This window comes from Emys orbicularis, chromosome 11 (genome assembly GCF_028017835.1).
Source record: "Emys orbicularis isolate rEmyOrb1 chromosome 11, rEmyOrb1.hap1, whole genome shotgun sequence".
NCBI lineage: Eukaryota > Metazoa > Chordata > Testudines > Emydidae > Emys > Emys orbicularis.
In genome coordinates, this window is record NC_088693.1 from 64,256,706 (window position 1) to 64,378,601 (window position 121,896).

At 42.6% G+C, this 121,896-nt stretch overlaps 1 protein-coding gene across 22 annotated transcripts; it reads left to right on the forward strand.

Moving 5' to 3' along the window:
- Nucleotides 1–19,150: 19,150 nt before the first annotated feature.
- MAP2 (microtubule associated protein 2) lies at nucleotides 19,151–116,884 on the forward strand. Of its 22 annotated transcripts, none has more exons than XM_065412954.1 (14): nucleotides 19,151–19,412; nucleotides 48,406–48,519; nucleotides 50,226–50,303; nucleotides 63,660–63,905; nucleotides 66,368–70,222; nucleotides 70,470–70,676; nucleotides 71,061–71,195; nucleotides 75,520–75,581; nucleotides 83,303–83,456; nucleotides 85,960–86,303; nucleotides 109,283–109,375; nucleotides 110,760–110,841; nucleotides 114,390–114,502; nucleotides 116,669–116,884. In XM_065412954.1, exons 1-14 carry the CDS (start codon nucleotides 19,151–19,153, stop codon nucleotides 116,882–116,884), a joined length of 5,961 nt encoding a protein of 1,986 aa, XP_065269026.1. The 22 variants fall into 22 exon arrangements, with proteins under 22 accessions (XP_065269026.1, XP_065269028.1, XP_065269029.1 ...); XM_065412956.1 differs by lacking the exon at nucleotides 63,660–63,905 and adding an exon at nucleotides 80,374–80,559; XM_065412957.1 differs by lacking the exon at nucleotides 109,283–109,375.
- Nucleotides 116,885–121,896: the final 5,012 nt, after the last annotated feature.

Consider the following 121,896-nt stretch of genomic DNA (forward strand, 5'->3'; position numbering starts at 1 on the left):
ATCCCAAGACAAACAGTGGGAGGAGAAACTGAGGCATAGAGAGCGGAAGTGATTTGCTAAGGTCACCCAGCAGGCCTGTGGCAGTGCCAGGAGTAGAACCCGGGTCTCCTAAGTCCTTTTCCAGTGGCACTAGTAGGCACAAATTTAATGCCTGATTCTCATGTACTCTAAGGCCTTTTTATACTTGTGCTGGCAGGGTAAAGAGGGCTTACTGTAAATGAACACCAGGCCCTCCATAGCTGCTGAATACTATATGACTTGACTTTACTGACCACAACTAAAATCACACAGTGCATCTGAGAATGGGAGTTTATAATTCACTGGAAAGCTAGCCATGAGAAGAGCAGCGTAGTTTAGTATTTGGCTGAATAACAGTAATTTTACCATACTACTCTAGACACTTTAAACCAAAATATTAAAGCTGTTAAAGAACCCCACGGAACAAAAGAGATAGAATAAAACCTCAAAGATGAATAGACTCATTGTATGCTTTTTAAATGATATAGTCTTTAGAGCAGATTTGAAACAACTCAGATCCATAGCACCTCCCAAAGTATGTGTCAAAACCACCTCTATTTATACATGCCTAAGTGAATTACCAGGATCAGACAGTGCTCTGCATTCACCACCCCTCGCAGTCTCTTTCACTCACTGCTCAGTGACTCAACTCCTGGTTGAAGCTCTAACCCCAATGAGTGCAAGGGCTACCTTAGGTATAGGAAGTGCTTGCTCTCATCAGGAAAATGGTCTTGACTGATGGCTTGTGGATACACAGCACATGCTGCCAGGGTATAATGGCATTAGATAAAGACTTGTAAACGTGTTGAGAGTAGGCTGCCAGTTCCACCCATCCTCTGCAGAGCTTTTTGCACCTTCTTCCTGTGAAGCAGGTTGTACTGGTCATTGTCAGAGAAAGCATACTGACCTCCTTGAACCACGGGTGTGATCCAGCCAGGCAATTCCTATGTTTCCTCCCACTGTCTGCCTGTCTCGTGTTCAGAAAAATACATTTGATGGCATGGGTATTTTTTCAAACCTGTTGAACAATATTGCTGTCATATCTATCTATCTATCTATCTATCTATATATAGTGAAGATAATACATATGTCCCGGGCAGGCACACCCCAGCTCTCGAACTTCTGAAGATTATCATATGCAGCTCAGACGGTCCGTAAGTTTGGCCACCCCGATATATATATTAGTCTGCATTAAGCACAAATGTTATAGCACTTATATAGCCTAAATTGGCCTATACATTTACTGTAATCCTGTTCTCCTGTGCTAAGTATCCCATAATACCTTGTATCAGCTGAGGCAAACTTTGGCTTAAATAGATAGGAAAGCTGTCAGGATCAGGACTTATGAGTATTTTACCATAGCAACAGATAGGGAGTTATTCTCACAGGCCAATACTGGAATGTCCCAAAAGACATATGATTGTTCCACCCTAGAACATACCTAGGAGATGCCTTCATGCCCTTTGATACCTGGAATGCATGTGTTCAGAATAAAGAGATAAAGGGTATACCATGGTACTAGGTAGAAAGCTGACTGATTAAATCTTGTTTCAGTTGATATGTACAGTACCTTTTCTTTGTAAACAGGTAGGGTATAAAAAGATGGCTCTAGGGGTGTAACTTTAGGAGCACACCTTCTGCGTAAGATGATTGTAACAACTGCGCATGAGATGACTTCCTAGAGACTGGTATCAAATTGAACCTTTGTCCTTGTACTGTAGACCTGACTGATGTTGATTATTTGGTCTCTGGAGTATATTTCATAGAAAACCAAAATGTGGTCAAGCAGTTGACTATAACATTTATCAACAAACCTGTCCCCACTTTCTGAATTTGTTTATCCATCATATTGTATCATTTGTTTGTTTGTTTCTTGGACGTTCTCTTCTTTTTCCATTCTGTGCAATTTTCTTACTCTTTCCCTCTCCCATGCCCCAGGCTCATATTTTCCCTCTCATTGAAAACCCAATAAGAAAGCCATTTACTACCTATGGGAATGTCAGGTCTTCAGAGCTGGGGGCGACAGGTGCACCTTCAGAAAAACAGAGCTGTTCACAGAAGCCCAAATGGCTACACAAATCAGGTAACTGCCTGTGCAAATGGGAACTTGCAGGGAAAGCGTGCAAATGCCCATTCGAAAGGCTCAGGGCTGTGACGGTGAGTGCTGCTGTCACCAGGCAGGTGTGATTTAGGAGTGGTCACACGTCTCCGATGAATTAGCTCAGGTTGCTCAGCAGCACCTCTGGGCCTGAGATGCCCAGATTTTCTTTTTAAAAATCTTTACTAAAGATATTAGAATTACAACAAAATTACAGGAAAAAATTAATCATCAGAGTGCAAATATAAAACCAGCTGAACCAACAACATGATCCATGTAAGCCTAGGCCACTCCATTGTTCCCCAATACCCATCTGAGACCTGATCTTCCAGTCTTAGTTCAGGCAAAGCTCCCATTGAGGATGAGGACTGCAGGATCAACCACCTCCATTTCAGATTCCTCTTGCTTAATTATCCGCTCTCCCCCCACATGCACACACACTTCTGAAACTAACTAGAGGAGAAACTGATTAATTTAATTTTTGAGCCGGAAGTAAATATGGTGGGAAAAGGTTTGGCAGGGGAGAAATACCACATCGTAGAATATTCAAAATTCTATGCTTGTTTGCTTGCTTTTCTTTCTTTTTTCTTTTTTAAAGCTTTTGTAGCACAAAATATCTACAGATACTTGGTTACAGTTATAAAGATATGAGTGCTTGTGCGTGTGTCTGTGTTCAGACATGTTCACAAGTGTGTGCATGTATATATGTGTAGCTTATAAAAAGCTAGTTTTTCTTTAAGTGGGTGTTTCCTGTGTGCTTTTGTTTGCCAGAGATCAATGGGTGGACGTGATATGACCCCACTCATTTTATAAGATCAGAATGTCATGGCACAATTATTGCTCAGTACATTCCCTAGAGAAAAAAATTCCAGTACTCACTCATTGTGCCAAGTTTACTGTAAATATAGACACATGCATGCTTTGCAAATGGTCTCTTTCCCTTCAGTTTTCGAGGCCTTCCTCTTGTCTCTTTTTTAGATTTTTGGACTGCAGTAAAACAGTCTCAGGTTATTGTTCCCCTGCCTTTCAGGTTTTCCAATAGCGTAACTGAGAAGCAAAGATGCGTGTGATTCTGGACATAGAGACCTGAGAACAAGCTTCCTTCTGTTGGATGCCCTTTTGCAGCATGAATAAACAATAAATCTGTTAGACAATAAGACATTTCTGCTTCCACTGCTACCCCTAGAATGACCGCCCAGTGTGGCTGAGGATTGCTAAGTGCTGCTGAAAGCATTCTCAGAAAAAGGGCCCTTGATCTGGGTGGAAGTCTCATTGACATTAGTGAGAGTTTTTTGCACCCAGCAAGGCAGCGCACATGCCTTAAGGGTCCTTTCTTGATATCACGCACATACCTCATCTCTGAGCTTTTAGTAAATCTGTAGGGTAATTGCCCTTAGTCACTGAGCCAAGGCCTTGTTTGTGAAACCCAAGACTGGCAGGAGACAGGCAGCCTAGGAAATAATAATCATGTCAGGCTCTTTGCCTCTCAATTCTCCTGCCAATATTTTCCCCAAAAGTGTTGGAAGAACGGCATGACTAAGCTTCCTAATTAGCTGTGGGGGTGTCTTCACTGCAGAGTTAACCAGGGTGTTCAGCTCCCGGATTAGCCTGGGTGCATGCAGCCACACAGCAAAGCCCTACCTGAGTTACTATGTGCCCACTGGTGCTGCACTCCCCTAGGTGTGTCATACGGCACATCCCATGTTTCATTGTGCGGCAGTAATCACTGTGTGATTCTTTTCCAGTGAATTGTGGGAGAACTTGTCTGTCCTTCTGGGCACACAGGGGGAATGGTGGGAAGGCATTGGGAGATTATCAGCATTTGAGTGATTTAGCCTGCTTCCTCACAGCAAAATGAGGTGGGTTATCGTCTCGAGTAAAAGTAGAACCCAAGGTCTGACCCACACCCCCCAACTGTGCCAGCTAGGTCAGGTTGAAAGAACCATCAAACTCAGGTGAGAGGTTTGTGTGTGTAGAAGAGAGGGGCATTAGGGGCACCACAAGTATGAACCTGAGCTAACTGCAGGAAAGACATACCCTACATATACATATTGAGAGACTGTCTCGTGGGAATTATATGTCTGACAGTTGCAAATTGAAATTCAGGTACAAGTGTAAGTTACAAAAGAGAACTGAGCAGGGTCTGTTGCTCTCTTTGCTCTTTGGTTGTCACCATCTTGGATTTTAATCCAGAGTGGGACACTATGAATAATGTTCAAGGCGACTTGTTATTTAAGTATACATGTTGATGTTTACATTTCTAGAGTCTGCTGTGGCTCTCAGGGGAGGTAGCCTGCCAGGTGTGTGAGGGGAGGCGTAACTGTTTAAAGGGTTGGGAATGTGGCTCATGTGAGGCAGTTGTTGCTCTCTAAAAATGTTTCAAACCTTGTAATTATATATATGAAGTGGCTCCTAGGTCTAATTAATTTTAATGAATGTTCATGCATTAATTTCATGGACAACAGATCACCCAGGGTCCCATTTACCAAAGTGATACTTTCATATAGAGGAAATATACTTAAATAATGTTTCCATCATATTGGGCTCATATAGATTCTCCTTCAGGCTCTCTTCCCTCTAAGCCCAGAAATATGCACAGATTCATGGTGCAGAAGCAGTAGTAACGTGAACTTCTATCATAACCAGCTACAGTCTCATGCACTGCACTCTCTCCACAGCCCACACTAAGTATTCGTCCAAAGGGGAGGAGTAAACTTGGGGGACTAGGTCAGGGAGTGTACACCAAAAAATGCTGACCATGCCCTTGACTCAGGCGTCTCTCACAATGTCCCACAGTAGTCCAGCTGCCATGGGATTTGTGGAGTATTAGATCTATAGGTTTGCAAGGAAAGTCTGGAATGAGTGAAAAAGTTGCACATCAGAATTCTGCTCTGGGCTTATGGTTGCAAGGTATCTGATTTTCGACCGAAACGCCTGGTCGAAAAGGACCCTGGCAGCTCCGGTCAGCACTGCTGTTGGAAGCTCCCTGCCTGGCTCCGCACAGCTCCCGGGAAGTGGCCGGCATGTCTGGCTCCTAGGTGAAGAGGCGGCCAGGGAAGTGCCGTGCGCTGCCCCTGCCTGCAGGTGCCACCCTGAGTGCCGGCTTCGCAGCTTCCATTGGCCAGAAACCGCGGCTACTGGGAGCTGCGGGGGTAGTGCCTGCGGGCAGGGGAACACACGGAGCCCCCTGGCTGCACCTCCACTAGGAGCCAGAGGGACATGTCGCCGCTTCCCAGGAGCCGAGGTCAGCGCTGCCCAGAGCCCGCACCCCACACCCCCTCCCACACTCCAACCCTCTGCCCCAGCTCTGAGATCCCTCCAGCACCCAAACTCCCTCCCAGAGCCTACACCCTGCACACCCTCCTGCATGCCAACCCCCTGCCCCACCCAGGAACACCCTCCCGCACCCTGAACACCTCGGACCCACCCCGGAGCCTCCTCCCATACCCCAAACCCCTCATCCCCACCCCCACCCGAGAGCCTGCACCCCCAGCGAGAGCCCATATCCCCTCCCACACTCCGAACCCCTCAGCCCCACCTCCTAGCCCCCTCCTGCACCCCAATCCCCTCATCCTCCGCCCCACCCCAGAGCCCACACCCTAACCTCCTGCCCCAGCCTGGTGAAAATGAAATATATTGTGTACAGTGAGACCTCATTGGAACTAAAGGAAATTAATTCACATAAACAGGGGGTTGGATAAGAATTTTCAGTGTAGTTAATGTCCTCATTTTGAACTCAAGTAAGTGAGCATTTGCTTATCATTTGAGTATGCAGCAGATCTGCAGCAGTGGCCCTGTTTGCCTTTCCCAGGAGAGGAATAGCTCCCACTGAAGTTAATAAGAGTTACTCCTGTTCTGCAGGGAGAGAGCGGTCACTGGAGAATATATATTAGCGCAATTAAACATGTTCAGAGCAACCAGACCCAAGCTGCTATGGATCATGGAGCCTCTTGAGGGAAAAGACACAAAATCAAATCAACATGCCTGAGAAAAAACAATGAAAATCAAAATTTCAAGAGCGTGTTCCAAAGTGTCACCCTTGCAATTGTTCATACTCCCCCTCCCATGCTCCATCTTCACACATATGCATTTGCATATGTAAATTGCGAAGCTGCACAGCTATTTAGCTAATGTGCATATGCAAATGTAAACACAATTTTGTTGGCACAGTTTCAGAGGCCACGCTGGAAAATGCGGGCCTGAATGTTAGCAGGTACTAGGCTGGGAAACAGTACAGCTCGTGTCTGGTGAGTAAGCAGAGGACCCTTATGTCTCCAGGGTTGTCAGTACGGCAGCTTTCACAAGCACTAAATTCCCACGAAAAATTGTAATAAAAATATTCTTTTTGAAAACCCAATTTATTTTCATTATTTCTTAACAAGCTGATGTTTGTTTCAGGCAGGATTTCAGCTGGCAAAAATGTTGAGATCTTGGAAGCCAGACAAAACATTTTGCTGTTGTTTTAAGTGTAACGTATTTGTCAATATTTCTAGAATGGTGAAAAATGTCACCTAATTCAGGATAATTAGTGGGAGGCACAGATTATAAATACAGGGCCTGATCCAAAGCCCATTGACTTCCATGCTTTTCAGACTCTTGAATGGTTTTTCTATTGATTTCAATTGGCATGGCATTAGGCCCCAAAAAGCATTTGATGTAGGCTCTTAAGGCACTCTCTTTTATGGAACGGTGGCTGCCCAGTTCATTTGTGACTGAGTCAAGCAGTTCACTTTAAGAAAAGGGGGCAGATCCTGAGCGGGTGCTAATTGTCACAGATCCATTATGGTCAGGGGAGTTATTACCATTTGAAATAGCGGAGCATCTTTCCCAAAGTGTAAAATGCTTTATCAAGTTGATGGTGAGCAAGAGAATGCAATATTGATGAACGTCACACAGTGCCGAGCCAGGTTCTTTGTAGCAGCATTGCGCTTATACAGATCCCAATTCTGTTCCTGCAGATGTCAAGTTTTATCACTGAAAGATTTGTCATTGATTCTCTTGAGAGCAGCATCAGTCCGGCCGTATGCTGAATTGTCCCTGGATTCCTAGATAGGCTCCTGGACAACGCCCATGTAATAGGGTTTTGTGCAGGGTGGGGTAGGGAGGTGAATTTCACTCAGAGAGAACTGCAATTGAATATCAGTTTTCTCTGGGAACAGAGAATGAGACCTTCTCGTAACAAAATACCTTTGCTTTTTCCTATGTGAGTCTAGATTTTTTTCTGCAGGTTTATTTCTGTTGTGAAAGGGGCAAGAACATCTCAATCCTTATGTTCTTTTCCAGGGTGGTAAAGAAACAGCTTATTTTAAGCATTTTCTTTTATCTTGCAAATCCCATTCTAAAGGATACCCGTACCTGAAGTGCTGCTGTTCAGGGGCTGCAGCTCAGTTGCGACATTGAAATGGAAAGGATAGTTTCTTCTTGCCAATGTCCTAAAATGACCATTTGGGGAGGATGGAGGCGTGGAAAAGCAGAGGGCACAAATGGCACGGGGACATGCTCTCTGACTGAGATAATTGGATCTTTCTTTCTGGAAACTGGTAAATCTGCTTACGTGAAGGGGTTTCTCTTGTTCTTCCCAGCTTTTTGAAAGCATACTTTACAGTAAAGGAAGCAGGAATCCTTTATAATTACATTAGTAGTGAAAAACAGCCAAACTGTAAAAATGCAAATAAGGACTAAGTCATCAAGACACATATTTATTTAACTAAGACCTTAATGTAGAATTGAAAATCTCCATGTAGTCATTCAATAAAAGAAACCAAATGTACCAGGTAGAAAGATTTAATTTCCAATTAGATTATTCCAGTACAATCAAAGACAGGCAAGTGGGGAGTTAGGCAAAGAACACTAGAGCATTTCTAATCGGAACGTTCACTTCTAGGCTTCTAGTCCCTTTCTGGCTGAGCAGTACTATATAGCAAACTGGTTAAGAGAGCTTCTTTCCCATTTCAGTTATTGATATGTAACCTTTTTGTTGTGTTTGTACAGCCCCTAGCACAATGGCGGTCCTGGTCCATCACTAGGGATCTTAGGCACTATTGAAATTCAGATGATGGGGGAGGATAATGAGTACGTTCAGATTAACTAAGAACCAACCTAAGAATCGTTCACTGAATTTGAACCCAAACCTACACCGAGTCTTTTGTTTGATTTCGAAAATGTTTGGATGACTCTGTGTGTGTGTGTGCGCACGCGTGCAGGCACCCGCCCACTGTAGCTATGAGCACCTTGTGCACATATGCCTGGAATCCTTCAGCCCACAGGCCCACTGGGTCTGTGCACATGCACTGTACATCCTCATACCCCCTACAGTCAGTCTATAAAAGGCAGAGCATCCCCAACTGCCACTCAGTTCCTGCTCACTGCCCCTTGTAGCAAGGTGGTGCCGTGACGTCCTCCTGCATCCCTGTTGCTCAGATAGTTTAGAGTGTTGTTAGTGAACGGTTATGGGGAGTCTGACATCCTTAGCAAGTGCGCCACTTGTAATTCTTTTTCTAAGCACACACAGAGGGCTTGCCATGCCCATTTAAATTGATTCTTGGTAGAAAAAATCTGTCTGACTCTGAGGTACCCCCTTGGGAATGGTCTCTTCCTGCTTTGAAGTCAGTTTCCCTGGCTACAAGAGACATGAGTCTGGGAAATAAGAAATTGGCTGGTTCTAAGAGACCTCATGCTGCTAGCAAACACTCTGAGCCTTCTCATCAGTGCTCTTCTGGTCAGTCAGTGGCCCCTGCTGCCCAAGGCAGGAAAGAACAAAGATCTCCAGGAAGGGCTCAGTGCTGATCACCATCTCCAGTACTGACCAAGAAGAAGGCTGAGCGTTGTAATGATGGCAGACTCCTTTGAAACTGCAACAGTACCATGAGTCTTCTAAGACTGTGGGATTGTGTTCCTCAGCGGTGGTACTGCATCCTGCCCCTTCGGTGATCAGCATCACTTCCTCGGTTCCATTGTCGTCGGTGCTGTATACCTCCTAGTTGTCAGTACTGCATCTGGACTTGACTTTTTCTGGGACTCTAGCGCTGGTACTTGTCATCATGGTACCACTGTTGGTATGGCCCTTACAGTTATTCTGGAACTGGAGTCCCCATTGTCAGATATCTCTCCTTTGTCTGCTATATCCAGAACTCTTCTGGGCACGGGAGCCTACATTACCGAAGAAGAAAATATCTGTCTATCCTCGACGACACTGGTGGCTACCTCTCATGTGAAATCCGAGGCTGTTCATTCTATATTTTAGGGATGTGCTCCTCCATTAGAGGAATTTTTTTCATTGGCATCCTCATCTCTGTATAGTAATAGGAGTTCTTCTAGGAGGTCTCCACCTTCACCTAGACTAATTCTTGAGAGTGGCCTTGAAGGAAGTCCCTATTGCTGCAGATCAAATGCTTCAGAGATGTCTCACTCTCCCTGGTTTCTATCTTTGTGGCATCATATGCCCTTCTCTTATGCGGCACATGTTGGCCTCTGTAGAACCCTCAGCATCTTCCAGCTTCATTGAGGTCTAGAGTAAAGTTGACTGCTTCTAAGAATCTTGCTAGGGATCATCAATCATCCCAACAGAAACTCCTGTAAACTGGTTACCAGCATATAAAAGTGAGGAGGAAGACCTTGTGGAAGAATATAATGATCAGCCTATCCCTCTCTAGACATATCCTCATCATCACCTGATAAGGCTGTGCCTTCACTACACATGTCCAGTATAGAGGACTTCAGAGACTTCCAGGATCTCTTTAAAAGGATGACAAACACCCTAGAGATGCCACTGGAGGTTGTCCAGGAGAGATCTCATAAATTGTTTGACATTCTGCACCCAGTAGCCCAGGGTTGTTCAGCCATTCCTGTTCATGAAGGCATTCTCGAACCTGCTAAGGATTTATGGCATCTATCTTGGCCACATCCAAGGTTTGGGCTACACTGAAAAATTATATGAGTGTAACTACGTCTGTCAGGGGCATGAATAAAACACTCCTGACCAATGTAGCTATGCTGACAACACCCTAGCTTAGACACAGCTATGTTGACAGAAGAAGGCTTCCGTAGACATAACTAACTTTGTTTGGGAAGGTGGTGTTCCTACAGAAAAACTCCTTTGGTTGGTATAGGGCAGGGGTAGGCAACCTATGGCACGTGTGCCGAAGGCGGCACGCGAGCTGATTTTTAGTGGCACACACTGCCCGGGTCCTGGCCACCGGTCTGGGGGGCTCTGCATTTTAATTTAATTTTAAATGAAGCTTCTTAAACATTTTAAAAACCTTATTTACTTTACATACAACAATAGTTTAGTTATATATTATAGACTTATAGAAAGAGACCTTCTAAAAACGTTAAAATGTATTACTGGCACGTGAAACCTTAAATTAGAGTGAATAAATGAAGACTCGGCACAACACTTCTGAAAGGTTGCCGACCCCTGGTATAGGGCCTATAGACTCTGTCTACACTATGGGGCTATGCCCGCATAGCTATGCCAGTATAGCCTTTGTAGTGTAGACATAACCTAAGAGGGCAAATCAGAAGTACAAAATTTCCTCCTAAGGGATAGGAATACTTTGGTACATACTTGGTACCTAGATCACTGATTGTAACAGCAGCTCACAAAAATCTAACTTTCACAAGCTCCTAGGGGTAAAGAACCTATAACAACTCAATGCCCAATTCACAAATATGAAGGTGCATCACAACAATACACTCTGCTACTCTAGATGCAAGTATCTGGCTTAACCATCTAAATGTGAAATTATAGTTGTTGCTTTACATTTACATCAGCCATACGAAGAAGAAGAAGGAATCAAAGAAGATGGATCTGCTGGTGAGGAAGGTTTATTCATCTGCTACTTTTCAGTTTTGTATAGTCAATTGTCACATTTTGCTGGCTAAATATGAATTTATGCAATGGGACAAGGTTTTACAACTGTCCAAGAGGCTTCCCCAAGAGATCAGAAATGAATTGAAGGCAGTGGCTTCAGAAGGCCAGTTAATGATGAAGACAGCTCTGCAGGCCTCATTGGATGCCTCTGGCACTGCAACCACGTCTATGGCCACAGCAGTCACTACAAGAAGAACATTTTGATTGCAGTCATCCCAAAAGAGGATCAGGCCACTATTGAAGACCAGCCTTTCGAAGGCCGTGACCTTTTAAATTCAGGAACTGATGAAGCACTTCACACTCTGACGGACTGCAGGACGATGCCTCAGTGTCTGGATCTCTACACGCCATCACAGAAAGGGAAGCACACCAGAACTGAGTCAGTCTCCAGTCAGAGGCCTCCCTTTCCTTCTATGAGTACCAACAAAGGGCTCCTGATTTTTCTAGGAGAAGACCTTGCTTCCAGAAGGAGAGGGGCAGTCCTTCTACAGTGACAGCACACTCATCTTTGGCACAGAGCTCGCAGGTTTGATGCTGTGGTCAAGAGTCCTCGACCAGTGAAAGATGATCTTCACCCCTTCTATACTCCCCTTGGCACCCACCTTTTATTTTTTGTGGATGCCTGGGTTGCAATTACCACCAAGCACTGGCTCTTAGAAATCATCTGTAAAGGATATGCCGTATATCATCAGTCTATGTTAACTCCCTGTCAGGAGTTCTTGTTTTAATAATTATTGGTTCACTTAGAATTTGTAGTTTTTGTGCCCTTTTTAAAAAACAAACAAACAAGTGCATCTGTATTTCAGGTGCTCATTGCACCTGATATTTCCACCATAAACAATAAGTAGGTGAGCCATAAATATATGCGGGTCTGATTCACATTTACAATACTGGCAGTGTAAATGGGCCTTAGTGGAAATGAGACTTAGGACAATGTAGTGAATCACAGAATCCTAGAATCAAAGAGCCAGATTCTGCTCTTACACCAGTGTAAATCCATAGTAACTCCCCTGACATTAATGGAATTACTGTGTTGTAAAACTAGTGTGAAATCAGAATAAGGCCCCTAGTAATTAGATTTGAAGGACCTTCCGTATTGGGCTTAAAAATCAAATATAGTCTCCAATTTTGTGCCTTTAATTTTGTGATTCAGGAGAAGGACAGATACCTTTGACACTTTGCCTAGGTTTTAATTTTTGGTTCCCAGGTTTCCATTTTTGTGCTTTTCTTTACAAGGAATAGACTAAGTTTGGGCCTCATCCAGTGCCCAATAAGAATCTTTCCTTGGCCTTCAATGGACTTTGGATTCCGCCCTTTGTACTTGAAGGAAAGACAAAATAGCTAGTCTAAAAGAATGGCTCTGATTGTTTCTAACTAAGCAAATGAAAAACAGTAGATTATATAATGTAGAGCAAACACACTGCACAGTGATTAAACTCTGTACCTCATCAAAAGATCAACAGAGTATTTAATGAACCAGTACATCCAAAACCCATTAAAAGAGACTTTTTAAAAAAGCAGTATGATTTGTTTTCCTTTGGTTTACATCAACTATTTCTGTCTTTTTAAAAGGGAACAATTTTAATTGGAAAGCTGACTTTTATTCCTTCATTGGCAAAAGTCTGACTCCAAGTCAGAAGACTACAGCAAGTCCCACACCTCAAGTCCATGGCTATGCAGACCACATAGATAGAAACACAACTATGTGACACTCACCCCTCCTCTACCTTCCTTCATGCATTGCTTTCTAGACCAATAGAGAGAAACGTAAGGAGGGATTTAAAGCTTAAGATGAACTAAGAGGATACCTCTGAAAGAAGGAGAAGAAAATCACTAGAAAATGAGTAGCGATTTGTTTGGCTTCCTAATTGCTTACTGCAGTGCCAATTTATAGGTCTCATAAACCACCTGGGAGACTTGAGCCATTCCTTGTTTTCAGCTCTGGTAAGGATAGAGATTGCAGTAAATGCTCTCAGTCTTTACACAATGAGGTTCTTTTCTTCAGCCCACAATTCAAGCATCTCTGCGTTTTTTCCATCTATTTTGTAGTCAAAGGAATAGTGAAAATAGAGAATATTTTAAGCATAAAATAGTCTATGAGAAATGCACAGCTATTGGCTAATTGTTTACAATTTATGGGGGCAAAACCCTCAAAGAAATAATCATAAATGTGAGTAACATAAACATTCTTTGCAGGTTTTACAGATAAGAAATTATATTTAGGGGCATAGTCGTGCTGGTATTGTAAAGAAACAGGGAACTAACTGCAAACTAGCAGAGCCGACGAGGGGGGGGAAGCCGGTACAAATTACCGGGGCCCGGCGGTCTGGAAGGGGGCCCCGGGCCCAGCTTCCCACCCCCCTTGTTGGCCCTGTTTAGCCGGTCCGCCCTTGCTGGGGGGCCCCCCAAAATTTTTTCACCGGGGCCCGAACCCGCTCTTGGGGGCCCTGCAAACTAGTAGTTTGAACGGTGGGAAAGGAAGAAGTACAGTATAAGTTACTGTAGGAGCCAGTTTGTCCCCTGTGGTGCTTGAGATGAAGAGGGTCTCAGATTGTGAGCAATGAATAATTCTACCCAGCAACATATTTGTTCATAGAGTCCTGGCATCCTCTAACTTTAGGATCAACTGGTACTTTTGTTAATTAGCTTGCTTCTTCTATATCGTGAGCAGAGTTAGGCCAATGTTGTGTGCTTTTGGAAATCCCACCCTGAAAAACTGTTCTGTTAGGAATGTGATCACAGAAGACATTTTAGGAGGGGTAGCATTGGGAAGAACTAAACCCAGAGTTCGCTCTGACTCCGCACAGTGTGCTTTCATTACATTGTAGTGTGAAGCATTTGTCATGTGCTGGGTTCAGAGCACTTTGGTTTGATACAGCTTGACTAGGAGACTGGGAGCAGGTGTCATGTCAGAAAATATATGGGGCAACAAAAATATATACACTCAGGTTAAAAGATGAGACAGCTGCAAAGCCACTGTGTCAAGCCACAAACTCCTGGTGAGTTTAACTCTTTGTGTTAAGTGCAAAATATTTAAATTCCTTCAGCCACAATGCTGATTCCGACAGATATTAGGGTGGTTATTTATTACCATAATTTGTGTTACGAGGACAAGGTTTCTCCTTTAGATGGTGTGACGCCTAGCTCAGGGCCAAATACTGTCGCCAGTGCACTGTCTGAATAGCTGGGGTGTGTACTTGGGTCCGTGAAGAGCGTCTCCATGGGCACTACTGTGTCTAGGGCTGCCTTTGTGGTTGCATCATGACCCTTCCATGGGTGGATCGATCAGAGGATCCATAGTGGTATATCAGCTGACCCCACCTTGCCCACTCTGTCAGCCATCCATGCTTCTCCCAGTAGTCAGTGCACGGGGCATCACTGCAGAGATCTGCTCCGTGTCATGCAGGAGATGCTGTTCTCACGGGTGGACTCTGATGTTACTGCTCTGCCCTGTGTAATGGCACTGTGACTCCTTTGTTACTGCTGTGGAAGGATGGGAAGGTTGACCCCACAGCTGTAACTTGCTCTGCAACGTTGTCTTTGATTACCGTTTTAACAGGACACATTTAATTAAATACAAGTGTTATATAATCAGGGCCGGCTTTAGGACCCGCGGGGCCCAATTCGAATACTCGGCGGCAGTCCAGGACTTCGGCGGCACTTTGGCGGTGGGGGGTCTGCTCCGCGTCTTCTGCGGCACTGAAGGATCCCCCGCCGCCGAAATGCCGCTGAAGACCCCGGAGCGGACCGCCACCGGGTGAGTAAAAAAAATTAAAAAGGCGCTTATGGCGCGGGGCCCTCTTAGGCGTGGGCACGGGGCCCGATTCCGGGGAATCAGGGGAATTGTCCTAAAGTCGGCCCTGTATATAATGCTGTTCCTGGTACAGTGTGTTGCTTACCTGACCGAGCAGAACTCCTAAAAGGGAAGGATTATACTCTTGTGAGATGAAGCCCGGATTGCAGGAGGGTTGGAATTGCTTTGGAGTAAAAGCAAAGCCTTTCACCTCTGGTTTCAAACACAGCTGAGGTTCACAGTAGCTGAAAGTTGTTGCCACCCAGTAGCTGTTTGGTATCCTTTGAGTGTTGTGGGCTCAGTCCATTTCCTCGTGGAAAAACGTCCACTTCACAAAAACTACCATCACAAGCAGTGATAATTAGCAATCCCTGCAGATAGGTGAGAACCCACTGGCCATGGAGACTATGATACACTCTTTTCCCTGGAGGTAGTTCCTTCGGGTCAGGGTTCAGGCACACTGGTATAGCAACACGAGCCAGCTTCTACAACCACCAGGGCTGTACCTATTCCAGGTCATTTAGGTGTATTACAGTAGTGCCTAGAGAGCTCAGCTGAAATGGGGCCCCATTGTGCTAGGTGCTGTACATACATATAGGATAAAAGAGTCCCTGCCCCCAAGAGCTTATATTTTAAATAGACAAGCGAGACAAAGGACATAAAATTACCTTCATGTTATGAATGGGGAATGGGGTCACAGAGAGATTACGTGCTTTGACCAAGGTTACACAGGGAATTTGACAGAGCTGGGAAGAGAACTGAGCTCTCTTGTGTCTCATTCCAGTATCATAGCTACCCCACTGCCTCTCCCTCTCCCTCTGCCTCTCCCAGACAGCTATTCTGTGGGGAAACAGAGGACTTAAATAGCTAATTCTGTCAATCCAGACTCTTCCACCACCACTACATTCACCTGAGGGAGCAGCGGGGGAGAGAACATGCCCTTAAGATTGTTGTAGCATATTACATCATAATTAGATAATACTGGAATCAGAAAAGAGTGAGGGTTTGATAAATGTCACAATTAATTTTAACCATGGAAGCATAACATTTCAAGAGGATGCTCTGTCTGTCTTTGTAATTTTCCAAGGCCTTCATAGCAGTTCAGAAAGGAAACCAGAAAACTATAGTGGAAAAGGCAAACTGACTTTTAAAATTTCTAGCAATGATGTGTTTTAACTATATGATTGATGGACCCTTTTATTCTTTTCATTTATTTACATAACACTATTTAAACACTGCCACAGTGATTAACCACTTTGCACTTTTTCTCCTTGAATTAACTAATTGAATAATTAATTTGCTATTGAATTAAATACATTCAATGGTAAAAACATGATAAAAAGTGCACGTGGGCATGATGGCATCTCTCCTGTGCGCCATTTGTATAAGGGGTACAGTTTGTACATTGGGGATAGTAGTCATCCCTGAAGTGAATACAAAGAAGTATTGTGACTCACTCCCAGTGTTTCTACTAGCATTATAAACTGTGAGAGCACTTTATGAATAACAGAGTCTAGAATGAATTCAGCAATGTTTCACTCTCTAACCATCTATTATGCATACTGAGCCAAGTTCTGCCCCCAGATACACATAATTCCCATTGAAACCCACCCACGATATTTACTTTTAAAGATGAAAGCACTTCTGTTACTGTCATAGAGGACTCTCTGTAGCATGGATAAGAATGCAAATACCCTTCCCACAGAAATGGAAGAGAACGAAGAAGTGTGTAACTTGAAGGGGAAGGGACACTTGGAGACAATAGCATTAGAATTGTCGCGCTGTGATTGTAACCATCACTTTTATCAAAATGATGATCAGAAACGCTTTCCCTGCATTTGCTATTGTATAAACCCCTCTCAACATGATGATTCTCGGTATTGTCTTCACTTTTGGAGACAATAACCTCTGGAGTTAGATTGTGATCTATGGGCCGGATCCAAAGCCCTTAGAAGTCAATGTAAAGACTCTCATTAACCCCCAGGAGCTTTGGATCTAGCTCTAAATGCTTTGAATGGGTGGATGGAAACTTTGAGTCAATATTTCTGTTAGCTTTTGTTCAGTTTAATAAAGGAACACAGCTGGGTATATACTTTTTTTTTTTTTTTTTTTTGACAGAACAAGCTAAATTCTGCCCTCAGATACATGACCCTCCTTAGTGAAGTCCATTGATTTTTGCAGTGTGTTAATGTGTTATCTCCAGCGGTAAGAATTTGCCCCATGCTCTCATGTTTCTGGAAAGAACTTTGATCACAAAATGTTTTTAATTTCATAGCATGACGAGAATTAAAGGCAGATGACTGCCTCAAGTACACGAGGGCACCAACTTGTACTTTCTCTTCCTCCGTTCCACCAATAACATTTTCCAGGCTGCAGGTTGACTTGAGATGGCTGCATCATGGCTTCCTGGCACTCATTGTATGAGCTGAAATCTCTTAAACAAGAAACCTAATTGATATGACTTACAACAGAGAATAAAGGAAGAGGAGGAAGCAGTGGTGGTGCTATCCCATTGGGGGCCCTAAGCAGGAATATTTTTGTGGGCCTTCCCACACATACAATACTAAAACAGGCAAATTCTTATGAAAATAATAATAAACAAGTAAATCGAGGGCCCCCTTGAGATGTTTGCAGCCCTAAGCAATTGCTTAGTCTGCTTAGGCCTAGCATTGGCTCTGGGAGAAAGCACAGGGCAAGGACTAGTTAATATAAAACAGTATCATATTTTTGTGGCTGACTGAGATGCATAAGTCCTTCTGTCCACCCCAATGCACCTTGTGATTTTGCTAAGCTTCCCATTTTCACTACAGCAAAGAGAAAATATTATAGGGTTTTTACTCAGTCCGATGTTCCCCAAAGAAGTATGCTATCTATTACCTAATATACACAATGCTATATTTCTGCAGGTGAGTATATATGTTAGTCACTTTTATATGGGGGTTAAACTGAGTGACTGATATTATTATTGTAACTGAACACTAATATTCTTATTTCAACAGGATTTTTCATTAAAAGAAAAATTTGTCAGTAGCTCAGAAAGTCAATATATGATTAGAGTGGCGGAAATTATTTGCTGTGTATAAATTATCAGACAATTTAGCCTTTTGTTCTGTTTGCAAATCAGCTACAAACTGATCCGGATTCCGGTGAATACGTTTGTTTATCCTAACTATCTACAGAATAGTTTTGACAAGCCATTTTCAGCCTATCTGTTGTTCGCAAACTGCTTTCTTAGACTGTTTGCTCTTTGGGATTGGCCAACTATGGCTTTGTCTTCACTGATAAAAAAAAAAAAGTGTGTTCTTTGCATCAAGATTTTACATCATAGTGGAGATAAGGCGCAAGTAAACTTTAGCCATGACGTAGCTGGTTAGCTAGTCAAGGTCAGCCCGACGCCCTTCCCACCTGGGGTTTAGCTCGACTAGCTATATCGAGGTAAAAACTCCTGTGCCTTGTCTCCACTAGGATTATCCATTGAGATAGCTAACTCTGGATATAAAACCACACTTTTTTGTACAGTGAAGACAAAGCCTAAGTCCCATGGTACTTTTTCTGCTCCCTGATGGAATGAATGAAACATTTTAAACAGGAGACTAGCAAATGAGGAAAAGTGTTATATTATTTGTGTTCATGCATAAATACCTTTATTCACAAAGGCTTGTATGAAGAGCAGCTATTCCCCAAACATTTATGTGAACAAAAGAAATGTGTGTGAACGTTTGCAAATCATGAATAAGAAGGGATCTAAATGCGGTAAAGGCAAACGTAGGTTCAGAATCCAAATGAATATTCATGAATATTGTTTCTGCCATGTCTAGCGGTATATTATAAGCTCTTTGGGGGCAGGAGCATCTTTTTGTTTTAGCACAGTGGGGTCCTGGTCCATAACTGGAGCTTCTAGGTGCTACTGCAATACTACTAATAATTAATAATAGTAGCTGTAGCTAAAGAGTCATCATCACATTCTCCTCCTCCATCACCAGGAGATGTCATTGTTTCCATGAGGAATGAGTCATTTGCCATTACTTATGTCCAAATGTTTTTGAACTCACTGAACCCAAAACTGATTCATGAAAGATCTTCCATCAAGAACTCAGTGGCAGAAACCAGCGTAATCCATTGAGGTCAATCTGAATCTGGCCTGTACAGTTTAATAATCTTTTTTAAAGCAACTCAGTCATGTGCAGAGTGAACTTTGATTTACTTGTAAATCCCTTGCCTGGCAGTGGTTTGGGGTTCCCTGACAATGTAGTTGAGAAATGTGTATGTGCTATGCTAGGGTTGTAAACAATGAGCCGGGGAAACCATCCCCGGATCACTGCTGATCTATCTTACTAATGTAATTACAGGACAGAGAAAGAGAGGAAAAATGGCAGATGATAGGAAGGATGAAGCCAAGGCACCGCACTGGACTTCAAGTCAACTAACAGAGGCTTCTTCACACCCGCATTCCCCTGAAATTAAGGAGCAAGCTGGTGCAGGTGCCGGACTGGTCAGAAGTGCCAATGGATTTCCATACAGAGAGGATGAGGAAGCAGGATATGGTGAACGCGGGCAACAGGGCACATACTCTAGAACCAAAGAGAATGGGATCAATGGAGAGCTATCCACAGGAGACAGAGAAACAGCAGGTGACAAAGCCAGACTCCGGCCCACCCTCCCTTTCTCCTATCATATCTTGCTTTGAGGTCACTTTGGTCTGAAGGTGAACACATTGTGTTTTCCCACGTGGGCAGTGCGAGCTCTCAGAGGGCAAAGCCCTGGTGTTTGCTTTTTATAAGTACTTCCTTTGCTATCCTTTTAATTGCTCCACTGCAAAAAAGAGACTTGTAACATAAAACTTTGGGCTTTGATGGGGTAGCCCAAACCCTTCATGACAGGGACCATGTTTTTTTCATCTGTGTAGGTACCGTGCTCACCATAGCAGGACCCTGATCCTAATTCAGGACAGCTGGCAATACGCTAATATAAACATTAAATAATATATGACATTGGGCCTGGTTTCTGACTGGTGAAAGTCAGGTGTAAACCCCAAGGAGCTCCATGGATATTCTGGTGTAGGGGAGATGAGAGACAGGCCTATTGTGATATCATGAAGCAAAAAAACCAATCAGTTGCTGTGTGATAATGCTCCCCTTTTCCTAGGGGAAATCCTGAAGTCTTTTCTCAGGGTCAGATTCTGCCACCATTCCATTGAGTAGTATCTTACTGAAATCAGTGAGATTACTCATGGAGAAAGGGACTACTCACATTAGTAAGGGTGCCATATTCTGGCCCTCTGTGTTTTTTCTGACTTTATACAGGCATATCTCCCCTTGCAATCATTGGGAGTGTCATTGGTGTGTAAATTGGATAAGGACTTTAGGATTCAGCCTGATGAAAAAAAATTTGATTGTATCAAAATTAATGAAATATGCAAGACGGGCATCTTATTTTAGAAGCAAACAGCAATCTTTCCTTTGCAAAACTCACAGTTTAAGCCCTAAATGCACAATACAAGGGAATTTCTCTCTTTTACAGGCACTGCTGCCCTCAATGCATCCATCCATGCATGCTAAGAAGATCATTTTAGTACCATTTACTGGCTGTTGACAGCACTTTATGCCACTCATAATTTCTCAGCAATTGGACAGTTTTTAATCTCCAGACCCTTTTTAATCTCCAGACCCTAAAGTAGTTTCATAAGAGATTGTGCTGGAAATGATAGGTCTGTTAAAAATATATAGATTTAAATGTTGAAAGATTATCCTTGTGGTTAGCAACAACTCAAAAGCCCAGCGATAAAGTAAACCTGATGTGCAAGCACTAGTGCAGACATGTTCTTGGTTGTCCTTTGGGTAGAAGGATCCCTTTCCCTTCCCAGTAATCTAACTTCCTTCTATACTTAGCGACAAATAGTCATATGTAGTCAAGGCCGGATTTCCAGTTAGGCACAGTAGACACGTGCCTAGGGTGCCTGCGTTCTAGGGGCACCTGACCTCTCTAAAACTGTGTGCAACACAAAGATCAGCTGTAGGCGGGGGGGCACTAAAGATGCTGTGCCTAGGGGTGCGTAAATTGAAAATCTGTCTCTGTACATAATGCTTTTTTAATCACCCACACTCTCCGCTCATTATATTTTATTATTATATTGTATGCTTGGCACTTTACAACAAGTACTAGAGGAAGGATGGTCCAGTGGTTACAGAGCTAGCCTGGGACACAGAATTGTAAAAATATAGGGCTGGAAGGGACCTCAAAATGTCCTCTACTCCAGCTCCCTGCACTGAGGCAGGTCGATGATCCCTGACAGGTGTTTGTCGAACCTGTTCTTAAAAACCTCCAGTGATGTGGATTCCACAACCTCCCTTGGAAGCCTGTTCCAGTGCTTAACCATCCTTATAGTTGGATAGTTTTTCCTAAGATCTAACCTAAATCTCCCTTGCTGCAAATTAAGCTGATTATTTGTTGTCCTACCCTTGTTGTCCTACCCTGAACATGGAGAACAATTAATCATCAGCCCTTTATAACAACACTATACCTATTTGAAGGCTGTTGTCAAAGGCTCTCTCAGTCTTCTCTTCTGTAGGCTAAACATGCCATATTCTTTCAGCCTTTCCTGATAGGTCATGTTTTCTTGGGAGGTCACGGTTCAGTTCCCTGCTCTGCCATAGACTCCCTGTGTGACCTGGGGGAAGTCACTTAATTTCTCTGGGCCTCAGTTCCCCATCTGTACAATGGGGATAATACCATTGCCCTACCTCACTGGAGGGTTGTGAGGATAAATACAATGCTACAGTGATGGGAGCCATATAAGCACCTAAGATAGGCCTTATAATCTACTTGTACAGTGTCCAGATGGGGAATGAGATGGGATGAGGCTCTGGCAGCGCAGAGCAGCAAACATCTTGCTAATTCCGTAATTTCTCTTATATTTTAGGTGATGCTTTCAGAGGCAAGGGGTTGGCCAATAAGGCATTTAAAGTTGAAGCAGTGTAGTCCAATGGCGGGGGCATTAGACTAGGGGGTCGGAGACCGGGGTTCAAGTCTTGGCTCTGCCACTAATCTGTGTGAGGTTGGCTGGGCCTCTTTACTTCCCTGCACCTCTATTTACCCTCCCACGCTTTGTCTATCTAGGTATTTACTTTGCAAGCTCTCTGAGGCAGGGACTGACTCTTGTTACATGTATCTACAATTTCTAGCACAAGGGAGCCCTGAGCTCAGTCAGGCCTTCTAGGTGCTACTTTAATACAAATAATTAATAATAACCTAAAATACAACACACTTCTAAGAACTTATAGTTGAAAGTGCACAGGGAGGCAAGGTAAAGCAATATAATTAAACCAAACTGGGGCTTCAAATTTATTTATCGTGTTTTTCTCTGGGGCAACCACAGTAACACATACCAGAAGAAACCCTGGCTGTGCTGTCTTCATGCTGTAGTCTATAAGTACAGGACAAAAAATACCTGAATGGAAGCATAAGTACAAACAGGGCCTCTCTTCTGGTCACTAGACACTTGCCTGATCCTTTCTGATAAGAGCTCAGTTCCATTTGAAGGCTTTCAGCCTAACTAGGCTCACCTGCCTCTGATTAACTCGGGTGCCAGTAAGAAATTGAGATGTAGACCCCAAACACCCGTGACACTGCCTGGCATGGTGTGGCCTCCCTCTGCCATGGCTCTCCTCCACTCCTGCACTGCCCCCCATCACAGAGCTCATGCTGTAAAACTCAAGGGCTGAGAGGAAAGCCAGCATCAGAGGTAGTCAGCTCAGACAAAGGCACCTCCCCCAACTCTGAAACTGAAGGGGGAAATAACCGTGATCACTGAAGCATGTATAATACCTCACCGCAAGTGACATGCTTAGGGTTGCGCCGTTAAAATTTACTGTTGTGTTGTAGTTAATGGAGATATCCCATCTCCTAGAACGGGAAGGGACCTTGAAAGGTCATCGAGTCCAGCCCCCTGCCTTCACTAGCAGGACCAAGTACTGATTTTGCCCCCAGATCCCCAAGTGGCCCCCTCAAGGACTGAACTCACAACCCTGGGTTTAGCAGGCCAATGCTCGAACCACTGAGCTATCCCTCCCCCCTTATAGAACTGGAAGGGACCTTGAAAGATCATCAAGTCCAGCCCCCTGCCTTCACTAGCAGGACCAAGTACTGATTTTGCCCCCAGATCCCTAAGTGGCCCCCTCAAGGATTGAACTCACAACCCTGGGTTTAGCAGGTCAATGCTCAAACCACTGAGCTACCCCTCCCCCCGTGTCTCTCTTTCAGCATCTGCCTAAGATTCACTGAGCCTGACCTCAATTTTGGAATCCCCTGTGTCAGCCTGTTGCAGTGGCTTTGACTAATCTCCCTTGGTATCGTACTGGTAATCAATGGAGGGGAATTTAAGTGAGGGTACTGCAGCGGGGTAGACTCGGGGCCTGATCTTGCCCCCCGTTTAAATCAGTGGCATAAGACTGAGTGGGGCAGGATCCAGCTTTAAGCTTGCGGAATAGTCCTTAGAAAGTCATTCTTGGTGTCGTTTTGTTGTATAAAGTGTAAGGAAGGGCAGTAGCATAGCAGATTCCTTGTATATAAAGGTGTCCACTTCGGCCTTCTTTCTTTTCTCCCATTTAACATGTGCTTCATTGATACTGTATAGTGCTTATTTTGTAATCAGAAAGTCATGCAATACTAAGCTACATCTGCACTACAGCCGGGATCGACATTCTGAGATTGATCCACCGGTGGTCAATTTAGTGGGTCTAGTGAAGACCCTCCAAATCGACAGCAGATCACTCTCCAGTCGACCCCTGTACTCTACCCCTGACGAAAAGAGTAAGGTAAATCGACGGGACCCCCCGCAGTAACTCAACCTAAGATGTGTCGACTCCAGCTACGTTATTCATGTAGCTGGAGTTGCGTAGCGTAGGTCGACTTACTGCTGTAATGTAGACATAGCCGCAAAAAGTCTACGTATATTACATCTGTACAGATACCTTTATCAACCAAATTTGTAATCTAAAGAAAGAATGAAATCAGGCTTGGTTGGCAAGCTGCCTTGTTGAGAGGAGAGATTGTGATGATGAGATACTGTGAGAACAGTACTGTGAAAGTCAGATGTTCTGGCACTCCAAGAGCACCAATTACCCCACTCGTAGCCAGCACAGAGTGCAAGTGTTGGCAGTGATATTTTATGAATTATTTCTATAAAATGAATGTATTCTTTCATTATCAGTTCTTGAGAATAGAATAGATCCAGAGATCCCTGATTTATATATATTCCTGGAACACCCAAAATACTCATATAAATCAGTAAGTGTGTGTGTGTGTGTGCACACACCCCATTAATTTCAATGAATATATTGGGCGCTCCAGGAATACAGGATCAGAACTGTAGCTCTCATGAAGCCAACTGTTGTTATGTGAAATATGTGTTCTAAAGGGAGTATTACTGTATAAACTTTATAAATATGTACTTCACTGTTGAGTGGACTGACTTCAGTGGGCTTTGAATCAGTATCTGCACAGTCCTGAATAATCTTGGAGTGTCTTCTCCCAGCATGCACTTGGCTCATTGTAAAATCTGCGATAGTAGCACTTTGGTCACTGAAAAGTCCTGGTCAGGAATTTGGAAGGGATAGCTCTGGAATCCTATCGATGCCTCACAACACCTTCAGTTGGTTATTAATTCAAAATCCAACACATATTTAACTTGCAAAGGACTTTAAATGATCGGGCTTGTTTAGTATGTTTAAAATGTATTTGTTATTGAATTTCTTTTTTATTCAGTAATGTGATGACTAATCTGGCCAATTTATATAATTGGAGGTAAAAATAGCTGGATTCATTGTAAAATCTTTTCCTTATAAGCCGTTTTAATGTGTCGTTATGTATAATGACTCAGTTAATTGAGCTCTTTCTTCATGATATACCTAAAGTAGGGCTATAACGTAGGGGGTTTGGATTGCTCATGTAGTTACCTGATGAATTACTTTTTAACAACTTGAGAGAGTTCCCGGAATGACATTATCAGAGCCACAGGATAGTGGCCTGGGCCGGGGTACTTTGTTGTCTTATCCCATGTCAGAGAAGAAATGGCTGTTTGCCAATGTGCCGAATGCTGGTCCTGACAGACTGACAAACATGGAGTGCTTCATTGATCTGCACAACCCCCTAATATTCGGAGAGAGGACAGGCTGCTGAAAAATTACAGCAGAGACCATAGCCCAACAGTGAGACAAGTGACTAGCCCAGCCTCCTTCTCCAGAGAATATAAATCCACTGGAGAGGTGTATGGGAGGGAGTACATGATAGATGGTTGGGCTCTGCGGTGGGGGGTTTATGGTGTTTTGGTGGGGCCCAGAGATTGGTAAAATATGGGAATTAGGTGACACAGGAGGAGAAGGGGAATGTAGAACTATTAGGGGAAATTGGGGAGGTAACGGGAGGGAGTGAACTTGGGGGTCGAGCGGAGAGTGAGGCTGAACGGAAGGATTGGGAGGGATACAGGGCCTGTGGTAAGGGAATGGAGAGATGAGCATAAAAGAAAGGGAGAGAGAAAGAGTTTGGTGGCAGAGCGAGGGGGCAAGGAAGAGGCAGAAAACAGTAGAGAAACAGAAGAGACACACGCAAAAAGGAAGTAGTGACAGTAAAAAGAAAGTGATGAAATAACATCTGCCCTGCTAGAAACAATGAGCACTGCCTCAGGGGAGCTAATTCAGGGCAGTGAGGGGAGAATGGCCTGAAAAGAAACCTGGGGAGAAGCAAGTCCTGTTACCCTCTGAATTCACGTACTTCCTGATTGGGCTGTTCATTTTATAGAGCGGTTAATCGTGATCACTGCTGCATGGAGACATTTAAGAAATATGTTTACAAAACTCCTCCCTGACCCATTAGTCTGTAAACAGGCATTAACTCTCTCCAGAGAAGCAGCTGGGGATCCTGCACCGAAGGGCCATCCTGGAACAGTTACTAAATCTGAGGAACAGAAGCAGTGTGTACCTGCAAGTTGGCTTTGAGACTCTCATTTCCCAAGGAGAGAGACGGTGATCGAGAGCACGCTCACGCCCACTTTAACCACCATACAGTATCACACGGACAAAGCCCCCCGATCCATACTACTGTTTTCCTGCACACTGCCCTCGGTTGCTTAGGCTTCACAATTCACAGATGTCAGGCCTCCTGGCTGAGGAGTCTGGCCAGGGCTGGTCTCATCCCCAACCCCCACGGAAAGGCACCCGTAGCCATTTCAGCATTCTAAGGGCCCGCTGCCCCTGGCAGCGAATACACCATGCCGGGAATCAAAGCTGGGTCTCCCCCAGGGCAGCACTCCATGGGTACATCTACACAGCCTGCAGCAGCGAACCTCCCAGCCCATCAATGGACTCAGTCTCCCGGGGTTCACGCTATCATTCTAAAAACAGCTGTGTAGTTGCTCAAAAGCTTGTATACTCAGCCACTTTTACAGCTGTCGTGGGCTGTGTAGACATACTTGTGAGGACACTGAACCACCAGTCTGCTTGGTAATACTGTACTCCTGGGGTCAGAAAGAATATCACCGCAATAAAACTAAGTACCGTACAATGTAGGTTCTCATGTCTGTGTCTGGCCCCTGCACTCCCTCCTTATAAACACTGTAATCTTCCTCCAGGCAATGCTGAGAGACCGCACTGCCATGTGGAGTCTGAGCCCAGTCAAGTGGAGCAATTGTGCGCAATTGCTTGTGCTGACTCTGCAGCACGGGGGGTGATTCAGAGACTTGCTCAAGTTCACTAGCACTTAGTACTCAGCTGGGGCCTGACCCAGCTCCCACTGAAAACCAGTGGGGAAACCTTCCATTGACTTTAATGGGAGCTGGACCAGGCCAGCAGCCCCAAAGAGAGCCAGAGCACCCTCTCCCCACTTTGACTCTGGCACGTCTGCAAACCTGCTTCCAAAAGCTGCTGCATTTGTCAAGCCTAATTGGGAGAGTCTGGGGGCTGAACTGAGCCTCATGAGCACAGTAGGATGTGTATACCAACTTCCCTCGCACTGAAATTGCCTCAGCCTGGTAATCAATTTGTCCTTGATACATTCATACTTTTTTCCCTCTGATCCCTTCCCTAATTTAATCTTCCTTTCTCCTACCCTGTCTCTCTCTCACTCTCTGACATGCACACACACTAATCATGATACTTCCACAGCACCAGCAAGCAAGCAAACGGGGCTTTTGTTGGCATCAGTCTTCTGCCCTCCAGGGGAGCTTGGACAGTGGGAGTTGATGATTTTGGCAGTCCCGACATTACTGCAGCATTTCTCCTCTTCATTCAGCTATTCACACTGCACCACAGCCCTTGCAGTTTTGAAGCTGACATAGTGTTAATAGAATTAAAACAGCATCTTCAGGCTCCAGCCGGAGTTGTATGACATCTGGCATGCGGGGGGAGACCTCCCTGCCTTTTGTTTCAACTGTGCATTTTCAGTTGGAATAGATTTAGAACAAAGTACAAGAGGTAGGAGAAGCAAATGAAACAGCTCGGAAGAAGGAAAATCAGTGAGATCTAAAGATAAATCTGATTTTTGTGTTTACTCCCTTTCATTCATTATTTTTAAAAAGCTCAAAGAATACTTCTTATCGTTTCATTGGTAAGTCCCACAGGGACGAAGCTTTAATTAAGCATGCCAGTCTCTCTCCTTTTCCCCAGGAAATTGTGATAGTAATTACTATACACCATGCATCTTGCTTGCTGATAGACACTAGCAAACATACATTGCATTTCACAGATCTGAAATTCATGCACTGCATGTTAGAAGTAACATGAATCTCATTCTCTGTGACATCTTGTCTGAATATATCAGACGTGATCAAATTATGTTGTTGGAGAAGGCATAGACAGAAGCTTTCGAGTGCAAGCTCTTTGGGGCATTCCTTGGGAAATACTTTTCCCCATTCTCTGTTAAGACTCTTGTATAGCCCCTCCTCAGTGGTTCATTTGGAGGAGACTGGGAATGAGGCCAGGGTAATTCTCCCTCCCACCTTCTAAAATAGCTGTCCCCTAGCTCTGTTTGTTTAATAACTGCTGCAAATGCATTTGCCCTTGCCTCGGTCTTTTTCTGTGGCTTTCATGATCATTTGTTAAGTTTGGTAAGATGTTCAATCCTCACCCGTGTTTGGTTTTCCCCCTCCCTCTGAGGAATTTCATAAATCAGTCACTGTCTCTTTTAGTATTTGGGGAGCTGTATTTTAACTCTTTGCCACCCCTTTTCATTACAGAGTGCTGTTTTTAAGATCATGTCTCTTCTCTGAGCTGACAAGGTTGCCATGCTGCCTGGATGCTGACTCTTCGTCTGCTTCAATGTATAGAAAAGCGGTGAAGCAGATTTTCGAAAGTCCTCAGCCAGACTTTTAGAAGGGGTTCAGCTCCCATCTAGGCACCTACATGAAATGTCCAGATTTGCAAAAGAGCTCAGCACCCAATAGCGCCTATTGAGAGCAGCGAGAGCCGCTGTGTGATGAATGCCTGCTTATTTAGGTTCCTAAATGGGAGCTGAGCTCTTTGGAAAATCTGGCCCCAATGTAGGTAATGACACTTCTGAAAAGTCTGTCCATGAATGCCTAAGGGAAGGATTTTCAAAAGCTCCTAAGTGACTTAGGAGCACAACTACTTTTATGGCTGGGATTTCCAAAGATGCCTGAGGGAGTTAGGCACCCATTGAAATTCACCTGTCAATCATCTAATGCCATAAAACGCCTTTTAAAATTCCAGCCTATGCTTCTAATCATTCAGGCACTTTTGACAATCCCATCCTACACCAGCCTTCGTAGAATAACTCCACGGAAGTTACAGTCACATACCTCAAGGTTGACTCTGGCTGGAAGAGACAACAAATGAGTTGTATTGGTTAAATAAATAAATAAATTGGCCCCATTTATTATTTTAATTAGTTGTAATGTGTTCTTTCTTATAATGTTAGCATAATAAGAGAACCAGGAATAAATAGCTAAGATTCTTTCAGGATGGAGATGTGAGCTGAATACAACTCTGTAGTCATGGCAACAAGAGGGCTAACTTGTTGCAGTTGATGTTCCCAGATAACATCATCAGTAATGGCATTGGAGAGCCCATTGATATAACAACTGGAATAGCAAGGCTGACATGTGGCTGAAAAATCTTTCACAACATATCATTCCAACCATGCTCTTAATGCATGATGTATCCTAAAACCTGTATTCACTGAAACGGCCTTTTAAAAATTTCTAATGATGCTCTTATCATTCTGGTATAGCCAGCTTCTACTGTGAGGGATGTGAAATTGACAGATCGCTGCTGCTTTTGATTCTGTGCTTCATCCTTCACTTCTTGCGTGAAGAAGGAATATCCTGTCCATTAAAGTACACTCAACAAAGAGGCAGACCCTGGCTATAGTCACTACGGTGGGCTGATTTGTTTATTGCTGATAATCCCCATCCTCCCTCCTTGGACAGAACTTTGCCTTCCAGTGTTACTGCCTCTGTCCCACATTAGTGGCTGGTCTAGTAGGAGTTTTGAGACTCTCTCCTCATTATGTGCAATGGGCCAATCTGCTTCCGCCATTACTAGAGTATCAGAAGTAGTATGATTGATATTACAGTAGTGTCTTGAGGCTTTAATCAAGGTCAGGGCTCATTGTGCTAGGAGCTGTACAAACACATAACAACAGACAATCCCTGCCCTGAAGAGTTTAATCTAGGTAGGCAAGACCGACAAAGGATGGGAGGGGAAATTGCAGCACAGAGAGGTGAAGTGACTTGCCCAAGCTCACACAGCAGTAGTGGCAGCGCCAGAAATAGATTCCAGGCTCCCAGCACTCCATTTGCCAGGTCACCCTGCCCCTCCACAAGAGGTGTCTCTCTAGCTCTGTCTCTTGCAACTGTCTTGCTCATCCTCTGAGGCCAACAGCAGAGCTCCTTAGTGGTGCCAAGAGCATTTGTACTGTGAATAGCTACCTGTCTCCCTCCTCAAACCCCTCTGCTCGTCACCTGAGCTCAAATGACCAAGGAGCAGTAGAGCTGACGATGCTCTTACTCAGCATCTCCTGTGCAGGGCATACTGCCAAGTCACTTGGCTGATTCTTCACTTGCATAAAGAAGGCTGAGAATTTTATAATGATTATTTTTAAGTTGTATCACAGCAGCAGCCAGGGCCTAGTGCAGTTGGCCTAGTCAGAGATGCCCTTTGTGCTACGTGCCACAAAACACATAGGAAAATACCATCTCCCACCCTGAACTTGCAATCTAAGTTAGGGCAAGATACACAACAGGAGGGGAAGGGGAAAGGGCACAAGGATACCAGAAATTAGAAAAAGTAATTATATAAACCAGCCGTGGCGCTGGTTCAGGAAAGCAACCCTAATCCAGAAGGGCATGTAAGCATGTGCTCAGCTTTAACTATGTGGTTAAGTCCCTTTGGAGTCAAAGTTAAGCAGGTGTTTAAATGCCCTTCCTGAATCGGGGCCATGTGCATAAGTTGGTGGTGAACAAAATGTCATCTCAGCCTATTATGGCCATTTTAGCTTATTTAGCATTCGCAACATGCCGCTGAGAGAAGCTGAGGCTGGAGCGACTTGTCAGTTCTCCATCAGACGTTGCTAAATTGATGGCTGCCGGTGGCTCCAAACGACACAGCTGGCTCAAGCAGGAAAGATAGCTGTCATGACACACCCTCACTCCCACTGTACCAAAGGCAGTGTCTTTTGTTTCTCTCATTCAAGCAGAATGAAGGCCTGTTTGCTTGGCAGCATGGCAAAAACGCAGGCGTGCATTACAAAGTTCAGCGGGGAGGGATGATGGCAAGGGGTCTTTAGATTATCAATTAAACTTCATTATCATCTTGGTCCATGCTAGGGTATAATCTCCCATCCAAGTGCAGATCTGAGGCCAGAGGATTTGTCTGATGGTCAATTAAACAAGCATAAAGCTTTGCTTTGCAGTGGTTCTGACAGTTCTTGTTGTAATCGGAGTTAAAATAGCTAGGTGGGTGAAATTTTGCAGGTTTTCCTTTATGACTCCTTCCAAAGAAGCAGGCAAATTCATCCCTGGAGTAACTCCACTGGCTGACTGTGCCCCAAGAGGGTTTAGTGTATATTGCTTACCTCATTTTAAAGTTTCCGTGTCCTTTGCTAGCAGCCTCAGGCAGTTATGAGCTTTGTGGTCCCTGAGGATCCTGGTGCAGGGAAGCTCTGCCAATGTTTACCACCACCCCTGGGCAGGGCATTAACCGAGTCACCTATATTAATTTCAAATCACTTTCTCTCCTTTTCATTTTATGGTAACGAATGTCTGTGGTTTTGATGCTCTATTAATTCACTGCTAACCACAATCGCAAACCCAAATGCAGGACACTGTGACTTAGACCAGCCTCTCTCCAGCACAGCCAGCGGCACGTACTCCCCCTCCCCCCAGCCCAGATATGTGTCTAGTTAAATGCAGGTACACCGTGGCATGCAAAGATTAAATATATGCCTATGCATACAAAGCAAGATATGCTCCCTAATCTCCCAAGCAAAGAGGGCTGCCATCAAATCATTTAAAAAATAACAAGTCACATAAACAAGCTGCTGTTGCATCTAAGAATGCCGGGGGGTGCAGATTTTCTCTTCCACGTTGCCATGCCAACATCTCAGTGCACTGTCTGAGATTTCTTTTTAAGCTCCGCTGAGAGCAAGTATGTAGTCTGGGAGCTTATTTAGCATTCAGAAGTGGACCCGCTGCAAGCTGCACAGCCTCTCTGCAAAGGTTCTGAGCTAGATTCAGACTGTCTGACAAAGGAAGTGAGAATCTTTTTAGACGTTTGCTTCTCAAGGTTAGGGGAGTCAGGGTAGATAGGGAGAGAGATTGGGTAAGTACGGCCATTGACTCCCTGTGTGACCTTGAGCAAGTCACTTAAACCTCTCTGTGCTTTGGTTTCCCATCTGTAAAATGATAATAAGGGCATTTTCCTCTCAGAGTTGTTATGAGGCTAGGTTAGCTGTGTTTGTAAAGCACATTCAGATCAGGCACTGCAGAAATGCAAAGTCTCGATTTATTTATTATTATTCCAGGCATGCGTTGCATAGAATATGCCAAAAGAACTGTCAGGTGCAAGGAATTGTTTGTTGACGTGCACAAAATCAAGACACCAGGCCACAATTGTGTAGATCAGATTGTATGAATGAACCTCCTCCTATCTTTGGAAACACACTTAGTGAAAACTTGAAAGCTATCTGCTGGGCAGGCAACCACACAGAGGGTATGGAAAGTGAGCATGAGATATCATTATCTCTAAGAAAGAAAACCTGATAACTGCTTTCAGAAAGTCATTTTCACTTGGCACTGAGTAGATTCAATACTTTACAGAAATCAATTTCACTCAGAGCCAGTGTATATTTTAGTGGGGTGGGGGTGGGGGGAGGAAACCGGTCACATTTCATTCCTTGAAACTAATTCATGCCAGTACTGGATCACTTTGGTGCAGTTTTCAAGTACAGTGCTGTCTAAAGTGTTGATAAAACTAACTTCAAGCTCCTGCTCCCATACAGTGCATGCTTCTAAACAGAAACATTACTAAAGAACAGCAATTTCTGCTGCCTGTCCCATGGAGAGGTGCTGGTAGAGCTGATGTATCAAAACTGTTTTCATAAGCGTGTGTTAGACTGTACGCTAGAGACGGGGCCAGTTCACCCACAATGATTGCATCATGTCAGGGCTGAGCCCAATGCAATGGTGCCTATGCTAACTGCTGGTCAGCTGTAATGGTAGGAGAAACCAGGCAGGAGAAACTGTTCTATTCTCTTGGTACAATCCCCCCTTTTTATTTAAATATACATTGATATTTTAGTTGGTTATCATGTCAGCCCCTCACTCTTTTCTTTTCCTCTCACTTTTCTCTCTCTCTAATAATAATAATAATTAATGGAGATATCCCATCTCCTAGAACTGGAAGAGACCTTGAAAGATCATTGAGTCCAGCCCACTGCCTTCACTAGCAGGACCAAGTACTGATTTTGCCCCAGATCCCCAAGTGCCCCCCTCAAGGATTGACCTCACAACCCTGGGTTTAGCAGGCCAATGCTCAAACCACTGAGCTATTCCTCCCCCCTCGCTTTCTCCCTTATCACCTGTTACTCCCTGCTTTCTATCCTGGGGCTTTCATAGCTCTTCCTCTTCTTCATTCCTTTCCCCCTCTAATGTCAACATTCAAAATGTCCCTCTAGGTCAGCATCTCCCACTGCTCACAATGAACCAAATCCTGGTCCCAGTAAACTCCACCGTACAGAGCCCTCCTAGGCACCATGGAGATGGAAGCTAGTACAAATCCTGGCTGTGTGGAGGAAACGGTTCTGCCCGGGAGGCATGAAGAGGTGCTTAGATTTGGCACCAAGGAGTGTGTTTCTTGCACCTCCCCTTATGGAATCGATGCAAATCTCCTTCTTGCCCTGTAACGGTGTGGGACTCACCCCTGCGACACCTCCTGCTGGTCGTTGGGAATTAGCTCTTTTTCCAGCTCCGGGGCGCCCTCTGCAGGCCGGTTTCCCGCTGGTCCTCGTGTCCCTCCCGGACCCCGGCTCCCCTTTACCTGGGGGCTGCCCCCTGGCAATATCCCCACCAGTCTCTATGGGTCTCCCCTCTCTGGGAAACCCCCAACCCTCTAATCCCCACCTTGCCTCAGTTTGGGCTACTGCCAGTCATCACCAAGCCCCCGCTCCCTGGCAGACTGCAGTGTAAAAGCCACTCATCATAGGCAAGGGGGTTCAGACCTGCTGCCTTCCTCTGCCTCCCAGTACCTCTATGAGCTTTGGACCAGGCCCTGCAGCCTGGGGAGTTGCCAGCCTGGAGCTCCCGTGCTCCTCTGGCTCTCCCCAGCCCTGTTTCACTCCTAGTGCCCTTTCCACAGGCAGCCAGGCCCTGCTCTCACAGCCTTTTTATACAGGCCAGCTGTGGCCTGATTGGGACATGGCCCAGCTGCGGCCACTTCCCCCATCAGCCCAGCTTAGCAGCTCTCAGACACAACCTTCTCCCAGGGCTGACTTTAACCCTTTTCCCGCTGGAGTGCGGGGAGCCGCCCCACTACATGCCCCTATCCACACTGGACCTGGACCTCTTCAGGATCAATCAACTGTGTGTGAAGCTAGTTACATGCTGTCTGAGGTTTATATGCTACAGACTGTCAGATTAAACAAACTCAGAATTTGACCCAATGTTGCTTTTATTATTGCCTTGGCATATAGTTTTAAATCAAAGAGATTGACTGATAACCCATTTCCCCTTCATTTGCCATACAGGATCCTCTTTATTGAATCAGGATCATAAATTATTTCTCATGGTCTCTTTACATTGGTTTTAATCTTCTCTGATCCTTTTTTATTTAGGGATGGGCATTGATTGTACTAAGCCGCGGGCTGGGAAACGGCATTGTAAATAGTCAGGGATCAATCTGGGTCAGGGATAATGACCTAGCAGGGCATATTCCTTAATGAGTCCAGTCTCGTGTGGACAGTGCCAGCACAGAGAGACAGTACAGAAAACATGAACAGGACAGAAACCTCAGAAGGGAGAAGAATTGCTCTAAAACAAACTCAACTCCTTGTGACTTTGGATTCTTCCATGGGATTCCAATCATTTGTATGCAAAATTCTGAGGGAATCTGCTCTGCTGGATCTACCCTCTGTGCATGCGTATAAATATGCAACATCATTCCTTGCAATCAGTAAGAGAAGGACGTCTGCCTTAATGCAGTTAGGGTAGTACTTTGGGAATTAATGCTCAGAGCCGATTAGCTGTGCAGCTGGTGCTGCATTGCAGGGCTAGTTGCTTAAGCAGTGTCTGACTGGTAGTGTGAGCCTTAAGGGGAAAAGGGCATTCTACTACTGCATTTACATGTTACCGTACCTCTAATGGGAAGTGTCAGAATTATGCTGCATTGACAGAAAATGATTTTCAGTCACTGAAACAAGGGATAACAATAAACCATGTGTGCTGGGCATTAATGTCAATGTTACCTTTTAACCTAAATGCAAGATGGTTTGTGTGGCATTCTTTTATATTTTTTTTTAAAAAAAGCTTGCAGGAAACAACGTGAAATGTAATTAAATTATCTATGCAGGATAGTGAAATGGAACTTTAAGGGTCAAATAGTCTGCTCAGGTAAATGGCTGCAAGTCCAGTGACTTCAATGGCAGTTCATCCATTTGCATCAGCAGACAGTTTGGCCCTAGAAATCTGTTTATTTAAATAAATTAAAATTCACTGAGGTTCAGAAAAGTAAGTGTAAAAGCAAGATGTTGGTTTCCCATATTTAATCTCCTTCAATGGATTAAATATCAAATTCTGTATCAGATTTGCTGTTTTGAAGTCAAAGCATTTTTTCCTTTGTGATTACTGAAGGCTGGTCTTTGTATAGAAAAATGTAGCTGTTTTCTTATATATTAATGGCACCTTTAGCTAGCGTGAAGCAACATAGTTCTATTGAAGTCCACGGAACTGTGCTGATTTGCACTTGCTGAGGGTCTGGCACAAAGTGTTTTTGTTATCACGCTTCAGCTGGAAATTGTGTTGATGATGCATCAGACAGAATAGCATACAGCTTGTTTTTCCTGCATTCATATTGGCTCTGGAGTGCTGGCAATAGTAAAAATTTTGTTGCAGACAGTAAAGTTAAGAAGATATGACTCAGAAGACACAGGGAGCAAAATATGTACAATAATGAGCAGCCATTTTTAAAGCATCACTTTATTTAACTTTTATTTGACCTTTGTATTTTAAGGAGATGGTAAAGGAACTAACCCTGTGATGTTCTGGTTTGCAGCCAATAGACAACGTTCTGGGGGCGTTTGATTAATGAACATACATTGTGTGTGTTTGGGGAGATGGGAGGCGTGGTTAATTAAAGCTTTTCAAGATGGTTCCTGGCACACAGGATGAGTGGTCTTTTGTGTATTTGGCCACTTGTGTGCCTTCAGATTTGGAGTTTCTGCTGTACAATCTTAAAATAACTGTTAAAGAGTCTGACTGATCAGGGAAACACACAGTAAGGGCAGTGAAGCTGAAACACACACTGAGGAGAGCCAATAGAAGATGATGGAACCAAACCAAGGAGAACTGTGATCACAAGGAGTTCAAGTTGAACGAGAGGGCAACTCACTTGAGAGCAGAATTGGAGACCTAGAATTGAAGAAGTATAACTGGTGAGAAAGAAAGGAAGGGAGATCCTGATATAGGAGATGGGATGAACTAAACAACAGAACAAAAGAGTGGAAGTGGAACCAGGAGAGGAGCCAGGATATATATAAGAGAGAGAAAGGGAAGAAGTGGCTGGTGAAAAGCAGACACTGGGAAAGGAGATAGGGTGTGGGAGATGGAGAGGTGGGCAGGAACAGACTAAAGAGGAATGTGACTTCAGGAAAGGAGATCAGTAGACCAGGAGATGAATCTAGCAAGAGAGACAGACAGAAAGTCTGAGACTTTGGGGAGAATGGAGGAGATTTTACCAGAATGATTAATTAGGTTTTTAGGCATTGATCCCACATATTAAGATTATTGAGATCATAAGGAGAGAAAGATAAGGTCAAGATTCTTTCTTCAGGGAATCAAAGTCTGTCAGCCTCAGGAAGTAAACTTCAAGGCATCCAATAAAACCCCTTGATACTTTCACCGAAGTCAATTGCAAAATATTTAATTTATCGATAAGGGCCAAGAACTCTGAAGAGCAGCGTAATTCATGTCGACACCTCCATCAAATGCGAGACACAATATCATCCTTTTATAAATGCTATATTGTATGAAAATTGTTACATTGTTACATCAATGTCTAAACCGTGTGATGGGCAGTATCCCACACAGTCTAACCCAAAAGGGCTGGTTCTCCACCAGGTTCATCTTGCAAATAAAGTCAAAAGCCTTGGAGAAGTCATCCAGTGCCTCCCATTAAATACTGTAAAATAAAACATGGGGTGCAAAAAAGATTCACCATTGCCCTGCACCTTGTGCCGTCAAATAGTTAAAGTGTTGATAATGGAGGGGAGGTTTGTTGTGGTGCTGTTTATTAAAAAAAAAAAAAAAAAGTTCTGGCTTGGGAGGCTAACTTGAAACCCTACATTCCCATTATTTGCCTTTCACATCCTCCTGCCAATTATTGTGGATGTTACTGACATCAAAATCAAGGACCTACTTATAGATAAATATTTGCTCCCACTAAATCCATTTGAGAGCAGATATGTGAATTCTGTAAAGTTATGTTAATTTAAAAAAAAATTAAACTTGATCATGTAATATGAGGGAAATGTCTGATTTTGTGTTGTATGAGTAATTTGTACCCTTTTTGACTGCTACTCTACATTTGTTGTTTCAATATAACATCAGAACAAAGGGGCATATTCTCAGTTGGTGTATCTCAGCATAGCTCCAGTGATTTCCCCAGAGCTATGACCATTCTATACCAGCTGAGAATATGGCCCATTGTTTTAAAAAAGTAGAAGCAAAAAAGCATTCTTCATCACAAGGTCGGGGAAATAACTCTTCCAGCAATAGGACTAAAATAAACCATGACATTCTAGGATTTTTTTCATAAGCACATTACAGGGGTGTTTCTTTTGTGTGCTCGTCTGGTTGTTGTTTTTATGAGAGTCCTGGACTGGAAGTCAGGAGGCCTGTGTTTTATTCCTGGATCTGCCATTGATTCTCCAAGTTAGGCAAGTCACTCACTGTAAAATTTTCAGAAGTGGCCACTGGTTTCAAATGCCTTGATTTTTGGGTGCTCAGCTTGAGACGCCGTGTGGCATGGTCTTCAGAGACGCGGAGCACCTGACCTGCTGATTTCATTGCCTCCGCTTTGAGCGCTGGGTACTCAGCACTAATGAAAATCAGTCCCAAAGTGTCTCTGTCAAGGCTGTATCCCCACTTTGAACTTTAGGGTACAAGAGTGGGGGCCTGCATGAGGACTTCTAAGCTTAACTACCAGCTTAGTTCTGGTCCGCTGCCACCATTCCCTACCCTGGGAAGCTTTTAGAAACCTCTCACCAATTCCCTGGTGAATACAGATCCAAACTCCTTGGATCTTAAACAAGGAGAAATTGACCCTTCCCCCCTCCTTCCTTTCACCAACTCCTGGTGAATACAGATCCAAACCCCCTTGGATCTTAAAACAAGGAGAAATCAATCAGGTTCTTAAAAAGAAGGCTTTTAATTAAAGAAAAAGGTAAAAATCATCTCTGTAAAATCAGTATGGAAAATAACTTTACAGGGTAATCAAACTTAAAGAGCTCAAAGGACCCCCCTCTGTCTTAGGTTCAAAGTATAGCAAACAAAGATAAACACTCTAGTAAAAGGTACATTTACAAGTTGAGAAAACAAAGTAAATCTAGGACGCCTTGCCTGGCTTTTACTTACAAGTTTGAAATATGAGAGACTTGTTTAGAAAGATGGGGAGAACCTGGATTGATGTCTGGTCCCTCTCAGTCCCAAGAGCGAACAACCCCTTAAAACAAAGAGCACACACAAAAGCCTTTCCCCCCCCAAGATTTGAAAGTATCTTGTCCCCTTATTGGTCCTTTGGGTCAGGTGTCAGCCAGGTTACCCGAGCTTCTTAACCCTTTACAGGTAAAAGGATTTGGAGTCTCTGGCCAGGAGGGATTCCACAGCACTGTACACAGGAGAGCTGCCACCCTTCCCTTTATAGTTATGACAGTCTCTCTCAAAAACTGAGGTGCTCAGAATCATTGGCCTCTTTTGTCCTTAATCTTCCTGTACCTCTGTTCCCTTACCTGTAAAATTGGGGTAGTATTTCTTACCCGTTTTTGTGATCTATGGATGAAAAGGGCTAAGTATTATACACCCAGAGACAAAAGATAAATGGGTAAAACTGCCCTTTACACGATCTTAACTTTCCTTTTGCTAGCCTGTGGCATAAGACTGGTGAATTCTTAATTTCAATGTTTAATTCTCTCCTTCCTGCCTGTGGCATTTTTTTTCCTGATGTCTTCCCTCTGCTGGAGGAGTTGATAGGCTTTTGCTTTTTTCTGTAGAACAGGACATCATCTGTCACATAGCTAATTCCAAATATCACTCGTTTTTGAGGGGGGAAATAGCCTTTAAAATTAATTAGCTGGCAAAACACTTGTGCTAACATCAGTCCTTTTGGGCAAGGCTTGGAGCATTGACTGCTGAAGAGAGAATGCATGTGAGGGTGGCTTCCTGAAGACCAGGAGGTTAGAGGCAGAAGGACTGCAACTGAAAGGAGAGTCCCTTATTCAGAATTCCAGCAGTGCAGTTAGTCTGTGAGGTTTTTTGAGTGTTGCTTTTTAATCTGAATATACAGGGATGCTGAATTCCCAACAGGACAAAGTCAGTTGTCATAGGAACTGAGCACAGTTGCAGAGATTACTGGAGGAGTGAGGCTGCAGGCACTCCAAAGCCGGAGGAGGAGGAGGAGGCGGGGGATTACATCCCAGGAGGAGCACCCTCTCACTAAACCCATTTACTCTGGGTTATCATAGGGGAGAGGATATTGCCCTTAATGTGGAAAAAACCCAAGTGTCTGGAGTCCGATATTTATCCACAGCACACGCAGTCCAGCACGCAGCCACACCCCACTTATATGTCTAACCACTTAGCTCAATGGACCACCCCTCTCGGAAGGAGAGGCTAGTTCAGACTCTACACAGGGTCAGTTCTTGGCTGCTTTGGTGACACTGCAGCCAGGGATGCCCATTAGCATGTCGTGTTTATCATGATGTGGACGCTTGATAACTAGGAAATAGACTGAGGCAGACCCCCCAGTTTATTTGTCACAGGCCACCAAACAGGTAATCACCTCCAATCACCACCGTCTGGGTCAAGACTAAATCAGTGAGTTAAAGGTGAAAGGCCGGTAGCCTATTTCCATCCCCCTGATCCGTCCTCTTCCCTGGTCTGTTGCCTCACTGTGTTTGAAGCCTCAAGGATGATTGAATGCCATGTTGTATTTTCACATATTGCAGGGTCGCTGGATGGAGTTGCAATAACTTATTTTGTAGCCATCAGCTAGCAGGTGAAAACATGGGGCCAGATCCTCAACTGGTTAGATCGGCATCGCTCCTTTCACGTCAGCAGAGCTAGTCTACTTCACAGCAACTGCGATCTGGCCTGTGATTCCTATTTCCTGTCTGTAAATGCACCTACCAAAAAAGTCTTTAGGTGAAATCCTGATCTTTTTTCACTGTTTACTCAGGCAAAACTCCCACTGACTTCAGAGGGAGCTCAGCCTGAGTCAAGACTTCAGGCTTAGGCCCTGGGTGGATGTCTAGTAACAAACAGAATAGCTCTCTGGTCTTTAGGCCTTCACTGTAAATTGCAATACAGCAAAATAGGAATTCCACAGGCCCCATTTACATTTCAAATTAGTCATAGACAGCAAATAGTAACTTTTCTTCTTTCCTTATTCAAGGAATTTATTTAGGATGTTTGCTTAGCTGAGAACTGCAAACTACTCAGTGCCTTCATTGTTGACTTATTTCCACCTTGGCAGTAATTAGCGTTGGTTACCTAGGAAACTGTTCTGCACCCTATTGAGATTCTTGACAGGAGCATTCTGTCTGAAATGTTTTGTTTTCCCAGTTTCACAAGCACACATACAGCTGATTTCTTCACCATGCTTTTCTTGTGTTTGCCTAAAATTTAGCAAAATTAGGAGGGGGTGGGGAGTGTTATTTAATTCTTTGTAACTATTTGCATCTTTCCTTAACCCTGTTTTAATTTCTGCTTGCAAATTATCAGCATGAATTCTCCTTCACTTTAATCCAAACCACTGTTAATTTCTTGTTGGTGGCATTGTGAATGCATATGCTATCTGACACAGGCCTCTGTCTCTTTCCGTAGAAGATCAATTTCTTTCCTAACCTTCCCTCCTAACATCCCTCTCTTCCAGTTTCTTCCTAGAGCATTCATCGTGCCTTGCAGCAGATTAAATTTAAACTTCTGCACGTACCATAAACAGGTCATATTTGTATAGAAGCTACATGGAATAGTCCACTGGTACTGCAAGCTCAAGATCCATTTTCATCATACTAGTATAAGATAGACTTGTGGATAGAAAGAATAACCAGAGATGGTTCCTCTCTTATATGAGGAGCCTAAGACCGCACACTGATGGCATCAGAGTGATCTGAAACACTGCTTGCATATGGAAAGATCCACCTCTCAGCATCTGTGCTACATCCCTGCTTTTAAACAGTCTCTTGGAGGAAACCTTTCAGTGTCCCAGACCCCCAAGGGGTCTCACTCTTCCTTCAGGGTAGGCCACGTGAAGGGGTGCTGGAACAATTCATATCATGGGGATGCTGAAAGCCACTGAACCAAACTGTAAACCTTGTCTATGATGGAAACGCCGGGCCTGAGACTAGGACGCTTACCTCGGAACTGCCCTATACGGACTTCTCCAAAGACAAGGTCCAGCTGCAGCCGCTCCTGGCTTTCCTGCCCAAGGTGGTCTCACAGTTTCATACGGGCCAGGACATTTACTTACCTGTCTTTTTTCCAAAGCTGCATAAGTCAGATGAGGACCACAGGTTGCATTCCCTAGACGTCAGGAGGGCGCTAGCCTTCTACATTGAAAGGACCAAGCCATTCCGCCATTTGACGCAATTGTTCGGCACGGTGACTGACAGGACGAAAGGTTGTCCAGTGTCCGCTCAAAGAATTTCTTCTTATATCACTGCCTGCATACTCTGCTGTTACGATCAGGCAAAGGTGCCCCCTCCAGCGATTGTAACCACTCACTCAACCAGGGCGCAAGCCTCTTCAGCAGCTTTCCTAGCGCAGGTGCCTATTCAGGACATCTGTAGGGCGGCCACCTGGTCATCCATCCACATGTTCACATCCTATTACGCACTTATCCAGCAGGCATGGGACAATGCTGGCTTTGGTAAAGCAGTGCTGCAAGTTGCTAGGCTGTGAACTCCGAGCCTACCTCCGTAGATACTGCTTGTGAGTCACCTAGAATGGAATCAACATGAGCAAGCACTCAAAGAAGAAAAAATGGTTACCTACCTTTTCGTAACTGTTGTTCTTTGAGATGTGTTGTTCACGTCCATTCCATTACCCGCCCTCCTACCTCTCTGTCAGAGTTGTTGGCAAGAAGGAACTGAGAGGGCATAGGGTCGGCGGTGCCTAACATACCAGCACATGGGCACAGCTCTCAAGGGAGCGCCACAACCAACCCTACGGATACCTTTAAGGCAAAAATCTCTGACGACTGTGCACATGGGTGCGCACACACCTAGAATGGAATGAACATGAGCAACACATCTTGAAGAACAACAGTTACGAAAAGGTAGGTAACCGTTTTTTTCTAGCCCAGCAGCACAGATCCCTGACTCAGTTGAGCTTTAATTTTGTTTTAAATGAATTTGAATTAAACAAAAATGCTCCTGAAACATACCAGCACAGGAGACTGGCGTTCTGTGTTTCTATCTAGAGAGCAGTTACAACATCATCGGCAGCAGCCGTGCAGACTTCCTCACGGTGACCTGGCAATATGCTTCAATATGTATGAGAAGTGACAACTCTGAAGGTGAGAAGGAAGTTCAGTCCTCATGCCTATTAGTTCTTGGCCTCTCTGCTGAGACTGCCAGTTGTCAAGGTGTTTTTTTAAAGAGCCATCAGAAGGTAATTCATAATGTTGCATTCACTATAGAGTCCATAATGGAGGGCTATGTATTAACCGATGACATTGAGATAACGCTATCGCAGTCCCTGTCTTCTGTACCCTCCATGCTCCATTTAGCTGTTTCATCTCTTCCTTAGCTAAATATATTCTGGACCCGATCCTCAGCTGGTGTACATCAGTGTAGCTACATTGACTTCTTCTCAGTGCTTTTTTCTTTAGTGAGCCCATCGTTTCTGTTGACATGTTCTCAAAATTCAAACTTAGCAGGTTTACAAAGAGAAATTCTAAATCAACATCCCATCAGCATGAGCACCCCTTCTCCAAATAAAAAAGGGAAGTGGCTGATTGAGAGGAAAACATTCTGAAGCTGAGTTTTTGCTGTTCCATTCAAGTAAAGTCACACACTAAGCTGGAATCTTTAGTGCCTTTGAGAAACTCATGTTCTGCATCACTCGGTACCTGTTGCTGTCATTTCAGTGTCGAAAAGCAGAGGAAGACAATGTGTTTCTAGTTAAACAGGTGGGGGGAGGGGAATCTCTGAAGAAACAAAAGCTCTAACAGAAGCAAAGCTCCCATGATGCCTGGCATCCTGGCGGGAAGGATGTACTCTTCTTTGTTGTTGATATTTATCTTTCGTCTTCCTTGAACTTTCACTGAACCATGAGGAAACGATGAAGAGTCTCAATAGCTACCCTCCAAGTATCTGACTTACCCACTGGATCTGCTATTTATAGGGTGCATTAGTACAAAAGTGTCTGTCCTTTTCCAGCAGTCGTTAACAGCAAAAACTCTGTTCCTGCTGAACTGCCTGTATCTCCCATGTCACCAAAAATATCCATCAGTGGAGTGCTGTGAAGTGAGCCTTGCTTGATAAAAATCCTCGGAGGCAATTTATATAGTTTATTTATTTATTTATTTGGGGGATGTCTGAAATTAAGCTTCCATTATTCAGAAGGGCAGTCTCTCTCTCTCTCTCTCTCTTCTCAGTATAATGCTTGCCTCTGGGAAATGGAATGAGAATAGGAACTGAGATGGTAGGAGCTACCTGCAGTCCTTTGGAGGATCCCTTCACTCTGTTGAGAAAGATTAAATGCAAAGAAGTCTAAATTTATAGCAAGGAAGGTAACTTTTAATAGGGTTTCAGCTTATATTGCTGGGAACAGTCCTGTGCTGGGTGGGAGATGGACAAAGAATGACCTATTAGGTCTTTCCTCTCTCCAACTTTTTGTGCTTTGCTGATTATAATCCACAGTGCCAGCTGTGTATTCATCTCACTGTGTGCTAGTGTTTGCATCTGAAAAATGAATCTCTTGTGGTCTTTCCTTAAAATGTTATTCTGAAAATAGCTCCTGTTTTCTACCCTGTTTCCCCAGAATAAGACATGCAGCAGCACCCGGAGTTGGTTCTCTGTGCAAACTTTTCCAGTAGAGGGATTGATTTGAGCTAACAGCACAAATTTGTAAATGACTCAGTGAAGTTACTTTCTTCAGCGGGGTAGTAACTACTGAGAATTGCCACTTCATGAAAACTCCGGACAAAGGAGTTTCTTCCTGGGGTAAAACCTGTAAAGGGGTTAAAAAACAATCAAATGGGCCAGGATTTACTGCTCTGTGTTGATGACTGAGTACCTGGCTCTTTTATGCAGTGAAACCCAGGACACTATCCCCCCGCACCCACAGATCCACGGGTATCTGTGAAGTTCCATGCTGCTCTTCACACCCACCAAGTCCCTTGAAGCCTGGCTCTTTATTGGTATCATTAATTTCCTACCCCGAAAAGGTAGGGGAAATACTACTGGTTAGGCAGGGGAACATGTAATATAGAATGGATGTTCCCTGGTCCCTGCATACCCAGCCTACCTATACAAAGTATCCCAGAGCCTCAACCATACGGCGTTGTGATGGAGGGGCTACCAGAGGTTGCCAAGAAGCAGGTAGACTGTGCAGTTGAGCTACCACTCCCCCATTCCTGTCTTTTCTGTGCAGTTCTTCCACTTTGCACTCTGTACATGCTTCAGAAGGGAAACCATGGGCTCCAAATCAACAATCCATATTCTCTAGTCAGTGGAAACAGCTATTTACACGGGTCAACTTTGGAAGATGAGTCACTCTCATAAACACACACACACAATATTGTGTAACATTGGTGAACGGTCAGTATTGCATTGCTATGGTTATGTAAGAGGTTGGGTGGCAAAATGGAGCTTTGCCTGGTATGCATTTTGGGACTGGCGTACTCTTCCATTGTCATTTACTGCTGGCTGCAGTCAGTAAAACTTTATTATTATCAGTTGCCCTTCTGGCTACCAGTCAAGAGGGGAGTAAATTATGTCAGTTATGAAGACCAACAATTGTGAGGGAAATATTCCTTGCCTGCAAGTGTCTTGATACCTCATTACATATGAAGTTTCTGCAGTAAAGAAATTAACGTTGGCTTTGTTCCAGCATTTTTTTAGACTCAGGTGACTGTGGAAGGCAGGCAGCCATATCTCTAGTTCTCAGAAGAAACTCAGTCTCGTTGAAGGAAAAACACGGAGAAAAAATGGTTATTTTAGAAACCTTTTGGAATGTTCATTTGAACTTTAAAGATCACAGTAGGTCAACTGTAAATCTAGTAGCCTGCATTACTTGCCTGTGAAAGCAGTTGCTGTTAAGTTATGTGCAGGGCATTGACTTAAAATACGCCCTCTCCACCTGCTCACCCATGCTAAAGGAAATTATATCTGGTGTGCTATCATCCTTGCTCTCACTGGATTCTCCATGATGTCATCATCGTTGGACACTGATGGATTGCATTTAATTTGTAGTAAAGCAATTGGCATCCACAGCAACATTGAATTTTATGGGTACATAGTGGAAATGCTTTATGGGTACATAGTAAGGCTCTGAGGACAAGTCTGGGCCATGCATATAGTGGGCCTGAAGCTGCAAGACATTGAGTTTGCTATGATTTCAGTTGGCTTCAGTGCATGTGAGGGCACTCAGCTATGTAGAATGGCCCTCAATGTCTGAAAGTAATTCCCACCTGCCAACAGGAATACCTGGGAAATACAGTGACTATGGCTGTAAGTAGAAAGGAATCTGGATGTTAATGAGCCAGGGAGTGTAGATAGATATGCAGATGTGAAACCCACAACTTTTTTCTGAATTTTATTTTATTGATTGATTGTATTTCGGTCACAGCTAGAAGCCCCAGTCAGGAACCATGACCCCACTGTGCTAGCTACTGTACTAACACAGAACAAAAAGACAGTCCCTGTCCCAGACTGTTTACAATCTATGTATAAGACAAGAGGAAACAGCTGGATAGAGACAGATGGGGAAGTACAAAGAAACAATGAGACAATATTGGTCAGCACACGAGAAGCCAAATCATTCTCAAGTTTTTTGTAGGCCTCTGGCAAAGTCAAGTTTCAAGGAGGGTTTTGAAGGAGGATAATGAGTTAGTTTTGCAGATATTTATGGGAGTTCCTCCCAAGTACGAGGGGCTGCATGGCAGGAAACATAACGGTTTATTTATTTTGTAAATGGTTCTGCAATTGGATGCATGAACTATCAATTTGCTATTTCATTAAAGGCCAGATTTTTAAACATATGTAGGCACCTAACTCTCATTTATTTCAGTGAGATTTAGGTGCCTAAATACCTTTAAAATCTGGCCCTAAGCACCTAAAATGGCAACTAGGCAGATCTTCCTGGCTATTTCCATATGTAGTTGCATGCCTGATTACATCCCACTGCACCCCTAAGGCCGGGTTTGAGATATCCGTACTCACGGTCAGTAGTATTAACTCCATGGATAGTCCCATTGACCTCAATAGGACTCCACGTGGAGTAAGGTGCTATTCGCTGTGTGTAAGAGTTATCATAAGACAGCCTTTAACAAATCCTTTGCAAATTTAGGCCTGAATCCTGCAGCTGCATTTGCAGTTGCCATTTCAGTGTTGGGCCGTTAGCCTAAGTATTATAAAATCTTCATGCATATTAGCACTAAATTAATTAATAGGCAGCAGATTTAAAATAAACAAAAGGAAGTATTTATTCACACAACGCATAGTCAACCTGTGAAACTCTTTGCCTGAGGATGTTGTGAAGGCCAAGACTATGACAGGGTTCAAAAAAGAACTCGATAATTTCACGGAGGACAGGTCCATCAATGGCTATTAGCCAGGATGGCCAGGGATGGTGTCCCTAGACTGTTTGCTGGAAGCTGGGAGTGGGCGACAGGGGATAGATTACTTGATGATTACCTGTTCTGTTCATTCCCTCTAGGGCACCAGGCATTGGCCACTGTCAGAAGACAGGATATTGGGCTAGATGGAGCTTTGGTCTGCCCCAGTGTGGCCGTTCTTATGTTCTTATGTAAATTCATTGGGTAATAGCGTACCGTCCTCCAGGCCACATTTTTACCAGATGTGGAAGTCTCATGCAGTCCATCTAAAGGCACTAAGTTACAAATGGGAGAAGTTTTTGCATGTATTAAAGTGACTTGAGTGTGGTATTTTCAAAGCTGCATGAGAATTTGTAGGCCCAGTTCCTCTTCAGTTGAATAGGAATCGGGCACCCAAATCCCCGAGATGGCTTGAAAATCCCCTCCTCAATAACTACAAGCAAAAAGGAAACGTCCAGGCTGTAAATTGCATTAAACGGATTTCTTCGCTATTTCCTTGTTGCTGTGTTGTACAAAGCAACAGATGTTGTGCTTGAAAAATACCCAACTAATTTCTCTTCGGTGATCTTCATCCTGTGATAGCATCGGCCGTTCAACCAAAACGAATGTGCCTTATGTGTAACCGTATGGGCGTTCATAATGGAATAAGGTTCTGATCCAAAGCCCTTTGAAGTGGAAAGACGTCTGTTGACTTCACTGGGCTTTGGATCAGTCTGTAAATCAGGGTCATGTTGGCCGCATTAAAGAGATGGGAAGAAGGGTGTAGGGAACATTTCCAGCCCATGTAAGGACCAGGAACAATTGCATTCCTAGCACTAAGGAGAGCGCAGTGACTCCTCACTCCCTACTCCCCCAGGGGCAGACAGCATTCCAAAGGAGGTGGGGAGAAGTTGGGTCATGGCCCCACCTCAGCACCCCTCCACACGAGTCCACGTAGCATGCAGCATTTCATCAAGGGGTGCAGCAGCAGCTCTGCTCCTCGGGGGCAGTATAGGCCCTTAGTTTTGGCTGAGCTTCGATGGCACAACTGAGTGGTCAGGAGGCAAAGTCTGCACCTCAAACACATTGCTATGAACCTCCGTCATCCCCGACAGTGGTATCACATGGAATACATTTGCATGCTCTCAGATCTGTGATTTAAATGTAGAGTTGCCTGCATGGTGCAGCCCTGAAACAGGTGAAGCGGATAAATTATACATCTTAATGTTGTCGAAATGTCATTGGCCCTTCTTTCTTAAGTCCCTCATCAGCATACCCTTCAATGTCTTCAGGTGCAGTGCCCTGAATGCATACTAACTGTATGCTAATGAAGGAAAAATACAATCCAAAGCACTTGTAAAAATAGAAATAACTCAATATATTAGATGCCAGAAAATCCATCTCAGCTTGTCATCCTGGCCATGTTTGGAAAATGCCATGGTCGCAAAATTGCACATGAAAAATCTTCCTAGACAGTTAATAAATTCTCACTTTAAAATTCTGCAATTACTGCATATATCTCCCATACCAAAAATGAGAAGCAGTGATTAATAGTAATTTCTTACACTGTCCTTGCTCCAAGGTGTAAGATTCAAAATTACTTTTACATTTACAGATTCAGGGACAGATTTTCAACACCCAGCAGTTCCCTCTGAGAAGAATAGGAGTGCTGGGGCTTGAGATCTTTTGCAAATCTGGTCCTTTAATTTCATTTGTAATGATTTCCCTAAATATTTGAAAGAAAATAAATTTTTAAAAAATCTGAATGAGTCTGACTCTGAAAGTTTTAACCAGACTCAATTTCGTTTTTTTAAAAATCTCTTATTAATGCACCGTTTTTGTTTTGTTAATTTTGCTACTATCACAGAGGAAGTGTCTGCAAGGATAGTCCAAGTAGTAACGGCTGAAGCTGTAGCAGTCCTGAAAGGTGAACAGGAAAAAGAAGCCCAGCACAAAGATCAGCCTGGACCATTACCTTTAGGTAAAACAAGGCATTTGCAAGAGTGGGGAAGGTATCTCTGTGTGTGCAGATGTATATAAATATAATTATTAATATCAGGTCACAATATATAATGCATGTAGATCACAAAGGTGGTGCTGATATTCATGGATAAATTGTAGAACCCTAGGATAAATTTTGTAACCAGATAATAAATAAAATGTCACATTTCCCCAATTTATCATGCACCTTTGACTGCCTCGCTGACCCTATCCTCACTAGTCCATCTCCCACCAGGTCTGCATTACATTCTCTGAGCAACTTCAACCGTTATTGTTATTATTGTGTTTATTATGATAGTGGCTCGTTAACTGAGGTGCAATTTTGCCTGAAAGTCCCTAATTCAGCAAAAATACTTAACACATGCTTGACTTTAAGCATTTGCTTAAGTCCTATCGAGATCTATGGAATTTAAGCGCACACTTAACTCCTTTGCTGAGTTGGGCCTAAGTGAGGGCAGAACTAATTACACAGCCTGGGTGTTGAGACATTCTTCAACATACTCTGAGAAACAATGAATGTGTTTGCAATGATTTCTGTTACAGTGCCTGTAGGTACGAAAGTACATCTGTGAGTTATTTAAATGTGGTTGTATGATCTGCATTGGGATCAAAAAGCCAGTCTCAAGAGGAAGTATTCGAGGCACTAGGTCTGGTCCAATATCCATTGAAGTCAATGAAAGTCTTTCAATTGATTTCATTGGTCTGGGGATCACGCTCTAAATCATAAATTGAGACCTAGTTGCTTGCTGGAATCATTTGCAGCCCAGGAAATACTGTGGCATAAAGTTTAAAAAACCTGATAGATCCCAGTACTAACTCTGAAGAAATACTCAAAACTATTTCTGTGAAATCAGATGAAGAATCTGAGTATACCTGAGAGATACCTTGTTTAGGGCTTAATCTTGCTGCTACTGAAACCATTGACAAAACTTCCTCTGACTTCAGTGGGAACAGGATAAGACCCTTAATTGGGAATTAATCTAAAACCTTAGATTAGGCTTCAATATAGCACCTTCCTCTGATGAAATACCATGATCAGGTGGCTGACAGAAGTTCCCCATTGACTTGTTTTCCTTCCTTGGTGATGCTTCCAGCTGGTACCTTTCATACTTTGACAAGGAACATTTGCATATATTATGCAGCTAGCCCTGAACCCAGCAGAAACAAAAAAATACCCAGGTTGTAATAATGTAAGAACCCAGCAAAGTGCTATTTGTCCAGCTACCCAAAGGTAAACTAAGCTTGGGATTGGGTGCCTATTTATCCCTTTTCCATATGATCGAACTGAATCTTTAAAATCTCACTGATTTAAATATGTTGCCATCCTAGGTTTGTGAATGAAGCTTTCTCAAAATCATGAATGAACAATAGTATTGATCTGGCTAACAGATGGGACACAAACACAAAGGACTGATACTTTTTTATTTTATTTTATTTCATTTTGTTGTACCCTGGGACCAGACTCTTGAACGTAAGGCAGGGCACCTGAAAGGAAATGTTTTCCTTTCATTATAGGTTTAAAATAATACATTGAAAAAGGGAGTATATCTGAAAATCTATTAGGCACAACCTCCATTTAAGTATTCTCCGAACAGGCCAGAATTGCAGCTTGTACTCAGCATCTAATGGTTTCACAGGAATTAATTGCTGTATCTCATTTTCTCATTTGCATTGTTCAATCTCTAGCAGTTGAAGAATCAGCTAATCTGCCTCCTTCCCCGCCTCCATCACCAGCCTCAGAACAGACTGGAACACTGGCAGAAGGTAAGGGTCCCCTGGACATTTCAGAGTATGTCTATCGAGGAAGGGAGCAAATGCTCGTACGAAGAGGTGGGGGAAGTAGTAAATGGAAATACTTCCTGCTAGCTTCAGCTTAAAGAGTAAGCATTCCCCAGCAATGAAGTGCCATCTGCAAAGTGACCGTAACACACAAATGAGATATATACATATACACAGGGATAATTGGAAGTAAGCAAAAATAAATACATGGACATATATATATATGAACAATAATTATTAATAGATATTACAAGCCAAGATGTCTAAATAGTGAGACTTCCCAAGTGTGAGCCTAGAACGTGGTGTTAAATATTGATTACTACAGTCTGTTAAGATGCGTTTAGTTGGAAATTAACCAGCATTAATGTTGTTTCACAATCCAAGTCCATACAAGCAAGGAGATTCAGAGTTCGATTATTCTTTCTGCTTTCCAGCTTTAATTCACATTTCTGTGCCTTGGTGTGTATGGGGATTCTGCACCAGGGTGCCAAAGTGAAATTCTACTCTTAAAGCAAATTATACTTTCTGATCCACACAGTAGTACTCAACGTCGGTAACCCAATAATGTCCACATTCTGCTGTTGCTGAAGCCACAATTCAGAAAACATGTAATCATGTGCTTAACTTGAAGCATGTGCTTAAACCCCATTGAAGTCACATGCCTAACATTAAGCCCATGGTTATGTGTTTTGATGAATAGAGGTAGACTGCTGAATCAGGGTCTGGGGGTCTGAGTCGACAGAGGAAGAGCAGAACATTACTGCTGAGCCCTACCATATGGATCTGAGAGAAAAATTTGGCCCTATGAATTCCCTTGTCTTTGTGAGCTAAATCAGACATTTGACATTATCATTATAGTATGAATATAGTTTTCATATGTCACCTTCCTTCTTGTTTTTTAAAAATAAATATCTTGAAAATTAATGTGTCATAGAAATAAGCTATTACTGTCTGTTGAGTACATACTGTGTGTGATTTATCCTGCACTAGTGTTGGAAATGTGTATTTTTTATGTGATGTCCAATATGTGCTAGCTCTCAGTTTACCATGACGTTCTGCAATGAGACACTTTTTTTTATACCTGATATCCCTGCGTTTTGGGTCAGTCCATCACCTGTATACATTGACAAATGTCACATCCTTGGGTACTTTGTATTGAAAATACTTACTTGGCATGTGCAGTAACCAATATGCAAACTTTGATTTCTTTGTCATTATTATCGTAACATTCACATTCCTGTTGTTGAGCAAATATTACAATGTCTACTCAAAGGTAATGGTAATCAAATAAAACCACTCAGAAAAAAAAAAAGGAAACCAGTACCAAACTGGCAAAGATTTTTAGGATTTCTAGGGGCATTTTGATTATTTCACTTCTCTTTTTGTGTTGATTTATTTGATTATCTTACTGTTCAGGGGTGTGCTTTTTGATTTTTAGTAACAGAATGAAGGGGTTGTTGATCTGCTTGAGACTAATTTTAAGATCCCTTTACCTTGGGTTTGGCATTGGCTTTGCACAATGTTTTCGCTAACCGTATTATTGCTTATTACTTTGCGGGTTTTATACAGTAGCAAAATTGATTAATTGACAGAATGTTATAATCACTTGCCAAATGTCTTTTAAATGGAAGCCATTTTGTTGTATCGATGCAAAGAAGTGACAGAACAGTAGACATCTCTTTGGCCTAATAGACTGAGCAGTTTCCAGCTCTGCAAATGACTCAGAAAGTCACTTAACTTCTTTGTGTTTCTCTTTCCTCATATGTAAAAATGAGATAATAATGCTTGCTTGCCCACCTCACAGGGGTGTTGTGAGGACTTTAGAGTCAATGATTGTAGAGTGGCTGGAAGATATAATGTATTATATACTTTCTAAGTATGATCGTTTTTACAGCATTCATGTTGTTTGCTTTAAAGGTTGGATTTAAAAAATGTTTCTATGATAAACTTTTCTACTAACTTTCAGTTTGAGAGCAAACTTCATTGGACTTGTTTATAACCTCCTGCAAATACAGGTTTATAAGGGAAACATTGACAGAGCTCCTGTACTGTAGTTCCTCAGTCACTGATGGCCAAAGAGTTCCAAAGTGCTGTAAGCTCCTCTTTTATGTTTGGCTCTTGGGGGGTTCATATTAGAGTTAGTTGAAAAAACAAAGGAAATGTTAGTAAAAGTTGTCACCAAAATTTTTTTCTAGTTTGTCATCGAAATTTGAAAAGTTTCAAACAGCTCTAGTTAATATTGTCTTGTGCTTCTTTCAGTGAATTAGGCCTTGATTCAGCAAATCCCTTTTTCACCTGATCAAGGTCTTATAGTTGGAAGCTATATTGAACTTTTGTTGCTTGGAGTCAGGATTGCCTGATAACGTTAACTGCTAATAAGCCAAATCCTGCAGTAGTTAGTCAGGAAAAGCTCCTATTGACCTTAGTGGGAACTTTGCATGCGTAAAGACTGCAAGATTTGACCCAGTGTGTACAATACCTGTTTAAACCCTCCGCCCCTCATGCTACTCAGTTGTTTGTGTGTACCTTTTTGTGTCTGTCTGTCTGTCTGCTCTGTGTAATACAGTGGTATTTACAGAATTTAATCCAGTTCTGAAGTTGTTGAACAAAAAAGGTGAACCCATCTGGTAGTTCTGTATAAATACCTAAGTTTTCCTTTTCATTGTTGTTGTTTTCCTCTTGAATGTTTTACCAGTGCTGTTGTCAGTGCCTTGCATTGCTTTGAAACCAAAAGAGATTTCCTTCAGTCATACCAGGGTGGAAATCACTGTTTGTAGACATGACAAAGGTAGATGTGGCCAGCCATGCAGCAAACACAAATTAAAAAAAAAAAAAAAAAAGAAGAAGGAGGAAAGAGAAAAGAGGAAGGGAGAGAGATTTCTGGGTCAAACACATTTCAGGAGAGAAAAGAGTCAGTGAATGTAGGTTTGATTCTTTCATTCAGCCACAGACAAACGTTCAGATGAGCAGGTCTCTTTGCAGTGCTGCTGGAGGTAAGATAACTAATTTGCTCTTATTGAAATTAATTTGGTGATTGCAAATATTGTAATGTGATTTTTTTTTCCAGGAGTTGAAATTTTCCCAAGTGCTGTCTTATCGTTTTATCCAATGGATCTGGACAAACAGTGCTGCTGCTGCTTTGTATTCCCAACATGGCAGTTTCTGTGCTCAGATCTTTGTAAGATTGGCCCCTAATTCCATTGTCCTGTGTAAAAAATGAATCTAAATGCCTTTGATAGACTAGCTTACATTTTAAAGTATGTATTTTGGGATAAGCTTTTTTAAACCAAAGAAGTATATTTTACAAATTGAAAGGAACCAAGTGCTGTAAACAGAGATTATTTCCAGTTAAAAATGACTTTTTAAAAGGTATTTTCAAAAGATACCCAGAAGCTAAAACTGAATTGGTCTTTGTGTAAAAAAATTGTATCATAGACTTTAAAATACATAATCTTTTTGCCTGAGCATTTTTTTGCCTGAGCAGGTTTAGAAGGGACAAAAATAATAAAGATTAAATTTTTGTTATAGAAATAAAGAAGGAGGCGAATAAATCATATTAGCATTTAAAGACATTATTTCCCTTCTTAAGAAATTGTGTCATAAAGCTGTTATGAATAAACAATACAGATCTACCAAAAAACAAAAACTAAAAAACAAAACCAACAATATAGACATGACAGACCTTAATAAAATGGTAGCAACAAAATAATACATATGAGCCAGGACCATTACTCTGTTGTCTCCTTCATGGTAGCAACAAAATAATACATATGAGCCAGGACCATTACTCTGTTGTCTCCTTCAGTTCCATTAATATTTCAGACAGACTCTAAGCAGAGCCTGTATTTTCTTGCCTATAACCGGTTAACAACCTATAAAGTAGGTGTTCTCTGTCTTCTTTATGCTTAACAGACAGATTGTCACCTGGACCATTCCCGCCCACACTAATCTGTGGTCATGCAGGCCATTTCCCTTCCCATTCATGATTATGTAACATCCCTATATGGTAACGACAGCGATTGCTTACATAGAAAAATAATATTAGGAAAGTGTTTGGTAAGGGGATTTTCAGCAGTGCTCAGCATTGACCTAACTGCTTTCCATGGGAATTTTACCAATGACTTCAGTGGGAGTGAAGTCAGACTCATGCTGAGCGTTTTTGACAAACTCACCCTTTAATGTATTTTTGATGCCTTTTCAAGCATTTTAGCTGTTAGGTACAAGGAGGAGGAGCCATCGCCATGTGACCAGCCAGCTTTCTTTGGACTACCAGGAAGTGCTCTGTGTACCACCTGTGATACATGAATCATTGTTTGAGAACCTCTGCCATAAAGACTGATGGCTGGTATTGTCAAAGTTAGGCAATCATCTTCCATCGAAATTCAATGCGAGTTGGGTCCCTAACATCCCAGCCTGTAATCTAAAATCACATAACTAACATACTCAGTTTTAGCAATGTCAGTCACTTCCCTCTACAGGGCCGGCTCAGGGCCAGAGCGCCGGGGGGAGGGCGGCAAGCCCCGGTGCTCGGGGCTCCGCTCTCCCCGGCGGCCAGAGCGCCGGGGGGAGGGCGGAGTGCCCGGCCGGGGCTCTGCTCTCCCCGGCGGCCAGAGCGCCGGGGGGAGGGCGGCGAGCCCCGGCGCTCGGGGCTCCACTCTCCCCGGCGGCCGGAGCCGGAGCGCTGCGCCGCCCCCCTCCAGGTGCCGCCCCAAGCACAAGCTTGGTGGGCTGGTGCCTGGAGCCGGCCCTGTCCCTCTATCAGTTTCTTATCACTAGAATGTAATCTCGTTTCCACCTTCTCAGAATCTATCTTGTGATTCAGGAGAACGTAATAGCAAAACATTATCTGAATATTTTACTGATTGTATTTGTCACTGAAAAATACTTCAACAAATATTACTGAAATATAGATGCAAATCTCTGGTAATTTGACATTTCCTCTAGTTGGCTCTATGCCCTTTATCAAGTTTGCTGGTTTGAACATCATCAATTGTTACAGCAGTGAAATTTTGGTTACCTTGCATAATAACAGGGGGAGGGATAGCTCAGTGGTTGGAGCATTGGCCTGCTAAACCCAGGGTTGTGAGTTCAATCCTTGAGAGGGCCATTTAGGGATCTGGGGGCAAAAATCTGTCTGGGGATTGGTCCTGCTTTGAGCAGGGGGTTGGACTAGATGACCTCCTGAGGTCCCTTCCAACCCTGATATTCTATGATAACCAATGAGGTTTTTTGTTATACCCAAGCAGGCCCCGATTCAGGAAAGCACCTAAGCATTCACTTAAATCTATACCTGTTAAGGTAAGAAAAGCAGTTAAGCACATGCTTAACTTTAACTTGACTTCAATTCAGACTTAAGCACGTGCTTAACTACATTCCTGAATAATGATGCTTTCTTGAATTGAGACTTTAATCAATATAATAAAATGAACTGGAAATACAGAGTGAATTAACTGGCTTAGCAGTTAAATTAATACACACATCACAATAGTGTTCATTAGCAGCATCCCTTTCCATCATGCAAATAAGCCTTTGTAAAGACATCAAACATATTTCTTCTTTATATCATTTGAATACTACAGAAACCTACAGAAACCTAGAATCATCATTAGCTCCCATCATACTGGCAGCTTAGATTTGAGCTCCTTTTACTTATTGTGCTATCCGTATATCATCTTTTGAAGTTACCATGGCACAGAGTTAACATCACCACTTCAGAAAGTAGTTTTCCAAGCAAGTAGCACTGCCCACCATCACAGCTGATGTTTTGATTGCTTCAAACAATGTTTCTTTGGAAAGTTGCTTTTCCTGAAGGTAGTTCAGATTTTTTTCTTCAAGGTGGTGGGCAGTTTCAAAAAGAGCAGCCTTCAAAGTCAGATAGGCATCTTGCACCATATTCATCCTGGGTGTAACTCAATAGACTTACAGCAGAAGTGAATTTGGCCCACCTGAATGTAACCTTCCAGTTGGTTAAGTCATAGATACTTGCAGAGTCTTACAACATTTGGCATATTCAGAATAATTTATTAGTAGGAAATAAATTTAGAAGAATCAGCAGCAAAATAATCCTAAATATTTTACCCTACTGTTAATTTTTAACTCTCTGGTAACCTATTTGCCCTGATGAAAGAATATGTGTTAAAACGGTCCATTTAAAGCAAACTCTGGGATACAGACAGACAGACAGATAGATATAGTCACCTCAACAGAGACTCCGAGGATGCAAATAACCGGACATTATATTGTGGACAGTTATATAATACAGTATGCCACAGAATCTTAACCTTGGATAATCTTCCTTTCAGATGCAAAATACTGCAGATTGGAACTAACGGTATTGTGATCAATGAATAGTTTGTACTCCCATTGTGAGTGAATAAGCAGCAGGAAGGAATAAATATCATTCTATTGCAAGTCAGTTGCTACTACTTTGCTGCAGAAAGCAAAAAGTACCTCACTGAAAATAACAGAGGTTGGGTTCTCATGGTGTCCTGTAAAATTAATCCTGCACTTGAATGCATTGTTTAGTGCCTAAAATGTTTACTAGAAAAGAGATTCTTCAACTGCACCAAGTTAGGCATTTTACGTTTCAAAAATATGTGCTTGGAAAATTAATATAGATAGCTGCAAAATATAAGTTTCTGGAGACAAGGAAAGACATTGGAGACCTTGCTCAGAATCTAAATCCCCAATCCTGCCAGTGCTTAAGCAGGTAAGTAAGTATCTGGAGAATTAGAGCCTATGATTCTAAATGAAGTGCAGGTGGCATGACAAAGTTCTTACATATAAGTTTTTTTTTCTATTCTATTCATACATGTATCTGCAAAAATATTCAAGAATTTTAAATATCGATCACCATTATTAGCCAGATTGAAATCTACAAATGAGCTAAGGATCTTAAGCCAAATGACTGACTAGGATCCTAAAGCCTGAAGAAGATTTATTTAAAACTGCCTAGTACTTGCCACGAAAGAGCCGTGAGCAATTATAAATGGAAACCACCACATTTTATTATTATGACCAGGATGATGCTATTAATAATCCCCCCACATACGCACACACAAAGTATCTTTTTTAGTAAGAAGAAAATATATCAGCCCTCTCTAAAAAACACCAGAACATTAGCTTGGCATTATCTTCAGAGGTTTCTCTTTGTCCACACCATAAAATGCAATGATATTTCTTCCCCAATGTTCCCCTTATGCGACTGTAGTTGCATATCCTACACTGAGGTAGTAGCTGCAGCTCCAAGTCACATGCTTTTGATGGCATGTGATGGTTTGCTGAGCAATATGCATTTCATAAATCAGCAAGTGTAACCTCCCCATTACAGAATACTTGCTTTAAGAGTATTTAAGAGAGGTGCAATTAATGACAAAACAGGTTCTCTTTGTTCTTTATTGACTATAGTCTTTGAATGAGATTACCTCTGAAATGCTGTGTGATAAGTTAACCATCTGAGGAATAAGTGAGATTTGAATGACCTTGAAAAATGGAGTAACAGAGGTAGGATGGAATTTACTAGTGCCAAATGCAAGATCAGGCATTTAGAGTCTAACAATAAGAATTTTTACTGTAATCTGGGAATTTACCAGCTGGAAGTCACAAAGGAGGAGAAAGACCTGGGTGTATTGGTTGATCACAAGATGACTGTGAGCCCCCCAAATGGATGCAGCCAGGAAAAAGATTAATGCAATCCTAAAATGCATCAGGAGAGTATTTCCCGTAGAGATAGGGAAGTATTATTACTATTTTACAAGGCACTGGTTAGACCTCTTCTAGAATACTGTGTGCAAGTCTGGTCTCCCATGTTTAAGAAAGATGAATTCAAACTGGAACAGATGTAGAGAAAGGCTACTAGGATGATTAGAGGACTGGAGAACCTACCTTATCAGAGGAGAATTAAGGAGCTTGGCTTGTTTAGCCTAACAAAACGAAGGCTGAGGCTGATTGTTCTCTATAAATACACCGAGGGGCAAACACTAGGGAGGGAGAGGAGTTATTTAATTAACAAATGGATATAAACTGACCAGCAACAAGTTTAGACTTGATATTAGACAGACAAAGGCTTTTAACCATCAGAGTAGTGAAATTCTAGAACAGCCTCCAATGTGAGTGAAAGCTGCACAGCCTGGCCTTTATATCTAACTTTTCTGTACCCACTTATTCATTTCCATATAAAGGGAGTGATATACCGTAAATGGAAGGACACAGCTTGTTCATGATTACTGCGACTGGTAAATTAATATGCTACAGCCTAAAGTGGAATAATAAGTGAGATAGATATCCGGGGGTGGGTCATGACTCATGCACATTCCTCTGTCAGATTGTCTTTTCTTACTTCAGGTGTTCACCCAGGTTAGGTTTCATTGCTAGAACTAGCACTCTGCAGCCACGTTGGTATTGCTTTCTACAGTGGGATGCTCAGGTACACAGATCTGGAAACTTTAACTGGCTTGATTAATTTCTTCATTATTGAGGTGGGGTGGGGTGGGGTTGGATTCAGGATCTTATATCAAAGAAGGAGAAAAAAAAGAAATTATTTTGCCACTTTCGTGCTGGCAGAAAACCCAACAGGTAATCTACAGTTACAGATACTGACTGAAGAGTATATCCTATGAATAAAGTGGTCAACAAGTCACTAGCTATCACACTAGTGATGCTCAACCAGAGACTTAATTTCTAGTAGTCAGAAAACTAACATTTTAGTTCTTCATGAGTTCACTAAGGTTCAGTATGCACCACAAACGATGTGAAATCTCAGATCGCTCCTGTTCCATTCAATAGGTTGGATAGTTGGCTATTTTTTATTGCAGCTGTGTTAGTTTGTTAACCTATGTTACTAGAAACTGCGTGGATCCTCCTCTTGCTATTAGTAGCTGAGCTAACCTGAGATGATACACTCTAACTTTTCAGTGGGAGATGAATAAAGCCTTCATTACAGTGCATTGGAAAACTCCCAGCAGAGAGCAGGTAGGCTATAGGAACATGGCAAAGCAATAGGGCAGGAATGGGACACTAAAAGAAACTGCTGAAAGGCAGCTGTATGTGAGAGGATTTTACCCCAGAAAGGATAACCACCAGCTTAAAACAACTATCTTTCTTTAGGTTAAATTGTCATTCATTGATGTGTAACTGAAAGAAGTTGCAGAGGTTTAAAAAACAAAAACAGCGTCTACCAAAGTACAGTAAATGGATTTTTTTAAATGAAAGTAGCTTTTTAGATTTTGTACTTTCAAATGTTTCAGCTATTTTTGAAGGGATTATTCAACTCAGTCCTGGGATGCACCAGGGCTACCTTCTGCCCTCTATCTCTGTTTGTAACCTCCATTGGCTTCAATACAAGTTGTCAATTTTGGATTGAGTGCAGCATATAGCCCATCTATAACTAAGAGTGATTTTGAATTCTCTAAGTCTCTAAGGTGCCACAAGTACTCCTGTTATTTTTTTGAATTCATTGATATGTTTGATGCTTGGGTACTGTTATTATAGGCACTAAGAGAGACAGGAAATAAATACATAAATGATACCTTAAATGAATGTAAACCTCACGTCTTCCATTGCTTAGCATGGCTGGTTTCATCCACTCCATTGTATGACATAGTACAGTGGTTTTCAACCTGTGGTCCATGGACCGCTGGGGGCCCGCAGACAATATCTAAGATTTCCAAAGGGGTCCGTACCTCCATTCAATTTTTTTTAAGGGTCCGCAAATGAAAAAAGGTTAGAAACCACTGACATAGCAGCTTGATGTGTCTGTGCATGTGTCCATCCTGTCTTGTCTTATCTTTGTCTGTCCAGTTCTCCCTGCAGTTTCTTCCTGTGTGTGTCTGTTTGTAGATGAAGGGGATGAGGAAAAGGTGGGACCTCTACACAGCTGCCCATGCTATAGGTCCGCCGCCAGTGGGGAGAGGCGTAAACACCTAACACCCTCCATTTCAGTGTCTGTGCCCATTGAGGACCCCTGCCATTCAGACGAGGAGTACTATGAACACCCTTTGTTCAGCTCAGAGTGGACTGATTCTAGTACATTCCCCAGGGCTACAGCGCAGAGTGCAGAGGCCTTCTTAGGCCGCGATGAAGGTGAACCAGGCATGGTGCCTCTTTGTTCTTCCTCCTTTCCATCCTGCTCCATGATATTCCATTATTGTGCCTCAAGTAACTTGTTTCTGTGGGAGAGAGCCCTTTGGGTTGGTTTGTTTTTTCACATGGAGGTGAAGTATCTCTGGACTCCACGCACCCTGAGGGGAGGCTGTAGCTGTAGAGCCAAATGCAGCACTGCTGTAAATGGACCCAAGTCCATGGTGGCCAACAGAGATGCAGCCACTTCCACCAGAGTTGAATTTAGTCCATAATTTGTAGTAAAATGGCCTTGGTTATTGCAGTGAAAGGAGCAGCTAATTAAAAAAAAAAGCATAAATTGTTCCCTCTCCTTTTGGGAGAGGATGACTGCCCGAGAAAGTGTGGAAAGTAGGGCGATCATTTGATACCTGAGCTAAGCCAGTTGTTAATGCTACTGAAAAAAACAACACCCATCCACTGGGACAGCAGTAGAAAATGACTGATCACCTTTGATTCATCAGGTAGGGCAAAGGAGGCCAGATTCATCCCTAGTGTACCTCCGTTGACTTCATAGGGATTAGCTTGACCTATGGTGTCTTTACCAATATTCCACATGTGTCCAGCTGACAATGTGTTTATCTGGTCATCAACAAGATGGCATGTAAGACAGACATTTAAGTAAGTTTGTTGCGATCATTCTGCATCCCATTTCTTATTAGGCTGAGCCCCTAGTTGAGTAAAATTAGCTGTATTATTTTATCAAGATGGTTGAAGAAGGGTGGAATGAATTTTGTGGAGTCAGTTCCTACTCCAGATAGTGAAAAGAGTGTTGGCTTCTTAGTCAAGACCAAATAGACAATGTCACACTCAACACTCTTGTGCTAAATCAGCCTGGGACTTAAACTGGATCTGAAGAATGGTTACAATACAACATTCTACAGAGGTTTAAGTCACAGAAGAATAGCCCTGAATATCTGTAATTGTTCAGTAAAACATATGAGAAGAACTGATGAGATCATTTCAGTGACGAGCTTACCACACCAGAGAATTTAGCTTGATATTGAAGAGTGTATTGAATATTATAATAGTATTGGATCAGATAGGGAAATCTATTTCCTAGAAAGGGGTGAAATTATTAGAAAAGTCAAGTGTTTCAATATATTTTTAGGTGGAACCAGTATTTGACTTTTGTGTGTGTAGTTATTGACATCTGAAGATACAGATGCTTGTCCATTCAAGTAGAAAATCTTTTTTTTCTGCAGGTATAGACACACCCAGTAGTGCAGCTGTAATTAAGACGGTATAAATGTTTCCATTATAAACCTCATGTTTTGGAGATTGTAACCCAGTGGTAAAATTTTGCTCAGCAGTAAAGCAAAAATCTATGGTCTTGGTGGAGTAGGGTTTTTTTCCACAATGTAAAAACATATGAGAAGATATGTCATGTAACTTTTGTTTTGGTAGTGTTTCTTTTTTAACTGTATACTTAAAATAATATTGGTATGATGGGCTGTAATAATACTGAAAGAGCCATTATGATCTATAATTTTGACATTTATTTACAACATTTAGCTAATTATACTTTCTTTGGACCAAATTGTTCACTTTGTTCCACCTGTTCTGCAGCCGTGTTATTTGCGTGATAGCAGTGAAGTTACACCAGCATAAAAATGGGGTAGAGAATTGCATTTTTGATCTAAAATTTTAAAAAGAGATATAAATCCAAAAGAAAATGAAGCCAAAAAAAAGTTAAGTAAAGTATTTAAGCAAGGAAATAAAGATTCTGTAGTTGAACACCGTCATTAACTTGCCCTTATTGTGCCAGTGTATTACATTTTTATGTTCGATTAAACCCACTTATGCTTAAAGATCCCTGCAACACCTAGGCACCATGATCTGGTGAAAGACACCGTTACAGTTCTAATTCCAAATCTTCTGGCTTTTCTTAATTTGAGATGAATTATGTAACTAATTTCATTTTTATAGTTTAATTAATAATGCTGTACTTTGGATAACTATTTTCTCAGTACAGGTTAATGAACATGTTCCTTCTTGTGATTTATAAAGGCATACATTTAGTTCTTTTTACCAAACCAGCCTCAGGAGAAAAATCACTTCTTTACAGAGAGGTTTAGCATCGATAAAACAGAGCCAGATACAACCACTGTTATTCAGGTTCAATAACACCTTACTCCAACCTGACTCAGTGAGGGACTTAAGCATGGGCCTAACTTTGAGGCACACAAGTATTCCTGTTGACTTCAGTGGGACTACTAAGCATGTGCTTAAGTACCTTGCTGAACTGAGGCCTGAATAATCCCAGTTGTTATCATTGGGAATACTCATGGGTAAGAGATTTTTATTAAAATTCACAGGCAAGATGTGGGCAATAAACAATAAATCACAGAAGCCCTGGGCCCCAACACCTGAGGCCGACAGCCGTTGCCCCACAGCTGCGGGGGGCTGACATCCTGAGCGGGGGGACTGAAGCTTAAGGTGGAATTTACAGCGATCTGTTAAAGTCACGGAATCCGTGATTTCCATGACAAAATCGTATCTTTACTCTTGGGGTAAGGTGCTATTCAACCTGAGTATGAGTGCCAGAGTCCGGCCCATAATGAACAGTTCATTAATCACTCTTCAGTGTTCTTCTGCTGTGGCAAGAGAAGAACCAAAAATATGCTTAATATTAATATAATTATATTAGCACCACGCCAAACTAGCTGCCTTGTAGTAGGTTAACTTACTAGGCAGTTAGTGCTTAATTTCCTCAAGGTAGGGAGAGGAGTTACTTCCTGCATTGGAGAAAACAGCACATTTATAAAAAATTTCAGTGCACTTTGTGTGTACATGGATGCATCAGACTTTTCACAGCCATCTACCACTGAGCATCATCTCCATTTCCAATGAATATTCAGGATGTTTGATCTACAGTCATCTCCGTGTTGGAAGGACAGGTCTGTAAAACACTTTCAGCTCTCATTTTACAACCTAAACATGCTTCTCAAGGAGGGAAACAACACTGTTACATGTTGCCATGCAAAGCGCAATTTGGCAACCAGAAAATAATACATCCTTTTTCGTCCTAAGGCAAACTCACTCGCACCCCCCACCCCACCCCCACACACACACTTGAAATGGGATGGAAGCTGACACGGCCTTGAGGTTGGACATCTAGCCCACTTTTAGAGCTGAAAGTGTTACTGTAAGAACAGTCCTACTGAACTTTGTACTTTGTGTTGTCTGCTGGTGTTGATGTCACCTCCTTTTCCATCCCCCAAGAAGAAGAAACAGTAGAGAGTCCAATGGCTGAGGAAGCGAAACCAGCAGTTCTTCCTGGAAAGGAGCTGGGGAAAGACAATGGGTCTGCTGAGCCTTCAGAGGAGGCAGAGGGCCAGCTGGATTCTGGTTCGGAGGCCAAAGTGTATCGTGAAGACAGTGTGCTAAGTGTGGCACCCAGCGGGAAAAGCGTAACAGTTGTCGAGGAGGTGCCCCTGAAAGCAAATATACCTTCCTTGGCTGAGGAAGGTGTGTCCTCCTTAGGAGTGCATGTGTTTGCTGCAAACGAGTTCTTCTCCTGCTTTCTCCAATGCTTTCCAAGGCTGCTCCATTTCCTCCTCTTCTCGTTTATTATTATTATTGTTCTTGTTATTATGCTTGACGAGTATGTATCGGGTAACCCAATTTGCATAGATGCTGTATAACGAATGGTTTCCCACCACTGCAGCTGATTCCTGATTTTTTTTACTTTGCCATGATACAATGTGCTTTGCTGCTAAGCTGATACTGCCACATCAGCCTTTTTTTCCCCATCTCAGATGTGTTTGCCAGTCACATTGCTAATCTATGTATATACATTTTTTCTTTTTGGTGCAGAGATTCATCTGCTTTTCTTTAAAAAAAAAAAAGGAGACTTATTGACTTAGACTATGACATAAAGAGGCTTAAACTATAGAAATATTTTTGCTTGCTGTGTGCAGTGTTATTATTTATTTATGCTTCAGTGCATTCTGGTTTCGTTTCCGTAAGGCTATTGCTTCTTATTTCATATCCTCACCATTCATTGCAATCAGCTCCCCCCTTCCCTTCCCTCCTCGACCATTGCCAGAACTTTGAGTTTTCATTTATTTTAGCTTATTATGAGTTTATGGCCCAACCTGAAGTCCCTGCTCAGGCACAATTCCCATGATCCCAATGGGATTTTTGCCTTCGTAATGAAGTGTGGAATTGGGCACTTAGGGTAAAATCCTACGGTGCTCATTTAGGCAAAACTATCAATAGTTTTGATAGTTTTGATCAAATTGAAATCAATAATTTTGCTTGAGTAAGAATTAAGTAAGTCTTCAGGGTTTGTCCTTTTGACAGTATTTCTCATCAGTGGTTTCAGAAGGAAACATAGAGGTAATGATGAGCCATACACTTCCTAATTAAGAGATTTTTGGGTGTTGGAGGCTTGTGTTTACAAAAAAGCCTGTCCTAGTAATTTTATTTGGCCCAGCTGAGCAAGATGAAATTCCTTTGGTATTGTATCTGCTAATATCATGTGGTATGTGCATAAGCATTACCAGCAGAGGTACAGAACTACAGGTGAAGAAAGATAGCATGTAACTAATTTGTCTCAGTGACACCACAGTGAAATCAGCTAATGGGCATTGCTTTTGCATATTATATAAGTTGTGAATAATCACCACCATCACCAAAACACCACAAAAACTTTAAAAATAGAGAGGAGGAAGAAGTATAACAGTTGTGGATGTTTTTATTTGCTACTTACAATGTTAGAAGGGTGGTTAATATTTTAAGCTGAAGATAGCCTATCTAAATATTTTAAATAATGATGAACAGATTAATTCAAATTGCTCTAAAAATAATAACGGGTCCAGACCTGTGTGCCATACTCACACAAACGGTTTCATTGGCTTCAACTGGAGAACTTCTGTGAGTACGGAGATCCAAATTTGTTTGCCCGAGATGTGTTGCAGCATGTTTTGGAAACATGCATCATTTATTTTTTTAAAGAAAAACTGACTAGACAATGTTATAACACATTCTGGCATAGATTTCATTATTCTTGTCTTATCATGCACTAGGGAAAGATCAATCTATTAACTACTAATAAATCATCTATAAATTATATATTAAAATGTTACCAAAGAATATTAACTATGCTAAGAATATAGCAGTAACAGATGTCAGAGTAACATTTTGATTAATTTTAAAATAATCCAGGGCCTCATTTTTCACCCGTGGTTTCCACTGACTTCATTTGGAGCTGTGAGTGCTCTGCATTTCTGAAAGCTAGGCCTCTCAACTTTGGAAATACAAACAGGTCCACATCCCGTGCATGTTGCATGAGGTCAGTTTCATGAAAATAATCTGCCTTCTGCTTTTTTGCTAAAAAGCAAATGTAAAAGATCAGTGATATTAGTTAATGAGCTCCCTCGTTCTACACTTAGCTCATGTACTGTGTATTTTAATATTTCCTTTGATTAAGCTAGACACACAAAAACTTGTGATTTAAAAAGAGATGTAGTATTACGTAAATGCATATATTGTGTATTTCAAGCACATATACAAGGATACTGTTACTTGGCCAAATCTTGCAGACATTTACCAAAGCAAAATTTGTATTGACTTCAGAGTCTAGCAAAGCATTCAAATATTAATTGAGGGATATTTATGATTTTACTGTTACAAGTAATGAGTATGAAGAAATCACATGAAACAAAAGGGTATATTTCTCATTTCAGTGGAGACAGCTTTACATGTGTAACTCATATTATCATTAATGCACTTATAAAACCTTGTGCATCAAGAGGAGAGGAGCGTACAACACTTTAAAACAAATTTCTAACTGAATAGCCTTGCTGCATGGTTGCATATTTTCCCCTCTCCCTTCCATTAATCATACCAAGATATTGTTGTAAGCTAAATGACTGTCTATAAGTACTTTAAATAATTTGTCATAAAACCCAACCAAACTACTTCAGATTTACTTACAGCCTCGAAGATGGAAATCCGTGACCAGGAGGGCACAGGCCCTTTCACAGCTGAGCCATTAGACACAAAGGATCGTGAGTCAGAGAAAGACAGTAAGACTGATGAGCAATCTAAACATGATGCCTTAGTTCCACAGCCAGCAAAAACTGAGACTCTAGATAAAAAGGAGTCACGGGGCAAAGAAGAAGAGAAAATGCATCCAACTGTGTCGGGACAGACTTTGGATGCAGATCTGCAAAAGAAAGGGGACGTAAGTTTTGCAGACTCAGGTGCTGATTCAACTGCAGAGTCTCTTGTATCTCAAGGATGCAGGGACTTGTCAGCTGACCTGCCGAAGGAGAGTAAAACAGATGGAAGGAGTACAGATACCCAGATACCATCTAACCAGGCTATACCCCTGACATATAAAGATGACTTTACAGAAACCCAGAAGAGTAATCTTGCTCTTTTGCCTTCAGAATCTAGAATTGACGTGTCTGGTGCTGCCAAAAGTGAACCTCTTTCAGAAACTCCAATGATTGTCTCACAGAAATCACAACTTGAAGACAGTTGCAAAACAAAACAAGAGTTCCCTGACAAAGAGATTGCCAAAGATCTTTCGAAAGATGAAAAGATCCACAAAGACAAAACAGAAAAGCCAGAGGCAGGAGATGTCTCTGCAATGGCTGCAGATGCCCCCAAACCAACTACAGAGGAAAGACCCATCCAGAAAGTTTCTACCTGGGGGGAAGAAAAGGACATGACAAGGGACGAGAGTGACGAGGAGGAAGGATACGGCTTCCTGGATTGGCAGCCCTCCAAAGTATTAGATGATAGTAAACTTTATGTGGAGCAGGAAGATAAAATAGTTGTTCCAGACAAAGCAGTTGTTAGTGAAGCTAAAAAGTCATCTGATGGTCTCCAAGCAGAAGAAGAGACTGATCGAACTGGGGTCTCAACAGTAGTAGATGCCAAAAAGGAAGAGCAGCAGAGCACAGAGACCCCCATTGGCAAGTTAAGCCATGAATCAGTTCCTGAGAAAGCAAAAGAACCTATAGATACAGTTCAGTTATCTAAAATAACAGAAAAAGCTCCTGATGCACCAAGGTTAACAAGTGAAAAGGGCCCAACTCATGAACTTCGTCAAGACAGAACTATTGAAAAGGATGCTAAGGAGGATACATTCCATATCTCAGATTCAGCTACTCGTGAAATACAGGTAGAGGAGGATAGGTCAGGAATGTCAAAGTATTTTGAAACATCTGCTTTGAAAGAGGAAGCAACAAAAAGTGACACACAGCAGCAAGGCAGTGATTACTATGAACTAAGTGACACTAAGGAAAGTGCATATGAACTTTATCATGCAGATCCTCTACTATCTAAAAAGGAAGACAAAAAATTAGAGCCAGAAACAGATCAACCATCCAGTGTCCCTGCTCATGAAATAGGATATAGTACTCTTGCTCAGAGTTTTCCATCAGATAAGTCTGAGGAACCTAGCTCTCCACAGGAAAGGATGTTCACTATTGATCCCAAAGTGTATGGGGATAAGAGACAAATCCATAGTAAAAATAAAGATGATTTGACTCTAAGCAGGAGCTTAGGACTTGGAGGAAGATCTGCAATAGAACAGCGGAGTATGTCAATTAACCTGCCAATGTCCTGTCTAGATTCTATAGCACTAGGATTCAGCTTTGGCCGTGCTCAGGATCTCTCTCCCCTCGCTTCAGATATTCTAACAAACACTAGTGGGAGCATGGATGAAGGTGATGATTACTTCCCAGCAACCACCCCGGCATTAGAGAGAGCCCCCTGTTTCCCTATAGATAGTACAGAGGAAGATGAAAACATTGAGGAGGAAAAAGCAATGGAAGAAGAAAATATTCAGGTTGAAACCTTGTGTGAGTCGCCCTTCCTGGCTAAAGATTATTACAAAAATGGGGCTGTAATGGCCCCTGATTTGCCTGAAATGTTAGACCTAGCAGGCACAAGGTCTAGATTAGCTTCTATGAGTGCTGATACAGAAGTGGCACGAAGAAAATCGGTTCCTTCCGATGCTGCTGTAGAAGACAGTGGTGTGTCCCTGCCTCCTGTGACTGATGAAAACCACATAACTCTAAAAGCTGAAAGTCAGCTAGAAGACTTAGGCTACTGCGTTTTCAATAAGTACACAGTCCCACTACCTTCTCCAGTCCAGGACAGCGAGAGCTTAACAGGTGAAATCTGCCCCTTTTATGAAGGCGGGGATGAAAAAATGAGAAGAGGCCTGGCAGCTGACCTCTCTTTGATAGAAGTGAAGTTGGCAGCAGCTGAAAAGTCTAAAGAAGAATTCAGCAGCAAAAAAGACTTGAGTCCAAACATCTCCAGTGATGCAACAGTTCTGGGAAGGGAGTTTGAGCAGGAGAAAAAAGGCTCTGATAAGCTAGATACCGTGCTAGAAAAAAGTGAGGAACAAGTTGATTCCAAAGAAATCTATTCCCTTGAAGATACAAAACATGAGAAAAAAAGGCCTGATGCAATTTTAGAAATGAAAGAAGAAGGTACAGTTGATAAAGTTCCTGTAGCCGGGCCAGAGAGTGATAGTGCATATGACAAAGCATTAGAAAAAGAGGTAACAAAAGAAAAAGATCTTGTTTCTTTACTGACTCAGAAGGAAGAAAACTCTCTTAGCATTATACCAAAGGTAGCTGAGATAGAAACACCACACAGGCCAGACTACGATGCTATAAAACACGATATGGATGTTGCTGCCAGGAGAGCTGACCAAGAATACCAGACTCAGCTACATACTGAGATCAGTGAGTTTGCTGCAACTGGTTCAAAGCAGGACACAGATTCTGTTAAAAAAGCAGAGCCTGAATCCCAAGAAGCTCAGCAGCAGCAAAAGGACCTGGCCTCTTTGCCCAAAGAACCAAAGGAGACAGATGTTCTTTCAAGAACTGAGCCTAGTGAAATGAAGGACAGCACCAAACTATCTGAGTCTGAAATTAAGGAGAAAGTGCCTAAGCCTGATCTGGTGCATCAGGAAGCAGTAGATAAAGAAGAATCTTACGAGTCTAGCGGAGAACATGATCAAATCCAAGAAGACTTAAATGGAGAATCTTTGAAACCTGATGACGGCAAAATAGAACCTCAGAAACCACCTGTATCAGAAGAAGAGATTACATCACTATTGCCAGTGGAAGAACCTTCCATCGAGCTTGCCATTTCAGAAGCTGATTCTGTGCAAGAAGAGCCAGCTGACATCCAAATGGAGAGCATACCACAGCCTAAAGAAGAAATTAAAGAGACGACTCCAGACATAGCTGTGAGACCTGCAGAAACCACGGAGCAGCTATTGTGTGATTTAACACCTGAGTCTGTAAAAGGCAAAGAGCATGAAGAAAAAGAAGATGAAGAAGAAGAAGAAGATAAGCATCAACTCGTGTCAGACATGCACCAAGAAATAGAGTTGGAGGCACCTGCTGGAGAAGAGGCGCCGACTGAGGCTGGCCCAGAGGAAATGCCTGAACTGAAAGGAGTTATTGAGTCTGTTGTGACAATTGAGGATGACTTCATCACGGTGGTGCAGATGACTGTGGATGAGGGCGAATCTGCCTCTCACAGCGTACGCTTTGCTGCCGCACAGCAGGAAGAAATGGAAAGAAGGGACTCCCTGCCTGAAGAGGAAGTGGAGATGGAGATGGAGGAACCCGCTGACATCCAGGCAGAGCCCAAAGAGGGCTCGCTGGAAGCTCCCGCTTCACCCGAGAAGGAGGAGATCCTGCTAACTGATTACAAGACAGAGACATATGATGATTACAAAGATGAAACAACTATCGATGACTCCGTTATGGACACGGACAGCCTGTGGGCGGATACTCAAGGTGTGCATTATCCTTTTTAAAAAAATGTTTTTGCTTCCCAACAAACCATAATGATTAAAAAGCATAATAATAATAATATAATAATAGTAATAATAATTTCAGCACATTTCAGAAATGTTATAAAATAATCTGCCATTTATTTTAAACAATCTGCTGTATTTTCAAATTTCTTTCCCCTCCACCAAAGCGTTGTTAACATTTGTTACTAATTTTCTGTTTGTTGTTATAATTTGCTCTGACCCTACAGATGATGATAGGAGCATCATGACAGAACAGTTAGAGACTGTTCCTAAAGAGGAGAAAGCAGAGAGAGAATTGCGAAGATCATCTCTCGATAAGCATAAAAAAGAGAAACCTTTTAAAACTGGGAGAGGCAGGATTTCTACTCCTGAAAGAAAAATAGCTAAAAAGGAACCTAGCACACTCTCCAGAGATGAAGTGAGAAGGAAAAAAGGTTCATTTAACACTCACTATTACCATATTTTTGCTGTTGTACAGTACTGCCAGGTTACTCTGTTGTAGAAGTTGAATGTTGTGCTAGTACTAACTAATACTATTTAATCAGACATTGTACAATTACGTCAAAACAAGGTGCTAGGCTCACCCCTCTGTTACTCCAGGTTTATGCCCATATGGCGGACAAGGCAACACATCTGGAGTTAATGCACTACTCCTTCGCCTCTGCAAACTAATTAATTCCTCAATTCAGTCCAGTGCAACCTAAAGCATCAAACTGGAATAACAGAGCAGTAGGTCTGGCTAATGGTTGATTTGTTATCATGTAAAACTGTTTGGGCTTTTTTCCTGATTGTGTGCTTTTGTGTTTTCTTGTCCATAGCAGTGTATAAGAAAGCTGAACTTGCTAAAAAATCTGAAGTTCAGGCCCACTCTCCCTCCAGGAAAATCATTTTAAAACCTGCTATCAAATATACTAGACCAACTCATCTCTCCTGTGTTAAACGGAAGCAGACAGGTGACTGTGCTGTGTTCAATTATGCAATGTGGCTGGCAAACATAGACACTTTTTTTTTTTAAATCTCATTGCTATAGCGGCTTCTCTATTTTTTTATTTTTATTTTTCCTCCGAGAATATCAACCTTCATGAATAATATTACTTTTCGGTGTTTTGTATCATTCTTCTTTTTCGGTATTTCTTTATTTCTCTATTTGTTTGACAGAGGGCATGATCATGTATGCTTGTCGTTGCTCGGCCTTCCAAGTGCCGTGATTGTATCTTGGCATTGTGCTTGAATGTGGTGTTGTAGGAATCTCTATTTTCATTATTTGTATTTGTTTATTTATTTTGTGGTGAATTTATATGGTGGGAAAGTGTTGAAAGCTTAAACCATGGTATACATATCCATTATTTTGCTTTTTTCTCTCATGCATAATAAGAAGACTTGTATATTGCTCATTTATACTTATCTGCATTGGCACTTCCAAATCTGTTACTGATGTTTATGACTTCAAGCCAAAACCCACAGGGAGAATCTGGAATGCAGAGTACGACACTGAGAGAGAAGAAATCTGGGGTCAAACGACGAATGCATTTCAAGCAAAAATGGTTTTCAAAATCTTAGTATTTGATAGGGGAAGATGAGAGAGAGACAACCAGTGGTTCTCACAATATCTAAATAGATATGTCATTATTCAGAAGACCAAAATTAGAACATCTTCACTCCAGTCTCTCAGTATTATTCTTGATGGCACGGTCAGATCAGGGTGGAAAGAGACGTATTGGACTTGTCTGGTTTTTTTTAAAGGGATGGGACATGGTTTTCCTATAACACAGTTTGACGCCTCCATGTACTGCAATGCAGTTGCTCCTTATTTACATCAGGGTAAATGAGAAGAGAACCGTGCCCCACTAGTTTACATTCAGAGTGTCATATTCTAAAATGGAAATGGTTTTATGTTTCTTGGCTCAGAAGTTAAAAACGATGTTTATTACTTTGGTTAGCAAGATATAAATTAGAGTAGTCTCCAGTGTGCTCCAACTAGCTCCAGACCACAACTGGGGGAGTAAAGGTGTCTTAAACCCACTTAATGAGCTTATTGAAACCAGAAGACGTGACCCATAATTCAAAGATTCTTCAAAGAACCCAAAGTGTGTTGTGGGATTAGGGACTAGGTGTCACAAGTTGGTTTAATGCTTTAGTCCTTCACCTTTGCAGACCAGGTTTCATATCCTGCATTGGTCATAAATGAATTTTTTAACTATTTGGCATGATTTGATTGCAACTTAGGGAGGCTTAAGGCTAAAACAATGAGATGTTTCTTCATGGCATAACTCATTGGCTTTATAGATTTACAGTCTTGCAAATATCCACATCTCTTTCTTATGTATACTGCTATTGTTCCCTCCCATGGGCTACCACTAAACCTCTAAATTTTTTTGCTTCTTATAGCCTTCTAGTCAGAATTGAGGTGTGCCAGTAGAAAAACATAGGGAAGCCTGCCCATCGCTTAGACACACTCATTCTGGCTCTAGGTAGTGCTATCTGTCCCTCATTGTAATATATAAAGGAATTCACTTAAATTAAAAACAAACCCAACAGGTAGCCAAAGTGTAAAATATAATTTAAGGACAAACTCCAAATTTATTCAAGCAGTAAGAGTTGAGATCAAATAAAAACCCCTCGTCCAAAACATCAGCAAACTTTGAGAGAGTTCTGAATCAGATTAAATTTCGTGGCCTTTATAATGCGTGGAACCAAAACCCCGGATCTGAAATTTGGGATAATTTTGGTCTGGAACTGAACTTTGAGGTTTGGGCTCATCTGTAAAGCAGACTAACATGAACCAAATTACTGAATGAACAGAAAGTCCCCACAACCTAACATTGGCATATCCTCAAGACAGCTGAAAAATCACAAGGTAGCACACAGAACGCCTGATTTTCTTCTTCCTCCCCTTTTCTGTATCAGTGCAGTCACTACAGTGATTGCTGCTACGGAGGGTAAGGGGGCATAGAAGGATATTTCATAGAATTGCCCGCTGGGGTGTAGACATCCAGGATTAAATATGCACACCCCTCAGGTGGACCTAACCAACACAGGGACCGGACCCGTCCCCGGGCATCTTCAGGATCCAGGAGCTGGAGGGGGAGGTATATTTTCCTAGCTGAATGGTGTAAACCAAGAAGCCTGTTTTCCATTCTTCCTTTTTGATTAATGTAAAACAATTTGTTTGAGGCAGCGTCTACTCCCATTGAAATCAATGTGAGCTTTCTTTTTGGTTTCAGTGAGAGCCGAATTGGATACCTAGCCACAAATGCCCCCAGAGTGTATTCTGTATAACTCTGAGCACATTCCAAGCAGCAAAAACTTCCATGTTAGCCTTTTCTGTACTTTAAAAATGAAACTTGTCCAAAGAGCAACCGTGTGGGACACAGGTGTCTCCATTAAAAAGTCAACATTTTGTCCACATTTACCATGCAGTGTGACAGTAAATGAGATATCACAGTATTTCCCTATAATCTCAAGGGGCAGAAAATAATGCATGTCCCTGTGTAGTAACTGTGGGCAGAAGCTGACTATTTTAATGGCAACCACAGTCTCCTCAAGAGTGGGATTCTCACTAATTATGATTATTAAAAGATGCTCCTTCCTTGGAACATGAAAAGAGAAAGAAGGCAGAAGGAAAAGACAGTTTTATTTGATCATCTAAACTTTATCCTAATTTTCATCGTGTTGTTTGATTGGCTGAAGTTAGAAGACACTGCTGCCTTTGTGACATCACATCCTGGATGTCATAGGGTTGGCCAGCACAGTTGCTTAGCCTTTGAACTGGGGCAAACATGCATTAGGCTTGTCTTCCTTGTCTTAAATATGTTTATTGTGTGATTAAACTGGTAGCAGAGCACGAAAGGACAGTGTGACGTCATGATCCAGGTATTTTGCTCAGATGGAGGAGTTGTTATGCTTTCAGGTAAGTCAGTCACAGAAGCACAAAACTGTGCTCTGTACTTCATAGCTGCAGGCAGTTGGAGTTAAATACCAAAGGAAAAAGGAGAAACATTTAAAAATCAAAAAACAGCAGTAACAGATGTGGGAAAAGGTAATGCAGGAGGGTTTTAATTGAGCATGTTCAGCTCTAAATGCAGAACTAAACTGTCAGTTCTCTTTCCCTCTCTCTCTCTCTCTCCTACTCCCTCAATTTAAAATCAAAGAAAAAGAACAAGACAAGAACATTATTTAAGAGGGCAAAATTATTGAGTGGGAAAGGCAGCCTTGTTCACAATGGAGATTGGTTGCAGAATACCATGATTTCATCCCACCCGACAGTTACAGGCAAGGGGATGTGCTGGGACAACTGCCAAGGCCAAGGGGAAACCCATCTTTGCTACCCTGGACAAAGTTTCAGGGTTAGTTTCACAGATGGAACAAAATCGGGATTACAGCTAAGAGACCTCGGCTGTGACCACCCAACCTTCCTCCTATGCCCGCTCAGAGTCCAGTACTGTGCGGTTGCAAAGGATTTCACTAGTAGTTAGAGTTCACATAACACATAGCTTCCTGAATAACAGCATGGTGGACACTTAGTACACACGTTTCTGAAAAGCTCCTCAACTTCTAGACTTACTAGGATGGAGTTCAAGTCAAACTATATCAGTTTCACCTGAAATGTAACTCAAATCATGTTTCATCAGACAAGAACCACAGGATAACACTGAAAGAAGACAGGTGCCAGTGCTTGAATGATAAGATATTAAACTAAAGTCTCAGGGTCTGATTGACCTCTGCGTTACTCCACTTTTATACCAGTGTGACTGTATTGACATCAGTGGAGTTATAGCCGTGTATATTGGAGTGAATACACAGCAGTGAATCAGTTTCTTTTCATTTAGGGTTCTTGGCCAAGATTTTGAAAGGTGGCTAGTGAGATTGCTTGAGATTCCTTAAAGGGGCCTAATATTCAGAGGGCTATTGTTCAGTATTTTCTGAAAATTAGGCCCCTTTAAGGTGTCTCATTTTGGGCTCTCAAAATCACAAGTCACTCCTCAAAAATTTTGGCTTTCAATCCTAGATCACTAGGAAGAGGAGGACATAATTCTGATTTGCTGGCTAGAATTAATAAATTAACTGGAACTATCACAAATATGGTAACATGTATTCTTTTATTTCTTAAGGCAGCTGCATATACTGCATATAATAATTCACCAGATCATTGCTTTGCACGGTGCTTACAAGACAATTGATTATACTAACGGTGTCCAGTAATTCAAAATGATTATTTTTAACCATCAAGGGTTTTTTTTGTTTTTTGTTTTTGTTTTTGTTTTTTGGGTCTAACAGCGGCAGGTGGTGAAACAAACCAGGCTCCAGGTGTATTTAAACAAGCAAAGGAAAAACTTTCAGTGAGTAAAATAATCATCTTGTCATTCATCTTTCTAAAAACTCCTTTTTGTCCTGTCTCAGGTGGTTTTGTTTTAATTTCAGTAGATAACTGTGCCTTCCCTTTAGAATTCATTTGTCATATTCATTTCTTTTATTACAGCCATTCTCCCCGCATAGCCTCTGAATTACAAAAATAGATAATTATACGGTTTTTGATAATGGTTTATTATTATTATTATTATTATTATTATTATTATGTATTGTTTGTATTATTGTATCATCTGAGGTCACGGACAAGGACTCCATTGTGCTAGGTGCTGTACAAACACACAACAAAAGACAGTCCCTCAATCCATCGTTGACACACAGCCGCTGAGTTACAATAAAGTTTAATATTGTGAAGCATTTAGGGCCAGGCCCTCGGCTGGTGTGAATCAGCATAACTCCATTGGAGCGCACTGGAGCTGCACTGATTTACCTGATCTGATTTTCTGGCCATTGTTGTCATCTTGCTGGATTGTTACATACAAGAAGAAAATCCTGCCTCATGATTCGCTGAAAAGAGTCTTGTGATGAGTCATTACATTTCTATTGCTTTTCTCCTCAGAGGTCACAGATTTCTGGAAAATGTTAACCAATGACATCTCATATGCAAATGTGCCTCCTGATTGGCTTAGCTGAGGTCATGTCCTGGACCACTCTCCATCTTAGAATGTTAGGTTTAAACAAAATTGTCAAACTTCCCGTCCTCACCTTCAAGGCTCAGCACAGCCTACACCACCACTTACATCTCTGCTGTCATCCACGCCACACCTCTGACTCCCTCCAGCCCGTCCGTGAGTATTGCCCCACCTCCCCTTTAGTCATTCTCACTCTCCCTCCCTTCTCACATGTTGCCCATATACCCTTCCCACCCCAGCGCTCCAGGTGCCCGACTTATTTTCTTTCAAATCCCCACTGTGTAACTCTTTTTCCAAGAAGTCCACACATGCTAGCTCACAACTGTAGCACTCTGGTGACTTACCCCTTATTGAACAACGACCACAACAAAGTGCTCCAAGATTGAACCGTACTCCTGGAGCTCCCAGTGTGTTCTGTGCCTGATTTGTTTTGTCTGTCTAAATAGATTGTAAGCTCCTTTGGGGGCAGGGACCATGCAACATGCTAACCACACTGTCAGTGCTTATCCCATAATATTAGATGATACTATAATCAATAATGTTGAAGATGATGGCAACAGCTTATGTAATTTGTGGCCATCATGAGTGATGTGCCAGTTTAGATCCAAATCCAGATCTGAACTCTCCCCAAATGAATATTTGATCCAGTGCTACAATTTTTGCCCATCTCTAGCCACAACTGAGAGATCTGTAGATATTTCTCAATAAAACATCCAGAAAAATAGGTGACAGTGCATATACTGACTTCCTGTTTGGGTCAACAGCGAGGTTCATTTTCCTCTGAGGTAAATGTCTATAGTCACCTTAGCAGAAGTCAGTATCTGCTTGTTGCCAAAGCCTTCGGTGCCCTTGGAAAACTACTGGCACAAACAAGCAGCGTGCATTCTTCCTCTGGGTCCGTCTCCTGTCTTTGTATCTTCTTTATTCTTCCTGTCAGTTGTTTTAGGGCAAAGAGCTGAAATCTATCCGCTTCTTGCTTCCACTATTGTCTTTCTTCTCAGTCCCCAGTCCATTCCCTTCCAGAAACACCCCTCCACCTTCTGCCTTTTCTCCTAATTCCCTGGGGCAGTCCACATCCTGACCTTTCAAGCACCTGTCCCCTATTACTGTTGCATTCCCTCCTGCTTCACTGCGTATTGTGTTGCGCAACCCTCCCAAAGTGGCCTTCTCATAACAGTTCTGCAACTCCTTTCCAGCTGTCGTGTCAGGTAGTATTGCAGCTGAGTACACTCGTCGTCCATTTGCAGAGCCTTAATACCTGACTGCAACGTACATGTTGTACTTCTAAACAACTCTCAGGAAAAGCTAAGCAGTTCTACCCTGCTGGGGAGGATCATGTCCCTATCCCAGCTGTGTGTTAAGAACATTGGCTAATTCATATCAGGAAGTATGCATTGTGACTGCCCCCTCCCTAGCTGGCTTATGATATAAAATGACGTTTCCGCGTTTCATCTTGAGCAGTCTCTTAACCATTGCAAGCGCTCATTCTTATTGTAAGGGCCACGTACTGCTCGGTCCCACATAAGCAGCCTGCCCTTGCAGCAGTAGGAGTTCTGCAAGAGACTGAAGGTAGTATATGGCCCTAAATGGGCATTTGTTTGAAAGCAAAAGTACGATGAAACACAGATAGGACAGGATTTTGCAAAATATCTTCCCATCTTGGACAGTCAAGGATGGAAGATGATATTGCAGATAAAGCACTGGGTTGGGCACCATCGCATATTTCTTGTGCAAATCAGTTAATCTCTTTGAGTCACATTTTGCCACCTTTCTTCATGCTAAGTAGTACCTCATGCCACCGTGCCAAAGAAAGTTCGTAACAGAGTGAGGAGTAGACCTCCTGAGTCCCAGAGTGGTTTACAAGACCATCCTTTCTCCTTAACTGCCATAGCCTTTTAGAGACAGGAAGATATTTTGCAATACCCTGTCCTGGCTGTGTTTAGGATCCAAATTAGCTGTGCTTTTATACAATGCAGCTACTCATGGAGTGAGATACTACTCAGTATGAGTAAGAGGGGTAGCATCTGCCTCTTTGTGCCTTCCTTGCCCAGCTGTAATATCTTCCCTACAAAGGGTGTTGTGAGGATAAATTTATTAGTCTTTATGAGGTGCTCAGATACTTCAGTGATGGAGGGTATAAAAGTACTAGGTTAGATTGTAGGCCCCAAACTGCTGGTCCTCAGCCCTCTCAAAATCAGGCACAGGGGCCAGATTTGCAAAGGCATTTAGATGTCTAAAGATATGAGTAGATGTTTAGTGGCTTTACAAAAGTGCCTAAGTGAGTTAGGTTCCTAACTCCCACGGGCTTTCTGCATCTTGAGTCACCTAAATACCCTTTGTAAGTCTGGCCCAAAGTATCTCAAGTTGGGCACCCAAAAATGGAGGCATGCCTAACTAGGTGAACACTTTACTATGATGGAATAGTTTTATGAAAATTATTCACTTTGTATTTAAAGCAGACATGCCATTGATCAGTTATATGCCTCCCTGTACTTTAGATAGGAAAATAATAAATATTTAACAATGAATAATATGTGTACATAAAAGCGGTGTTTTTAGAAATACACTCACAGTATTAAAGTATCTCCAGTCATTGAACTGAGCTCGTCTCCTACAATAGAGGCTGCCAAATTAACGATGCTTTCTACAGAGGCCCAGTCTGATAATGCAGCAGGACTGAAATGATAGCTTTTGCCATGAGAAGGCATTAGAATTTCGAGCATTCCCAAGCTGTACAGGAATTCCTTTATTTCATTTTACAATTTAAAAAGTGTTTTCAGCAGTGTTAATGTGCCTGATTCTGATCTCTTTTAAACTGGTGTAAATTAGGAATAACTCCGCTGTAGTCGGGGGAGCTACACCAGTATAAAATGAGAGTAGGGAGAAGAGATTCAGGCCCAGTGTTTCATAAGTGATATAACTTACAGTACCCTGATTTCTTATGGCGTCTACTGGTAAAGCTGATTTTTTTCAGTCCTACTATGCATTAAGAGCCCAATTCTGCAGCTCTTGCTCGTGCTGAGTAGTTCTTACACATATGTAGTCCCATTGGGACTACTCACATGAGTAATTTCACCTCTGTGTGAGTAAAGTGTTGCAGAATCAGGCCTTCGTTGCCACGATAATAGCTTCCAATTATTCTTTTTCATTATACCTTATATCCTTTAAGGGGAAAAAAAAATAGAGCCAGATTGCAAACCCCTTACATTGGTGAGGCATTACTAAGCCAAGTAGTCCTAGTGACTTCAGTGGAACTAGGTGTGACACTGCTTGCCAATGTTCAGTGAGGGACTCACAATCTGCCCATCTTTCTAATGGAGTATAATGAGTACAGAATATTGCATATTACCTTGGATTTTAAGGGTTAATACGGTAGAAGAGGTCATTTCCCCATTTTGAGTAGTACCGTTAATTTTTTTTCTAAATCTCCTACTAACATTTTATTGTGGAACATTCCCAGAGAGGGAAATACTTCATATCCAGGACTTGATTTTCAAAAAGCAGGCTCTATCTTTGGTCCTGCAAATTCCCACCTGTAGTAAATGCTTACGAACTAGCCTTTTTGTCTGCACTTAAAAGAGGGGGCAAACTTGCATCTGCAGAAAAGGAGGACTGTATTGAGGCCCTTCATAGGGTATGTCTACACAGCATCTGGGACGTGATTCCCAGCTTGGGTAGACAGACACCTACTAGCTCTGCTTTGGCTAGTGTCTAAAAATAGCAGTGTGGATGTGGTGGCACAGGCGGCAGCTCAGGCTAGTCACCTGAGGACAATCCCACTCGACCTCTGGGATGCATACTGAGGCATCTAGCCTGAGCCACTGTGCACACACTGCTATTTTTAGGCACTAGCTTGAACAGAGCTAGCATGTGTATGTGTACCCGAGCTGGGAATTATTTCTCAGCTGCTGTCTGGATGTACCTGTAGAGTCAATTCGATCTCGGAGCCAAATGCTGCATTTCACAATACCTATTTGCATGTGTGTCTCTGAATTTTACGTGTGCTGATTGGAAAAAGGAAGTGTAATTCATAGCTTGGCATTTTTTCATTTATCCATTTTGCATGTGTTTTCTTTTCGTCTCATTGCTCAGCTTCATGTTATGTTTCTTCTGTTTGTTTTCTCATGACTAGACTTCCTCTTTGTCAAAGATTCCTGCCTCAAAGTCTAGAGCGAAGTCATTGCTTCCTCCAAGACCCAGCTCAGCTTGCTCACTAACTACTAAAAGGGCTACTTTTCTCGATACAGACAGTTACTTTGTACGGCCCTCCTCGGCGGGCCCAAGAGACTGCTTTCCATACTCAAAATCAGATGCTAAGGTAAGGTAGCAGAGTTAGAGAGAGGTAGCTCAGAGAGGGGCATTTCATGGATCTTATTCTCTCCCTGCTGAATCTAAGTAAGTCTCAGTGAAGTTACCTGGGTTTGTCGTCACATACAGCTGCACCGCTGTAGCACTTAAGTGAAGATGCTCCTACACCAACAGGAGAGCTTCTCCCGTTGGCATATTAATCCGCCTCTGACAAGAGGCAGTAGCTATGTCAACAGGAGAGGCTCTCCCTTAGACCTAGCGCTGTCTACATCAGGGGTTAGGCTGGTATCACTACATTGCTCGGGGGGTGGATTTTTCACACCCCTCAGTGACATAGTTATACTGAGATAGGTCTATAGTGTAGACAAGACCTTACAGCAGCACAGCTGTACTGCTACAACTGTGCCACTGTAGGGTCTCCCATGTATCCTCTCTTTGCCGGCGGGAGTTAAACCACCCCCAACGAGCGGCATTAACTATGTCAGCAGGAGGGCCTCTCCTGTCAACATAGCGCCATCTGCATCAGCACTTTTGTCGGTGAAAGTTATGTGGGTCAGGAGGGGTGTTTTTTTCACACCCTTGACTGACAACAGCTTTACCAACAAAAGTGCTAGTGTAGACAAAGCCTCAGTGAAGTTACTTGGAGAGTTACTCAGATCCAGTGGCAGGAGACTTGGGCTCCAGGCAACAGAGCTTGAGACACAACATGTATAGAAACAAAGGAGATTATTACAGATTCTTCAGGATAAATTCAGCTGTATCGTAAATGACATAAATTATACCACTAACTCTCCTTTGTCCTATGACTGTAGAGGTGTTAACTGCCCACTTCGCCTGGAATGGTCTCTTGCAACACGTGTTAGCTCCTTATCTTTTCCACTTTATATTTAGCTGTGACACTTCAAGTACGTTTCCCAGACCTGAAGAGCTTTGTGTAAGCTCAAAAACTTGTCTCTTTCACCAGCAGAAGTTGGTCCAATAAAAGATATTGCCTCATCCACCTTGTCTCTCTAATATGCTGGGATCAACATGGCTACAACACTGCAAAAACCATGAGTTATACATGTAGGGCCAAATCCACCCTTGGTGAAATGGACAGAGTTCCCTTGACTTTAGTGGAGTTGCGCCTATTTACAAAAGTAGAGTAGCTAGCCCCGGTGTAAATTGGTCATAAAATAAATGTAAGTGGCTAAGGAGAGCAGCACCAACATGCCTTTCAGTAAGTTTGTAATTTACACTCATTTAGTATTCTGGGGGGACCAAATGCAATCCCTAGCATAAGAGGGCACAACTTTCAATGAAAGCTGAGACCAATTACATTAGGGGTAAAATTTAGCCCTACAAGTGTTAAGGATGCTGCAGGAAGAGAAGCCTGCTTTGTCTTACACTTTCCTAATGATGGCTTGCTCTTCCAGCCCCTCTGTGCATACATTTCACTTGTTTGACACACCCACTGAAGGCCAAGTTGGTGAACACTACACTGCTTAGCCACTTTGCCCCACTTGCAACCATTTCCCCACCAACCCACAACGATGCGTCTTGCACCAGTTTGGATAATTTTGGTATGTGGCCCTGGGATTACCACGGGAGACACCTGCTTATGCCAGGCTGCATTTGGCTACCCATCTCACAAGTGCACAAATACTTGAACACACTCAGATGTACACTGATCTAAGTGAAGTAAAGAAGCAGACACACGCTGATCTAAACATGGAAAAGATCAATAAAGAAGAAAACAGGCTAAGGCTCCAGTAGCTAATATCCCTGCTTTGAAAATTTAATCAGCAGCCTAAATTCTCCAAAATCTCATTTTGGGGGAAAATATAACGCTCTTTTAGTGCTTCAAAAGGCAGCATTTCAGCACTCATGTTACCTAATAATGTAGAGTCTGAAACGTCCTGGGGGCCCGATCCTGCAATCCAACTACAGGTGGAATCCCATGGGACTTCAGGATCGGGCCCTGGATCTTTGCTTCCACTTGCATAAGAAAGCCCATTAGACTAAATGATCTTTCAGGATTTCTTGTTCCATGACTTCCTAACCAGAATGCCTCTTTCACTAAGAGCCAAAGCCCACTGAAACTGATAGAAAGACTCCCAGATTTGGCTTCATTGGGATTTGGATCAAGCTCCAAGGGTCCATTTTTGCCCCATTGAACTCACGTCGGGTTTTGACATTGACTTCAGTGGGAGCAAAATCAGGCCTTGATACATTTTTGGTCAAATCAGTGAAACAGCATATATATTCAGGGTCTATTCAGTGAAGCTAGGAAATAAACAGAAGGGAATTTCCCCTGGAATAGGCAAACAGACATTTAAGGAGCCTTGTAAAAATGCGTTCAGCATTGTCTTAGGCAAACTGAAAATCTAGAGTGGGGTTTTCAAAAGGATTCAGTATTGACCGAACTCAGCTCTCATTGAAGTCAGGAGGAGTTTTGCCATTCACTTCAGTGAGAGCAGAGTTCAGCCAACGCTGAGCACTTTTGAAATTTCTTCCCCTAAGAGGCAGTCAATCTAAAAGCTAGATGTCCAAAGTCAGTAAATCCCAAGGGAGTTAAGTGACACATCAGACCTGGGTAATCATCAGAGCTTCCTGCATGAAATGTAAAGGAACTGGGCGTCATTTGATCTCAGTTGCACTGGTCTGAGTCAGGGGCTACCATGAAATCGCACTTGTATTAAACTAGTGAGAGATCACAATCTGGATAAATATGTTTACTGTAAAGCCATTTTTTTCCTTTTTGCTCCTATCAGGATGGAATAACCAAGAGTCCAGAAAAGCGTTCCTCTCTACCAAGACCTTCCTCCATCCTCCCCACTCGGAGAGGTATATCAGGAGACCGGGACAGAGATGAGAATTCTTTCTCCCTCAATAGCTCCATCTCCTCTTCAGTACGACGGACTACCCGTATGTTTCTCTGCAAACCTAACTCTCCTGGGGCCTTCACCCGCCCTTGCTATATATTTCACACACTTGCTAAATCCATCCTTACCTTTTCTTTGCCTTTAAGAAGTAGGCCTGAGTTGTACTGCTTGGCCCAGAAATCTGGACCCGAAATTGGCCATGTTCAGATTTGGGGTGCTGTTGTGACCCAATATAGCGACAAAGGTTTGAGTCCAGATGTGGAACCGATCTTTGGGTTGCTCAGACCTCGGGCTGCAGTTGAGGCCCTTCTCTTGTATAAAAAAAATTCCCTTCACGTGGGTTTCCCAGTTGTGTGACACATTTAATATAGACCATTTATAAACAAACAGAAAAAAGAAACTCACTCAGTGTGAGCAGTATAATTTAAAAATAATAATAATTGTGATGATCTCATGAAAATGGAAGGCTTATTTAATAAATACCAAGATTTGTTGGTTTGGTTTAATGGTCTCCTGATGCTTAGTTAATGCCAAGCCAGAAAGAAGCTTTACCTAAAAAGAGTTGTATGTAAGTTATTGGGGTGACTCATCAGAAGAAAGACACAGCAGTTAACCAGCAAGGTCTTTTTATCAGAATGTGAGAGTGCTGTTAGCAGCTATAAATAGGGCAGCACTTAGCACCCAGCGTACTGGGTGTGGTTAAGTAAGAGGAGTTTTGGAAGGTTAGAAGGGAGCACTTGTATCTGTAGAAAACCTAATGCCGTCATTAGCTCACCAGTTGGATAACAGGGAGAAGAAAGCAAGCAGTATAAAAGGCTGAGCCAGCAAGCGGGACAGCAATCAGGAAAGGGGGCTTCTTCTAGCTACTGCCATGTTTGTGTTGTACCCGGAGCATAAGGGAGAAAGCAATAATAAAGACACTTAGTGAAAGTACCCTAATGGAAGGTGTATACTGTTTAATGCATCCAGAGGGTTTACCAGCCAGGATTTCCAGGAGTTGAAGGGGGGACCTGTTTGCACAGGAGCAAATCTATAGAACCATACATCTAAACAAGTTACCCTAAGACCAAGGAAATGTAACCACCCCTCTCTCCAGACATCCCCCCTTGCCAGTCTAGCATTCAGCTCAGGCCTCAGAACCTGGCTTGGTACTCTCCTGTCCCGCAGGAATTCTTCTGTCTCTCAGAAACCATTCTTACAACCTTTTTCAAAGAAGCCTAAGAACATAAGAATGGACATACTGGGTGAGGCCAATGGTCTATCTAGCCCTGTGTCCTGTATCTGACAGTGGCCACTGCTGGATGGACAGAACGAGGCAATTTTGAGTGATGGAGCCCCAGCTGTCCAGTCCCAGCATCTGGCAGTCAGAGGTTTAGGGATGCCCAGAGCATGGGGTTGCATACCTGACCATCTTGATTAATTGCCACTGATGGACCAATCCTCCATGAACTAATTCTTTTTTGAACCCAGTTATATGTTTGGCCTCCACAACATCCTCTGGCAATGAGTTCCACAGGTTGACTGTGTGTTGCATGAAGAAGTACTTCCTTATGTTAGTTTTAAACCAGCTGCCTTTTAATTTCATTGGGTGACCCTTAGTTCTTGTGTTATGTAAAGGGAGTTAGATACCCAAATCCCACTGAAAATCCTTTGAAAATCCCAGTTTGAGTATCAGGGGTAAAGTGCAGCCCCTCTCAGTGCACAGTGACCCCTGGCTGGCATAGCAGCAAATGAACAACTTGCCCATCCTTCTGGCTGGGGCAGATGTATACCAGAGTGCATTTGCCAAAAGGGGTGGAAGCCTGAGGGAAAAAAAATAAAGGCTGCAGGGAGGCAGGAAAATCCCATACTGTCTTCTGCACAGTCAGTGCAATGAGAGAACCCTGATTGACGGTTGGTTGGGAAAGAAAGAGCCCAATCTGGGAAAAGTGAAGGTGAGAGTAAAGAGTGATTAATCCATTTAATGTGTCGTGTTCAACAAAGAGGCTTTCTCCTTAGCCCCGGGAGCACCGGTACCTTGGGTCTCATCCATCCCCAGTGAAATAAATAGAATGATTCCGATTGACTTCATTGGCCGTTAAATCAGTCCCTTTGAGTGCACTAAGAGGACTCCTCAGCAAACTCAGTGGAAGCCAAGGACGTGCATCCATACAGCAAGCAAATTACCTGGGGGCAGATCCATAGGTGGAGTAAATGATTATTGCTCTTTTGAAGTCAATGTGGCTATGACTGTTTACACAAGCTGAGGATCTACTCTCTGGATTCTACTGTAGATACAAAGCTACTAGCTATCGTACATGACCGAAAGCAGCCATGTATTTGAAATCTACTGTTCAAAAGTTTACGATCAAAACCATCTCCACTATATAGACTACATTAATGCCTAATCCAAAAGCCCACTGAAGTCAGTGTGCATCTGTCCATCGAGTTGGTGGGCTTTGCGTCAGGATACTTATCATTATAGGTGTCATAGTCTGTGGAGACACAATATGAAGAAAAGACCGATTTATCCATGTGGTTTTAATGCTGTTGTGTCTTCAATATAGGATCGGAGCCAATTCGCAGCAGGACAGGAAAGAGTGGCACTTCTACGCCCACTACCCCTGGATCCACTGCCATCACTCCTGGTACCCCACCCAGCTACTCCTCCCGTACCCCAGGCACTCCTGGGACCCCAAGCTATTCCAGAACCCCTCATACTCCAGGCACTCCCAAGTCTGCTATATTGGTGCCCACTGAGAAGAAAGTCGCCATCATACGCACTCCTCCAAAATCTCCAGCCACACCTAAGCAACTACGACTTATTAACCAGCCTCTGCCGGACCTCAAGAATGTCAGGTCCAAAATTGGATCGACAGACAACATCCGGTACCAGCCAAAAGGGGGACAGGTAAGAATTTACTCTAAATGCACAGTGAAGGTATTAATGTCCTGGGAAGGTTGCAATTTTGAGATGCCCCATAAATTAACAAACAGAGCATTGCATCTGTTGTCACAGTTAGATGCTTTTTATTTAAATGATTTTAAATTGTGAGAGCCTGGCTTATCTTCAGAAAATTGTCTGGTAAACTGAAAATTAACTCTGGGAAAGATTTTTTTTCATGCCTCACTGAGATCAGTTGAGAGGTCTGCTGTACTTTCCAAATCAGAGATGTGTTTTAGCCTAAAAACCAGAAGCTACTGCTTATTCAGTCCACTGTTTAAACAGCAATGAATTAATAAGCTTAACAGACAGACAGGTAGTAGCCTTAATTAGAGGCAAAGTGTTTTATTAGATTTAAACAACTGTAAAATGCAGGAAATGAATATGAGGAAATAGAAGTATGTAAAATAATAAATGGCATAGAGAAGATAGATTGTGAGCTTCTGTTCTCCCAATCTCAGAGCAAGAACAAGGGATCAGAGAATAAAATTAAAAGGGGTCAAATTCAAAAGTTATAAAATTAAATACTATTTGACACATTGCATTATTATATTGTGGAGCTCATCATTACAGGAAGTTGTTGAGGCCAAGACCTTAGTACAATTCAAAAAGGGATTGGACATTTATACGGGTAACCAGAATATCTAGATTTATTATAGTTAATGCTTACAACAATTTTGGAATATTAAACCTCATGCTTTTGTCCTTAAGCCAATCTCTAACTATTAGAGACCAAGATGGGATCTAATACATCTGCCTACACTAGAGTTCTTATATCTTCCTCTTGAAGCATCTGGTACTGGCCACTGTCACAGGACTAGATGGACCTCCGGCCTGGTTCAGCCTGGCAGTTCTTATGTTCCCAGACAGAGTGTATTGTCTAAAATAATTACATTATACTAATGCACGCTTTGTTAGCTCACACTTTGCTTTCAATGGCTATCACCTTTGGGTCACATATTGGTCTGCGTAGCGCTTCATTTCCATAGCAACAGCTATTCCTGTTCCTTATCTCCTTTAAGAGAAAGGGGAAATGTCTGTACATACATCAGTAGAGGCCAGAATTATTTGCAACCAAGCAAGCTTTCTGCTCATAAAGGGCCATTGCTGTATCTTGTAACTTAGAGGCAGTGGCAATCAGTTTTATTAGTTATATTGTTTCAGAAAGGAAACCAATTTCATATAGGACTGGACGAGCTGGATCAGTAAAACTAAAACCAACCAGACATATGCCTAAAACATGGACCAAATTCAACCTCCTTTTGAGGTTATACAAATTTTGGTTACTTTATTTTATCATAAAATGTTCGTCTGCCCTTCATGTTGACTCATGATCCAAATTTGCAAGGGTCTGAGCACTCTGCATCCTTAGCTCCCATTGGCTTCATTAGAAGTTGAGAGTACTCAGCACCTCACAAGAATAGCATACTGAGTGTCCGCCACTCAGTGGATTCTGGATCCAATTCTGCAGTCTCTAGTTGCTTGCAGGGTCAGAACATTTGTTTGAGTCAGAAGAGGGCAGATATCAAAATGCTAAATATCCATACTTATACCAGAACCTGCTGGACAATCTTGCATGAAAGCTAGTTCTCACAAGGTTTCCAAACCTGAGATTCAGATAAATATCCAAGCTTTTGGATATTTATCCAGACCTCCAAAACACTGAGGTTCACCCTTCATTAATTTTAAATAAAAGTTGGATCTTAACATTTTAACTTTGCATATCCATTATTGCAGGTATTTGGGAGTGAAAAAATGCTTAATGATATATTAGATCCCAATGCAACTCTCAGTATGTAGACTCTGATCCTGCCAGGTGCTTTAGAGTGATCAGCCCCTTGCAGAATCAGTAGCCAAGTAGTCAAATAAGCCCAATAAGGATAGTGCATCACCAAGTGTATTTTCTTCATTTATTTTGACACGTCTTTTTGATTATTTCTGATATTACTTCATCTCACCCTTTATGTGTTCTGTAGTACATCTTGTAAAAGCTACCGGTATATAAGACCTCTTTACAGCACCCTGACAAACTTTTACTCCTAGTAAATTTCATGCTGCATAAAATCTTTGCTAAGCTGTAAGAAGGGACCTGAGAATAGTTGTGTTTGTGTTTGGCCTGGTCTACACTACCCGCCTGAATCGGCGGGTAGAAATCGATCTCTTGGGGATCGACTTATCGCGTCTCGTCAGGACGCGACAATCGATCCCCGAATCGACGCGCTTACTCCACCAGCGGAGGTGGGAGTAAGCGCCGTCGACTGGGAGCCGCGGCAGTCGATTTTGCCGCCGTCCTCACAACAGGGTAAGTCGGATCTGATACGTCGAATTCAGCTACGCTATTCGCGTAGCTGAATTTACGTATCTTAAATCGACCCCCCCCTGTAGTGTGGATGTAGCCTTTGTGTTATAAAGAATTATCAAATGGATTATCTCAGTGAGGATTACCAAGCTTTACAGTATTGTATGTATACGAGTGTCTCCAATCAGTTATTGTACAAGCCCTTACTTACAATTTTACCTTGTTTTTCTGCCAGATATTGTGGTCCTCATATGCTGAGATTTTTTTTCTCAAAGTAATAAGTATTATTTCTCCTTCAATGATATATAGCAGTTGGCAGTTCTTTCTTCTGGGTGATCACAGGGGAAATTTGATGGGTGAATATAAAAAATATGATTTAAACTAAAGGATTTTGATACTTTATTCCTCAGTGTTTTGTGATCATTATATGTGGCTTGGGCAAAGAGAATGACTCACTGAGTACTTCTTTGTGCTTCTCTAGATCATCTTTCCTCAGTCTAAACAAGAGTTTGGGGTTGTTGTTTTTTTCTTTTCTGTTGTTCAGTCTTACAGCATCAGCCTATCATGTTAAAACGTGAAAACAAATTTATTTTCTTTGTGGTTGCCTGGCAGTGTATGAAAATGAGCTGCTGTTGGCTCTCTGCTTTTACTGATGATGTATGAAACAAATAGATGGCAGCTTCAGCTTTATAACCTGAGCTGAAGTTGCAGTACTGATAGTAATAACCATAGGAAAAAAACGTCTGGGCAAGTAAGCAAACACGACAGGGAAATTATATCAAGAGTATTGCTATGCAACCCTAAAGTGTCATTCAGAGACACAATCTTTTGTTTCACCAGAGGCATGTGTTAACCTAACACAAAGTCCATTCTTGGCTTACTGCGGTCCTGGGGAAAGCAGTTGCATTGCAACAGTGCCAGAGTTTGATGTGCGCGGTTGAAGAAGCAGGAGGTGTTTGAATGTTAAATAAATCAAGAAAGAAATACAGGGTTTCAGCCTTGAATCTCTTCAGAAGCTCATCAGCCAACAAATTAATTTAAATTCAGCTCTGTCTCACCATTTAAAAAAGTTTAAAAGGGAAAGTGGCTTTACAGGACAGAAAAAAACATACTTCTGGGGAAAAAACAAGTTCATGTTGCATCAGAATAGGTCCCTACTAGTAGCATGCAGTATGAGAAGTATTTAATGGGTGTTCTGCAGTACCGTGAACTGAGGGGGTTCTGTGCTCTGTGAGGTTAGCCACTGGGCAGTTGTCTGGTTTTCTCCTTATAGAAAAGTATGATGAAATGTATGATTCTTGGCAAAGCTCAGACATGACTTGCTGATGGGTACATCTGTTGGGCATCAGATTAGGGTTGCCAATCTTCCAGGATTGTCCTGGAGTCTCCAGGAATGAAAGATTATGTCATGTGATGAAACCTCCAGGAATACGTCCAAACAAAATTGGCAACCCAACTTCAGATGGATTTTAGCACTGCTTCAGCCATGAAGGAAATGCTGTGCTTTCAGAAGGATCAAATTTGCATATATTCTTTCTAAGATGGCCTTTGGGAAGAATGGGGGAGGGGGGGAATCTGTTACAGATATCAAATGTGTTTTTGCTATTTTGATGTTTTCTTCTTGGAATTATACCCATGGAAGTGAGAAGATGTTTGTAAAGGTACTAATTGTACCAAAGAACATTGATTTAATCACTGACATGGAATATATGTTAAGTGCCACATGCCAGCAATCAATGATAAATCCAAATGATGTTTAAAAAAATATTTTAAAAAATGCTAAAATCAAATCTAAGACATGGGCCAGATCCTCAATGGTGTAAATCAGCATGATTTCAATGAAGTCAATAGGGTTACACAGATCTACCCAAGCTGAGAACTTGGTCCTAAGTATTTATTAGCATCACTAACTTCAGGAATAGCCAAGCAATTGGTAATGAGTAACGTGGCAAATAGAAAAAGTGTGTATCCAAACCCAGTTGTGGAATGGAGTCTCTCCAGAAGGTTTTTTGGAGCTCAAGACAGAAATTCATTGTCTGCCCAAAGCCATGGAGAACAAATTCCATTCAGGTTTCAGAGTAGCAGCCGTGTTAGTCTGTATCCGCAAAAATAACAGGAGTACTTGTGGCACTTTAGAGACTAACAACATTTAAAAAAATCTGAAGTGCATAAATACAGTACCGTGTTATATGGTGACCAGCCCTTTTTAAAGGGAGATAGCAGTCTTAGCGCACCTGTCCTGCAGCCGATTTGCCTCCCCAAGTGAAGGAATTTAGTCACATGACAGTTTGAACCAGGCCTCTGTCAGGTTAGAAAACAGGGGTCAGTGGATAGCCAAAGAGGGACTGCAGAGTGAACATGCAGAATGGAAGAGAGAGACTGAGATAGACTGACAGTCAGTCAGTCTCCTGTAGCGGTCCCTGAGGAAGGAAGTGGGGCTGGGAAAAAAGGCCCAGCTGGACGTTTGGGTTTCCTTTTGGGGAGAAGGCAAAGAAGGCAGGCCAGGCCTGGGGTCTTCTCTAGAGACTTAGAGAACAGAGGAAGAGAGTTCCTCCAGGAGGCGGGGCTGTGCCCAGGGTAAGCCTGGGATGGAAGACCTTTTTGTGCTTATTTTGGAAGTTTGTGTTAATAAAACCAGACTCCAAGAAACACTGTTATTGGACTTGTGAAAGCCTCTTTGGGGGTTATTGAGGAATCAAGAGGGAAAACGGAGGCAGGGTGACTTCTGTCCAGATGAGGGGATGTGTGTGAGGTGGCCACCCCTGTGACATACCAACATTCAATAGAGGGTCAACCTCCCAGAAACCACCTGAATTTTATGAAAATGAATAGTGATCTGGTAATAAGTGATACAGTGGCAACTGCAGAGAAGGAGGAGGTCTGATTTAACTAAGCATCTCAGAGTGGGGAGGCGGTGTAGACTAAGGGTTCTATCCTGCCACGTAAAATTCCCATTAAGGCCCTATTGATTGTGTCCAATCTTCTTACTTCAAGAGGCGTTGTGAGGTCAGAATCTGTCCACCAGGGGCTGTATTATCATTGAGATATATGCACATGAATGCAAAGGAGAATAGCCCCTGAGGTGAGTTTGAATTTTCAAAAAGCCTTCAGTGGGTTGCGTATCTCAAGTTCCCACTTTGGCGACAAAATCCTGGGGTGCAAAGACAGCACAGTGAATAGACAAGGAGCTGATTACACAACAGAAAGCAGAGCAGGTATTTGGAGGTGTTGCCCGAGTGCAGAGGTGTTAAGCAAGCTCCTTTTGTAGCTAGTATTCTGTGACTAGGGCTTTCTGACTCAATTGTCTTTAAACCTGCTCTGAAAAAAATTTACATGCACTAATGACAGGAGAAAAATAAACACTTAGGGCCAAATTACATGCTGCTTCAGTATTTATGTGCTAGCAGGTGAGGTGTGCAGAGAACCCCTTCCCTCCTCATCCCAGTGCTCCCATGCAGGAAGCAATCCTGCAGCTAGGGCTCTCCAAGTGTAATGGGATGGGGAGCTGCTGGTGCTGCTGACAGCATTGAACATCGTGGAGGGGTGTATCTGGGTGGGTTGTGGCTATGGCTACAGGTGAGTGTGTTCCCAGGAGCAGCCCTACCCACAGAGACATTGTGCTAGATTCAGTGCGCAGTTGCATCAATGTAAATGGGAAGTAAATCCACTAAAGACAGTAGAGAAGACTGGTGCAATTCAGACCAGAATCTGGCCCATTATGCCTGTTCCTGCCCTACCCAGGCATAATATCTCTGTCACCTCTTGCCCCCACCAACCTTCCTCTGGCTCTGGGAGACATAACTGAGCCTGGGGGAGGGATAGCTCAGTGGTTTGAGCATTGGCTTGCTAAACCCAGGGTTGTGAGTTCAATCCTTGAGGGGGCCACTTAGGGATCTGGGGCAAAATCAGTACTTGGTCACTGCTAGTGAAGGCAGGGGGCTGGACTCAATGACCTTTCAGGGTCCCTTTCAGCTCTGTGAGATAGGATATCTCATTTAATTTAAGCATCTGGGCCTCAATTCAGGAAAACATCTTATGTATATCTTCAAGTATGTGCTTAAAGTTAAGCGCGGGAATAGGTGCATTCCTGAATCAGGGACATAGCAGGCAAATTTTAAAGGGTCTAGATCTACTTTGACACTTGGCTATTGCCAAAGGACTTAGCTAACACGTCACTATAAGGCAGTTGTGGCCATATAGTTAGACCTAGTTCAACTGTCTCAGTTTGCATATTTACCAAGGCAACAGTTCATAGTAGTGAGATAGTGTCACACAATTGCATTTCCATCATTAAGGGTCTGTTTTTGTGGATTTACAAAATAGCTGGAGAGATTTATTCCAGGCTGAAACTTGGAGAAGATGTCTGAATCCAAGAGCATTTTTTTATTTGAAAATCAGAAATCAGTATACCCTTTGTTAAACAGAGGTCTGCAAATGCAGAGATAAGTAAGAGATTTCAGGCGCTATTTTAAAACTCTCCTATTGCTCAAACAACATCTTCTTTTAAGCTTTTTTAGCTTTCGAAATTTTGTTGACTATTAATGGTTTGTACAAAAATAATGACGGTGGCCCCATTCTACAGTCCTTTCTTACAAAGCTCCCACTGATTTAATGGAAGGTTTGTTTGAATAATGACTGAAGAGTTAGGTCCTGAACTATTTTAATTATTTTGGACATGAAGAAGGTTACTGCTACTTGTACATGTATTTTTATTTCATTTTTTAAAAAGACCCTCTAGCAGGCAAATAGAGGAGTCTCTTCTGTTTGTGGGAAGGTGGGTGGGTAGGTTTATAGGAATGAGGGATGGGATGGGAATCTGTATCCTGATCTGCCACTCACTTGCTACATGACGTTGGGTCAGTCACTTCATGGGTAAGACTTAGAGCCAGATTGTGAACCACTTTACTCACATTATCTAGCTCCATTGACTTCACTGGAACTATTCACGTGAGTAGCTGCTACCCAATGTGAGCAGGGGTAGGGCCCAATCCACAGCCCATTGAAGTCAATGGAAAGACTCCTATTAACTTCAATAGGTTTTGGATCTCACAGAGGCGTAGTGAGTACAAATGAGTTGCTATGTGTTTGAACATGAGAAATGCTCCATGCATACTACGTATGTTATTGTGTAATATCATTTCAGTAATTCAAGGGGAGCAGCTATGCCCGTTAGTGAGCATACGCAATAGCCACATTGATGTGCCTCCCCTTGAAAGTGTAACTCAGACCAGGGCCAGCTCTAGGCACCAGCTAAGGAAGCAGGTGCCTGGGGCGGCAAATCTGAAGGGGCGGCACTCCGTCCATTCTTGGGGCGGCACTCCGACTTTTTTTTTTTTTTCCCCCTTCTTCGGCAGCAGCTTTTTCTATTTTTTCTTCCTCGGCGGCCGTTCGGTGGCAGCTTTTTCTTTTTTTTCTTCTTCAGCGGCACTGCTGCGGCCGTTTTTTTTTTTTTTTTTTTTTTGTTCTTTGCTTCGCCGCTTGGGGCGGCAAAAAAGGTAGAGCCGGCCCTGACTCAGACAGGCAGCAGGATGAGCTGAGGATGTATGTTCAGCCTTGCTCTGGATAAGCTGCCTTGTGTCAATTTGAAACGAAAACGGTGGTTCACAGAACGTGTTTCTGCCAAACAAAAACATGCAGGCACAAACGGGATCAGATTTGTATAGTTAAATGTTAAATACCATGCTCCACTCTGGGTCAACGGAGATGAAGTACATTTATGTTGCTAAAATGGAAAGAGAATATTCTGTTGGGTGCTGTTTTCATTTTAAAATTGCAGATTTGAAAGGGAATGATAGACACCAAGGGTACGTCTAGATTGCAAAAAAGAAACCAATGCAGCGAGTCTCAGAGCCTGGGTCAACTGACGGGCTCACGGGGCTTGAGCTATGGGGCTAAAAATAGCAGTGTAGATGTTAGCGCACGGACTGGGGCTCGGGTTCTGAGACCCTCCCTGATAGCCAGGTTACAGAGCTCAGGCTCCAGCCCAAGTGGGAAGATCTACGCTGCTATTGAACACCGTGAGCCCAAGTCAGTTAATCCAGGCTCTGAGGCTTGCTGCCGTGGGGATTTTTTGGCAGTGTAGGCATATCCTCAGAGCCTGATTCTCCATTCCCTCACCTCAGTTACACAAGCCCTAAAGATTGAATAACGCTCCCCTTAAACATGCTGGGCCTAAGCTGTATGCCTAAATCCATCCAAATGCAGATACTTAAGATCTTGAAATCAATGGTGCTGTTTGCCTGAGGATTATTGGTAAAGTTTGTAGGGTCAGGCCCTTTATTTAGGCAAACTTTGAATCTATTTTTTGAAGTCCAGTACCAGAAACAAGATGTGCTGAATCATGGCTTTTATTTTCGGTTGGTTTAATTCAGATCTTTTTTGTGTGTGGAGGGGAATGTTCTTTAAGATTTTTTTTTTTTTACCATTTATTTTATACCTATCAGATACCCCGAGTTACGGATAAAATGAGTAGAGAATACTGATCACAGCTATCTCAGTGTGACTTTGTGCTCCCCTGGTCTGTTCGTTAAATCCACCTGCTGTCTCTTTACTTATACTTAGATTGCAAGCTCTTTGGTGCAGAGACCATCATTTTGGTATGAGTTTTGTACAGCACCTAGCACAATGGGGATAAGGCCTCTAGGTGCTGCTGCAATATACATTATAAACCATCAAAATAACCATTCTAGCGGTTGGGTTTAAAGATAACAGATAACAGATTTTTGTTCCCAGCATTAAGGAATATTTTACAATTCCCCGCCCCCCCTTCCCCTCCCACACACACACTTGTTAATTTTGGAGGGAGAGCTTTTCCACATGATACACATGAGAACACCATCTTTTAACTCTCTTCCATGTGATTCGAGCATTTAGGAATTTCATGGGTTTGTGATGTTTACTTAGTGTCACAATTTAAGCATTTAATTTTCTATGATGCATAAAGAGTATTAGTACTTAAAAGATTTATACTCCAGCAGTTATTACTTTCCCTGTTGTATTCTGCTGACATGGGCTATTTTTTGCTGTTAAGGGAATAGCTGCTTCAGTGATGTGACCATATGATTAACTAGATAAATGCCATGATTTGGTTTTAGCTATAATGAAGCTTTGCAAGAAGCAATAAATGGAATCCTTCAAAGATGCAAATCAGCGATCATTATGCCTAAAAATTAATCGTAGGCTGGGCTGGTAGTACTGCCTGTTATTAAGGTTGCCTGGCACATCCCATTATAAGACTCCTTTCCATTGCTCATAACTTTGCCAAACTTTAATTGGTGGGGCTGAAATTTTCCATGCCAAGTGTCTGTCTCAAGCTGATCTTTCTTTCTTTCTTTCTTTCTTTCTTTCTTTCTTTCTTTCTTTCTTTCTTTCTTTCTTTTAATTTCAGCCAAAACAGTTCAGCTGTTTCCAAGTATGAGGCTAGGAGAATAACACTTTGGTTTTCCCACAGTAAAAAATTCTTTTTTTTAAACAGCTCTCGCACCCCCATGATTTGGAGGAGGGACTTGAAATTTGGGAGGTTCTGGCCTCGGTATCAGGGATGTGTCTGCTCAAATTTGGCCTAAGTATAAGCCTCTATGAGGTAGGGTGACCAGGCAGCAAGTGTGAAAAATCGGGACGGGGGGGGAGGGGTAATAGGAGCCTATATAAGAAAAAGAGCCAAAAACCGGGACTGTCCCTATAAAATCAGGACATCTGGTCACCCTACTATGAGGCATGGTGGCTGAGTGCTCCAGGTGCTCGGCTACAATCCCCAAAGTGAGGGGTCAGAGTCTTGCTTGATCTCACATAGAAAGGCTGCCTCCAGTCCACCCAGATGCAAATGGGTACCTGATCCACTGGGCTAGGGAAGACTGAAGGCTGGTGGTGGGGAAGAGAGAAACTTGGACTGAGAATGAGGTGGGGGGATATTGGGACTAGCTGAGCAAGGAGACTGGGAGCCGGGGGACTGGGACTAGTAAGCAAAGAGACTCAGACAGGGAGCTGGGAGGGGGATGTCAATTGGCAGGGCAAAGAGACTCGGACTTAGAACCAGTGGGGCAGAAGGAAGAGGTGAAGGGGGAAGGGAGACAGATGAGATGAGTAGCGTGGGGAGAACTGGGGCAGGCTGGGCAAAGAGATGGAGAAAAGAAGCCCGTGAGGCAGCGACACACTAAGATTGGATGAGGATCTTGGGAAGGTAGATTGTGGCTAGGAGCCAGAGTGGGCAGAGAATGTGGCTGAGGGGGTGAAGGGAAAGAAGTGGAGGTCAGTGTGGAGGAGAGAGACAGATTGGATGAGGAGCCAGGAGGTGGGGGAAGCTGAGGGTGGCTGGGCAATAAGACTGGGAGTGGGGTGGGAGACTGAAACTGGAAAGGGAATTGGCAGGGGAACACTAGCTCTTCATGGGCAACGACACTGGGACTGTGATGAGAAGTTGAGACTGGGATTGCATAGGCCAGGAGAATGGGACTGGGACAAGCAGCCAGGAGTGGGGAAGAGACAAGACTGGGAAGGGGGAAATTTGGAGGGGACAGGGCAGAAGGGGTCAAATTTTGGGAGAATGGACAGAGGAGTCTGTGTCGACTAGAGAACACGCCCCTCCAGAGCCTAGATTCCTGAATCTCACCATTCCTCTGCTGTCTGCGAACGTCCATATAGAGGATGACAACCTATTACTACTATAAGTTACTCTGTTAACTCAAGTGGACAGATTTGTGTGGTGGATCTAAAGGTTCCAGCCCTTCTGATGGCCCATGTGGGTGTCAAGATAGTGCCACATAATGGAATTTCGGGGGGGGGGGGTCAGTTTGCTTTTTTTAAAACCTAGGAAGTTGCACACACACTAACCTGTCTAGTATGGTGACAGGTTTCAGAGTGGTAGCCATGTTAGTCTGTATCAGCAAAAACAACGACGAGTCCTTGTGGCACCTTAGAGACTAACAAATGTATTTGGGCATAAGCTTTCATGGGCTAAAACCCACTTCATCAGATACATGAAGTGAAAAATAAAGGAGCAGGTATAAAAACATGAAAGGATGGGGGTTGCTTTACCAAGTGTGAGGTCAGTCTAACAAGATACATCAATTAACAGCAGGATACCAAGGGAGGAAAAATTACTTTTGAAGTGGTAAGAGAGTGGCCCATTACAGACAGTTGACAAGAAAGTGTGAGTAATCGTAGGGGGAAATTAGTATTGGGGAAATTAGGTTTAGGTTTTGTAATGACCCAATCACTCCCAGTCTTTATTCAGGCCTAATCTGAGGGTGTCCAGTTTGCAAATTAATTCCAGTTCTGCAGTTTCATGTTGGAGTCTGTTTTTGAAGTTTTTTTGTTGAAGAATTTCCACTTTTAGGTCTATTATTGAGTGACCAGAGAGATTGAAGTGTTCTCCTACTGGTTTTTGAATGTTATGATTCCTGATGTCATCCCCAGAGTAGTTCCTTCCTGTGCACAGACTGAATCAGGGGCCCTGTGGGAAAAATAGTATGTGACCATGTAATTAAAGATTGTATCCTAATGGACACACACAAGGAGATGGAATAAAGGTTGCACAGAGATAATTCTGCCATCTCCTAACTTTTGAGTGCTTGACTTTGCAACCTTAATAATGTTCTTTTAATGTGTGTGTGTGTGTATGTAATATAATTATATGTTCACCACAAATTTAATCTTTTTAAAGGGACATATTAATTTAAATTAAATATTCTTTTAATTACTACTGTATTTATTACATGCCTTTATATGATGTCTATCACCATTGTTTCTGGGAGTCCTTTACAACATTTTGGCCAAAATGCCCAAATTTAGGGCCTTTTCCAAAGTGACTAAAGATTTTGGGTGCCTCCATTTTTAGGCACCTCATCTGAGTCACCTTAAAGTCCTGATTTGCAGAAAGTGCTGAGCACTCACTTTAGCATACCATAGTATCAGACCTTCTTATTCAACAAAGAACAGGGAACTTTCTTGTTGAGCAAAAGGCAGATAGATGATGCTCATTCTTCAAGAGTTGGTGTGCCCTGGGACATTCCAGTCTTTTTATTTAGCTACCCCAAACGAAGTGATGTGTTTTGAGTATCCTGAGAAGGGTGCCAGTTTCACACTGGATCCCAGAACATTTTTGATTTTGTAGATAGTAGCCAGCACCTTGAATTTCTCCTGGGACAGGCCCAATCCTGCTGCCACTGAAGCTGTGAAGAGTTTTGCCATTTATCTGAATGGCAGCATGATCGGGCCCGCTGTGCAGAGTACAGGTTTTCCATGTTTTCAAGGGTCTGACCCGCTTGGAAAATAGGCAGCCCCATTCTGCACTAGCTGAAGTCTCCCAAGTGGCCCTGGTTGCTAAAATGAAGATGAACATATTATCAAGGCATCATCATGATCATCACTAGAGGTGACAGACATGGAGATCACTGTAGCTACGTCCCTGTCTGACTTGGTTGGACACAATCTCTTAGGCAGCTGAAGATGAAGAATGGATCCTTAACCACAGCTGCTACCTCAGGGTTGATCCAAAGCCCATTGGAATCAATGGAAACACTTCCATCGCCTTGAGTGGACTTTGGATCAGGCTTTGGATGTCCATAGCAGAGAATAAGGATATCATGTAGCCTTCTTTCCCCTTCCATGCAATCATGTTCATACCACTCCCCACAACTATGAAGCTGGTGCCTCTCCATATATCACTGTTCAGAGGGGTATTTCTGCTAAAGAGACAAAGAAACATGGGTTTGGATGAACTGGTGAACCTAGATGCCCTCCTCGTAAGGCATAGCTCTGCCATTCTTATTCCCAGTGATAACAATATCACTCGGAGAAAACACATCCCATTGAGATGAAGTCAGTGGGAGTTTTGCCTGAATACAGGCTACAGGATTGGGCCACTGACCTTTGCAAAGATATTTTTTAACATGGAAAATTCGTTGCAGGAGGCCTGATTCTCTTCTCAGAGTGGGTGAAGTTCACCCAGTGCAGAGGGCCACCATTAGGCATATGCACCAGTTAAGCCCCCCTTTGTTGGGGGCTCCATAGTGGGATTTAACGTATGCAGAAGTCTTGTGTTGTCCCTCTACTCAGGGTGAATTCACCCACTGGTTTTACACCAATCACTCCACTAGCCTCCGTGAGGCGAGAGCACGGTCTAGCCCGAAGTTCAGTGTGTACTTCTCTGGAAAGTGCTGGTTACAGTCGTTCTCTTCAGGTTCTTGCCCCTACAAAAGAACCAAACCCCTTTCCATAACCTCTGCTAAAAGCCCTGAAAACTATGAGATTGAATATATGGAAATATACCTATCTCATAGAGCTGGAAGGGACCCTGAAAGGTCATCGAGTCCAGCCCCCTGCCTTCACTAGTAGGACCAAGTACTGATTTTGCCCCAGATCCCTAAATGACCCCCTCAAGGATTGAACTCTCAACTTTGGATTTAGCAAGTCAATGCTCAAACCACTGAGCTATCCCTCCCCCGATGAGCTCAATGGTCATTTCCAGCACACATGTTTGGACTCTTGCTTGGTGCTGATCAGGTTTTCATTCACCCTTTTTTCCCCAAATGAGCCTGATTCTGATCTCACTTAACACCAATGTACATCAGGAATCACTCCACCGAAGTAAGTATAGTTACACTGGTGAGTAACCGATGTAGGTAAGGAGAGAATCAGACCCCCTATTTTGATGAACTCTGTGGGGTGCCTAAGTAGTGTGATTGCTCTTAGAGCACTTTCCAAGACCCCAATTCTGCAAGGTACAGGGACAAAGGTATAGTTTTAAGTATGGAAGAAGTCTCGTTGACCTCAAAGGAGCCCAGGTCTGAAGTACAAAAAACCTGAGCAGGAAATATGGCACAAAGACTAATAGATCCCAAACAAATCTCACAAAAACATATTAAGAGGTAGTAGGACTAGGATGTAAACATCCTAGGGAGAAAATCAGGAACAGTGGCTCAAAATACATGAACATTTTCTCTTTACACTGAAGAGTACATTAATGAAGTGAAGCCAAGCTGGAATATTTTTAAATGACCTAGCTTTAGTGCCTGTGGGGAAGCTTATGAGAGACCATGCACAGCCATAATTACAAGGTATGGAATTTGGGGAGGACATAAATGATCAGTTTGATGGAAAATGTATTCACAGCCTGTAATTTCTTCTGTATCTCATTTTTTCTTCTTTGTTTCAGTGGGCATCTGGGTGGTAGGGTAGGCCAGAGAAGTCAGTTATGAATAGTCTGCCCAGCGGTTGGAAAGTAATTTGAACGTTAGGGAGAAGGGTTCTCAGCAGTCTTGTTTTTGCTGTGAATGGCATCTGAAGAGAATTAACATTGGCGAGAATGAAATGCGGTTTTTCTTTTCACCAGCTGCACGCAGGCATGGACACTGCCTTTGGCTGTGGAGCAAAACTGAGCTCGAGTCTGTCTGTGCTTCTACATACACGTACCCATTGTGAATGTAACTCTCTCTTGCTAGCAGAGATGGGCATGAATGAAAATGCCAGGTCTGAACACCCTTGCACATTGGGATGTGTGAAATCCAGATTCAGATTCTGTGACATGAGCAAACCCCTGTGTAGGAGCAGAACTAACTCTTGCGCTGGTGGAATCTGCAGCGCCAGTGGTCCTCCCTACCTCTCTCTTGGTCTTCTCCTGTCTCCCCTTCTCCCCCTACTTCTGCTAAGAAAATTCAAAACACACACACATACCCCTCTTCTCCCCCAGTATAGATGGTGCCCCCTCAGTGCCCAGCTCCTTGCTATTACACCTGCCATTCAGGCCCTCCGTGTCTATGGAGGGGGCTTAGGTTTTACCTCCTTAAGTGCCGGTCTCAAAATGTACTGAGAGAACTAGCAGTTGTAAAAGTACTGTAGGCATTCCCCCCCTCCCCATGAAGTCTCCAGAGATGAACCACATCCTCAGATGTTCAGACAAGTGGAATTCAAACTCAGCAGAAGCAGCTAGAACTTACTGGCAAATGTCTGCCCTGATCTACCTAGGATGCAGTGCTACAGAAGTCAAGGGAGGTGCCATGAGTGGAGCTGCCATGAGAGTAAGTCAGAGCAGAATTTGGCCCAATGCCCTTTTCTGGAATAATATTTATTGCAGAACCTAGAGAATCCAATCAGCCAGGTTTTCATTCAGAAACCTGTGCTGCCATGGGCTGTGCCCTCTCTGTGCATTATCCTGGAATTCCTGCTTCTGATGAAGCCAGGACTTGTGCAACAGCAGGGACAGGGAGCAGTGTAATTCTATGGCAGCTCATTGGGCTGTGAGTAGCTTAAGCATAATGCAGTAAAACGCTTTCCAGCCACACAAACACAGGGGGCCATTGTCAGAAAAATTTAACTTTGTCAATACCTTTCATTTGGATGTTATTATTAAGGAGAGTGCTGAAGGAATCTCTCCTCCATACTGTACGAAATATTTACTCCTCCATGCATTCCTAGATACCATGGTCATTTAGTGTCAGAAGAATAAGAGGGAACCCAGCAGTTTCAGTCCAGTGTAAAGGTTATGAAAAAGGATGCTGCCAAATCTGTGCAGCAGGAAGCTGGCACATCAGACAAATGGTGCTGTTCTCTGGTTCATATCCAGTTTGGCCAGCGGCTAATGTCAGCATCGCACCAGATCTCAGGTAACCAATCACATATTGCTGTGACATAATTTTAGCTATCAGGAAGAAACCAGACATGGAGAGAAGATTAGCAGAGACGAGTCTGCCAACATTGAGGCTGCTAATATCGGAGGCTCTTAAATGCTCGCATAATCGAAAAGCTGTAGAAGGAGTTTCTGTAGATGAATCTTAACTTCCTGCTTTTTCTTTTCTGCCTTATTGGTACTTACTTCTCAGGAAATTTTCTCTTTGATTTGGTTGTTGCTCCTGACCTGAATGGTAACTCCCTTACACTCCTCTGGCAATCCCAGTCCTCATATTCATATTGTAGATTTATATTTATTGTGTGTTTTGTTTTGTGTTCATTTCTATTTTTCATGCTACAAAATCTTGGGGGATTTTTGATGACGGTGATGTGGGGTGTGATCCTGTTTCTGTTGCAGAGCATGATGCCAATTGACCTCAATGGGAGCAGGAGCAGGCTAAGAGAGCGCACTGCAGATGAAAGCTTTAATCTTCTTCTGTGTGAAACAATTGAAGTATGTGACAAATATATCAGTCTATTTTAGAAGAGACAGACACTCACAGACAGCCAGTGAAATTCAGCCTTGTGCAGAGAGCCAGCAGAAGGCATGCACACCACTTAAATCTCACTTCAGTCCACAGCATAGGACATAATGGTGCATAAGCCTGATGCTATCTCTCTGCACCAGGGTGAATTTTACCCAGTGAGAAGATAATTACAGTGATTGTTTCTTTACATCTCTGCTAGCAAGGCCCTCAGGCAGTGGGATCCCAAGTTTCAGTCTAACTTATGAGGGGGTGTCAGCCTAGAGGAGATGCTTTTGCCACTTGCTTTCAGATGGCTTCTCAACTTTATCACCTTGGCTTGGTTTTATTTAACCTAGATTTCATAAGTCCCTCTGCCAACACACACGCCCAACACGGCCTAGTCCACACCCTGAATCAGCGTTTCCAGAGCTAATTCTTCCTGCTAAGAGGCCCTGCTGATTCTTTGCTGAGGGGGGTGCGTGGTCAGAAAATACTAAGAGGGCTTTGTGTTTTTCCCAGCGCTTAAAGTTCTCCAGGAGCCAGAGCCAGACTGCTCATCTGACACACATTCCTCTAACTGACTTGGCACCTGTCTTATATATTAGAGGGGGTTTTAAAAAAAAATAGTGTGTTGAAATAAAATACAGAAACATAAAACTCCTATGACAGTTGGCTTTCATGTTTCAGTAAACATCTATTTAGTTTGATCTGCTGAAAAGAAAGGAGAGGGGGAAATGTAGAAATCATTTCACTAACATGTCACAGACATACTTTCATGAAGCTAAACTTGACAAATGATTGCAGGGGTTTCTGAAGCTTTAGAGGTGCTTACTAGTATCAGTCCTCTCAGAATGGCACCCATTGACTCAGATCTTTTTTCAGTCAGTCCAGTGGGCACTCAGTGTCCTGATGTTCTGGATTAGCATAATATCTATATAGAGGAAAAGAAATCCATGCAACAAGCTCTTCATGCTGAACAGCTTCCACTTAGCTGCAAAATATGGCCCAGTGGAAAATAACATTAGCCTGGTGTCAGGCTGTCTAGAGTGGCTCACGACTGTGAGTGCCAACCTCAGGGCAGATTGTCAAGAAACAGGGCACGAACCCCAAACTGGTTGTGAGTTCTATACTTAGATTTTATCAACCACGTAACAAGTGTGAACTCCTCGAGCACTATAGCAGCCTTAACATGGAATCACAGACAGTGACCTTGGGTACTCCGGTCTAACTTGCCACCCAGGCAAGCCTGCCTTTGTGATAGATGATCCCTTACACCAAAAATCACATCAATATTCAGGTTACTCCCAGTCCCAAAGGACCAGTCACTTACCCCAGGTCAAGGGGGTAATAGCTTATAGCCAATCCTATAATAAACTAACTAAAGGTTTATTATCTAGGAAAAAGAAACAAGAAAGTTATTTACGAGGTTAAAGCAGGTAAACATACACACACAAATGAGATACAGTCTTAGGTTCCAAAAGATGATAGTAACTGCTATAATATGCAAACTTTGTACATCCTTTAGGGCTAACCCAAGCTAAACAGCTGGGGACCCCTTGCTAACGCTTAGAAATCTTTGCCCCTCAGAGTTCAAGCAACACAGGGATACAGTTTCTCCTTAACAGGAGTCCCTTGGGGAGCCAGCTGAGGTCACTCAATTAGGGTGAACTGAAAAGAATGGGGCAGACAATCCCCAAAGCTGGTGGATATTCCAATACTTAAATTTACCACACAAAACAGCTTCTTTATTACCTCACTGGTTACTCAGAAGTCAACAATACAGTTCCCTTAAAGTAACCCAGCCTCGGGCCTCCACCTAGACACCCAAGTCAGATATGAGGAGGATTAATGAAAATCTTATTCATCATATAAAAAAATTCTACCAATCCCAAAGGATCGGACACATTACCTCCCAGGTTAATGAATATTCCAGATCTTACCCAAATAAATGCTACAGCCAATTCTTATTAACTAAACTAAAATGTATTTAGAAAGAAAAGAGAGTGAGCATTGGTTAAGAGATCAATATATATACAGACATGAGTTCTATTCTTGAGGTTCAGATTCATAGCAGAGATGGTGAGCTTTGTAGTTGCAAAGAATTCTTTTAGAATGTAATCCATAGGTTATAGTCCAATGTCCAATATCATATTCAGGGTGTTCCAGCTTACCCAGGATCTCAATCTTGTGACTCAAACTTCCCCTGATGAAGCTTAAGCAGATCTGAGATGAAAGGATCAGGACCCAAGGGTCTTTTATACAATGTTCTAGCATCCACTTGAGCATACAGTCCTGGGTAAACAATAGGCAATCAGGGCGACTTTGAAGTAGGTCTATTTCCTAAGCATCACCGGTAATTATTCACACAGATTAACATAAGGCAATTGCCTGTTTTTCCACCATTCGCAGATGATTGGCTATACATTTCAAAGAGAGAGGAATACAGCGACATCCTATGTTTACAGTTCATTTAAATGTTAAGATGTTCTTTTGATCTCTGAATTAACAGATTACAGCATAGACAGGGACTGTTTGATTACACTGTTGACCACTACCAATATATATGTAAATACACAAAAACACAAACATCATCTCCCCATATGTCTTTAAGGGTTGAATTTGAGTCATTCATCCTGCAGCATGTGTAATCCTTTCTGGTCATGCGTCACACAGGGATTTCCCCCAGCAATCAAACTGATAAGACGGGCGTTTGGTGCACGTCTCCGCTCCATGGGTGTTGGGGGAACAATCAGCAAAGTGTTTTGTCCACTGATGTTGCACAGTGGCTTGTTTGATGTCTGTAGACCTTCTTTTGTGAGGAGGAGATGACACCTCTTGTGGTAAACTAGTATTTCACACTTGATGATGTTTCTCCCCTGATGGTGGGGGTTCACGGTCTTAGCAAACATTTTTATAGTTACAGAGCAAGCATTTAAACCTTATCTTATAACATGGGATACAGATGTTATAAGTAGGATTAATATGTGCAGCCTCCTACAAGCATCCCATAAAGTCTAAACACTAGAGACATTCTTATAACTCTAATATCTATTTTAATAATAGTAACACATAGGTGAGGCAGACTGGTTTCCAGCTTCGCATTTGTCAGTGTTTAGTGAGGCCCAATTGCCTTGGCATGAGCAGGCACCTGGTTTGGCAGCATCACACCAGGGAAGGAAAAGAAATAGCACAAATGTTGTACTCAGGTACAGGAGCACAGACAAAAGACCTGATTCAACGGTGCACTCCAGCTTAGCTATCTACTAAGGTATTGTACTGACATGGCCACCATGATTCTAGTAATTGAGAGCCTCACAAGCATTAATCCTGGCAACATACCTGTAAGGCAAGGAAGTATTATTGTCCCTAGTTTATAGATGGGGAACTGAGGCACAGGGAGATTAAGTGATTTGCCCAAGGTCACAAAGGAAGGCTGTGGCAGAGCTGGGAATTGAATCCAGATTACATATGTCCCAGTGTAGTGTTTTAGCCACAAGACTGCCTTCCTCCCACTGGACAGATAAGCAGGGTTTGCGTCTGCTTTTTGTTACCAGATCGACAGTAAGCAGCTAGAGGGTACCAATGAATCTGTCTCTATCAATCTATCTATCTATCAGCTAAATATCAGTCAGTCAGCTTAGCTTTTCCTATTCTGCCTGTCAGCTACGTTACAGATATGACTGTGATGAATGCTATGTTGAAGCATCTAGAAATGCCTATCAGCAAGCCTTACAAAAATATAAAGCTTGCATGGAAAGACGCTGTAAATTCAAAGTACATTAGTATTATAAACCAAATCCTGAGGTCCTTATTTTAGACAGGCAGAGTTGAATAAAAATCATGCAATATTTGAGTAAAGACCTTAGGATGTGGCCCCCAAGGAATTACATTGGGTCACACCATCCATTCAATTTTTAAGCAGAAATCCCTCACTGGGGATGCTCAGTTGGTTCATATTGTCATTGAAGTCAATGGAGCGACACTAATTTATCCCAGCTGAAGATCTGGCCCATAGAGAAAAACATAACAAAGAATATGACACTACTCCACCACCGAGACTCTAACACGGGACCCTAGCCACCATTTGGATGCAAGGATAAAACCCAGACATTTGGTGATCAGGTGGGAGAACCATGGGGCGAGCTAGTTTATGTGCCTGCAGTTTCATGGTCTGATCTAGCATGCGTCAGGAAGGAGCACTGTCAAACACATGCTTTTCCCCATCTCTCCATTCCCCAAAGGGACATGATTTTGTGTGCTACACCAACAAGCTATGCCACTGTGGCAGCTTGACCCAAGTAGAAAGGCGCTTCCTCACATAACCAGATCCCAGATCAGGTAGGGCTTTATATATTAAATCGGCGCCTTGATCTCTTGCTGGAAAGATAGCGGCACGCAGTGCAGCTCTGTGGAGCATTAGTGTAATATGCTCCCTGCATGATGGTGTATTGCTCAGCCTATGGTCAGCTGCATTCTGTGTAAGCTTCTAAGCCTTGGTCCCGGTGTGTGGCCCCAAGTAGAACCCATTGCAGTCGCCACCTCTTGAGGTGACTGGTGTGTATGAGGCTCCCACGGGCCATTTGGAAGGAAAGGTTGCATTGTCCTACCCAGGTGCAGGTGGAAACTTCCTCACCTTTTTTGGCTCCAGCTGTTATTTGATGTTCCAAAAGCAGCCCTGGAGGTAGTAAAACTCCTTGATTGCAAATGTGAGTCACAGATGGCAGATGCGCTCCCTCAGCCTCAGGTGTGCTTCTTGCCTGTTCTTCTAGTGGTTCCGCCCCCCCATCCAGCAACATCGTCTTTCTCTTATCTGCAGTAAGTCAGCCATCTTGTCCTCATTCATGATTTCATAGACTCTGGGTTTTCTGTTCCACTGCACCAGCCAGACCTTCTGTGGTGGACACTATCTATCTTATCTAATCTGTCTCTCTATTTGAGGCTGTAATTCACTATAATATCAAAGACCTGTGTGTGACAAGCTTGCTTGTCACTGTCTTACTCTTAGGGCTTTGTTTCAGGCATACCAGGGTACGTACGGCTTGTGTGATCAGACGTGCGCTGCAGTGCTGTACCTGGGTGATCGTGGCTGGAGGCATAATGACTGTGCAGGACAGTCAGGCATAATGCCGCCAGCGAAGCAAGCGGGAAACATGTTCAGAAGTTGCATTTGCTACACTTTTTAAAAGGTGCGGTGAGGGCTCCGGGCACTGACAGAGGCCTGTGGAGCCAGGGGCATGCTCCAGAAATGTCGGCTCACGTCCCCTCTGGGGAGTTGAGCACTAGCAGCACTAGTCCCCCCTCCCGTGTTCTCAGGGCTCACAAAGGGGAGCACAGGGCTGGTTGGTGCAGATCTGAACCTCTGGTGGGATGGAGCCTGCACCCCCCCGCCCCGCCCCCGGGTGGGGGCACCCACAGTTTTGCCGTGCATTGTTTATTGGAAAAACAGAAGCACAATGACCAAAGCAAAATTATTGGTGTCCCAGTAAGCTCCTCCTTTTGCCAGGTGGAGATGCTGCTGTAGTGGGGGGATCTGAATGGAGCAGCTGTTGTCCAGTGGGCTGAGTGTGGCGCTGGGTGTTTGGAGATCTGGATTCTAGTCCTGGCTCTGTCGCTGGCTCACAGAGAGACAAATGATGGCCACTTGAGTGTGTGAGGGGAAAGGTACAGGGATCCCTTTTCCCCCAGGGATGTGGCTGCCAGTGATGGGGAGCACAGAGGAGGAGCAGTGCCGGTGGTCCCAGAGGGGTGTATTGTCCATATGGCGGGGCAGCACTGGTTACACTTTACACAGGTGTTGCAAATCTCACTGGCTGTCATTCTCCTCCCAGTGACCAGGAAACTGTGACAAAGACAAAAAGCTCCCAGGACCAGGTGGTGCACCTTGTCCTCTTTCCTGTCACAGCTTAATCTGATGAGAGGTGTAAGTGAGCCCACAGCCTCCCCATGACTCAGTTTTCCCATCTGTAAAATGGCAATAAATATCACTGGTTACCTTCGTAGGCAATCTGAGGGCTCTTTAGGAGTAAGTGCTAAGCAGGAGACCAGAGTCCAACTCCTGACTCCATGCTCCCTGGGCTGGCTGGATCTGGTATTGTTGTACAGGAGGCACAGTCCTCTGTCCCAGGTCTCTCTGCATGGACCCCCTCTGGACAACTTAAGAGAGGTGCTGGCAACCTCCCAAGAGCATCCACTCCAGTCTTTCCTGGCCAGGAGATTAATGGCTATATAAATTGGAGACAAACTGGGATCCTTAGGACTAAAGGGAGAACTCCCAGAATATAACCATCACCGATTATATTTCATTTGACCAGCAACCAGCTTGGAAGGAGGTGAAAAGAGCAATAGATTAATTTTAACATTGAGGCTGCTTTCCATAGCTGGCTGTATCCATTTGGCCAACGTTTAAACCCAAGTGCCCATACCACCAGTAGCAGTCACAGCCATCTTGGGTCCTCTAACCTGCAGACTGAAAGAACATGTGTACAGCATAGTAAGTTACCTCCAATTCCTTTTAGGTTAGAATTTTAAACAAGAAGATCGATTTTAGCGATATTCAGTCCAGATGTGGTTCCAAGGATAACATCAAACATTCTGCAGGGGGAGGAAATGTAAGTAGTGACGCTACCTCAGAAGGCGTCCTGACTGTGATGACCCACCTTGCACAGCCAGCCCTCTGTCTCCCCTCCTTCCAAGCACTATTTCCCTTCTTGCTTATGTTTCACGTGTTAACTTGGTCTGGTAGTCTGTCAACCCTGTGTGTTCCGTGGTGGGCTTCTGATCCTTCCCCACAGACCGCAGCAAATGTTTAGGATTCAACCAGGAAACGGATTAGGAGGAAGAGGATGAGTGCGTCTTTACAGCCACGGGTTTAGTCCTGCAAGGAGCTGAGTGTCCTTAGAGGTGCTAAGTGGCTACAGCTTCCACTGAACCCCAAAATAGGAGCCCAATGAGAGCTGAGGTTGCTCAGCTCTTACATGATCTGATCCAAGGTGACTAATTTCAAGGAAGTGACAAACACACTTTTCACTTATTACATTTTTCTTAAACTGCAGTGTTCTATCTCCCTCTGTCCCCGGTGAAAAGGCCAGACTGCCTAGATGCACACTGCTGCAATGTGGCTTCATTCACATTTGCTCACAATTCCACAGAAATCAGTCATTCATTCAAGCTCCTGGAAGTACCAGGGGAAGTCCTGGCTGTACAGCAGATCTGTACATTTGCCTTCTTTAGGTCACCCCAGACAAAGTAACAGAAAGACCGAAAGCGTAGTCCATCTGTCATTCAAGGTTGGGTGTGCACTTCTGTCCCAGAGTCTTTCTCTCTCTCTCTCTCAGAAGACTATATAAAATTAACAGAGTTAGATGACAGATAGACAGATAAAAGAAATACAAAATCAGGATAAACAGGGTTTAGACAGAAGGTCTGATTAGCCATTGTGTTACTCCCATTTTATGCCAGTGTAACCCCATTATGGATTTAATCTGATGTAAAACTGGAGTCACTCAGTAGTGAATCACACTCAGTGTTTACACTGTACTTATGGGGACAGAAGGACATGGGAAGAGATTTGAATCTGAAAATCAGGATAAACCATGTGAAAGGGATGGTATTAAAAGCCCAAATTCCCAGGAAATAAGTATTCAAGAAAGGAACAAAGAAAGCAGACTAGAACAATAATATGTATCATGCTACACACAGCGCTTAGAGGCACCGCCTTTCACCACAAGAGGAAAGCTCAGAAGCTTCTTAGAAAATAACCCTTGTTTATCTTCTTGATTCACATCTTTGTTTTACTAATGAAAAGACTTAACACGCCACTGTCAGGTTCCTTGGTGGAATGGGAGCTTGCTGTATTAATCCAGATGTTTCTCACCTTTCTGGCATGATCTGTTCTCTGCTAACTATTTCTTCTTTTCCAGTGTTTTTCGAAGCTAGCACTCTTCCTTTTTGCCCTTTGCTCTTCCTAAAACGTGTTTTGTGCACTTTCAACAGATACAAATTGTAACCAAGAAAATAGATCTGAGCCATGTCACTTCCAAATGTGGCTCCCTGAAGAACATCCGTCACAGACCAGGTAATGTAGGAATTATTTGAACTAATATGGCATATTAGGGGGAAAATCCTGCTTGCCTATCTCATGTTAATGGACCCACTGAAGCAACTTACTACTCATGCAAGTAATGTGAACAGGATAAGTGGAGGTTCTCTAATGTACCCACTTCTTAGGGGCTGGATGCTAAGCCCTCTGGCCTAATCTAGCAAAACCCTCACATGCTTAAAATTCAGCATGTGTTTAAATGCATTGCTGATTCAAGGCTAGAATGTTCAGCAATGCATGCTCAAACCCACAGCTCAAGATGCTAACTGGTAGATACCTGAAGTAATGATAAAGATACTGCTTATAGTCCATCATGAGATGATTATTAAGTGACAGCATACTGGAACATTAAGAGCTCTATTCCAATTTCAGATTCGCATATACATAATCTCAGAAAGAGTATTTGATCAGCCAGCATCCTCCCTACAAAACTTTTCTCCTCTAGAAAGCGCATTACCCAAATCTAATAAATACACATCTAATATGCCTGTGCTCAAGGTGATGAAAATGGTGCATGATTCAACCCCCAAATGGGAAGTTTTTACCTTTACATAAGTGGGGACTAAATTCAGGGATATAAGTAGACCTCTGTTGAGTTACACTTGCTTACACCAGATCTGAATTTGGACCAGGCTAGTTACATACTCCTGTCTGAAACCATAATATGAAGTATTTCAGATGCTCAGTATACTGGAATATATAGTGTACACAAGCTTCATATATGCAATCAATAAAGAACTAAATGATCATATATATATGTGTGTGTGATTTCACATATATAAGCTAACAAATGTATTCAGATGCAAATCCCATGTGATCCTTAGGACTTTGAGTCCATATAGCAATGAATGTGTTACAGGCCTCCACATGTTGGGTTTGTTCATCTACGAAAGAAAGATCGTGGTTACTAATATTCACTTAATAAATAATCCAAGTACAAATCACCACAAGTTACTAATGGAAATAATATAATAATAATAATATTCTTTATTTTATTTAATTGAGACATTTTCATATAAGGAGAGATGGAAAAAGTTTGGGACTGCTTAGTTTAGAGCAGGGATCGGCAACCTTTGGCACGCAGCCCGTCAGGGAAATCCGCTGGCCGGCCGGGATGGTTTGTTTACCTACAGCATCCGCAGGTTCGGCCGATCGCAGCTCCCACTGGCCGCAGTTTGCTGTTCCAGGCCAATGGGGGCTGCGGGAAGCTGTGTGGGCCAAGGGATGTGCTGGCTGCCGCTTCCGGCAGCCCCCATTGGCCTGGAGCGGCAAACCGCAGCCAGTGGGATCTGTGATCGGCCAAACCTGCGGATTCTGCAGGTAAACAAACCGTCCCGGCCCACCATTGAATTTCCCTGATGGGCTGCATGCCAAACGTTGCCAATCCCTGGTTTAGAGATAAGATTAATAAGAGGGGGCATGATAGAGATATACAAACTAATGATACAGGTGGACCTATTTACCTGTTCTCATAATACAAGTACAAGGGGAATGCTCCATTTAAACTGAAAGATAACAATTCTCTGTACACAGCTCAAATTTAATCTGTGGAACCTACTGCCACAAGATACCATTGACTCAACTGGGAATTGCAGGTTCTCCACTGAGCCTCACTTCAGCAAATTACTTAAACACATAGAATCATAGGACTGGAAGGGACCTCGAGAGGTCATCTAGTCCAGTCCCTTGCACTCGTGGCAGGACTAAATATTATCTAGACCATCCCTGACAGGTGTTTGTCTAACCTGCTCTTAAAAATCTCCAATGATGGAGATTCTACAACCTCCCTAGGCAATTTATTCCAGTGCTTAACTACCCTGACAGGAAGTTTTTCCTAATGTCCAACTTCAACCGCCCTTACTTTAGTTTAAACCCATTGCTTCTTGTCCTATCCTCAGAGTTAAAGAGAACAATTTTTCTCCCTCCTCCTTGTAACAATCTTTTATGTACTTGAAAAACTGTTATCATATCCCCGCTCAGTTTTTTCTTCTCCAGACTAAACAAACCCAATTTTTTTCAACCTTCCCTCATTGGTGATGTTTTCTAGACCTTTAATAACTTTTGTGGCTCTCCTCTGGACTTTCTCCAGTGTGTCCACATTTTTCCTGAAATGTAGCATCCAGAACTGGACACAATACTCCAGCTGAAGCCTAATCAGTCCAGAATAGAGCGAAAGAATTACTTCTTGTGGCTTGCTTCCAACACTCCTACTAATGATCATCCGAGAATGACGTTTGCTTTTTTTGCAACAGTGTTACACTGTTGATCTACATTTAGCTTGTGATCCCCTATGACCTCCAGATCCCTTTCTGTAGTACTCCTTCCTAGGCAATTGTTTCCTATTTTGTTTGTGTGCAACTGATTGTTCCTTCCTAAGTGGAGTACTTTGCATTTGTCCTTATTGAATTGCATCCTATTTACTTCAGATAATTTCTCCAATTTGTCCAGATCATTTTGAATTTTAATCCTGTCCTCCAAAGCACTTGCAATGCCTCCCAGCTTGGTATCATCCGCAAATTTTATAAGTGTATTCTCTATGCCATTATCTAAATCGTTGATGAAGATATTGAGTCCATCCCTATTCAGCAAAGTACTTGAGCAAGTGTTTAAATCCCATTGAAGTTATGATTATAGTATAGTATAGTAGAACCTCAGAGTAACAGACACCTCGGGAATGGAGGTTGTCCGTAACTCTGAAATGTTCGTAACTCTGAACAAAGTGCAGTTTGGGCTCCAGTTCCAGCAGCAGCTGAACTCTCTCCTCAGTGCCAGCAGCTTCCTTGCAGGCAGTTTCTTTCCCTAGATCGGACTGCAACCATGTCCCGCTTCCGGCTGGGAGGGTGGGGTGAAAACAGCTTGTCCCTCTCCCAGCCAGAGGAGGGGAGCTTAAAACAGTGCCCTTCCCTCCCAGCCAGGAATGTGTGGGAAAACAGCGCCCCCGCCCCTAACTGGGGGAAGGTGAAAGTAGCGCAGACCCCAGCGCTGCTCCTGCTCTGCCGGCTGCCTTGGGCTGGCAGCCCTAGCGTCTTCTCTACTAGATGTAAGTGGCTGCCCCATGCATGGGGTTGGGGTGGGGACAGGCAGCCCAGATGTGCCTACCTTTAAGATACAGTACAGGCACGGTGCAGTATTTGCTTTTTTTTTTTTTTTTTTTTTTGTCTCTGCTGCTGCCTGATTGGTTTCTTCACATGCTGTTCGGTTGGCCGGTCAGTCCGTAACTCTGGTGTTCATATCTTTGAGGTTCTACTGTATTGAAATGCTTTGCTGAATAGAGGGCACGGTGCTCTTCACCTCTCAAAATCTGGCCCTTTATGAATTATTAGATCATATTTGACAGAGAAGTAATAAATGTCTGTGCCCAGACAGAACTGGGAGGGCAGAAAAAATAAGGCACTAATAGCTAATTCTGTCAGTTGATTTGCCTGGTTGGCCCTCAAGCTACATTTTCAGGAAACAAAACAAAGTGTATTTGAAATTGAGGACTACTTTATTTTCTTAATTTTTATTTGATTTTGCTTGAATAGGTGGGGGACGTGTGAAAATTGAGAGTGTGAAACTGGATTTCAAAGAAAAAGCTCACGCTAAAGTTGGTTCCCTTGAAAATGCCCACCATACACCTGGAGGTGGCAATATCAAGGTAAGAAATCAGCCTGATGAACTGAGCTGCTCCCTTTGAGAATGCACTTCAGCCCAAAGTTAGCAGTGACATGAATTGTGGTGTAAATTACACAGCAGGTATACATGGGTCAGAAAAATGAGTGTCACTTATATACAGGGCTATAGAGGTGAGAGCAGGAAAAGCAACTAACAGGAGAATAGAAGATAGAACAGGTTTCTTTTCTATGGTTGATCCTCTCAACCTGGAGCCAGTGACTCCCAGGCTGCCCCTCCTGATGCCCAATGCTTTTCCCTTTCCCCAGTTGAACTTCTGTTTTGCCTCCAGACCTCTACCTTTGCCGCTATTCCAAATCCACATTGGGGTTTTAGTCAGTCTAGTAATCCTGACCCAATGGCTGTCTTCAAATCTCCTTTGTTCCAGGGTGCTCTGGGTGAGTAGTAGTGTAGAATCACATTACATGCCTCTGACCCCAGAGAATTTGTAAAGTGCATGAAATTTGAAAACAGAAGGCAGACCAGCAAGATCTGTTTATATTTTACCATGTATTTTTTAAGATGCCAGGAAACTGAACCAAATTTTTAGAAATTTGGAGTTTGGTTTTAAGTTTGGGCTGAAATTCAGTCCGGGTTTTTATTCTAAAGGTCACTCCAGTAAGAAACACAGTTAGTTGTGCAAAACTTACTCTTCCACCTAATGTCATTGAATCACAGAGGGCCATTGTATTGGCATAAAAAAAGAGAGAAGGACTTTCAGTGAACATTAGGATCCTAAGTGCCTACGTCACATTTGAAAATGGGGCTTAGGCGCTCTTGAAAATGTTACCTCAACTCCAATTGATTTCAATGGAAACTGGACGCTAATTCCCTTTAGACACCTTTGAAAATCTCAGCCACTCTGTATTGAATAGCACTGGGTGACTATTACAAAAATGCTCGGTATATGCCTTTCAGCCATGCTCACTGGCCTTTTGTGTATGCTTCCTGTGAACATTTCATTTGAGCAACATTCAAACAATGCGAATATCAGAATCACATAAACACATGTGCATATTCACTTTGCACAAGCAAGTACTTACACTGGCATTGCTTGTGTGATCATCCAGTCAGAGAACTGAAACAATATCACGACTGTTGTAACCAACCACAGCAAACCAATGCAACTCAAACAGGGTGAAATTCATGCCCGTGCAGAGGGCCAGCTCAAGGCCTATGCACCACTCAAGTCCCACTTTAAGCCTTGGGATGATGCTCTGCGCAAGGGTGGATTTAACCCATTACAGATATTGAATACTCACAGAGATACACACATGTTCAATCCTTACGAGGCTTTTTTAAAAAAAGAAAAGACATTTCAGACCAATAAAATGTAGAATAATATATGAATTCAATGAAAACATGATATGCACATGGATATTCAGTAATAGAGGCAAAAGATGGGTTTTTTCAGTCCTGCCTAAGGGAGTTAGGTACCCAAATCCCACTGAAAGTCAGTGGACATTGGGTGCCTAATCCCATTAGGCACCTTTGGAATCCCAGCCTAGATTTATTAGATACATTTTTGTTGTGAATTATTCACTCGGCTGTCGCCTTGGTGGGAATCATTGGCAGGCTCATAGGACAGGGCCCGTTGGCTAGAGGACGTGCTCCAGCAGTGGTGGCCCAAGCAAAGGTGGTGAGCAGGACCGGCTCCAGGGTTTTTGCCGCCCCAAGTGGCGGGGGAAAAAAAAAAAAAAGCTGCGATCACGATCGGCGGCAGCTCCACCGCGTCGCTTTCTTCTTCAGCGGCAATTCGGCGGCAGGTCCTTCCCTCCGGGAGGGACCGAGGGACCTGCTGCCGAAGAGCCTGACGTACCGCCCCTTCCACTTGGCCGCCCCAAGCACCTGCTTGCTCAGCTGGTGCCTGGAGCCGGCCCTGGTGGTGAGTGACTCCTGAGTCCAGTGCTGTGAGGCTGTTGATCACCTCCTGGCAGGGGCTGAGCTCTCTCAACTCCCACTGACTTCAAGAACTGAAGGTGATCAGCACCATACGGCAACAGGTCCTATGTGGGAAGGAGAGAGTTGGCCGCACACTGAAAAGGTGGGATGGTGTGTGACTAGGAAAGGGTGTCACCACAGAAGGCAGGAGTTTCAAATCAAATCAGCAATAGAAGCAAAGGTTTACATGCATTTTGCCTTTCTTGAACAGATTGACAGCCAGAAGCTAAACTTCAGAGAGCATGCTAAAGCCCGTGTAGATCACGGGGCCGAGATCATTACGCAGTCACCAGGCAGGTCCAGCGTGCCTTCACCGCGCAGACTCAGCAACGTCTCATCCTCTGGAAGCATCAACCTGCTGGAATCCCCTCAGCTTGCTACCCTCGCTGAAGATGTCACGGCCGCCCTTGCTAAGCAGGGCTTATGAATTTGCTCCATTTAGCAGTGTATGAAGTAATAATATTTAGACATGAGCTCTTGGCAGGAATGGGCTCAGAGCAGGTGTTACATTCATTCTTTACCATGTCTAAAATTAAGTCACATCCCAAGACTGTAGCAACCATACAATAAAAAAAAAAACCCAAAATAATTAAATAGATGCAGAAATTGGCCTGATCTCCATTTACAGCAGGAAGACTCTGGCTTTACATGGGTATGCAATTGCAGTGTATGACATTGGACGATTATTGTCACTCTGCTCTGTCTTGCATGGAGTACCGTACTATGATAAAATGCATTTTTACCTTTCCATGTGCCTGAGGGCCATCCACCTCTTTCTGACTTGCTACTATCCCAAGTTGCTCATTTCACTGTTCTGTTGATGGGTGGGAGGAAAAAAAAGTTGCCCATTGTAACTTATTACAGGTTAAATTAAACTGAAGAGCCTAGTTACCGGATGGGAAGGGCATATAAAGGAAATCAAGTTTAATTTTAAAAAGTGTTATTTTGTATAAATGGGTAGAAGGAGAAAGACTGGATTAAGTTATTAACGTTTTGGGGCCTGGATAATTATGTCAGTGTATAGCTGATTCCAATAAATTATTTAACTGATAACTAAAAATAGTAGTTGAAAAACATTTGAATTGTGCTTGAGGAAGTGGCATTTTTAATACAAAAACGCTGTTGAAAGGAAGCACTTCCATTTCAATGGGCTTGTGTCTGATTAGAATGTCGGTTAAGCGGCTAGATTTGTGTACACACTACCGGTTTCACATCCTTTCCATCTGTTTGATACAGTATTATAGATATATATATTTCTCTGTGGCCATTTGTGATACGCCCTCATATACTTGAATATTATACTTCTTTATTCACAGTATCTGTGTCTCTTGCACCCTTTGGTGTTGCAATTTTAGGTATGTAAAAGTAGATGTTAGCAGGGTTTTTTTTCCCTATTCAGAAAAAAATACATAAAAAGACAAAAACGTTTAGCATGAAATTGCTTTCTGTAACAACTAAAAGCCGTGACCCTGTTTTAGTGTCAGATGCAAGTCTCTTCTGTGATGCTAGAAAAATTATTCCTTTTCCCCACCCTCCTTTTTTCACCAAGACTGATTTTGTGAGTTCCAGATGTTTAGAAAAAGGGTTTCCAAAGAGGTGGGTTTGGATTCTGGATTTTTTTAAATCAAAAACAGTTTGGTTTTAGCTTCTTTTTTTTAAAACTTCTGTAGTAACAATGAATGTTGGACTTATTTCATTGAATTTTTTTCTTTTGCTAAAGTTGAAAAAAGTATTTGGGTGTCATTCCATACCTTCAGTAGTGTCTTATGTGTACACTCGGACACTCTGGTAGTATAGCAGTAAACACTGTAGAGATGCCAATAAATTATAATTAATAAATTAAATAGATAGATAAAACGAACTGCCTAGCCTGGATCACCAAGGTGACTGAATAGATAAATAGGGCATCTTTAAATCTCAACAAAGAAGCAGCAAGTGTATGTTGACTATAAAAAGTATAAGAAAAGTGTGCATAAACTTGCAGAGAGACACATAAACATCAGATCTAATGGAGTTACTTGTGAGAACTCCAACACAACATTATGGACACTAAGAAAACACTGCTGAAGGTAATATGGTGGTATTACTCATCAGTGGATAACAAATCTGCTGATGTTATGTACAGTAGACATTATAAAATGACCAATTTACACACTTGCAGATTGTTGGCTCTCTTCCTTTTGAAATCTCTAGCTAATCTTTACACTGTCAACTGAGCTAGACATGAATTGTGTATTAAGTCAACCTTGTGTATTGGAAGCTTTTGAGTACTCTGTTCTTTTTAGTGTGTGTGTGTGTGTGTTGGGGGGGGGGGATTGATCTGAAAAGAACATAGAGATGATGTTTGTGTCTGCGCAGAAGATTCTTATAATTAATAGCAAAGGATTCCACAGAATTAAATTTAGTATTAATCTGCACAAATACTAAAGAGTAAATCTTCAGTGTGGTGAATGGAGATTTTGGCCAAGCAGTTGTTCCCCGTGGCATTAAGATGAATTATATGGCTCAAACTCCATGCACCTTACTGAAGATGAACTCCTAAATAGCCCCACACATCAACTCCGCAAAAAGCTTTTTCACACTCTAAAGCACGGAATGCTGTTTGTAAGTCAGTTATTTTATACAAAAGACATGGAGTTTAGCAACCATCTAAAGTGCATCAAGAGGATTCTGATTTCTGCCTTGTAATTGCTGTACTGTTGCTTAGAATAACCAATGGGAATTTACTTGGAAATAATGTTTGGTGTGGTCCATAAAAATGTCTTGCCATTGTTTAAGAAAAACAAAAAGAGGAAGAAGGACAGTATTTCTGATCCTGTTGCTCTCCATCAATTAATGCAAATACGCCTTGCAGTGTTTTTATTATGCCTTTTGCCAATGTTAGGAAGAGCCTAAGGTACTCCTGAGTCTCCGCTTCACTGAAGTTGGACACAGCTGGTCAGAACAGTATTTAAACTAGGACTCAAGTACTTTTTATCCTGCTTTTAAAAAAAACCAAAAACACATTCTGTAGATGGTGAAGTTTAGTTATTGCACATACACATCCAAAGTCAAACTGATGTAACACAGCAAGTCATTTACTTCATGCTTTGAAATGAGCTTTCTTGTCTTAATTCAAGCAAAGTCCTTGTAATCAATAATTGTCCTTCCATAGAAAGAGTTCTAGAACTTTTGTGAGAAGCTAGATGAAGATAAAAGAAACCAAGAGTTTATGTTAAATAAAATGCGAGTTACGTTACGCAACTCTAAATATTCACTGAAAAAGCTCATAAGAATCTTAACTTCTCAAGAAGAGTGTCAGTTTAAAAACTTTGCAAGCACTTGGTGGCCATGTTCCAGTTTTCTGGAACCCACGTCTTTAACAGTTCTATTCTATTGGCAAGTTTAGCCAGTCAGTGACATCTACGGGGAGGGATAGCTCAGTGGTTTGAGCATTGGTCTGCTAAACCCAGGGTTGTGAGTTCAATCCTTGAGGGGGCCATTTAGGGAACTGGGGTAAAAATCTGTCTGGGGATTGGTCCTGCTTTGAGCAGGGGGTTGGACTAGACAACCTCCCTTCTAACCCTGATACTCTATGATCTAAGAGCCAACTTCTCTCTATTTGTAACAGTGAATAAATAGAAAATTTAAATTAAGCCAAATCGGATAGTCATGGGAGAATCAAAACTGAGTATATTTGTTGAGTGGTAGGACAATGGAAAAGGCACTCTGGGTGTCTCTACATCTGCAAAATATCTGTTTCTATGTAATCGTAGGCAGGAAGAAATCCAGTAAAAGTTGAGCAGATCTTGGTCCAGCAACAATGAAGGAGAAACTAACAATGATGAGGATACTCCTGTGTCCACTGGACAACACATATTTTCACTGTACAGCAGTAAATGGTATTAGCCAGCTAACACTATGTTAATGTACAGTAGCAACATTTCTTTCCTCATTATGACTGCTTGCAAATATATATAAACTGGCCTATCTACACAACCCAAAGGGAGTTGAAAGGCGGTCTATGTGGACTACTGTATATGAGAAAAGTTTTTGCTGGGCTGGACCAAAATATTTTCTGAAAATCAAGTAAGAACATCTCTTAAAAGACAGATGTCTTTAAGTGTAGATCACTTTTGTTATATAAAATGAAGCAGATAGAATTTTAGCCTAGGTGTGTGTAGAGCTCACTCGCTCTTAGTAATCTTACTCAAGCAATGCCCTCTGCAGGAAAATAATTTACTTTCAGACTTAAAGGTCAGGCAAAAAAGCCACTTCAACTTTAGCAAAGAGAAAAAAGAAACAAAAAAAAAATCATATTCTGTATGCTGGGATTTGGAGGAATATAGTCTGCCGTTACAAACCTGTGTTTTTTCTGATAATTCTAGAGCCTGTTACCATAAAGAGACATTTCTTGAATGGCTGGTGGTAGTTAGTTCATGTTTTTCAATCCAATTTGCAGTTGTATTTGTTGCTGTATAGTGATTGTTTTGCAAAATAAAATTGCTTGTCATCTAACCACTTGTATCTTTTATTTGTGATGCAGATTATATCCCCATCCACTCACTGCATATGATGGTATTGCTTTTAAGAAAATATAAAATAACATATACCTACTAGCAATGCATACAGTCAGTCTTAAGACGAGTCAGAGCAAATGAAGTAGTGGCTCTCGCTTACTCTCCATTATTTCTTGCCGAAGTACCCAGCTTTACAGCCAGCACATCAGCCTTTAGGGAAATATTTCTCTGCTTCATATGAATGAGTTATTTTCTTGTTTGTCCTGGAGTTCTAGCCCAAATATGAAGTTTAGCTTGACTGTGGATTGAACAGTTAGGTTCTTGAGATAAATAACTGACCTCATAAGTAAATCAACTTTCCTCTGTTCTTCAAAATTTTTAGACTGACTTTAGTACTTTTGAAGATGTCTCTGGAGGCTGAAGTCATCTGTTGCACCCCAGAACAGGTACAGCACAGACAGTGGCTTTACAAATTTCCCTGTACTGCCCCTCTAGTGTACCTCACTCCTGATTTGGAAAGAACACCTGTAGGAGAGAATGGATAGGTTCCATCTCTAACTCTCTTAATCCATGGTGTGTCTGCCAAGGGCATATATTAGTGCCAAGCATGATGGTATTTTTATTCTATAAGAACGTAAGAGCTGCCATACTGGGTCAGACCACGGTCCATTTTGCCCAGTGTCCTGTCTTTGACAGTGGCCCATGCCAGACCTTCAGGGAGACTATACAGAACAAGTCAATTATGAAGTGATCCATCCCTGTCTTCTGCTCCCGACTTCTAGTAGTCAGAGTTTTAGGATCACCCCAAGCATGGGGTTGCATCCCTGACTTTCTTGGCTAATAGCCATTGATGGACCTATCCTCCATTAACTTACCCAGTTCTCTTTTGAACCCAGTTATACTATGCACACTTGCCCACTGGGAACTGGATTGAGAACTG

Coding starts and splice junctions, on each gene's coding strand:
- MAP2 (XM_065412954.1), top strand. CDS start 19,151: ATGGCAGATGATAGGAAGGATGAAGCCAAGGCACCGCACTGGACTTCA. Junction 50,304..63,659: donor GACTGGAACACTGGCAGAAG/GTAAGGGTCCCC, acceptor CCATCCCCCAAG/AAGAAGAAACAGTAGAGAGT. Junction 86,304..109,282: donor ACCAGCCAAAAGGGGGACAG/GTAAGAATTTAC, acceptor AATTCCTTTTAG/GTTAGAATTTTAAACAAGAA.